This window comes from Toxorhynchites rutilus, chromosome 1, assembly GCF_029784135.1.
Source record: "Toxorhynchites rutilus septentrionalis strain SRP chromosome 1, ASM2978413v1, whole genome shotgun sequence".
Taxonomy (NCBI): domain Eukaryota; kingdom Metazoa; phylum Arthropoda; class Insecta; order Diptera; family Culicidae; genus Toxorhynchites; species Toxorhynchites rutilus.
The window spans coordinates 195,353,073-195,497,251 of NC_073744.1; the positions used below are offsets into that span (position 1 = coordinate 195,353,073).

General features: G+C 39.9%; 7 protein-coding genes and 1 long non-coding RNA gene across 13 annotated transcripts in view; 5 read left to right on the top strand and 3 right to left on the bottom strand.

Moving 5' to 3' along the window:
- Positions 1-7,971: 7,971 nt before the first annotated feature.
- On the top strand, positions 7,972-9,036 carry LOC129773252 (uncharacterized). Its single transcript, XR_008742671.1, has 3 exons — positions 7,972-8,111; positions 8,171-8,607; positions 8,664-9,036. It is a non-coding gene; the product is annotated as an uncharacterized LOC129773252 (long non-coding RNA).
- Positions 9,037-10,108: 1,072 nt separating this feature from the next.
- LOC129761681 (uncharacterized) lies at positions 10,109-12,148 on the bottom strand. The gene has a single exon (XM_055759413.1). It carries the CDS (start codon positions 12,146-12,148, stop codon positions 10,109-10,111), a length of 2,040 nt encoding a protein of 679 aa, XP_055615388.1.
- An 873-nt stretch (positions 12,149-13,021) lies between these two features.
- LOC129773130 (dynactin subunit 4) lies at positions 13,022-34,733 on the top strand. Its single transcript, XM_055776701.1, has 3 exons — positions 13,022-13,213; positions 13,274-14,457; positions 34,390-34,733. Exons 1-3 carry the CDS (start codon positions 13,085-13,087, stop codon positions 34,622-34,624), a joined length of 1,548 nt encoding a protein of 515 aa, XP_055632676.1. The 5' UTR covers positions 13,022-13,084; the 3' UTR covers positions 34,625-34,733.
- Positions 34,734-34,735: 2 nt separating this feature from the next.
- On the bottom strand, positions 34,736-35,919 carry LOC129773233 (40S ribosomal protein S14). The gene is made up of 3 exons (XM_055776828.1): positions 35,814-35,919; positions 35,311-35,552; positions 34,736-35,071 (listed from the first exon to the last, which is right to left on the bottom strand). Exons 2-3 carry the CDS (start codon positions 35,545-35,547, stop codon positions 34,853-34,855), a joined length of 456 nt encoding a protein of 151 aa, XP_055632803.1. The 5' UTR covers positions 35,548-35,552; positions 35,814-35,919; the 3' UTR covers positions 34,736-34,852.
- A 2,845-nt stretch (positions 35,920-38,764) lies between these two features.
- On the top strand, positions 38,765-96,292 carry LOC129773119 (rab11 family-interacting protein 1). Of its 2 annotated transcripts, none has more exons than XM_055776682.1 (4): positions 38,765-39,412; positions 80,838-80,982; positions 93,750-95,351; positions 95,552-96,292. In XM_055776682.1, the coding sequence occupies exons 1-4, from the start codon at positions 39,382-39,384 to the stop codon at positions 95,589-95,591; spliced, it is 1,818 nt and encodes a 605-aa protein (XP_055632657.1). In that variant the 5' UTR covers positions 38,765-39,381; the 3' UTR covers positions 95,592-96,292. The 2 variants fall into 2 exon arrangements, with proteins under 2 accessions (XP_055632657.1, XP_055632665.1); XM_055776690.1 differs by having other exon boundaries at positions 38,766-39,412; positions 95,525-96,292.
- Positions 96,293-110,166: 13,874 nt separating this feature from the next.
- On the bottom strand, positions 110,167-113,569 carry LOC129773067 (uncharacterized). Its single transcript, XM_055776621.1, has 4 exons — positions 113,301-113,569; positions 113,027-113,144; positions 112,050-112,964; positions 110,167-111,994 (listed from the first exon to the last, which is right to left on the bottom strand). The coding sequence occupies exons 1-4, from the start codon at positions 113,396-113,398 to the stop codon at positions 110,567-110,569; spliced, it is 2,559 nt and encodes an 852-aa protein (XP_055632596.1). The 5' UTR covers positions 113,399-113,569; the 3' UTR covers positions 110,167-110,566.
- A 25,249-nt stretch (positions 113,570-138,818) lies between these two features.
- On the top strand, positions 138,819-140,240 carry LOC129773193 (methionyl-tRNA formyltransferase, mitochondrial). Its single transcript, XM_055776779.1, has 5 exons — positions 138,819-139,109; positions 139,165-139,371; positions 139,445-139,583; positions 139,643-139,805; positions 139,864-140,240. The coding sequence occupies exons 1-5, from the start codon at positions 138,922-138,924 to the stop codon at positions 140,217-140,219; spliced, it is 1,053 nt and encodes a 350-aa protein (XP_055632754.1). The 5' UTR covers positions 138,819-138,921; the 3' UTR covers positions 140,220-140,240.
- Positions 140,241-140,379: 139 nt separating this feature from the next.
- Positions 140,380-144,179, top strand: part of LOC129773078 (sodium-dependent neutral amino acid transporter B(0)AT3) — a 34,669-nt gene continuing 30,869 nt past the window's right edge. For all 5 annotated transcript variants that reach the window (XR_008742662.1, XM_055776630.1, XM_055776636.1 and 2 more), the window contains exon 1: positions 140,380-141,011. The gene's annotated coding sequence lies outside the window, so the exon portion shown is untranslated. The remainder of the gene's footprint in view (positions 141,012-144,179) is intronic.

Below are 144,179 nucleotides of genomic sequence, written 5' to 3' on the forward strand. Positions count from 1 at the left end.
TTCACGTTGTTGCTGCTTTGACCGACCTTAGGTATGGGTATTACTAGGCTGTGTCTCCAACCCTCGGGAAATTCGTGTGTATTCCACAGGTCGTTAAAGATGCTGAGAAGGGTGGACTGTCCGAGCTGAGACAACTGTTTCAGCATCTTATAGCCGATACCGTCAGGGCCAGTTGACTCACCTTTTGCGGAACGTAGGGTAACAGAAAGTTCCTCGATGGTGAAGTTCCGGTTGAGAGGATTATTAGGACGACTCATAGGGACCACAAAGTTGCTGACCGAAGTGATACCCGCTCCCTGTCGACGGATGAAATCGGGCTCATATTCGGAGATCGAGGACAATCCCGCGAAATATTCGCCGAGCGTGTTCGAAGTATCTACCGGATCGCTGAAGGTTATACCATCCACTTGAAGAATGGGATTGTATGGCCTTCTCTTCCCATTTAGTGCATTTACTCTGCGCCAAAGATCCGCAGAGGACTGGTTTTCGTTGATAGACTCCAGAAAACCAGTCCAACTGTCTAACTTCGCCTTCCGGATTAACCGCCGTACTCTGATGTGTTGCGCTCGATACCTGTTCATAGCAGCTTCCTTCATTGGGTCTCCTACTGGTAGTCGTTTGGCCGTACGCAGAAACTTTCTCCGCTTCTTGACCTCCCACTTGATGTCCTCGGACCACCAATGCAGCGCTTTTTTCCCCGGAGTGGTTTTCGTTCTTGGGATGGAGGCTTCGGCCGCCTCCATAATGGTTTTGTTGAAAGTGGCAATGGTGGTTGGGTTGTCTCTAGATATCAAGAAGTCGGAGGATGTTTGAAAGGCTGTCCAGTCAGATGCATTTTGTGTCTTATAAGCGTATAATTTAAATCGATTCAGTACTGTAGTAAATCGTGTTGCATGCTGAAGAAAATCATGAAACAGTAAATCATATTAGATCTTAACAAAGAACATATTACATCATATTGAAATGTCAATGAAATGCTGATGCACTCGGAAGTTTTAACCGCTGTTGAATTAAATTTCACATAGCCGCGCGAGATAGCTGGTGGATGATTATCCAGACGACCGGAGTTCGAACCCACATCGGAGCAGTTTTCACCAAACATCAATCTGTGCCATTTAAAACATTCATATTCCACTCCCAACACAAGTCAATCAAACAATTATTATTTCTACAAACATAAATACTCATATATAACAATGGCGATTCGTGAGGCCATAATAAACATTTCACGAAAATATTTTGCGCCATTTGTTTTTTTTTCTATGTCTGTAATAAATCGTATATGAGTATGGCAAAAGTCGTATTTGGTGCTTTGACAATTCATGAATATATTCATATTAGATCGCAATTCAATTTCAACATAATCGCTATTATATCCGGTCAAAGTTGCATATTCATCCAAACAAATTCGGTAAGCATTTGCCTTGTATGTATATGGCCTCCACTTTTGCATGCATATGCCAGTTAGGCGCATTATATGCCAACCAAATTTTAGGGCAATATATATGCGTGTTGCCAGAGAAAACCGTAGGGCAGATCAAACAGCCATATCACCAACAGTGGGCTGTTCAACAGACATATGTAACGATGTGTCAAGGGTATATCCGGAATAAACAAACCAAACGCCATAAGCAAACAAGATAGTCGAGTGAGCAGCATTTATTTCCAGCCGGAGCCGATCTGGCGTAGTGGTAACATCCATACCTCTCACGCTGAAGATCACGAGTTCAATTCTCACTCCCAACATTCTTCCAAAATTGGAAGTAAAAAGTGACGAACCAGCCAAAAGCGTTGAAAGTCACTATAATACAGATATAAAAAAAAAAAAAAAATTATTTCCAAATTATATTGTACTTTATTTACGGAGAAGTTTATGAAATTTACTAAAAAAGGAACGAAAAAATGTAATATTGTTATATTTATAATGAATTAAATAATAAATGAAATCGCATTTCAGCTTAAAGCGATACAAACGTGAAGCAACGCGTTTTGCTTTTAAGGTCGTTCGAAAGATTTGTAAACACTCCGTGTTTCCAACAAAATCTTTAAGATTTTTTCTCGTTTTGTGAGGATTATTTCGACAATCTCACCTGTGGGAATAAAGCTATGTCCTTACGAAAAATGAAACAAGGAGCATACCCGAAATCGAAGAAAGATGATCAACCTAACCTCAATTCGACACCGCGAAACTGCAACACCTGTTCTCAGCCAGATTCTTTGGAAGACATGGTGGAATGCGAGAAATGTCTGAAGTGGTATCATTACTCCTGCGCCGGTGTAGATGATTCGGTGAAGACGCGGAGCTTTACATGCAAGCCGTGTTCGGCTCCAATGACAAAAGCTTCCTCTATTTTCGGAAAATCTTCGTCGTCCAGCAAACGGGCAGCAGTAGTGCAGATGGAGTTACAGCAACTGGAAGAGGAAAAGAAGCTAAAGGATCGATTACTTCAGGAACAAATACAAGAGGAGAAGGAAATGCGAGATAAGGAAAATGCAGTCAGGATCCGTGCGGGATCCTGAAAATAGTTACGAACATCGACACGTGCACTTATGCGCACGATCACAGGACGAAGACTTGCACCACCTCGTACAAAATTTCTTTAATATCGAGGGGGCAGGAGTGTCCGCTATTCGTCCTATTGAATCTGTGGATGATCAACGGGCTCGTACAATTTTGGAAGAAACCACTTCCCGAACTCCAACAGGTCGTTTCGAGACAGGTATACTCTGGCGATACGACAATTTGGAGTTCCCTGACAGCCGGTTGACTGCAGAACGCAGGCTACATTGTTTGGAGAATAGATTAAATAAAAACCCACAACTGTACGACAGAGTGAGAGCGCAAATAGCAGAGTACCTTCAAAAGGGTTATGCACACAAAATAACAGCCGAGGAAGAAACTTCATCGGATCCCCGACGTGTGTGGTTCCTCCCATTGGGAGTAGTCGTAAATTCGAAGAAGCCGGATAAGGTCCGCCTTGTGTGGGATGCAGCCGCTTAAACAGAACACATTTCTTTTAACGATATGGTCTTGAAGGGACCAGATTTTCTGATATCGCTGCCCGGAGTCCTGTTCCGGTTCCGCCAACGACAGATCGCAGTTAGTGGAGATATCAGAGAAATGTTCCACCAGATTCTGATTCGCCAGTCTGATCGTCAATCGCAGAGGTTCCTCTGGAGGGACGATTCATCGCTTTCCATCGATGTTTATCAGATGGATGTGGCAACATTTGGTTCAGCATGCTCCCCATGTAGTTCACAATTTGTGAAGAATTTGAACGCCAGAGAATTAGAACATCAATATCCGAAAGCATCGAAGGCAATTATAGAAGACCATTATATGGATGACTATCTAGGCAGTTTCGATAGTGTCGATGAAGCAGTAGAGGTGTCGACAGAAGTAAAGACTGTTCACGGAAGGGCAGGATTTCAAATTAGAAATTGGTTGTCGAATTCTAAGGAAGTGGTGCAGCGGCTAGGAGAAAATATGACAGAACATTCTAAGCAATTCAACATCGACAAATCAAACGTGTGTGGAAGAGTTCTTGGGCTGAAGTGGTCTACGGAAGAAGACGTCTTTCGATTCACATTTGGAGATAACGATGTAATTAAAAGTCTTTTCGAACGTGATTCAACACCTACAAAGCGGGAAATTCTTCGCTTTGTCATGAGTTTCTTCGATCCTCTTGGACTGATATCAATGGTGATAATTCAAGGGAAAATCATTCTATAAGAAGTTTGGAAATCTGGCACAGACTGGGATGAGGCAGTGACAAACGAAATTTACGATAGATGGCGACGCTGGTTGGAAAATTTTCGAAGTCTCGAGTTGATAACGATTCCGCGTTGTTACTTCCAAAGGTACCAGCGTTGTAGCTACGACGATATAGATCTCCATGTTTTCGTGGACGCAAGTGAAGAAGCTTATTCATGTGTAGCATATTTTCGTATTGTGGAGCGAGGAAGGATCAGATGTTCGTTGGTATCATCGAAAAGCAAAGTTGCCCCTGTGAAGTGTCTTTCCGTGCCCCGACTCGAGTTGCAAGCGGCCGTAATTGGAGTTCGTCTAGCGAGGATGATCGCCGAGAACCACACCTTAGAGATCAAGCGACGCACATTTTGGACTGATTCTCGTACCGTCCTAGCATGGATCCGCTCTGACCACCGCCGTTACAAACAATATGTTGCTGTTCGTGTAGGAGAAATCCTGAATGAATCTACTATGGCCGAATGGAGATGGGTATCGTCGCAGTTGAATGTGGCCGATGAAGCTACTAAATGGAATCAAAACTCCGTGTCTAGCTCTGATTCTCGCTGGTTCAAAGCCCCAGCATTTCTCTATAACAGCGAAGAAAGCTGGCCTCGTTCAAAGGGTATTTTATTTGAAACATCAGAAGAAATTCGTGTAAGTCGTGTTCATCAACACTACAGAGTAGAATCGCTCATCGTCTTCGAGCGTTTTTCTAAATTTGAGCGATTGATAAGAACGGTGGCGTATATTTATTGCTTCACCCGAATCTGTAGGCCTCAAAGACCCATCGAAGACAAACAAATTCGGAGGTATATTGCGCGCAGATCTGGAGAAATCGGAAATCTATGTGTACCGACAAATTCAAGCAGAAAGTTATTCGGTTGAAGTAGAAATACTCCAGAGAAATCAAAATATACATCCGTTGAATAAAAACAGTGTGTTGTACAAGCTCTCGCCGTTTCTAGATGAAGATGGAGTTATTCGATCCGATAGCCGTATAAGCGAGGCTCTATGTGTGCCTTTCGAAACGAGGAAGCCAATAATTCTGCCAAAGGACCATTATGTAACTAGGTTGCTAGTTGAATCATACCATCGCAAATTTGGGCATAGTCACAGTGAAACTGTTGTGAATGAAGTAAGGCAGAAGTTTCAAATCCCTAAACTGCGCGCTGTCGTTCGCAAGGTGGCAAAGGAGTGTATGTGGTGTCGCGTGTACAAATCGTTCCCGAAAACACCGCGGATGGCGCCTCTACCAGCAGCTCGTTTAACTCCCTACGTCAGACCTTTTACATTCGTGGGCGTGGATTATTGTGGACCGTTCCTGGTTCGCGTTGGAAGATTCAATGTCAAACGTTGGATAGCGTTGTTCACTTGTATGACCGTGAGGGCAATCCACCTAGAAATCACAGGCTCCCTCTCTACAGAATCCTGTAAATTCGCCATTCGCCGATTTATAGCCAGAAGAGGCTCCCCACAGGACATATATAGCGACCAGGGAACAAATTTTCGTGGTACAAACAACGAATTGGTGAAAGAAATACAAGGAATCAACAAGCAACTTGCAAGTACATTCACCAACACCATTACTCAATGGCATTTCAACCCTCCTGCTGCTCCCCACACGGGCGGTGCGTGGGAACGCATGGTGAGAACGGTGAAAACAGCATTAACATCTCTTTCGTCTTCAAAAAAAAACCGATGATGAAACGTTTTCCACGATAGTAGCTGAGGTTGAGTCGATGGTGAACTCGAGGCCGCTGACATATATTCCAGTTGATTCGGACAACGAGGAATCCCTAACACCGAACCATTTTCTACTGCTCAGTTCATCAGGCGTCGTACAACCAACGAAGTCTCCTATAGATGAGCGTCTGGGCTTGAAGAACAACTGGAATCATGCTCAAATGCTTCTTGACCAATTCTGGAAACGCTGGATAAAGGAGTACCTCCCAACGATTGCAAATCGCAGCAAATGGCTAGGTGAAGTGAAGGACGTTGCGGTGGGGAACTTGTTCTGATAGTGGATGAAGCAACGAGGAACAGCTGGATGCGAGGGCGGGTGATTAGGGTGTATCCTGGAAAGGATGAACGCATTCGCAGAGCAGATGTGCAAACTAGTAGCGGTGTTTTTCAAAGACCAGTCTCCAAGCTGGCGGTTTTCGAAATTGAAGATAGTGGTATGGCTGGGTCAAATCACCAGCAATACGGGGCGGGGGATGTTGCCAGAGAAAACCGTAGGGCAGATCAAACAGCCATATCACCAACAGTGGGCTGTTCAACAGACATATGTAACGATGTGTCAAGGGTATATCCGGAATAAACAAACCAAACGCCATAAGCAAACAAGATAGTCGAGTGAGCAGCATTTATTTCCAAATTATATTGTACTTTATTTACGGAGAAGTTTATGAAATTTACTAAAAAAGGAACGAAAAAATGTAAATATTATTATATTTATAATGAATTAAATAATAAATGAAATCGCATTTCAGCTTAAAGCGATACAAACGTGAAGCAACGCGTTTTGCTTTTAAGGTCGTTCGAAAGATTTGTAAACACTCCGTGTTTCCAACAATGCCATTTAAATGCATGGGAATCCATGTTCATTCACACTGCTGAGCCGCCGCTGATGAATGAATTTTAAGCTTCAATTATATCGCCTCTGTTCAACTTGACGAAGAAAAACATCTATTGGTTCTGCTTCTCTCCGACGTGTACGACAAAAGTACGAAACTGTTTTTTATTTTGTGTAATCAGTTGGACATCGTCCCGTAGATGGGCAGTATCGAACCCGAAACCGGTCGACTAATGTGCGATTCACATAGAACGTTACGGAAAAGAACGTCTACGTTCCGTCAACGTCTCTCCCAATTCACACATGCAGTCAATGCTTGCACCAGCACCGTCACGTCAAATATCAAACGAATGATTTATTCAATGTTATTCATGGTGTCGCCATCTACAACAATTTTAAATTGCAATGCCCTCTTTCAAATCAGCATTCCTAGAATCAGTCCTAAATTTAGAAAAATGCAATGAAAATCATTGAACTATATTATTGAAATGCCTAAAACCTGTAGTCCCGACACTTTTTTTTAATAATAATATATAGACTGTTTTTCTCAGCTAGTCGTGAATTGATTTTGACTGAGAAATTTGAAACTGGGAGATATGTTGGCATAAAAAACGCAGCCAAAATCAAAACAAAAACCGAAACACAAAGCCCAGAAAAAACCCAACGAGTCGTCCGTCTCCGTCAATTATTCTTTTCTACAAATCCTGCCGGTCGTTTTCGTTGAACGTATGCTGACGGGTCGTTACGCTGCCGGTGTATGTGTATGTGAATGTTTTCATAAGAATTGCATGGTAGAATACCTGACGTAACGGAACGTGACGTGGATATTGTATGTGAATCGCACTTAAAAAGGTTAATTTGTGTCCTGTCGCGTCCCAGGTGTAATGTGTGTACCGCAGTTCTCACGTTAGCACAATATCAAAAAATGAGTCAGACGAAATCATGAAAACTGAACCACGGCAATGCCTGGTACTCCTATCCCAACCAATACAAATTGAGCGTATGTAGCAGATAGCTTGGGCTCACGCATTGTTTATTGTTTGGAGTCAATATTGGTGGCCTGTAGCCAATGATTCCGTTGGATAGTTCTTAGGTGTTTGGATATTCATCCGGAAGCTTTATTTCGCGATTCGCGATTGAACAACTGCAGCAGGATCGCACGAAGCATTTTATTTTTTATTTTAGGTTATGATTTCTATGCTCATGATTTTCTATGCTGGCTACAAAAAGGCGGCCATTTATGCAACCCCTTGGGACATTCCTACACCGCATTTGTCATCGTCGACCACCTGAGTCGGATATACAGTTCAACGTGGTCCCAGTTAGGATTGGGCGATCTTTAGAAAAAGATCGATTCCGATGGATCAAATTTCTAAACGGCGTAGGGTTCGATTCACTGATTTGCGATTCACATGCAACATGCACGTCGCGTTCACGTTCCGTCACGTCACGTTACGTCAGTTATTCTACCATGCAATTCTTATGAAAACATACGTCTGGCATTTGGTCCAAATATTGGTTCCAGTTCTAGAAAAGAACGCATCAGCTGGACCTGATGTCACCATCTCATCTCGTCACTAGTGATCCCCGATTTTTGAAATTAATCATTCATCAGCCGATCGAATACTTTTCAGCAGATTCCCACAATCCAATCGACGAAAAAAACATCGACCTAACAACGACCGTAACGCTGTTACCTATATAACTAAATGGCATCACTGGTGGTTCTTTTTTCCTCTCCGCTAAACTGTCATCTCAAACAAAAACAAATGGATCATACAACTGGTGAGTATGAAATATATTTCGGCTTTTTAATTATTAATTATTTTATCTTGTCTTATCAGCTATGAATACATTCGACTCGTTTGCTTCCATCAATCGGTAAGTGAGAAAGATGATTTCTCCCATCACCACAGTGCGGATTTCCACTTCTATCACAGCAGCCAACAACATCCGTTTTCCTGCAGCAGTAACCTCCAACCCCTGTTGGCAATGCCGGGGGACAGCATTAACAGCAGCAGCAGCAGAATTTGACCATGGTATGGTATTGCGAAGAACTTTCCCCATTAGAGGTTCCGTGCTTCGCGCACATTCAAAAATCCTCTTCAGACACGAAAACTCAACGACGAGGAGGTATTTATCAACTTGCTCAGCTGAATTACCACCCGGAGGAACCCGAATGCACTGATTCCGTTGTATAGTAGAATGAAAATAGGCGAGGTAAGCGAACGTAATCGCATGATATTTTAATGTTCGCATTTTTATCCGGATCATACAACTGGTGAGTAGGGAATTCATTTCTGCTTTTCACTTACTAATCATTTTATTTTGTTTCAGCTATGAATACATCCGACTCAATCAATCGGCGAGTGAGAAAGATGATTTCCCTCATCACCACATTGCTTATTTCCACTTCTGTCACGCCAGCCAACAGCATCAGCTTTCCCGCAGCAGTATCCTTTAAGTCCAGGGTGCTATTCCGGGGAACAGCATCAACAGTAACAGCAGCAGGACCTGGCCATCGATAGTATTCCGAGCAATTTTCCCCATTGGAGATCCCGTGCTTCACGCACATTGAAGAATCCTCCTCAGCCACATATCTGTGTCATCAAGGGCAAGGAGGTATTCATCAATGTACTCAGTCGGATTTGAATCGTCAATCCAGACAACCCGGATGCACTGATTCCATTATATACCTTATTTTTATTATACATGGATTTTTATTATTTTTTTTCAATAAAATAATTAAAATCGATCAATGTATTTCCTTTTCATTTTCAATAACAAACCAATACAAACAAGCAGCAAGCAGTGCTGAAAGCAGCGCTGTAAGCAGGTCGACGCCTTGCACATGTTGGCGGAAAAGTGGTGTCAAGTTGTTCGATGAATGCATATGAAAGGTCGATAACTCGATTGCAAGGTGGCAGCATTTGAGGTCGATTGTTGACATTTCATCGACCCGATCTTGGCAGGCAAAACGGAATGTGGGTTGTTATTCGATACAAAAAATCGCCCCAAATAATCGATTAATCGATTAATCGTCACACTGAGAGAAATAATTAGTTAGACTAATATTTCTCATTTGCTAGAAAACCATCTGGAATAAAAAAAAGTGTTTATTTCGCTTGAAAATCAATTATTATCTTTTACGATCTCCCAAACTCGTAAACGAAGCTCAATTTGCGTTGACGGCATTGAGCTTCGTTTACCAGTTGAGGGAAACGTCAAAGATAAAGATTGATTTTCAGGACAAAACTGCTGCAGTCGTAAGTTTTTTTCCTCTAGGTTTAGATCGATTAATCGACGTAATGTCAAGTGGTTTTTGGTGGGATAACAATCAATATTCTCTGAAAATAAATTTACACATTTTTTTCTAAGATCAAAAAGATCGGAGGATTAGAAAGAATCGATCCAAAAAACCGGATATCGGAGAGGAAAAGATTTTTTTTTAAATCTTTATTTTTGAGACTTTCAGCCTCCTGGGCTGGTTCGTCTCAGTAAAAACGGCCGAAACCATGCCGCAAAGTGCGCTTACTATCCAATTTACATGCACATACGGACAAGCAATTAACAATAAAACAATAAAACAAAAACAGATTTCGTCACGAGAATTTCTACGCATTTGAGTATTTTTTTCCTCTGGTTTGACGAGGATGTCCGCTTGCCATGGCCCCAGACCACAGATGGGGAATCCGCGCCACTCGAAGATGCCGACTGTTCTTGTTCCCCTTATCGCGAAGGGGAAGGAACAAGGATCTTCGATTTAATCACAAGTTTTTTGTTCAAATTTTAAAGTACGGATCGGCATCTTTCAAAAAACAAAGCAGTGCAGTGTTTTGTGAAGGGTCGTCGCCAAGCACATCTCGAATGCTCCCGCTGATCCCGTGTGAGTTCCGGAGGTTCTCATACTTTGGGCAAATACAGAGGATGTGTTCGACTGAATTGCGAACCTCGCACAAGTCACAAAGGGGATGAAAGGGTCCTCTGTTGAAGTTGTGTGACATGTTGCAGTGGCCGGTTCTTAACCTGGATAAGATTCGTTGCTCTCTCATCGTTTTGACGTCTTCGAATCTGGTGATGGATCCTTTGATTCTCCGGAGGAACAGCGTCACTTCAATGGACCATTTTTCCGCCCAAAAAGTTTTGAACGTGTTGGCGATCCATAGTCTGATGTCGTCTAGCGGTACTTTGCGCGTCAAAAGTTTTCCAAGGTGACCGATTCCAGCAAAACGGTCGGCCGCTTCATTGCCGGCTATGCCACTATGTCCGGGGACCCACATGAGGACTGTATCCGGCAGCAGATACCTCCTGATAGCTTGTATCCATGGGTGCCTAGTTATAGCCGCGCCAACGGCATCGATGACGCTAGCCGAGTCGGTAACTATCAGGATCGATTTGCTTGACGGTATAGTGGCAGCTTCAAATATTCCGGCAGCTTCGGCCGAGAAAACCTGGCAAATGTCGACGAGCTTCTTGCTGGAAATAAGAGAGTTATTATGACCGCTTACCCCAAAACCAACTCCTTGCATCCCTTTGGAACCATCCGTGTAGCGAAATTCATAATTGTGATATTTTCTTGAGACAAGTTCGACAAAGGTTTGCTTCAGACCCACAGAGCTCGCCCCAGCGCGAAAGTTGTTCCTGATTGTATCATCCACTTGGACCACCGGCAACCTCCAGTCGTTAGTCCCAAACCAAAGCTGTTTAGCTATCGATGGGAGGTTTGAGTGTGTCGCCTGCTGCAAGATTTCGTTCGTTAAAACAGTCAGGTGTGTCTCCTTACCTCCGCTGGTTTTAGTGAGAAAGCTCGCAGTTCTGAAAACTATCGCCGCGTCCACAAAAATGTCAAACGGAGGTTCTCCTATTTCGGCGCATACCGAGGCTGCTGGTGTTGATGGTAGCAGACCAGAGATAATCCGTAGTGCTTTGTTGTAAATCGGTGATAGAGTTTTTAGGAGTTTATCTCTGGCCAGGCATGTCACTTCGAAACCGTAGGTGAGGCGGCTATTGATGATGGCTTTGGCCACCCGTAAACGGATCGTTCGGTTGTTACTTCGGTGAGGTTTGGAGATGGTTTTTAAGAGGTTTAACCGGGTGGCACAGCTTTTCTTCACCTCGTCGAAATGGTGCTGGAAGTTCAGGTTGCAATCGACCACCACTCCCAGGATTCTCAACGTTCTACGGCGGCGAATGCGGTCGTTGTAGATTTTGACTCCCGAATTGCAACCTTGGTGTTTGTGACTGCATACCACCATGTGACCACTCTTTTGCGCCGAAAGTCGAAAACCTCGTTCGACAGCCCATTTACCGATAGCATTGGTAGCTGCCTGGATCTTGATGCGTGGTGCCCTGTGCGTGTTCCCCACCACTACCAAAAGGATGTCGTCCGCATACGTGAATACGCATACTCCCTTCGGTATAACCCGGAACAGGCTGTTCATCGCTATCAGGAAGAGGGTGACGGCCAAGACGAAACCTTGAGGTACACCAGTTTCTTCATGAAGGCGCCTGGAGCTGGTGTTCCCGACTTTTACCTCAAAGGTCCGGTTTGTCGCGATGTTTTGAACAAAGTGCAGCAGGTTGCCGTCTACCCCCCAGTCAGCCAGTGCTTTAAGAACTAATGGAATCCAGGTTCGGTTGTACGCCTTCTCTAGATCCAGGGCTACCATCTCCAGATGCTGTCGATTTTTTCTGGCCTCAGCTAGTACCTCTCCAAGGGATGCGAAATACGTGTTTGTGCCCATCCCCGGTCGAAAGGCAAACTGTCGGCAGTCCAACTTATTGTTTTCGGTCAGGTAGGTGACGAGCCGTCGGTTCGCCATCCTCTCTAGGGTCTTGGACGTACAGGAGGTCAAGGATATTGGCCGGTATCCTTTCACGGAGCAGCTGTTCTTTGGGGATGGGGATCACAATACTATGTCTCCATTCCGCTGGGAAGTCGTGCTTCAACCAGAGATTATTAAAAATGTCGAGGAGAGTGGTTTGACCTAACGGGGACAGCTGATCATAGAGGAAAAGATCGATCTTCTAAATATCCAAGACCGCTATTCACTATCACTAGTTTGACATCCTCGGAAGCTATCTAAAATTTGTCAGATGGTGATATTTAAATCGATGTACAATAATAAAAACTATAAGATCGAAGGAGACAGATCGATCTTTACGATTTTTTCGGATACAATGAATCGATCCAAAAAATCGGAAATAGAAGTAGAAAAGATCGATCTTCTGAAAATCGATCCAAGATCGCCCAATCCTAGTCCCAGTGCCTTTTCATTACCTCGATTGAAAATCAATCTCAAGGGCAGTGTCTGAACACTTTAGCAAGCAAATTCCAAGGCCTCTCTTTCTTCTTCTTTCTTCTTCTTCTTCAATGGCACTAACGTTCCTAGAGGAACTTCGCCGTCTCAACGTAGTATTACTTGCGTCATTTTTATTAGTACTTAGTTAAGATTTCTATGCCAAATAACACGCCTTGAATGCATTCTAAGTGGCAAGCTCTAGAATAGGCCTCTCTAATTAGCCTAAATGCTAATTCAGGAACTGTGACTTTAAATCACACTTTTTCCAAATCGCTTAGTTACTAAAAGTTCATTCCAAATTCAATATCGCATTTTAACCAATTTAGCTTCATTTGTCACAGTGTGATACGAAAAGCAAATACGAATGAACTATTCATCTGTCACTGAGTGAAAATAAAAACAAAAATCCTGGTGCGACACGGGAAGGTCTAGTTCGCTTTGAGAATCGTTGAAAATATGGCTTTTTTCATGTTTCCAAATGTCGTGGAGTATGCCTGCGTTTGCGGCTTACTTAATCCGTTGACGAAATTGTATTTTTGTCGATACTGTATGAAACTCCGTTGTGGATTTTGTGTTTGCCATGAGGTGAGTTTGTTTCTATCGCACTTTTGATGACATCATCGACGATTTTCCTTTTATTTGCAGGTCGATTCACATTTTTGCTCCAATTGTTTGGAGAACATTCCTTCGTCTGAAGCCAAAATACGGAAGAATAGATGCAATACTTGCTTCAACTGCCCAAGTTGTCAGCACACACTGTCGGTACGTGCCTCGAACGCTCCTGTGCCAGCAGTGACTGCCCCTGGTAGCTCGACTGATAATCAGAAGAAGGAAAGCACCCCGGAACCAGCTCCGGCGAAGCAAGTCACCAGAAAAATGTATTACTTAGCTTGCTTGAATTGTCGTTGGAGCTCCCGGGATGTTGGAATTCCAGACCAAACTGTTGCTACGGGACAGTGGCCGGAACCTGAGTACTCCAACGCCACTCGATTTGCAATGCTTCTCGAGCACTACCAATCGGTGGTGTTGCATGAGAAGCAGGAAAAGCAGGAACTCTGGCGACGCAAGACACCCAAGCAGAGCAAGTTTCCGAGTTTAACCGATCGCACCGGGCTAACGGTATCGATGATTCGACGACAAATGGGTTGGACGGACAGCAAAACCCAAATAAAAGCGACACCGTCAGCGATAAATAGGTCGGTTGCCAGTGAGAACGTAGCTGAGCTTCCTCTGGAGATCTTAACTAAAGAAATCAATCTGAAAAGTATTACTACAGTTCAGCAACGATTGTCGCAACCGGCTAAGCAGCCATCCACTGTCAACAAACTATATCCACAACACAAATTGTTATCAATCAAGCGATCGCTCCGTTGCCGTCAGTGTGATCATAATGTAATCAAATCAGAATACAATCCGAGCTCGATCAAGTATCGGATTGCCATGTTCGCTACTTATCACGTTCCGGAAGTGCGCTTCGTCAAATGTGACCCACTCAAAGCGGGGACTGAGTCAACGCTGGTGCTGAAACTGATTAATCCAACGATCAATGATATGACTATCACTATCATGGAGCTACCGACTGAAGAAGACGAAAAGTTAATGATTGAGGAGTTGAAGGCTGCTGCTGAAAGTAGCGCCTCTTCTTCGCTAATGATTAGTGGATTGAGCTCGAGCTTAGCAAAACAGGCCACATTATTGGAAGATCCACGGATTGTCGAGCCGAAGGTCAACGGAAGTTTTAGACTGCCCGATTCGTCGTTTGTTATCAATCATCGAGATGATTCGGCCGAATTTGACGAAGTTGTTCAATCGAAGTTGGAGGATCCCAAGTAAGACATTTCATGATGTGTAACTATTTATGTTTTTCTTGATTGTTTATCTGTAAGGCTCACTCGCAGAAGCTTTGCGGAGTCGTTATTTCAATGTTGTATTTCATCTTAAATCTAAAATTAGAAGGATTCGACCGATTACTCGCGGTGTATTCGAGGTTAAGGGGGCAACAATTTTTGTGGGATTGGTCAGGTTTGGGATATGGAGATGAGATATCGCTGTCCCAAAGGAGAGTTGCCAGACGCACTGTAGCATTGTGCCTTAGAATCAGGGATAGCATCTGGTGTGCAGCATTAAACAAAGGCATTAAATTCTTATACTAGGTTCGAGGGTTATCCGTACATTGCTAAGCTGCGTGATCGATGTCATTTAATCTGTGGAGATGCACATCTAGCGAATAGTAGTTGGACATAAGTCTACTCATTACACGAATGAAGTCACGGCTTACATCCAGACATTTGAACCACGCTTTCGAAGAAACATTTGGTATAATTGAATTTAATCACCGTACAACACTTCCAGTGTCCTAATCGGTTTGCCAACTCAAAATCATCGTATGAAATCTGTCTATCTAATAATTCGCCTTTCTTTGTGAGAGTGTCTGCCTTTTCAGTGCCAGGATTAAGCATTGAGAGGGGACTCATGCAAATGTTATCTTATAAGATCTTTCGATCAACGCACTCATCCTCTGCCTCACTTTTGTAAGGGTGCCTACGAGTTTTCATCGACAGAAGAGCCTCGAGCGTCCCAGAAAATGAAGTAATGGTCTGCAGACTTGTTGGAGGTCATACCCAATGCGAAGTCGATTGTTACCAGCTCAACAACATAAACGGAACAAGGTTCCTGCAGTTTACGGAAGACGCAAGATTTTTCATTGAAAACACCGAAGCTAGTGGATCCATTGGGGCGAGACCCATCAGTGAAGTATCGTTTCATGCAATTGGCTTGTTGGTACTTTTCATTGTAAAGATAATGATGATGATGACCCACCTCATACCCCTACAAAAGTTTGAACAGGTCGATTTATCTAATAGACAGGTATGGATTTCTGTTATTCGAACATTATAAATAGGCAAAACATGTCAAAGAATAACAGTGGTCCCATTCGTATCGACATTAACATAATCATGTTCTCAACTTCGGAGCCAACATTTTTTCAAGGCACGTTGAGAAAATTTCCAACCGGGAAGATCCTTGACTGATTGGGTATTAAACCCAATATCTAAAACAGTCTACTTAGAACATGACGGAGAAACACTTCCTTGCGGCACCTCGAGTGAATTGCCGGTGGTATTGGCAATAGAATCGTTGAAACAAGTCTTTTGAGTTCTGTCGCACAAATAGCTTTCGAACCATTTGTACGACATTCTCACAATTCCATTGCGCCTCAAAGTTTGTAACAACAAGGACCTAGAAATTGTTTCAAAAGCGCGTTTAAGATCCAGAAATACCGCAAATATAGTTAGTTTCCTTCGCCTCGAGTGTCTCTTTCCATTTTGTTAACCCCAGATTCAGCTCGGTTTCACAAGAGTGTTCCTCTCAATATACTGACTGTTCTGGTGTTAACAACTTGTTACTATCTATAAAATATATCAGCTGATCTTTCACAACAAATTCTAACATTTTTTCTAATATGTGCGACATGTTAATAGGATGGAACTCTTCGGCTTTATCAGTCCCTTTAGCTTTGTGGATTGGAATCACAAGGGGTTCCTTCCAAACCTTTGGCACGTGCCTAGTTTGTAAAGATTCACTTATCAGGCCCAGTAGATCGTGTCCAATAGCATGAAAGTAACCTTGAATCACTTTTGCGTTGACATTATCGGTACCAGTCGATTCTTGCAATGAAAAACAGATATCTTTCAACTCAGCAAAAGTGATAGGTGGAAAACGATCTAGTCTGTAATTGATAGTAATCGGCTGTATTATTTCGTGAAGTTCATTGTCCAAATCAATACTTTGGTTGACCGGCAGAACACTGTTGATGAAATAACTGTTGAATTTATCTGCAATAGTTTTGTCTGACTGTTCTTCGACTGTTCCATTGTTTTTCGATCCTCGGAAAACAATAGGATGCGGTATACCATTTTTAGAATTTAATAATGTGTTTAATATTTTCGATAGTTCTTATTTTGATGTTCATCGATTTTCCTCCGTTAATATTCACATCTATTTTTTTTTCAAGGCCTGCGAATATATGTTCCGCACTAAGGTGTACATTAGAGTGTCAATGGATGTATAGGAAAAAAGTAACTCTGGACATTTCTGGCCTAAAATGTTCTCTGGGATGTCTACTGCAAGACGGGTCTATGGTACTAGGTGAGGCCGTTTCGTCACTAAGTTGGTTAGGGGAGCGGTATATGAAAACAGTACGGAAGAAAGCAGAAGGGGAATTATTTGCTTGTAGCGTGAAAGAGACAGACTGATCACGAGCGAGCTTCGCCACTAGCGTATTGTGTATTGTTTACAAACAAAACACAATAGACTTCCAAGATGGCTGAAGAGTCGTTTTAGCAAGTTGGCCCACCTTAGGATATACTTCTAGGCGCCTTGGTCTACTGATACTCTGATACTCCATTCCAAAGTTACAAGCCAATTAGTGGACCTAAGTATTTGCGTTAGGAGCGCGGATCCGCAATTGAAAACGCGTTTTATTCGGAATCATGTTTGAAAACTGTTGGAAGCATTACCTCCGGAACGGTCCATCCGATTTTGATGAAATAGTTTTTTCCAGATTATCCACTAAATTTCCTGTCATCGTGCATAGGATTTTTGACGTAGAACTACGTCTGTCATTAAGAGTTCCAAATCAGAAAACAGGTCACGTTTTTATGAAATAAAGTTTTTTTTATCCCATTTATTTATTTATCAGGCTCATTAGCATTTTATCTGTAACAGAGCCGGGGTTTTTTATCGTGTACATGTACATATGTTTATGTTTCTATAAATTGTAAATTACGTAGTTATTCTATAACAACACAAAGATGGTCAATTGAGGGCCCTGAGTTTGAACTCACGATCGATCGCTTAGTAAGCGAACGCGTAACCAAGTGGCTACGAAGACCCCCTGATGAAATAAAGTTAACGTTAATAACTATTTTTGCCGCGTACGGATTTTGGCGATTTACATACCAAACGAATCGGAAATTCCCTAAGATTTGTTTGATATGCTATACATTATAATCCCATAGTCTGTATATGGTTTAAATTAATGAAAATCGGAAGCATTCCCATTTCTTCATACATTTGTCTGAGACGAACCAGCCCAGGAGGCTGAAAGTCTCAAAAATAAAAAAATAAAAAAAAATCATACATTTGTTCTGTCCATTTGTGTGCTTTCCCGAACAGAGCTGTCAATAACAAGCAACTTATCGACGAGCAACGAAGGGGGAATCGTAGGATGTAAAGTCTCCGTGAACGAAGGAAAAGAAGAAGAACGAAGGTGAATATTTGCCTAGAATATAAACAGAGAATCTCGCTGAGGCAAACTTTCATTCTTCGTGAGGAAATCGACTGAACAAAATCGTTGCTGGGCGAGCTGGACGGCGAGTGATCGAATGGCTTTCTCAAGGCAATTGGGGAGGAGTAATATTGTGGATAAAGTAAAGTTTTCCAAGGGTCTTTTTGAAGGCAAGGAAGGAACGCAAACTTTCAGTACCGTTCTGTATTCAAAGCAATGAATATCGCTTGTTCTTCTTGTTTTGCGTCATCACATGTCTTCGTTTCGGATTGAGCTGTAAACGCGACCAAATTACTCACTCGCTGATGTCTCTGGCATTGCAAACATTGCATCAAACTGACGCCATTGCATTAAAGTTCTGAGCTACACAATTGTGTGGGTAATCATCAAGCTAAGCTATCGTCAGCTCACCAAGAAAATAAATGTTCTGGAATTTTGTCAGTGATTTGGTTCGCATGACGGTAGGAAAACTTTCTCCACAAAGAATGACAGCTAAGCTAATCTGAACTGGCAATATTAACGGAAAGGGCTTCTGTTGAGAAGACCGCAAAGCGGAGATGTGTGTATATTATATTTAGTTGCTTCAAGCCATCGTATATGGATATTTGTATGCGTACGTGCGTGCTTCATAACCCTTACGTAAAAATAGTGCATCTTCGCTACGCTGAAACCCCATTTTTGTATCTGCTCTCGTGTGCATTGGCCCTGTAACAATGCAACAATCGCCTAATTTTTTATGCTATGATTGAAGATTGTTTGGTGTTGCAAATTATGCAGTCGTAATGATAAATATAAACAAGGAGGGAAGATAGCGGGATAGAAATATTTACGCTAGATTCATTACTAATATCTCTGCTGAGGCAAATATTCAGCCTTTTTCCAAGCAGTTAACATTGTTTATTTTCTATCATCAATGCGTTAAACTGACGCTATTAATTTATTTAGGCTCGCGTGCCAGTCGCAAAACTGCTTTCAACTAGGATTTCATTTGCGGTAATTTTGATCATAATGAAGCAGTGCTACTCTTTTCGTGGTTGTTGAAATTAACAGATAGAGTTTATTTCATTTATTTAGTCACCAAGAAAGTTAATATCGCTCTGGAATTTTGTATGTGATTTGGTTTCGTTTCCCAGTAGCAAAACTTTCTCCACTAAGGATGACTGCTGCGCTTATCTGCGAGCACAGGAATGAATCATCAAACAATTATCGCCAAATGATTCTACAATACGAAAAACATTTTAAGGCGACAAAACTGGTACAATAGTTATTTCAAAATTTTCGTTGCATTATAAAATAATATCCGCAGTCATAAGCAAGCGACCTAAATTAAACCACAGCGTAGTTCTACGTCAACAATGCGGTCGTGTCTTGAACATAACCTCCTATAATTTTTTTTTAAATTTTTGATTTTGGTACTGAGAAAAGAGTCTCGATTGATCAATTTTAGAAATGTTTGTTTTTCTCAAAATAAAAGATCTGACATCACCGATAATACCGAGAAAAAGTGACAGAAGCCTTTTCAATATACCAAATAAAACATTTCAATGGAACTCGTGTACTGAAATAAGATATTTAGCTCGTCTCGACCAGGGGTATGACTAAAAAGTCAAATCCCTCATATTGCCAGTGTACCGGTTATATTCTCATGCATACACAAACACCGTGACACGCTGATCCGGCGAACTTCGTCTCGCCCAAAATATTTGTTTTATATGAATTCTTTCGAACATTCACATTTTCTCATTAAGCGAACGTTCGTGGGTTCAATCGCAGGACTCTCCATTGATTAATCTTCTAATTGGCCCTCGACAATTTCATTTTTCTTTAAATTTTCTATTCTATCAAAACTCGTGATAATATAAATTTATTTTCAAACACAATTTTGGCTCAAGATGTTTAATTTAATTGCAAATAACATGTTTCTCCGTTAAATGGAACACATGTTCGATACAGAAAAGACTTTCATCCATGATTTTTATATTCAAAGTACACTCAGCTGAGAATTGATTGCCATTTTCACTTCACACCAACGGAACACGAAGCTTAATTCCGCAAATCCGAAATCCAACAACGATGTCATTGTAGAACAATTGTTTTCAACCTTTTTTGTTTCATTCCCCCTTTACGAAAATTGATCCCAGTGCTTCCTCCTATCAGTATTTTGTAAGAAAATCTGTACTCTCAATAAAATAATAGTATACAGACAGTTCTCAAGTTATATTCGCAACAAATTTGATTTTTTACTTGTATCTGATTACAAAAAAGACGGGTGGGTAATGTCAGGGACATAACCGGAGTGACGTAGGACTATACAAAGGGGACAGCTTTTGTTAAATATATATTTTAAATATATTGTTTTATTTTCTTCTCCTACTTGAATACCTACCTATCTACCTGAAAATGGATTAGTTCACTGTTTACTCTTTATGAATATGTTGATGGTTCTGAACAGAACCTTTGGTGTTGTGTTTTTGTTATCACTCGATATTCCCACTCGCCACAGCTTTCACAGTTGGAAAATTTCTTCCTATCCAGCTTGTGACATGTTGTTCAGTAAATTACATTTAATGCGACGTGCCGGAGAAACACTTTGCCACTCACTGAAACTAATTGTTGCCTTGATGAGCGCCGAACCGAAGCTGCTCTGTTCTTGATGCGGGTTTTCTGATTGTCGTGAGCAGCTTTGCAAGCCAACTCGAGCACTCCGACGGCCGAAACTCTATAATCGCTGTTAGGTATACTGGTGCTCCGGCACCAATCCGTTCGGCCTAGTTACCCTTGCGGAGCAATCAGTGAATGCGACCAACAGGAAACTGGAGACTTGCACGGTTCGAGTGAGACTTTGCCTTTCCCTTAACTTGTCCTCCTTTGTTACGTCCACGATGCCGATGCCGTACAACCACACGGGTTTACGGTTTGAAAGAAAATATGATATTTTTTTGGGGTCCGCGTGTTTTATACTCTAGCGGTACACACTCACAGGATAGAGACAAATCGGCAGACTCAGCCTGAGGGGCGAGTCCAACGAGACGAACGAATGAGCGTTAAAAGGGAGCGATGGCAAAAAAATACATTCATTACGATTTGTTCGCTCGTTGGATTCACATGCAGGCTAAAAAGGGTCCTTTTCAGGATCACAAAATTATCTTCAATCTAAAGAGTTTATTGTTTTGTTGTCACTCGATATCCCCATCTTGTTCGGCTAAACCTTTCTGTTTAGCGATTGCATTTGCCACTCGCCTCAGCTTTCACAGTTGGAAAATTTCTTCCCATCCAGCTTGTGACATATTTTACAATAAATTACATTCAATGGCACGTCGCATTACCACCACTCAGTATCGGATTGGAGGTAATTTTAACCTGTAATTGAATATTTGCGAAGACAGTGGTACAGTGTCGGCATTCAATGTGGGGTCATAATTTGGACCCCGATCTCTATGTTTACAAAAATGTCCAACTAAATATGTCGCATTACAGGTCCGTCCAATTAGCTAAATGTCGAGATAAGTGTAAATTACTGTACTTTCAATCTAGAAGCAATTTAAGAATTGGTGAAAATCAATAAGCTCAGAACAACTGCCAAATTCACATACTCAAACAAATGATCTCCTGGCAAACAAATTATGAAAAAATCAATTTGTGTTTTATTATTATTTTGGATATTGTTTTAGAAAGCATTGAACAGTATTTCCTAAACTCTTTTTTGGAAGGTTTAATGGTCCTGAAAAGCGCCTTGTTTTATGGAATGGTTCCAATTTAGAAAACTTTGTACTCGTGGTTTTGAAAAAACCATTTCGAACGCCCTCGATGCCGCCTTGTTCTGGATTTGCCACCAAAGCAGATTGATAAAAAAAAACATTTTTTCTTCTGCTACCAGCTGCCGTTTTGCGATTGCGTTTGCCACTTGCCACTCGCTGCAAATGCTAGTTGTCTTGATGTCCTCCGAATGTGTTCTGATCCGAATGCAGTTTTTTAATCGTCGCGAGCAGCTTTACCAGCTAACTCGATCACTTCGGCGGCCGAAACTAAACACGGTTCGAGCGGGATTTTGCCTTTCCCTTCACTTTTCCTCCTTTGCTATGTCCTGACATGGCTGCTTGTGTTGGTTTGTTGATGTGATGTGATGCGAAACAATGTGGTGTACGGTTTGGATGAGAATGATCGTTACGGCAGCGGAGCGGGGATTTTTAAGCTGACTGGCTGGCTCGAGAATTACGCATGTGTGAGACTGCGACCAATGTTTCGTTCATTTTTTTCTTTTTCCTTTCCAATCGTGCTTCATTCTATTTCGCTGCTGCTCTGGTTGCCCGTTTTGGTCGGTACGATTTGAGGAGCACAAAATGGACCAATCAAAAATGGGCACATAGTGCATTTTGACATTGCTTGATATTTCACAATTATTCAATTATTTATCTCAAGAAAAATGAAATGTTATTCGTTATGATAGATGCGTAGATATATTTCCTATCAATTGATGCAAAAACCTTTGCGATCTATTGAGAAATGCTCGAGTTATAAGCGTTCCAAATCTTGCAATTTTTCCTACTTGTCCAGTGCCTAGATTTCCATTTCACCCCCTATATCTTCCGGTTAGACGTAGTCCTACGTCAAAAGGTACCTGAACTGCGCCTAAACGACTTCCGTCAAAATCGTAATTCTTGAGAGCGTTTTCGAAAAGCACACATCGGGCCTGATTCTCGAATACACTTCACGGTGGAAACGAAATAAACGGCACGCCATTGAACTACGTTTTACGAGTTAGTGAAGTGTCGAAGATAATAATGAGTTTTCAGGCTGAATGTGCACTTTTCAAATAAAACAGGAAGTGGGTTATATCTATGGTATAACCGCAAGGGTGACGTAGGACTATCGTTGATTTAGAGATCATTTGTATGAAGTTGAATCTGAATTCATTCTGAATGAATGAATATTTGGAGAACTTCGAAAACGAGAGCGTTACGTTGGAGGCACAAGGTTTTATGCATCCAATATTGGATACGGAAATATCCTACTGATGGGGAAGAATAATCTTCAGAAGCTATCCTGTTGATTGCGATTGATTCAAAAATCACAAAACCTAATGTATTTGGTCACAGTGTTACATGGATAGAAAACATTAAAATAAACTCTTTCATATGAATGTAATTTTAAATTCCCAGAGGAACTGGCAGATTATTTTCAGTAACGATTAGATATTTCCACATTTTCCTCGATACTGGAAGCCCACCAGTGGTTAATGCTAACTCGATAACCATCTGTTAATAGCACTTGATTGAAACATATTTGGTCACAGTGGTACATGGATAGAAAACATTCAAATAAACTCTTTCACATGAATGTATTTTTAAATTCCTAGAGGAACTGGCAGATTATTTTCCGGATCTTTCTCGATCCAAACGGAAAGAATTCCGTGCGTGTATGTGTGTGTATGTAGCGACTGCTTCGAGATCTTCCCGGGGAACCGTTTGTAGCATCACTCTCCTCCTGATGGATTCCCTTCTGGCCTAAGGTGCACAAACAGGCTCTTGGTGACACCGTTCATCCGCGCTTTCATGATAAATGAAGAGCTTCACCACAACAGCGACAACATGCTCCAATCGCTGTTCAATTAGAACTGAGTGGATTTCCGAGCGGCGCTCGCTTATATACCGATTGGTGATTTCAATAGCCTATTTTGAAAGCAAATTTAAGACTATTGAAACATGTTTTTGGATCAGAAAGTAACAAGTATAGAACGCGTAGACATTTTATCTTTCGAATGAAGTGTTTATCATACCATTTCGTTCAGTTGTTTAGGAGCTATTAACACTCAAAATCTCGGTCTCCGGCGTAACGCTTTCGTTTTCGAAACTTTGATTTTACATCCCGGTATAGAAATGAAAGGCGTAGTCCTACGTCAAAAAATCATTAATGAAAATTAGCTTCTTCGTATCAAACTGGTATTCAATGTGAGTGGAAAACTTTGTTTCCTTCATGCGATAGAATGATCTCATACAAAAATTTTATCTGAAGATGATTTGATATTATAATGATTAGTTTAATGGGAAACTGATCTCGTATCCAGATGTCGACACCGTACCGTTGACATCGCGGATACGTTTCATTCCGTTTCCACCGTGAAGTGTATTCGAGAATCAGGCCCATCATGTCATCTTCGATATCCATTCTGTTATGGTGTTTCCATCAGCAGCATTGTAGGAAATCCAGATTCACATAAATACTACGCAAAAGATAACAACGCTCGTAACGCTGATTCAGCATATCAGGATACAAATCGATCATTTGTAGATCGATGAGTTTGTTCTGAGATTGGTTCGAAACTTTCGTCACTACCAGTCGGAAAGGATTTCAAACCTTGTCCAAATCTTGTTCTTTGATATAAGGAAAATATGTTTCAAGTTTACCATGTTGTAAAAAATCTTGACAAATGTTGTACAATTTCCTTTTGAATGGTCTTCTGCATTGTTTCGTCGTCTGTTTCATCATCATTTATCGAAGAAAGTCTTTCAAACAGCTGTTCAATTGAACATTACATTTCAGATTTGGGTATGTTTGCCGAGGATCGCAAATTTTCGCATATCCAAGAAGGTTTTGTGGCTTTTTTGCTAATCATTGTCATCTTCAAAACGAAGTAAATATGCAATATTCTCTTGCACCATTCCCCCCTTTTGATGACCAAATTCCCCACTATGGGAGATTTCCCAACCGTTTGAAAATCACTGTTGTACAACTAGATTCTGTTTTTTTAACTTTCCCTCAAAAGCTTTTCAAAAATTTTAAGTTTTTGTTCTCATCAATGTTATGCGGGGGAAAAAATACAGAGGGCTCAAACCGGACCATCCCTTCCTTGAGTTTTCCGCTTACCAACACATTTGGCCTTCCATTCTTCTTCACAGTCTATCGCAAAATTAAGTATACACCTCATGCGGCTTTGTTATTTTTGAGTTTTTCGGGGTTAAAAAGTAAATAATTAAATGCGACTCATATTCATCGTAAAATTGATCCATTTTACTCTCATGTAGTGATAAGAAAAAAATTAAAATTGTCATATTTCTATTTCATACTTCATATACAAACAAAAAATCTCCAATTAAGACGTGACAAAATTGAGTGCTCAGTTTATGTTTTTCTTGAAAAGAAATTTCAAATCAATTCATAAATATTATCAGATAACAAAAATCAATCCCCTAGTATCTGGTATGGTCCCCCTTTGGCGTCCAGCACTTTCTGCAAGCGCCGTGGCGAGATTCCTGTACACTGTAGACGGAAGTGCCTCCCAGATCTCCGTAATCGTCGTTTTGAGTTCCGCATTGTCCCCTGGATTTTTATTCTTCAGGTGGTTCTTGATTTCCCACCATAGATACTCAATAGTGTTGAAGTCCGGTGTTTGTGGAGGTGTTTTGAGTTGATTGGGACATTATAGAGCAGGTATTCCCGCACGATGAGGTCAGTTTGCTTCGAGTCATTATTCTGTTGATAGTAGTAATCACGAGGGAGACCCAATTTCAGAACGGGAGACTGCAGGTTACATTTCAGGAAGATCAATTAAGCCATTTTGTCCATCGCCGAATCGATAAACTCCATGGTTCCAGATCCAGAATCCGCCATCGTTTGACTCTCGCAGTCGTGTTTTACTGTGGGAATCAAATGCTGAACCTGGAGCACCGATACTGGTTTCCTCCACACCATCTGTCTTCCATCCGATTCAAAGAGATTGGTTTTCGGCTCATCCGTATAAAAGACCTTGTTCCAGAACTTCTTAGGTCTGTTTACACATGCATTAGCAAACTATAGTCGTTTTTTTCATATTCATCTTTGAGATGAAATAATTTTCATGGCCAATACGACCTCTCAGATTGTTCCTGTATGCTGCTCTCCGGACAGTATCTACGCTGACAGGTCTTCCAATGATGCCGGCCACTTCGGTTGTCAATTTAGGTATGTTTGTTATAGGGTTCTTTCGCAATGTTCGCATAAATACTCGTTCATAATCAGAAGACAGGATACGTTTGCGTCTTCTACTCGGGATATTTTCCACGGTTCCTTCGTATTTCCACTTTATTTGCTGGAAAGTGAGTTCTTACGACTATATCTGCTATTTCCTGCAATGTATTTCCACGACAATTCATATTTATTATCATTGTACGTGAGCTTGAGCTTGAGCTTGGGCAGACTGTACAATTCGTAGTTGCTCTCCGTGATTGACCTGAACCTACCAAATAGCACAAAGAACACACAGAATGACGCTTGGGACTAGCAAATCATTCTCGTTGTGCAATTTTCGGTTATTCGAGCTCTAAATGGTCAATAACGACGCCGGCCAAGTCCTTACAGTCACCAGGGGAAGGGAAGGAATGTTAGTATGATATTCGCCGCCCGAAGGCCAGAAGGGTCGCCTCTATAGCGTGGTTCCCTAGCGAATCTCATGGGAGGGATAATTGTTAGTGGGAAGAGGTATGAATCAGGATTCACTGTGGTAAGTGATGTGATTATGTATACCTAAATTATTGACCGCTTGACGAAACGAAAATCAAAAAATCCTATAAAACATAACACGCGGGAGATATTATCTTTAAATATCTTGAGAAAGAAAACCTGTGGTATTAAGTGGACCGGCTATATATTCTACTATTCACCGCACGCATTTTTATCGAAGTCCAATCGCGATAGTGGAAAGTTAACTTTGGGAAACCTGAGAAGGTAACCGAGAGAATTCCGGTAATAGTCGGGCGTACTGTTATAGTTATGTTGTGAAGGCATTCCGAAATATGTGAAAAAATTATAGACCACCTAAAACTGTGTGGAAAACAAGTAGAAGTAAAAAATCGCCTGCCATCCATGAATACCACAGAATATCAAACCCACGTACACATAAACATCTATGGAGGAGAAACAAACTATAAACAAAACACACAGACCTATTTTGCATTCCTAAAAATAATGCTACCATCCGTTTGATGTACCGTCGATGGGGGCGAGACCAGGCCAAAACGGAGAAAGCCACTACTAACAATATCCCTACAAATACCGCGAATACTTCCGAAAGCTGCGAACCGCCTAGTAGGAGACATATCCTCAACACTCCCAACGCACAGCACTCAACTGCAGTACAAATAGTTACCGTTGAATAACTCACCAAAGTTTGATGTATTTACACATCAAACCCTGATGAATCACCAAACAACAAGCACCCGCACCACAGCTAAGCTCTATGCATCGAAAGCAGTGAAAACATGTCTCCCACCAAACGGCTCACAGCTCTCAAAAATACCCGCAATACCCGCCAAGACAATACCAACAGCAACCTCATTCGTTCCGGCCAAATCCCATCCCCATCGACGGTATGTGAGAATGAGGGGAAAATTAATAAACTTAACTGACGACGCCGCCGCCCGATCGGCTCAGCCTTGCAAGCAATTCCCTGTACGGCAGTACTACCGCTCCGCTCTCGTTATTTCCAAATAACACTCGAAGTATCTCACAGCTCTCTCCAAAATGAACAGTTTCTTCACACATACACACGCATCTAAGAGAAGAACGTCACAGGAACGGGGCAAGCCCGGGTGTTATATAAAAATGTTAAAGAGGATTGAAAAGAAATCAAGAACTTAGCTCTCGATGTGACCATCGTATAACGCCTGCACATTCTGCCTCGGTGATACATTCACTGCGATATATGCACACACACAACCTGAACTAAACATGAGGAAAAAAACGCAACAATTCTGAGCCTATTCGATGAATTCAAGTAACATAAAATTAACACCATCATATCTTGAATTTTCTAAAAAAAAACAGGAAGTGGGTTATATCTATGGTATAACCGCAAGGGTGACGTAGGACTATCGTTGATTTAGAGATCATTTGTTTGAAGTTGAATCTAAATCCATTCTGAATGAATGAATAAATGAATATTTGGGAGACTTCGAAAACGAGAGCGTTACGTTGGAGGCACAAGGTTTTATGCATCCAATATAGGATACGAAAAACCTTGTTCTGAAGAATAATCTTCAGAAGCTAACCTGCTAACTGTACTTGATTGACAAATCACAAACCCAAATGTATTATATGGATATTTTATGGATAGAAAACATTAAAATAAACTCTTTCACATGAATGTAATTTTAAATTCCCAGAGGAACTGGCAGATTATTTTCAGTAACGATTAGATATTTCCACATTTTCCTCGATACTGGAAGCCCACCAGTGGTTAATGCTAACTCGATAACCATCTGTTAATAGTACTTGATTGAAACATATTTGATCACAGTGTTACATGGATAGAAAACATTCAAATAAACTCTTTCACATGAGCTTGAGCTTGGGTAGACTGTACAATTAGTAGTTGCTCTCCGTGATTGACCTGAACCAACCAAATTGCACAAAGAACACACAGAATGACGCTTGGGACTAGCAAATCATTCTCGTTGTGCAATTCTCGGTGATTCGAGCTTTGAATGGTCATAACGACGCCGGCCACGTCCTTACAGTCACCAGGGGAAGGGAAGGAATGTTAGTATGATATTCGCCGCCCGAAGGCCAGAAGGGCCGCCTCTATAGCGTGGTTCCCTAGCGTTTATCATGGAAAGGATAGTTGTTAGTAGGGAGAGGTAAAAATCAGGAGATTTATGTTCCGGATCTTAGCCGCGGAAACTATCCTTGGAGTGGACAGAAAACTGGAACGTGTCCTAGATGGTTGGTTGTAATTCAACTAGATGGATTTAATCCAAAGTAGATCTTTCTGGATGGATGCCAACGTATAAAAAAAAAGGTTGACTCTACTCAAACACGTCGTGTTCTGAAGATGATCTTTATTAAACTGGATGCTGAATTGGTACCGGATACAATAAATTATCTCCCTTGAGGTTTATAAATTTTCTTGATTATTCGGCGATTTATATCGGGAGAGTAAATGTGTAGTGAGAGTAGCTTCTGTTGTAATATTTCACTTTTGAAATATTTCCCTCGCAGTGTAATCTAGTACCACAATGTGATTTTAAATTGGGAATAGGAATAGGCAATATATCGAATAATTTAGTTTCTAATGGGCTGCCGCAACATACCGGCCTCCGTTGAAAGGAACTTTCAAACATGAATCCTATCTAACTATGTCTGGTTTTGGTCAATTAGGATTGACGAAGTTGCACTGGTTGATCTGTTAGCCTCGATGACATCGTCGATCGGTAGAGGACAGACTTCCGTTATTGCCCGTCGGTAACTTCCATTTGCGGTTCGAACCTGGATGACCCTTGTGCGACCATCCCTGCCAGGGAAGGCGCTTTCGATTCGGCCCAGATTCCACTTCATTGGAGGAGTTGATTCGTTCTTCAGCAGTACCAATGTTCCAATTTTGATGTCTGGATGAGCCATCGGCCATTTCTGTCGATCTTGAAGTTGACCAACATACGCACTAGACCAAACCTTCCAAAAATGTTGAATCTTCTGTTGCATTTTCTGGAAAGAAGTGAGGCGATTAATAGGAGTTTCGCAGAGATCAGGCTCAGGAATCTGGAATAACGGCTCTCCAACTAACAAGTGCCCCGGAGTGAGAGCAACAACGTCAGCAGGATCGGATGACAGGGGTGTGAGAGGCCTTGAATTCATGATTCCTTTAATCTGGGTAATCAAGGTGTTGAATTCCTCGATAGTGAGGAGAGTATCCTTCATGATGCGATACAGATGGTGCTTGAAGGTCTTAACGGCGGCCTCCCACAACCCTCCAAAGTGCGGAGACCGAGCTGGATTAAAGTGGAAGTTAATTCCCACTTTGGTGCACTTGTTTGTGAGATCTTCAGAACGGTGCAGCTCATCGAATAGCTGTTTGTGCTCTTGCAGCTGACGATTCGCACCAACAAAAGTGCGTGCATTGTCGCAGTACACGTCAGTTACGCGACCGCGACGTGCCACGAAGCGTTTCAAAGCACTTAAGAACGAACCCGACGTCAGGCTATATACCATTTCGATATGGACAGCCTTGGAGGCCATACAAACGAATATTGCAACGAAAATTTTCAGAGAATTGCCCCGACGACTCGGCGGGCGAACGTAAAACGGACCGCAATAGTCCACGCCAGACTTCGGAAACGCGCGCGACGGAGTCACTCTCGCTGCCGGTAATGATCCCATGAGTTGTTGGATGCTCTTCGGTTTGCAGGAGAAGCAGATCAGGCATTTGTCCACCACTTTTCTCACTAAATCTCTGCCTCGAATGGGCCAAAACCGCTGGCGTAGAGTATTGAGAAGCATTTGTGGTCCACAGTGTAGTGTGTCAATGTGAGTTCTCTTGGCAATCAGGTGAGTCAAATGATGTTTCGCTGGAAGTATGATGGGGTGTCGAGTGTCGAATGGAGCGTCCAACGCTTCCAAGCGCCCATGTACTCTCAATAGCCCTTCTACATCTAAGTAAGGGTTGAGTTTTTTCAAAGACGATTTAAACAAAAAATTCCTTTGCACAGGTCCAGGATATCGGTGCAGAAAAGCAATTTCTGACGAAAAGGAATCTTGTTGAACTTGTTTCACCAGCAGTTTTAGTGAATCGTCTAATTCTTTCGGTTTGAGCGGACCAACTAATCTGTTTTCTGAACTTGTGCGGCAATTGTAAACAAACCTTCGAATCCATGAGAGCGTTCGTTCGAGAGTAGACAAAACCGAATATTTGTTGATCAGCGAAAGTATTAGGGGAGGCGAGGTTGTGACCAACGATACGGTTCCCCGAGTTTCTTGATTTCGAATACAATGGTGTAGTGGCGATAATTCGATTATATTAGTAGGCCAATGAACTTTCTCTTCCATCAGGAATGGTGGCCCATGCCACCAGAGTTGATCGTCTATTATTTGTGCAGGAGAAATGCCGCGAGATATATGATCAGCCGGATTTTGCTCTGAAGGCACATATCGCCATTCGCTTCCATGAGTGAGCCGATGAATTTCGGCGATCCGATTGGACACATACACTTTCCATGTTGAAGATACTGAAGCTATCCAATGAAGCACAATGCTTGAATCAGACCAGAAAGTGATCGAGCAAGAAAGTTCAGTATTTTTCTTTATTGTGTCGGCTAGTTGAGTGATGTAGGTAAGTGACGTGATTGTGTAAACGCGACAAATAAACTCTTTCACATGAATGTATTTTTAAATTCCCAGAGGAACTGGCAGATTATTTTCCGGATCATTCTCGATGCTGAATGGCATCCAAACGGAAAGAATTCCGTGCGTGTATGTGTGTGTGTGTGTAGCGGTTGCTTCGAGATCTTCCCGGGGAACCGTTTGTAGCATCACTCTCCTCCTGATGGATTCCCTTCTGGCCTAAGGTGCACAAACAGGCTCTTGGTGACACCGTTCATCCGCGCTTTCATGATAAATGAAGAGCTTCACCACAACAGCGACAACATGCTCCAATCGCTGTTCAATTAGAACTGAGTGGATTTCCGAGCGGCGCTCGCTTATATACCGATTGGTGATTTCAATAGCCTGTTTTGAAAGCAATTTTAAGACTATTGAAACAAGTTTTTGGATCAGAAAGTAACAAGTATAGAACGCGTAGACATTTTATCTTTCGAATGAAGTGTTTATCATACCATTTCGTACAGTTGTTTAGGAGCTATTAACGCTCAAAATCTCGGTCTCCGGCGTAACGCTTTCGTTTTCGAAACTTTGATTTTACACCCCGGTATAGAAATGAAAGACGTAGTCCTACGTCAAAAAATCATCCGACTACAATTGAACATCGATTTTTAACGTAACTAACACAGAAACTCAACCGACATATTGTGATTTTCCCGCACGGCGGATAAAACCGAAACACGCGTTGACATAATTTTGCACGACGAAAAAAACAAACGCGGAGCGAACTAAAATACGTCTACACCCGAAGACTGCCCGCTCGGGACTCGTATCAAATGGTTGCTTGGTAGAGGCTCATAATCCAGAATTCCTGCCCAATCTCACCAGTCAGCATGATTTTCTTCGGATAGAGACCGGGTTTCATATACCGATTTGATATGTTAAGATGTTATATGCTGCGAAATATAACGGAACATGTATCTTTTTTGCTTGGCTCGACATAATTTTTAGTGGCCAACATTCCTTTCATTTTTTTCGTTCCTAGTCTATATTTTTACCCTTCGTTTCATTAAGATTGAATTGAGAGAAAAATCGTTCAGCCGATCTTGAGGAATGTGGAAGAATTGATAAGCATGGTATAATGGTATAAACTCTCCCAGAATGGAAAAACCAGCCTGTGACCGGATCCTTTGATCGTTAATATTTTTTCCATAAACCTGCAGCACTCTCAGAAATTCAAACAGTCAATTACAGAAAAATCTATATTTAAAATTTATCTGTATTCATAGTCCATGATTCGGACTGACTATTTACTCGCCAAAAAAGAAAAGCATATCAGCAGAGGAAGAATTGAAGATTGTTTTCAATTTTTTATGTTATTTGGTTCGTTACTATATTGACTTTGAAAACAAAATATTTCTCTTGGATAATTTTACACTTTGAAACGTATTCCTTCATCAATAACTATTACTCCTACATACACATCATCCTCCCTAATCAATCCTAATCTATCTTCAATCCTAATTTCGTTATAATTTTTTAAATTTGTGAAATATTCTGGTTTCATGAAATAATCCAGCACTGTTTTGAAAACTTTTACTTCAGGGTTTACATTCTGGAAAAGCTTAAGGGGTGTGTCACATCAAATTGCGTCACGGAAAAAACGCTGTAGAAATTCGCCCAGTAGACCGATCCTTTTGAAAATTTTAGACAGTAAAATAAAAACTATTAAACAACTTTTGGCATTTTCTTTTTATTGATACTTCGAGCCCAACCCCGTATGCTCGCACCTTCCTCTTTACCCCGTCCATAAGGTTCTGTACAACGTCAGGTTGTAGTTTTTTTTGAACAGAAATCCATTTTCTCTTGAAGTCCGCCTCCGATTTGACAACTTTTGGGTTCTTCCGGAGGGCCTGCTTCATAATCGCCCAATATTTCTCTATTGGGCGAAGCTCCGGCGTGTTGGGCGGGTTCATTTCCTTTGGCACGAAGGTGACCCCGTTGGCTTCGTACCACTCCAACTCGTCCTTTGAATAGTGGCACGAAGCGAGATCCGGCCAGAAGATGGTCGGGCCCTCGTGCTGCTTCAATAGTGGTAGTAAGCGCTTCTGTAGGCACTTCTTAAGGTAAACCTGCCCGTTTACCGTGCCGGTCATCACGAAGGGGGCGCTCCGCTTTCCGCAAGAGCAGATCGCTTGCCACACCATGTACTTTTTGGCAACCTTGGATAGTTTCTGCTTGCGAATCTCCTCCGGAACGCTGAATTTGCCCTCTGCGGAGAAGAACAACAGGCCCGGCAGCTGACGAAAGTCCGCTTTGACGTAGGTTTCGTCGTCCATTACCAGGCAATGCGGCTTCGTCAGCATTTCGGTGTACAGCTTCCGGGCTCGCGTCTTCCCCACCATGTTTTGCCTTTCGTCGCGGTTAGAAGCCTTCTGAACCTTGTATGTACGCAGGCTCTCCCGCTACTTGGTCCGCTGGACGAATGAACTTGACAAATTCAGCTTATTGGCGACATCCCGGACCGAACTTCTCGGATCACGTCTAAACTGCTTAACTACGCGCTTGTGATCTTTTTCACTGACGGAGCATCCATTTTTGCCGTTCTTCACCTTCCGGTCGATGGTTAATATTTATTATCATTGTACGTGTAACAATATCTATTTCTTTCCTCTAACTTGCGATTTTGATAAAAAAAAATGCAAACACCAATAAAAAACAAAAACCAACACTGCCCAAGCAATGGCTAAGTGTTGACACCAATCACTGATGAAAAAAGTATGCTTATTCGAAAAGAAACTTACCTACAAGACTAATTTGTTCGGAGAAATTTAAGGTGTACACTCAATTTTGCGATGCCTAGAACAGAAATTGTTTTTTTTAGGTATAAACAATTAGCAAAAAACTTTTTTGGGAATTTTATTGCACGTACAGCTAGTTAAATGTGTGAGTAATAAATATGCATCAAAAGAATCAATGTATTCAAAATATTTCATACCAAATAAATGGAAAGTATCGTCAAATAGCATTTTTGTACACTCAATTTTGCGATAGACTGTATATAGATCATTCTTTGTGTGGACACCGACTGGACAACATCGTTGCTGGACGGGCTGGACGGCGAGGGATCGAGTGCCTTTCTCAAGGCAAGAGGGCGGAGGCGGTAGCGCTGGAGTAGAGTAGAGTTTTCAAAGGGCCTTTCTCAAGGCTAGAGACGAATGAACTGCAAAAGTTTAAAGTCTCTATAATACAATAGCTTCCTTGTATATAGATAAATAGACAGTTGGCGAGTTCTGATAGAAGTACTAGGAACTTTATAGCAAAAACAAAGAGTAATCAATTAATGAAGAGTTTTGCGATTGGATCGGCAGCTAGTTATCAATATACAAATAGTTTGTTTTTTTTGTAGATTCATCGTTTGGCGTAAAGCAAACCAAATAGCTATCAAATTGGCGGTTCAACCACGAGATGGTTGCCAACCGGATGATGACATCTTCATAGGATTCTCACTGCAGTACACATACGTTAATACGGTGGTTGAAAAGAGCGGCACCCCAACCAAAGGTCCGCTGATGCAAGCTCTTACCACCAGGGTTTATATCAAGCTTCCGAAGGCAACGTCAAACGTGACTGAATCTGTGTAAAAATATCAATCATTCATCATTTATTTATTGCTTATTGAAAAACAATGTAACCCACTCACATACGCGTATAATCTTGAAGGATTCAATAAAGTATCTCAATACAACCAAACATTTGTTGTCATCCTATTTTATTTTCCATATCCAGAAACAGATTCCAAATTTAAGAATACACTTTTCACGTACGGAATATTCCTCTGATGGAATCGCAAATCCAATAAAACAAGAAGCTTACAGACGACGACCACGACGACCTCCCTTCCGGCGGGTGGAATCCGATGGGATTGGAGTGCAATCCTCAATGCGTCCAATCTTCATCGAAGAACGAGCAAGGGCACGCAGAGCAGACTGAGCACCGGGTCCTGGCGTCTTGGTACGGTTTCCACCAGTGGCACGCAGTTTAATGTGCAAAGCAGTGATACCCAGAGATTTGCATTTCTCGGCAACATCCTGAAATGAGTGAAGTGTTCAGCTGTTACTTGCGTTCGTTATAAAAAAAACAAGATCTTGTTTCGTTCACTAAAAATCCGAAACAAATCGATTTTGTTGTCGTACTTTCTGGTGAAAGAGACTTCTTTCGCGCTCGCTGAAAACTTCCCGGAACATCGCCAACAGCAATTGACTCGCTCAAGCGGAAAGGTCATTCCGAGCGCCCAATCAACAACACCATTTTTTAGTCAGATATTTACCTGAGCGGCCAACATAGCGGCGTAGGGCGAAGCTTCATCACGATCCGCCTTGACCTTCATTCCACCGGTCACACGGGAAATGGTTTCCTTACCGGAAAGATCGGTAACATGAACGAAAGTGTCGTTGAAGCTCGCGTAGATGTGAGCCACACCAAATACAATTTCACCCTCGCGGACCTGTGGACCGAGCGAGACTTGGACTTCCTCTTTTACGGTTTTGTTTTTACGTGGAGCCATTGTTGCTACAAGGACAGAAATACCAGAGATTAATTCGTTAGATTTCTCGTTGATTAGAGGTTAACAGGCTGCAACACAACCGATTTGACACTCGATTATTTGTGCATGGCTTGTAAGATGGACTTTAACTATTTTCTCAGCTAATAGCAATCCTGTCGCAGCTGTATTTATCAAATATCACACATTATTGTTTAAGGAACAATTTGAACGAACCGTGAATCGAATTTTCAACTATTTTACCGGAAAAAAAGCAATTTTTATTTTACCTTAAAAAATTACTGTTTTGCTCTGGACAAACGGAAGTGTAGAAAAGGCTCGTTGTTGAGTGACGTTTCGAAAAGACACTTTCGGTAGGCGATTTCTGAATGTGACAGTTCGAATTTGCTAGAGAGGGCTCACTGAAATAGAACGAAAAGGCTTTTTTTCTGTACACTGATGAAAAGTATTGAAGTGTTTCTTTTTTTTATTTAAATTTTGAGGTGCTACATTATTCATTTTAATCTAGTCATGTGAAGTTAATTAAGCTTATTTTGCATGGGAAAAAAATTCTTGATACATTTTTCTCCCATGCATTGTCAAATGTTTCTCCGATGAAGGGACAAGCGTTTTGTTTATTTGGACTTTGTTCATTTAAGTTTTTGGCTGAACCAGAATTTCACCCAAGAAAGGTAATTCTTCTGCAGAAATCTTTTATTACTTTGTGAAATCTGATTCCTGCTAGACGCAGCTGATATTCGAAGGTAAATGTAAGAAATGTTCATTCGAAATATTTAAATTCTTTGCCTATTTCAGTTGTTATAAATAACTGCCACGATTTGAAGCGTTTTTTCAATAAATCGTTTAAACAATATTTTTCCAAGGGGATTCAAACTCCAGTTGTTTGGATTATTGAGCAACAGCTTTCTCGCACGGCTATCTGAAATATAATTCTTGAACAGTCAAAACTCGTACATATGATACGAAAATGATGCGGATAAAAACTAACTTTGGGCCTACTAGGAGGCGTTCTAACGTAATCTTAACATCCATACCTCTCACGCTAAAGGTCACGAGTTCAATTCTCACTCTCGACATTCCTCCAAAAATGGAAGTAAAAGTGACGAACTAGCCAAAATGTATCGAAAATCACTATAATATAGGAAAAAAAAAATTGGACCTGCTACCATCTACTCAAGATCAGAAGTTTTTGGTTTAGATTTCAACATACAGATTGTCATTTTTTAAAAACAGAACAGTGCAGCAGTGGAGGGTTATCGCCAAGTACATCACGAATGCTCCCGCTGAGCCCGTGTAAGTTCCGGATGTTCTCGTACTTCGGGCAAATACAGACGATGTGTTCGACTGAATTGCGAATCTCGCACAAGTTACAAAGAGGATGAAAGGTTGCCCTATTGAAGTTGTGAGACATGTTGCAATGGCCGGTTCTTAGCCTGGCCTTCGAATCTGGTTATGGATCCTTTGATTTTCCGGAGGAACATCGTTGCCTCAACGGACCATTCTTCCGCCCAACAAATTTTTGAAGGTTTTGGCGATCCATAATCTGATGTCGCCTAGCGGTGTTTTACGCTTTAAAAGTTGTTCAAGGTGTTCGATTCCGGCAAAAAGGTCGGCCGCTTTATTGGCGACTATGCCAATATGTCCGCAGACCCACATGAGGACTGCCCAGCAAACATTAAATCGTATAATTTTGCACGTGCCAAGTCATACAAGAAATCCGAATAAATCATAATCGCATATAATATCAATCAAAGTATGTATCGTGTATATTTGAAATCGCATTAAATGTAAAAACTCGATTTTAAATACCATTATCAAATTATGTCGCAATTCGGTATAATAAACATCAATTTTATGGTGCACATTGTCGTAAAATATATTTAATCCGCATCATATGCGTATATTACGCTGATGCAGTTTGTGTGTCGTATAAGCGTATAATTTAAATCGATTCAGTACTTTAGTAAATCGTGTTGCATGCTGAAGAAAATCATGAAACAGTAAATCATATTAAATCCTAATAAAGAACATATTACATCATATTGAAATGTCATTGAAATGCTGATGCACTCGAAAGTTTTAACCGCTGTTGAATTAAATTTCAGATAGCTGCGCGAGATAGCTGGTGGATGATAATCCAGACGACCGGAGTTCGAACCCACATCGGAGCAGTTTTCACCAAACATCAATCTGTGCCATTTTAAACATTCATATTCCACTCCCAACACAAATCAATCAAACAATTATTATTTCTTCAAACATAAATACTCATATATAAAAATGGCGATTCGCGAGGCTATAATAAACATTTCACGAAAATATTTTGCGCCATTTGTTTTATTTCTATGTCTTTAATAAATCGTATATGAGTATGGCAAAATTTGTATTTGGTGCTTTGACAATTCATGAATATATTCATATTAGATCGCAATCCAATTTCAACATAATCGTTATTAAAGCCGGTCAAAGTTGCATATTCATCCAAACAAATTCGGTAAGCATTTGCCATGTATGTATATGGCCTCCACTTTTGCATGCATATGCCAGTTAGGCGCATTATATGCCAACCAAATTTTAGGGCATATGATGTTATATATACGCTTGTTATGCGATTTAATGTTTGCTGGGATCGCTTCACGAATACGAACGAATTAAGTGCGCTACACATACAGCGTCACCGTCACCGTCCCGTCAACTATTCTCTTGGACTTATTTTGCCGACGTCAAAGTTGCCGATGATTGTGTATGTAAATCATGTGAATGCTACCATACGATTTCCATGGGAGAATATTCGACATTTCATTCCTTTATGTTGACTTCACGGTGACGGGACGGTGTATGTGTAGCGCACTTTATTTTGACCTATTTTGACGTTTGTTTCGCGTCAAGACAATGTTGCCACTTTTGCATATGTCGATTGGGTTTGAATCTAGAATGGATCTGAGAATGCACAAGTCGATCTCGTTCGGGTTGCAGAATTCAACATTGTGCTAATTTCAAACCAGATCGTGAACCAGAATAAGGGTGTATATGCGCTTCATTTCGTTTTCAACGTGAAGTGACGATCGTGATCACGCGTCCTATCTCAATGTTATATATTTATCTTGTATAGTTGTCTGCACCCTTCAGAAACACTTTCAAGTTGACGTTTATTCCATTTACTGTTTGCGATTACGATGACAATTTCCTTCTCCAACATACGCAATCAATCTGTGTGCAATATATATTTTACATAGTTTGATTTGTCACCTCAGTCTGTTAACATTGAAAGAATTCGTTCGCTTTCGGTTCTCCGTCCATTCCCGTGATAATAATCGTTTCGTCACCTCGATCGTCTGTGATTTATATATATATATTTTTTTTGAATAGTAACCCGTCGGAATTCGCTCACGAAGCGGTTCAAAATGCATTAATTGTCGGTTCTCAATAGTGGCTTAAAATAAGCGAAAACGGAGAAACTGAATGGTTGGATGACCAGCAATAGCAGCAGCAGCAGCTGTGGGCAACAGTGAAAATTCCCCAAGTACTGCAAAATATTCGCATGTTACTGTGAGGCTGAGAAGCTTCGGGACCGCAGGAAAGGGTGAAAATAATCACGGTACGCTTTTGTTAGAAGGCAGACGTCAGTGAAATTATCAGCGGTTCGTTGGTGAAGTTGGAAAGTGAGGTGACAAACAAGTCCTCTGTGTGTTGTGTGGCAAAAATTAATGGATGAAATTGGTGATTGCTAGCGTATTGAGAGCGTACACTTCGAGGAAGCAGTGCTGGTGTAGTTCTTGTGGTTAAGCAGGAGGGCACCTGCATCCGGAAGGCTCGCAAGGTGCGTCGCAGCGCAAAATGTGGAGTCCTACCCATATTCAAGTCACTGGTGAGTTGAGCACATACATTGCACATTCCTGGGCTGGTGCGTAACAATTGAAGACTTCATGCATTTGTGGGATTTTTGGTGTTTATTTACCTTATGACAAAGTTCGATGGGAGTATTTTTCTAGTGTGTGTACTTGAGTCAACATCTGTTTTTTTTTTAATTTACTTGCGTTACCTTTCTAACTGTAGATTAATCTACCCACGGGCTGAATACCGTTATGGTAAACTATGATAGCGGCTATGATACAAGCGGTTAATAATTTCCTTCAATCTCCCATATGGTCATTGATGTGTGACGGAGAGATTGAAAAAAAAACTGGGATGACCATCGGCGTAAAATTTTGCACTGTTTGCTCACTTTTTTCAACATAAAAACAACATGTTGCTCCCAGACTAGCCTATCTATCCCCCCTCCTAGAATGGCTCATTGTAGAAGATATGTTCAAGCTGGTGAATCACTTGTATATATTATCGAACGCATGTGTATGTCTTAAGCATTATGAACCATTTTCCAGTTCTCCTCAATTGCATCTCTTCTGAAGAGGATTAGATAGAGGGCTTAGAGGCGAATGAACTGCAAAGTTTAAAGCCTCTTAAAAACAAAGAAAGAAAGAAGATAGAGGGCATCGCTAACGGAAAACTATGCAGCTAAATTAGCTAAAAAACTAGATTTGGGTTATCCGCGTTGACGGCATTGAGCTTCGATTACGGAATGGAAGAATAGGCATGACAATATGGGTTTGCGGAAGAAATGGACACACTTTTAAAATAAATATCTGAATAAAAATTATTTTTCCCAAATCAAACAAGTACTCTATGCAAATGACAATCACTTCTGCTTGCAAGTAGTGAAAAAATATCGTACAAAAATTGTGTCTCAAGATAATTCTATATTATAATGGTTAGTTTTAGTGAAAATATCTGAAAATTCATAGAAAATAGTTTAAATTAGGGTCAGAACAACGTACTTCCAGTAGGTAAATAACGCTAAGAAAAAAATTTCATACAAAGTTTAGAAATTTAAAACTGCCTTAGGGCCAACTAATCTGAAAGAGAAGAGTTGGCCTCATACAAACTAATGTCGTATCCAGATGTTGACACCATTGCGCCGTCAACGCGAATATATGTAATATAACCGCAAGGTAGACGTAGGACTACCACTGGCTCTGTAACCATTTGTTTGAAATTGCATCTGAATCAATTCTCAATGAATGAATGGATAATTATGTCTAAAGCTTGCTGACAGTTTTCCTTGTGTGTGAGTGGATAAGTATTGTAGAGAAATGTATATAATAGCAGGCCATCCAATATCTTAGGAACAGATAAATAAACGAAAAAAGGTACAGGTAAACTTCGATATAACGTACATTTCACTTTCAAAATTGTACATTGTATCGAATTGTACGTTATATCGAAGCATAATTAAGTACTCACAAACGTAGTCTATAATACATTATTGTGTTGCTGTTTTAGTGAAGTTAATGAATAACTTCAATCAGAAGACGAAGCCAGCCTTTCTCATGATGTTTTCCTTCGTACTGTTTATTAAAGCTTGACTCATTTAGAATCCGAAATCACAAAACCAGCTGTATTTCTGGATTTATTGAAGGTACAAAACTTGTTTTAGCATCACAATACAGGTAATTCATTGTTCTATCAGAAAAAAATATATTAAAAAACAGGAAGTGGGTTATATCTATGGTATAACCGCAAGGGTGACGTAGGACTATCGTTGATTTAGAGATCATTTGTTTGAAGTTGAATCTAAATCCATTCTGAATGAATGAATAAATGAATATTTGGGGGACTTCGAAAACGAGAGCGTTACGTTGGAGGCACAAGGTTTCATGCATCCAATATAGGATACGAAAAACTTTGTTCTGAAGAATAATCTTCAGAAGCTAACCTGCTAACTGTACTTGATTGACAAATCACAAACCCAAATGTATTATATGGATATTTTATGGATACAAAACATTAAAATAAACTCTTTCGCTTGAATGTAATTTTCAATTCCAAGGGGAACTGGCAGATTACTTTCCAGCAACGATTAGATATTTCCACATTTTCCTCGATACTGGAAGCCCACCAGTGGTTAATACTAACTCGATAACCACCTGTTAATAGTACTTGATTGAAAAATATTTGGTCACAGTGTTACATGGATAGAAAAAATTCAAATAAATTCTTTCACATGAATAGTTTTTTAAATTTCCAGAGGAACTGGCAGATTATTTTCAGTAACGATTAGATATTTCCACATTTTCCTCGATACTGGAAGCCCACCAGTGGTTAATGCTAACTCGATAAACATCTGTTAATAGCACTTGATTGAAACATATTTGGTCACAGTGTTACATGGATAGAAAACATCAAAATAAACTCTTTCACATGAATGTGATTTTAAATTCCCAGAGGAACTGGCAGATTATTTTCCGGATCTTTCTCGATCCAAACGGAAAGAATTCCGTGCGTGTATGTGTGTGTAGCGGCTGCTTCGATGATCACCTTCTCTTCTTCTGAAGGATCGGCTTCTCTGTGCTCCCTCACAGTTTCAAACAAACTGCTTGCGTTTCAGGGCAGATCTCGATCCTTCGCCGTCCAGCATCCTCAGCAACGATGTTGTCTTGTCGATGTCCTCACGAAAAATGAATGCGTCTCAGGTAAGGTAAGGTATTGTATTATAGAGACTTTAAACTTTTGCAGTTCATTCGTCTCTAGCCTTGAGAAAGGCCCTTTGAAAACTCTAATCTACTCCAGCGCTACCACCTCCACCCTCTTGCCTTGAGAAAGGCACTCGATCCCTCGCCGTCCAGCTCGTCCAGCAACGATGTTGTCCAGTCGGTGTCCACACAAAGAAATGAATGAGTCTCACCACCAGAATATCGCTTAAGTATGCTTTCTGTGCGTGATTGAATCGAGAGAAGGCGTGGTTTACGATGGCAATTTGGAAGGCAAACTAGAGGGGAATGAACTCTCTGAGCTCGGAACTTTCTGCGACTGAGCAATAATTGATTGCGGGCGCATACAATATTGGATACGGAAATATCCTACTGATGGGGAAGAATAATCTTCAGAAGCTATCCTGTTAATTGCGATTGATTGAAAAATCACAAAACCAAATGTATTTGGTCACAGTGTTACATGGATAGAAAACATTCAAATAAACTCTTTCACATGAATGTATTTTTAAATTCCCAGAGGAACTGGCAGATTATTTTCCAGAAATGATTAGATCTTTCCGGAACTTTCTCGATGCTGAATGGCATCCAAACGGAAAAAAATTCCGCGCGTGTATGTGTGTGTAGCGATGTCTTCCCGGGGAACCGTTTGTGGCATCATTCTCCTCCTGATGGATTCCCTTCTGGCCTATGGTGCACAAACAGGCTCTTGGTGACACCGTTCATCCGCGCTTTCATGATAAACGAAGAGCTTCACCACAACAGCGACAACATGCTCCAATCGCTGTTCAATTAGAACTGAGTGGATTTCCGAGCGGCGCTCGCTTATATACCGATTGGTGATTTCAATAGCCTGTTTTGAAAGCATTTTTAAGACTATTGAAACAAGTTTTTGGATCAAAAAGTAACAAGTATAAAACGCGTAGACATTTTATCTTTCGAATGAAGTGTTTATCATACCATTTCGTTCAGTTGTTTAGGAGCTATTAACGCTCAAAATCTCGGTCTCCGGCGTAACGCTTTCGTTTTCGAAACTTTGATTTTACACCCCGGTATAGAAATGAAAGACGTAGTCCTACGTCAAAAAATATCCTTTACACTTTGGAAATGTGTACGTTATATCGAGGTAAAATGTACGTTATATCGAGTGACGTTATATCGAGGGTACGTTATAACGAGGGTACGTTATATCGAAGTTTCCCTGTATTCTTTCTCGGACTCTAACGGAGAACAGTTGTTCTCCGTTGAAGATTACAATATCTGAGTGTAAAACATTACTGGTTTCTACAATCTGGCGATGAGGTGAAAGCAGAAGGTAATTAGTCAATGTTTTTTGCATCCAATTATTAAGTGAATTCATATTGTCCGTGTGATTTATCAACGGTTGAAATTGAATGGAGTTTCTACATTGAGTAGCGGTATGGAGATTCTACCTATCGGTAGCGGTCGGACTTCATGTCCAATGAATGGAGTTCTTCTACCAGTCTGGTAGCGATGGAGTTTCGGATTCAAATAATAGAGTTTCTACCATTTGGTAGCGTTTGGATTTCGAATCCATACTATGGAGTTTCTGTGGTAGCGATGGGATCTCGGATCCTGTAAAAGGAGATTCTACCTTGATGGTAGCGATTGTATTCTGAATTCCTGATGTTTCTACTGGCTGGTAGCGAAATTTAAATTTTTATAATTAATTTAAAATTAGAAAAAAAAGTTGTTAGGTTAGGTATTTACCATGGCATATTATAGAAGGGTCAATATGGGCCTTAATAAAAATATATAATTTGGGAAAAAAATGGTCAAACTGTTTCACAAATCGAGGCTTTAGGAGTTATGAATGAAAGTGGCGAGGAACAAGTTTATAGTCTGTCTAGCTCTCAACTAAATGATAAGGGAGAGTATTATGTTGAAGAACAGAAAATTGGAGAATTGCAGGCTCCAAAATTCGATGAGGCAGTTCACCGGACTGTGAAAAGTTCAATGATCCGCAGCAACCAAAATCCACATGATCGTATAGCGTGTTTCATTTGCGGGAGACACGGTCATTTTTCAAATTATCCGCATTGTCCGGCGCATAATCAAGAATGCAGGATCTATAAAATGCGAGGTCATTTTGAGACGGTGTGTCGTAAAGGAAAGAAACGTATTCCACTTATTCAGAAATATTAAGCCATTGAAGAAAGTACTTGTTGAATCCGCTGGAACGAAATCTGATACGGAAGTTGAAAATGTTGAATCTGATAAGACGTATTATGCTTTTTTTACTCCGGAAACAAGTCTAATTTGATTTCATGCTGTATTGGTGACGTGAACCTGGACAGGTTAGTGGATTCCGGAACCGCAATTTCATTACACCGGAAACTTGGAACCTGTTGAAGGCTGTTGGTATTCGCCAACGAAAGGTTGTGATCGAAAATTGAAAGCTTGTGGAAACGAAAATTTGTTGTTACACGGAGAAATGGAGCAGACTGTATTTTGAAGTCTATGAAAAAAAGAGAGGAGAATAAAAGCGTAATGTTGCACATTTGAAAAAAATTGGAGGCGGAGATGAAGATAAGGACGAAGAATTGAATGAAGTAGAGGATGAAGAAATAGATAATAATCCAAATGAAAGAATATGTAGAGAACCTCATTACTTCAAGGATTATGAGCTACATTTAATTATTTTCAATAAAAACAAGGTGGGATTGTAGAGAACTGTATATAATAGCAGGCCATGCAATATCTTAGGAACAGATAAATAAACGAAAAAAGGTATTCTTTCTCGGACTCTAACGGAGAACGGTTGTTCTCCGTTGAAGATTACGATATCTGAGTGTAAAACATTACTGGTTTCTACAAGTATGAGTATGAAATTGTCATTAACATGAGATTCAACTATTTCGAACTTGTTAGTGGCCCAGAAAAGAACCGTTGGGTTTGCGTGGTTTCGCAAAAGCAACTGATGAAGTTTGATACATAATTATATTTTGTTCTTTGTTTTTTAATCCGTCAGTGAAACGCGATCTGTGATTTTATCACAAGGAATTGATTATTTCAATATGCGACTGTTTCGTTCGATAATTTATGATCTGATCTTAAGTTCATCTATCCCAATAGGTATATCATCTCCTGTTTCCTATCTGCTTATCTTCGGCCCTATCGACGATCGTGAAAGCGATCGATCGTTTATGGGCTGATCTCTCGTGTCTTAGTTACTAATAATTGTAATGATCACACGGTGGGTTCATATAATATAAATACAAGAAATTCATGCTGTGATATTTTAGGCACAAGTCTTAACGGTTCTCGTGAGAATAATACACGAGAGTTTTCATGACCACTCCACGCGAAATAAGAATATAAATTGATGCTCTTGGATACGGTTGCATTAATGAAACCGAATGCGCAAATATTCCTTTTCTCGAACGTATTTACAAATTAACATTGCCTCATGACCAGCGTTGCTAATGTTCCAGTTTAAACTGGATTCTTCCAGTTTTTTTTTGAAAATATTGTCCAGTTTTATCCGGTTTTTTGAAATTGTGGAAAGAAACTTTTCTGAATACAACCTCAACAAAAAGGATTAATACACTGCGTGTCACATCTATAGAATCGCCAAATTTTTCTGAGTTTCCAGAGATATGTGAGAAGTAGGTTGCATTGAAGTACAGTAGAACCCCGATTATCCACGAAATAGTCGCCAAAGTCACCGCGGATAACGTAATGAAGGTCTAAAATTAGGTGCAAACACGAAAAAATAGATGTTCCAGCATTTAAATTTATATTAACATTATATGTTATAGGTGCCCAGAGTACGCTTCGTTTACATGTCACAAATCGAAATGCAAGTCATTTAGTCGCGGTCATAAAGTTATTTTCGAAATCTCGCGGATTGGTTTGGAAACTAAAAAGAGAATTCTGCACAATTGGTGCACCGAAAAGGGTGTTACATACCACAAAATAGAAAAAAAAAATCAAAGTTTGTCCGGAAAGTGTTAAACGAATCGTCGCAAAGTTCGTAATGAGTGTTTTTTCATAAGTGGACCCGGACTAAGTAACCCCGAATTGGACCGAAAAGTTGTAAATTATATTCAGAAGAACAGGTCTGCATCCATTCGTGATTTGGCCAAGAAGTTCAAAACCAGTGTTGGGATGATTCAGCGGATTAAACAGAGACATGGTCTAAAGACCTGTAAAATGCAAAAAGTGGCTAAACAAACACCAGAACAGCAAGATCGCGCTAAAACACGAGCTAGAAAGCTACGTGAGCGTATTTTGAACAATCCCAACCAGTGCATTTTCATGGATGACGAAACATACGTCAAAAAAGATTCCAGAACGCTGTCGGGACCTCAATTTTGTACCAAATCGATTGGAGAGAGAGAGTGTACCATTTGCGGATACGACTGTTGCGATGGAAAAATTCGGCCAAAAAGTGCTCATTTGGCAAGCCATTTGCACGTGTGACTTGCGATCGTCAACTTTTTTCACAAAAGGGACTACAAATGCTCAAATTTATGTGGAAGAGTGCTTGAAGAAAAGATTGCTTCCACTTTATAGAAAGCAAGAGGTTCCTCCTCTCTCCTGGCCGAATTTTGCATCGGCACATTATGCCAAATCCACTCTACAATTGTTTTCGGAAAACAACATCATATTTGTCGAAAAAAGCCACAACCCACCGTACTGTCCCCAGCTGCGGCCAATTGAACGTTACTGGGCAATTGTCAAGGCCAATTTCAAGAAGGAAAGTACAGTGTCTAAAAATATGTCAGAATTCAAGGAGAATTGGTCTGCAGCGTCCAGAAAGTGTACAAAGAGTATTGTGCAGAATTTGATGAGTGGAGTTAAATCTTAGGTTCGATCATTTAGAAATCAACAATAAGCTTGTTTTTTTTCCATTTTATTGCAAGTAAAATTAATACTCTTTAATAAAGTTTACTTTTGTAAACACTTTCTGAACGTTTTCAGTTTTATTTTGATGTTTGAAAGTTTAAGACTACTTTTCTATACACTCTTTTTTCGACGAATAATTCCAGAATTCTAAAACAAACATTACTGCGTGTTTTATTTCAGCTCCCATTCATTGCAATATCCACATGTCCATTTTCAATTGTTAACGAATGGGAGCTGGAACACACCACGCAAAAAACTCAAACCAAAGATAAGCTTAGGCGTCGTAAATTGATTTATTGATTTCTTGTATTCTGGATTCTTTATAAGTGCGAAAAAGAAAAAAAGCATTGCAGAAATGTCAAATTTCGCGTTAGAATAAAAAGAAAAAGAGGATTCAGGTTAGGTTCGATGCAGTAATGTATAACCATAAATCATGTCCCCATGTACCTAAATTAATCACATTGTCGAATAATTTTGCGACGATCTTCTATCAGCGATTTTATGGAAATGAAGCAATAAATACGGAATTTCTCCAGTTTTACCAAAATGAAACCTAGCGGATCTATGAAGAACGATCCCCAAATATTGTTTCACGGTAATATTCGAGTGGAGAAAAACGTCATTAATGGTTCATTTCGCAATTTTATGAATTAAAAGAAATTCTATTTCTCAAGCATTGGAATCAAATAAATCATTCTAGATAAAGTAAGGCCGATCTTCTCACAATAAAACGATTTTACAGGATCCATTTTTTTAGGAGAAAAATTCCAGAGTTACGAAAACTATTATTGGCAACCCTGCCCATGACCATTCCATGCGGAAGCAAAGCAGAAACTGATGCTTTTGGATAAGATTGCATCACAGGAACCGAATGCGCAATGCTCGAGCGCATTTGCAAGCGAGTAAAAGAAATCACAGCCTGCATGTATTCGCGGTGACGGTTTCTCCAGGTGCCTTGATTTTGCGCCCGTGTTCGGGAACACATTCCGATCACCACAAAAGCAATCATCATCAATGAGCTAGATTGCTATGATTTCAGAGGCCTGTTTCCAAAGCAATTTTTAAGTTATGAAACGATTTGTTGAACCAATAAGTGACAATCATATAACTCTTTGACATTTTATCTTTCGAATTATGGGATTATTATACTACTCTATTCAGTCGGTAGTGAGGTGTTAACGTTCGAAACTTGCACTCCAGCGTTACTCTCTCGTTTTCGAAAGTTTGAACTTACACTTACACGGTACAGAAATGAAAGACGTAGTCCTACGTCAAAAACAAAGCTCGAATCAATGGTTCGAAATAGTAAAATGCTTAGCAAAGAATAACGATGAACAGTGGCTCCGCTTTCCACACGTCTATCTACGTGCCAAAATGTGTTCAAGTTTGAGGAAATGGAAAAAAAATAACCGGAACAGCTATGAGTGCGAACGACTTGGTTTCATGAAATATCAATCCTTGCTTTCCAATTTCTTTTCTCTCTCCCTTGAATTTGGGTTACCGCTACTCGTTGCATTCGTTGGATTGGAATATTTCAAGAACTCTCTTCTCGAACGTGAACCGATTGATGGCAAGAGAAACAGAAGTCGAAAACCTCTGAACTTGAACTCGGAACGCCCCACCGGTTGGCGAATTGCTAATTTTGAGTGTGCAATATGTGTGAAATCCACACGGCATGAACGAAGCTGCTGGCCTTGGGCGATCCAAACGATTACCTTTGTTGTTGCCGTTGGGTTTCGATGTGCGCTGAAATGTACGAATCGTTGAGCTTTACAGAACATATGTGTGAAAAAAGAAGGCACTCGCCAGAAAAATAACACCGAATGGTTCATATCTTGTTGAGAGAATGCTTCGGAGCCAACGAATGTCAACGAAAAAGTTACGATGAAAAAATATCGAGATGCGCATCGTCGCTCTGTCGAACTACTGAGAATAGTACCTTTAAGTGGTGGAATGCTTGATATTTGTAATGCTCAGTGGATGGCAATGGAAAACACATTCTTGCGTTCACCCTCCTCCGAGTATTCATTCGGAAGGAACGCATAGCTGTTGGGTTTGGAGTGCAAAAAAAAAAGTGAACGGATGAGTTGTTTTCTACTGATTGATCGCAGACATGCATTGAGCGTTTTTGCATTTTTTTTTTGCTCATTCAGCGCTCGAACAATTGCAAGTTCCATTTCGAAAGCTGGCAGTAAGTACAGTATTTGGATCACAATGCAACTGTTGACTAAATAGCAAAAAAAACGGTCTTTTAATATATGCCAGTAGTAAAATATTTTATTATAACAGCTCTAGCTGACCCGGAGGACTTTTTTTTTTATAATTCGTTTATTTGTACAGGCTCAGTTACATAGGTTTAAAGAAGCCAAACTCTCAACTATACTTTTACTATTAACATGTTTTCTTAATTCTACGGTTAATGAAATAGGAAACCGATTACTCGCGGTCGGCTCGAGTTTAGAAGGGTGACACATTTTCTTTAGGAAAAGGATGGGATGTAAGGAGATTGTAACCATGTTCACACTCACACTCACACTCACTTTCACATTCATACTCACACATCACACTGAATTCTTAAACTATCCTCACATCTAATATGTATTAACAATTTAACTTATTCTAATGTTAGGGAACCGATAGCTCGCGAAGGACGAAAAGGAGGAGAAAATGGGGGGGAAAGGATGTAAGAACAATCACACTCGAAGATCGATATCTTTAAGGAAAACATATATTTGGGACATGTAATCAAGGTCTAACCGAGCCAACACATCTCTCACCGGCACATTGGGCTGCCTTCCTCGAGCCCGAAGGGAGTTTTCTAAATTCGATCTGGCGACAAAATATAGCTCGCACGACCAAACAACGTGTTCGATGTCGTGGTAACCATGGCCACAAACGCAGAGATTGCTGTCGGCAAGCTTGAAACGAAAAAGCAGCGCATCTAAAGAACAGTGATTGGACATGAGTCGGGAGAAGGTCCGAATAAAGTCCCGACTCAAGTCCAGACTTTTGAACCATGGTTTGAGGCTAACCTTAGGGATAATCGAGTGGAACCACCGGCCCAATTCATCTTCGTTCCACTTGCGTTGCCAGTTAGCGATGGTATTTTTACGAACTAAAGAATAAAATTCATTGAAGGCGATTTGACGCTGATAAATATCGCCTTCAATTGCACCTACCTTTGCTAATGAGTCAGCCCTCTCATTACCCGAAATGGAGCAATGTGAAGGGACCCAGACAAAGGTAATGACATAACAGCGTCTGGATAAAGCACTCAAAATTTCTCGTATTCTCTCAAGGAAGTACGGCGAGTGCTTTTCCGGCCTCACTGAACGGATAGCTTCGACAGAGCTAAGACTATCCGTTACAATGTAATAGTGTTCAACAGGTCGTGAGGCGACGCTGTCCAGCGCCCAGTGTATTGCTGCCAATTCAGCAATATATACTGAGCAAGGATACTGAAGACTGTGTGAGGTGCTAAAAAATACGTTGAACACTCCAAATCCTATGGACTCATTCATAGAGGACCCATCAGTAAAGTACATATTATCACAATTGACACGCCCATACTTTGCTTTGAAGATCGTAGGAGCGATCCTCGATCGAAGATAATCTGGAATTTCATGGATTTTCTCCTTCATAAACAGATCAAAATGTACAGAGGAATTGATGTAGTCAGAAAAACAAACACGGTTGGGAATATACGAAGAAGGATCAACCTGCATGGTGATGAATTCATGATATGAGCTCATGAATCCAGAATGAAAATTTAACTCGATAAGCTGCTCAAAATTTCCGATCACCAATGGGTTCATAACCTTACACCGGATGAGGAACCGAAGAGATAATAAATTGAAGCGATCTTTTAGTGGGAGTAGGCCTGCCAAAACCTCGAGACTCATGGTATGCGTTGAGGGCATACATCCCAACGCGATACGGAGACAAAGATACTGAATTCGCTCGAGTTTAATGAGGTGTGTTTTGGCAGCTGATTGAAAACAGAAACTGCCATACTCCATCACTGAGAGAATAGTTGTTCGATACAACATTATAAGATCTTCTGGGTGGGCTCCCCACCAGGTGCCGGTAATTGTACGGAGAAAGTTTATTCTTTGTTGGCATTTTTTACTCAGATACCTAATATGGGCCCTCCAAGTACATTTGGAGTCGAACCAGACCCCAAGATACTTGAATGACATAGCATGAGTGATCGGTTTACCCAAAAGTTGAAGCTTTGGTTTTGCTGGTCTATGCTTCCTAGAAAAAACCACCATCTCTGTTTTCTCCGTGGAGAATTCGATCCCTAGCCCAATGGCCCAGGTTGAAAAATTGTTCAAAGTATCTTGTAAGGATTCTTGCAGGTCGGATTCGTTTGATCTTACGACAGACACCACTCCATCATCTGCAAGTTGTCTTTGGCTGCAATTTTGTGTAAGGCAATTGTCGATGTCGCTTACATAGAAGTTGTACAAAAGGGGGCTTAAACATGAGCCCTGAGGGAGGCCCATGTAAGAGATCCGACTCACTGCCGAATCTCCATGAGAAAAATTCAAATGTTTCTCACAAAGCAAGTTATATAACATATTATTCAATAGAGGCGGCAGACCCCGAGATTGTAATTTGTCTGACAAAACCTCTATTGAAACAGAATCAAAGGCCCCCTTTATGTCCAAGAATACTGAAGCCATTTGTTTTTTTCCGGCGTAAGCCATTTGAATTTCTGAAGAAAGCAACGCAAGACAATCATTCGTCCCCTTGTCCCTGCGGAACCCATATTGTGTATCTGAGAGTAGGCCATTCGTTTCAACCCATCGATCGAGGCGAAACAAGATCATTTTCTCCAACAATTTCCGTATACAAGACAGCATTGCTATTGGGCGGTACGAATTGAAGTCGGACGCGGGCTTTCCAGGTTTTTGAATAGCTATAACTCGTACTTGTCTCCAATCATCTGGAACAATATTATGTTCCAGAAACCGATTGAATAAATTCAACAAGCGCCACACCAGGGAGGTTTTTCAACAAGTTGAACTTAATTCTATCCGATCCTGGAGCCGAATTGTTACAAGAAAGGAGAGCAAGAGAGAATTCTACCATCGAAAACTCGGAATCAAGATCGCACCTATCTTGTGGTATGTCTCGAACAATTTTTTGCACAGGAGCGGAATCAGGACAAACCTTCCGTGCAAAATTAAAAATCCATCGATGTGAATATTCTTCGCTTTCATTCGTTGATGAGCGATTTCGCATGTTTCGAGCCACTTTCCATAATTTTTTCATTGACGTTTCTCGTGACAAACCTCCCACGAAATTTCGCCAATAAGCACGTTTTTTCCCTTTGATCAAATTTTTGAACTGATTCTCAAGGGCTGAATACATTTGAAAATTTTCAGGGGTTCCACGTTTCCGAAAAGCTTTAAATGCATTCGATTTTTCTACATAAAGCTTGGAACATTGGCTATCCCACCATGGATTGGGAGGCCTTCGGCGAATGGTGGAACCTGGGATGGGTTTCGTTTGAGCGCGAACCGCGCTGTCATATATCAAACGAGAAAGGAAGTTATACTCCTTCAATTGAGGTAAACCATCTCTGGAATTGATGGCTAGAGCAATCGCGTCCGCATATTTTTTCCAGTCAATGTGTCTTGTGAGGTCATATGCCATGTTTATAGATTCAGAAGAATTCGACCCAATGGTGATGGAAATTTTGATTGGCAAGTGATCACTACCGTTGGGGTTCTGGATTACATTCCACTTGCAATCTAACGATAGTGAATTCGAGCAAAGCGAGAGGTCAAGAGCACTAGGGTTAGCAGGAGGTTTAGGTACACGTGTTGTTTCCCCAGTGTTCAAAATGGTCATATTGAAGCTGTTACAAAGGTCATATATCATCGATGAACGATTGTCGTCGTACTGTTCCCCCCAGGCAGTTCCGTGAGAGTTGAAGTCTCCCAAGATCAATCGTGGCTCAGGAAGGAGTGAGCACATGTCATCAAGTTGTTTGCGGCTAACCGCAGCTCTCGGAGGCCAATACAAACTGACAATACAGAGGTCTTTGCCTCTGATGTTTGCATGACAAGCAACAGCTTCGATCCGTCCAATAGTTGGAAGGTCAATTCTAAAAAATGAGTGGCACTTATTGATCCCCAAAAGCACCCCTCCGTATCTATCATCACGGTCCAAGCGTATAATATTAAAATCGTGGAAAGATAGATCATCTCGCGAAGAAAGCCAAGTTTCGGACAGAGCAAAAACATCACAATTGAAGTTATGAATTAAAAATTTGAATGTATCCAATTTAGGGATAAGACTACGACAATTCCACTGTAAAACAGTGATATCTCCGACCTCTCTATTCGAATTAGACATCAAGAGAGATAATCATTGCAAGGAGGGGCCATGCTTGCATCAATTGTTGCAAAATTGTCTTTAATACTGGAAGCATTGAGATGACAATTGTTCTGATGGAGTCGGAAACATTAAAACACTTGAAGATTTGATCCAAAAGGTCAGACAACTTTATAAATCCCGATTGGGAAGTTGAGCTGGACGGAAAAACAGGGACAGTTGGGGTTTTTGATGTCCCCTCGAGTGCTGGGTCGTTCGAAGGTGAACTATTCCCACGGAAGCCAGGAGAAACCTGATTTTGCTTGTCCGCTGCACTCGATTTTTTAGGCAAGCTAACAGAGGATATAACCGTGGGGACTTGTTCTTGAACTTTGGGAGTGGTCACATTTTTGCGCCGGGGATTCCCTTTGAAAATAAACGATGTGCCCTCGCTAGCTGTGTCCGCTTCCATTTCATCAACTGGCAACGCGGAAAAGGTATTGTGTGTTGAGATTGGTTGTTGTTGTTGAGCCAGTGGAGAAGCGCCCTTTAAAATTTCCGCAAAAGTACGTTTCGAGCGTTCCTTTAAAGAGCGCTTCTGCTTCTCCCAGCGACTCTTGTAAGTTTCACAAGCTGAGAGCACGTGTGGGGATCCTCCGCAATATGGACACTTATGCTCAGTCGCACTGCAGGATTTCCCCACATGTTGCTCTCCGCAAGTGGCACAGCGCTCCTTGTTGGCACAATAATCTGCTGTGTGATCAACTGACTTGCATTTGTTGCAAGTCATGGGCTTTGGCACGAAGAGTCGCAGTGGTAGCCTCAATTTGTCTACCATAACGTAGTCAGGGAGGGCGGAACCAGCAAAAGTTACTCGAAACGAGTCGGACGGCGTGAATTTTGTTTTTCCCTCTTCCTGGGACACTTTTCCTAACTGTTGGCAGTCCAAAATTTTAACTATCGACCGAGGAAGCTTTTTAAATCTGCCATCTCCCTTTTTTATAAATTCGCTCGTCAGACCCGTTTCTGTAATCACCCCCGAAATTTCTACGTTATGGCAGGGCACATAGGCGCGATATTCTAGGATGAATCTATTGTCGACAACAATTTCGTTAGCTTGCTTCCGATCAGCCACGACAACACGCAGTTTGTTCGGTCTAACCTTTCTCATTTCGACCACGGAGGAATAATTTTTTGTCAGATCTTTCATAATTTGAATGACGTTCAGCGATTTCCCGTTGGGTTTGGGCCGGAAGAAAACAACCCATGGACCAGTTCCAGGTGCATCCTCTGGATAAACCTTGACACGGAGAGAGGACAAAACAGAAGAAGAAGACGAGGACGAGGTTTGGACGGGAACGGGGACGGTAGAGGGGGAGATGAGGTGGATGGTTGGATGGATGGATCAGGAGCAACAGATGAGGAATGCGAGGTCGATGGTTGAGTTAAAACGGGGGGGTTCGGGGGATGAGTGGCGAGGTTTGTGGATTTCTTAGAGGGGGGCTTTTTAATCGACGACTCTTCTGTATCACACGGAACGCGCTTAAGCGACTTTCCGGCACCTTTTTGTGCAACGGAAAGGGAGTCATCGAAGGAGATCTCCATATTAAAAGACCCCCCACCTTCATCCATCATTTATGTGGCTGATAATTGCAATAGTTTGAATGATTCCTATAACCTAATAAAAAAAAACAAAGAAAAACAAAAAATAATAAAACTACTTGCTAACGCACACCAGTGCGATGATTGCGGTAACGGCTGCTGCTCGATCGGATGATTGCAGACGCCGCTGCGATTGTGCACTTTTCAGTCCGGTGCTCGTTCTCACGTTCTCACTCACAGCGATTCACACGAGATGCACCAGTACAATTGAACTTAGTGATCGGCTGATCGCGTGTTGGGCGCTCGGCACAAATGAAATGGTGTATCACACCACTAAGCGCGTTCTTCCACACTGATATTGTGTGCGTGCGACTGACCACCGTGTCCGACTCCAATTTGCGATGGCGATGAATTGGCGAGAAATGAAAGCCAGCCACTTTGGCAGGCCTTGTTGCGGCTTCTCCACTCGCTGATTGCGAGGTTGAACACAATGTCCACAAGACCACGGTAAACGCGTGATAATAAAAACACCAGGGTGAGTAAGGTTAATAACAGCTTACGGCACTCGATCACGATTACGGGAACGCGAAAGTAAACGACTGATTGCTTGCGCTGTCCAGACTTGAATGTCATACCCGGAGGACTTTGTCGCATCCAAAATAGATTTTTTGATATGAATACGTTCAAGCATTCACATCCTACTAAGCGAACGTCCAATCGTAGAACTCATCATTTATTGATCACCCTTTAACTCTTTACAACTTCCATTTACTATAAATTTCCTAGTACTTCTACCAAAACTCGTCATGGAATACATGTTTGATACAAAAAATATAATAAAATAATGACAACTCGAATCGGACCATTCCTTCTTCGAGTTCTGTGTTTATCAACATATTCGGCGATTTATTTGCATAGATAGAAGATATAGTAGGGCGTTCACCTGAAAATTCATTTCCAAATCCGTTAGTGCAAACATCGAAAGGACTGACAATCGTTCCTCGCTAAACAACTTGAAGGAGCTGGGTGCGCTTTTCAGCACTCCTCAAGCATTGTTCTCGAAGGTTTTTTTTTCTACCCTCACCTTGGTTTTTATTTTCTCGTATGTTCCGTGGTGTCAAAAAGTGCCCAAAACAGCCGAAACCGAGGAAGCAGCGCCTCTGCAGTTATCTGGATCCGCGTCTGTATTGGAACGACAAATTTAGATATAATTTTTGACGTAGAACTACGTCTTTCATTAAGGGTACCAAATCAAAAAAACAGGTCACGTTTTTATGAAATATAGTAAACGTTAATAACTATTTTTGTCGTGGATTTTGGCGATTTACATACCAAACGAATAATAAATTCCCTAAGATTTATTTGATATGCTATACATTACAATCCCATGGTATGTATATGGTTGAAATTAATGAAAATTGGATGTTTTACCATTACCTCATACATTTGTTCTGTCCATTTGTGTGCTTTTCCGAACAGAGCTGTCAATAACGAGCAATTTATCGACGAACAACGAAGGGGAAATCGCAGGGTGTAAAGTTTCCGTGAACAAGGGAAAAGAAGAAGAACGAAGGGGAATATTTGTGTAAACGGCTGATCTCCCTAAGGCAAACTTTCATTCTTCGACTGAACAACATCGTTGCCGAGCGAGTTGGACGGCGAGGGATCGAATGATTTTCTCAAGGCGTGGAGGAGTAATATGATGGATGAAGTAATGTTTTCCAAGAGCCTTTTTGATTGTCAGAGACGAATGAACTGAAGAAGTTTAAAGTCTCTCTAATTCAACAAGCAATGAAAGAAGGCAAACTTTCAGTCTCGTTCTGTATTCAAAGCAATTAATATCGCTTGTTCTTTCTTGTTTTGCGTCATCACATGCCTTCGTTTCGGATTGAGCTGTGGATGCGACCAAATTACTCACTCGCTGATGTCTCTGGCATTGCATCAAACTGATGCCGTTGCATTAAAGTTCTGAACTACACAATTATGTGGGGAATCATCAAACTTGGCTATCGTCAGCTCACCAAGAAAATAAAAAATAAAAGTTCTGGAATTTTGTCAGTGATTTGGTTTTGCATGACGGTAGGCAAACTCTCTCCACAAAGGATGACAGCTAAGCTAATCTAGACCGGCAATATTAACAGAAAGGGCTTCTGTTGAGAAGAGCGCAAAACGGAGATAAGTGTGTGTATATATAGTTGCTTCAAGCTATCGATATATGAATATTTGTGTGCGTACGTGCGTGCTTCATAGCCCGTACGTAAAAATAGTGCATTTTCGCTACGCTCAAACCCCATTTGTATCGGCTCCCGTGTGCATTGTAACAATCGCCTAATTTTCTTATTCTATAATTAACGATTTTTGGGTGTTGCAAATTATGCAGTCGTAATGATTAATATAAACAAGGAGGGGAAATAGCGGGAGGGAAATATTTGCGCTAGGGTATTAGCAATGAATCTCTGCTGAGTCAAATATTCTGCCTTTTTCCAAGCAGTTAACATTTTTTGTTTTCTCTCATCATAAAGGCTTCGTTAGTGCCTTTGACATTGCATCGATGCATTGAACTGACGCTATGGTGGAGCAGGTGTTAAGGTTGTGCATCAAAAAATTATTTGGGAATACCAAGTTATTCAATAAGTTATATTAAGTCATAAATTGATTTGGGATCGCGTGCCAGTCGCAAAACTTCTTTCAACTAGGATAGCATTTGCGTTAATCTTGATCATAATGAAGCAGTGCTGCTCTTTTCGAGGTTGTTGAGATTAACAGATAGAGTTAATTTCGTTTATTTAGTCACCAAGAAAGTAAATATCGTTCTGAAATTTTAAATGTGATTTGGTTTCGCGTGCCAGTGGCAAATTTTTTTCCACTAAGGATGACAGCTTCGCTTATCTCGAGCATGTATTGTTCTGCGAGCACAAGAATGAATCATCAAACAATTATCGTCAAATGATTCTACAATAAAAAAAAGATTTCAGGGCGACCAAACTGGTAGAACGGTTATTTCAAAATTTTCGTAGCATTATAAAATAATATCCGCAGTTATAAACAAGCGACTTGAATTAAACTACAGCGTAGGTCTACGTCAACAATGCGGTCGTGTCTTGAACACTACCTCCTTTATTTTTTTTAATCAGGGAGATAATACACCCATACCTAGATACGTTCCACGAAACTTGGCCGCAAAGCAAAAAGCCGTATAAAGAATCAGTTGTATATCGACGTCGAAAATAGTTTTTTTTGCCGTTATAGCGAAACATTTTAGACGGAAATTAAAAACATGCCTCAATTGAAGAGGGCCGTTATAGCGAAATACCGTATAAAGAGCGGCCGTATAGCGAGGTATGAGTGTAATTGAATCCGTCAAAATCGTTCGTTCTAAGAATGTAGGAGGGTGGGGGTATAGACATGGACATTTCAGACTCCCCCTCGCTTGTTCAACCAGGGTGTTGAAGGTCCCTTAAACGGACTCCTATACCCGAAGATACTTCTTCTGGGGACGAGTCACCTCACGCTACCAAGCCGCGCTCAAAAAAAAAAATGTAACATCTCCCCTGATTCCTCCAATACTTCCATCCAATTCTCAACCTCATTTCCCACCTCTGATGTAACTGTCCCCAGTCAACCCTCGTCCTCGAATTCCTCTTCTATTGTATCCGCTCACCGTGTCAGGGTTTATCCGAACAATACACCTGGCCCAAACTTAATGGTAAAGCTCTTAAGATTATGACAGATCTGAAAAGATACACGTCTGTTTCCGAAATTAACAAAGTAAGACCGAGCAAACTGCGAGTTGTCGTGTCTAACCGAAAGGACGCGAACGAGATTGTTGCTGATAAGCATTTCAACCTCGAATATCGAGTTTTCATTCTCTCCCATAACTTAGAACTTGGGGGCGTTATATCTGAAACGGGTCTTACGTGCGAAACGATACAAAGTATGGGAGCTGGCATGTTCAAGAGGCTTCCTTCGATGGAAATATTCGAATGTCGCCAACTTGGAAAAGTCACACAGGAAGGAGGAAATAAGGAATTTACGCCGTCCGACTCGTTTCGAGTCACTTTTGCTGGTGCCGCCCTCCCTGACTACGTTATGGTGTACAAACTGAGGCTGCCGGTGTGACTCTTCTTGCCAAAGCCCATGACTTACAACAAATGCAAGTCAGTTGGTCATACATCAGCTTATTGCGCCAACAAGGAGCTCTGTGCCACTTGCGGAGAGCAATATGAGGGGATATCCTGCAGTGCGACTGAACATAAACGAAAGCTCTCTTGAAAGGAACGCTCGAAACGCACTTTCGCGGATATTTTAATGGGCGTTTCTCCACCGGCTCAACAACAACAACAACCATTACCAACAAACAATGTCTTTGCTTCACTGCCAGTTGACGAATTGGAAGCGGATGCAGCCAACGAGGGCACACCGTTTGTTTTCAAAGGGAATTCCCGGCGCAAAAATGTGTCCACTCCCAAAGTTCAACGACAAGTCCCATCGCTGATACCCCGTGTTGGCTTGCCTAAAATATCGAGTGCAGCGGACAAGCAAAATCAGATTCCTCCTGGCTTCCGTGTGGGAATAGTTCACTTTCGAACGACCCAACACTCGAGGGGACATCAAAAACCCCAACTGTCCCTGTTTTTACGTCCAGTTCAACTTCCCAATCGGGATTTGTAGAGTTGACTGACATTGTGGATCAAATCTTCACGTGCTTTAATGTTTCCGACTCCATCAGAACCATTTCCATCTCAATGGTTCCAGTTTTAAGTACAATTTTGCTGCAATTGAAGCAAACATGGCCCATTCTTTCAATGATCATCTCTCTTGGTGTCTAATTTAAATAGAGAGGTCGAAGATATCACTGTTTTACAGTGGAATTGTCGTAGTCTTATCTCTAAATTGGATACATTAAAATTTTTAATTCATAACTTCAATTGTGATGTTTTTGCTCTGTCCGAAGCTTGGCTATCTTCGCGAGATGATCTCTCTTCCCACGATTTTGATATTATACGCTTGGACCGTGATGACAGATACGGAGGGGTGCTATTGGGGATCAATAAGCGCCACTAATTTTTTCGAGTTGTACATCCACCTATTGGAGGGATCGAAGCTGTTGTTTATCATGCAAACATCAGAGGCAAAGACCTCTCTTTTGTCAGCTTGTATTGGCCTCCGTGAGCTGCGGTTAGCCGCAAGCAACTTGTTGACATGGGCTCACTCCTTCCTGAGTCACGATTGATCTTGGGAGCAGGGTTACCATATCTGCAGAATAATCCGTATTTATACAGATTTTTAAGATTTTTTGAAACCAAGAATCTGTAGTTACAGATCACAGACTGTTTAGGTTTAATACAGATTTACAGATTTTTCAAAATAACGATCCAATATTAGTTATGACTTGATCTCAATATAATTTTTTTCCCATCTCCCCAATTTTATTCATATAGCATTCGAGTCAGTGTGAATGAGTTATTTTGGGATTGTTTTGTAGCGTGAAGTACTGTGTTCTCATGCTCAATTTAAGGCGAAAAATAAACAAAAACATTGTTTTTTTTTGTACTAAAGTACAGTGAATGCGAATTTCTTCGTGGATACCATTAACATCGTCAAATTCATAATAACTATGCCAATCAATGATACTAAAGCTTAGATTATACTTCGAAATTGAATTTATAAATTTAATACAGATTTCGATGCAGATTTTCTGAGAAAAACTAAGATAAAAAAAATTTTTGAGACCAAAATTTTTTGAGTGTGGGGGATAGGGGCCACACAAAAAAGTCGCATAAAAAAATCGTGCAAGACTTCACCAGCAGCTTTAAAAAATCGTGTTCGGTACACATTTTGAAAAAAACTTTTTTTGTGCGGTAGGTAGGGACCGCATAAAAAAAGTTTCCCCCAAGAAAATAACTGAAATCCACGCCATTCACCGTTCAATTTCCTTTTGTTTCCCTGCTTTGCGATGGGACACTTTGCCTTTTCGGTTGCGCGTGGCTGTTTTGTGCTTTTAGTTGTATGTCGAAACGTGTTGCTGTTAGAAATCATGTCATGCAAAATCTTAGAAAAACTTAGAGCATTTGTTGAGAGGAGAGGAATGATTTCAGAAGTGGATAATTGAGACGTAAATATGCTTTTTTCACACTGAAATGCATATAAACCATCGAAAAAACTAAATGGACGATAACTTCGTCAAATATGCTTCTTTTCATACACCGCACAAAAAAATCGCACAAAAAACCGCACAAGAACAGAAAATCGCACAAAAACAGGTTTTACTGTACTAATAAAAATGACGCTAGTAATACTTAAGTTGAGAAGGTGAAAGATCCACTGGGAACGTTAGTGCCACCCAAGTAAATAAGAACACTAGGGAAACAACACGTGTGCCTAAACTTCCTACTAACCCAAGTGCTCTTTCGCTTTGCCTGGATTCACTATCGTTAGATTGCAAGTGGAATGTAATCCAGGACCCCAACTGTTGTGATTATTTGCCAATCTAAATTTCCATCATCACTAGGTCGAATTCTTCTGAATCTATAAACATGGTATATGACCTCACAAGACATATTGACTGGAAAAAAAATTTGCGGACGCGATTGCTCTAGCCATCAATTCCAGAGATGGTTTACCTCCATTGGAGGAATATGCCTTCCCTTTTAGTTTGATTTATGACAGCGCAGTTCGCGCTCAAACGAAACCCATCCCAGGTTCCACTATTTGTCGAAGGCCGCCCAATCCATGTTGGGATAGGCAGTGTTCCAAGCTTTATGTAGAAAAATCGAATGCATTCAAAGTTTTTCGGAAACGTAGAATCCCTGAAAATTTTCAAACGTATTTAGCCCTTGAGAATCAGTTCAAAAATTTCATCAAGGGGAAAAAACGTGCTTATTGGCGAAATTTCGTGGGAGGTTTGTCACGAGAAACGTCAATGAAAAAATTATGGAAAGTGGCTCGAAACATGCGAAATCGCTCATCAACGAATGAAAGCGTGGAATATTCACATCGATGGATTCTTAATATTGCTCGACAGGTTTATTCCGATTCCGTTCCCGTGCAAAAAATTGTTCGAGGTATACCACAAGATAGGTGCGATCTTGATTCCGAGTTTTCAATGGAAGTGGAATTCGCTCTTGCTCTCCTTTCTTGTAACAAATTTTGCTCCAGGATCGGATAGAATTAAGTTCAATTTGTTGAAAAACCTCCCCGATGTGGCGAAACATCACTTGTTGAATTTATTCAATAAGTTTCTGGAGCATAATATTGTTCCGGATGACTGGAGACAAGTTCGACTTATAGCTATTCAAAAATCCGGAAAACCCACATCCGACTTAAATTCGTACCGCCCAATAGCAATGCTGTCTTTTTTTTTTTTTTATTTAAATCGTTTATTTTTACAGGCTCAGTTACATAGGTTTAAAGGAGCCGAACTCCTTACTGTATTGTTACTAGTATATATACATTTTTCCTTAATTCTAATGTTAATAATATAGGAAACCGATTACTCGCGGTCAACTCGAGTTTAGAAGGGTGACATATTTTCTTCAGGAAAAGGAGGGGATATGAGGATATGTTGACAATGATCACACTCACACTCTCAATCACACTCATCACACTCAATTCTTAAACCTATCTTATATCTAATATGTATTTACATTTCATCTTATTCTTAAGAAGGGATCCGATCTCTCACAAAGGAAAAGGAAAAGGAAAAACTAAGGGTATAAGGACAATCACACACGAAGATCGATAGCTTTAAGGAATACATATATTTGGGACATGTAATCAAGGTCTAACCGAGCCAACACGTCTCTCACCGGCACCATGGGCTGCCTTCCTCGGGCCCGAAGGGTGACTACTAAATTCGATCTGGCGACAAGATACAGCTCGCACGACCAAACAACGTGCTCGATGTCGTGGTAACCTTGGCCACAAACACAAAGATTGTTGTCGGCAAGATTAATACGAAAGAGTAGCGCATCTAACGAACAGTGATTGGACATGAGTCGGGAGAAGGTGCGAATAAAGTCCCGACTCAAGTCCAGACTTTTGAACCATGGTTTAAGGCTAACCTTAGGGATAATCGAGTGGAGCCACCGACCCAATTCACCTTCGTTCCACTTGCGTTGCCAGTTAGCGATTGTATTTTTGCGGACTAAAGAATAAAATTCATTGAAGGCGATTTGGCGCTGATAAATATCGCCTTCAATTGCACCTACCTTTGCCAATGAGTCAGCCCTCTCATTACCCAGAATTGAGCAATGTGAAGGGACCCAAACAAAGGTAATGACATAACAGCGTCTGGATAAAGCACTCAAAATTTCTCGTATTCTCTCAAGGAAGTACGGCGAGTGCTTTTCCGGCCTCACTGAACGGATAGTTTCGACAGAGCTAAGACTATCCGTTACAATGTAATAGTGTTCAACAGGTCGTGAGGCGACGCTGTCCAGCGCACAATGTATTGCTGCCAATTCAGCAATATACACTGAGCAAGGATTCTGAAGACTGTGTGAGGTGCTAAAAAATTCGTTGAACACTCCAAATCCTGTGGACTCGTTTATAGTGGACCCATCAGTAAAGTACATATTATCACAATTGATACCCCCATACTTTTCATCGAAGATCGTTGGAGCGATTCTCGATCGTTGGTAATCTGAATATCCATGGATATCTTGCTTCATGGACAGATCAAAATGCACAGAGGAATTGATGTAGTCAGAAAAACAAACACGGTTGGGAATATACGAAGAAGGATCAACCTGCATGGAGATGAATTCATGATATGAGCTCATGAATCCTGAATGAAAATTTAGCTCGATCAGCTGCTCAAAATTTCCGATCACCAATGGGTTCATAACCTTACACCGGATGAGGAACCGAAGAGATAATAAATTGAAGCGATCTTTTAGTGGGAGTAGGCCTGCCAAAACCTCGAGACTCATGGTATGCGTTGAGGGCATACATCCCAACGCGATACGGAGACAAAGATACTGAATTCGCTCGAGTTTAATGAGGTGTGTTTTGGCAGCTGATTGAAAACAGAAACTGCCATACTCCATCACTGAGAGAATAGTTGTTCGATACAACATTATAAGATCTTCGGGATGGGCTCCCCACCAGGTGCCGGTAATTGTACGGAGAAAGTTTATTCTTTGTTGACATTTTTTACTCAGATACCTAATATGGGCCCCCCAAGTACATTTGGAGTCGAACCAGACCCCAAGATATTTGAATGACATAGCATGAGTGATCGGTTTACCCAAAAGTTGAAGCTTTGGTTTTGCTGGTTTATGCTTCCTAGAAAAAACCACCATCTCTGTTTTCTCCGTGGAGAAATCGATCCCTAGCCCAATGGCCCAGGTTGAAAAATTGTTCAAAGTATCTTGTAAGGATTCTTGCAGGTCGGATTCGTTTGATCCTACGACAGACACCACTCCATCATCTGCAAGTTGTCTTAGGCTGCAATTTTGTGTAAGACAATTGTCGATGTCGCTTACATAGAAGTTGTACAAAAGGGGGCTTAAACATGAGCCCTGGGGGAGGCCCATGTAGGAGACCCGATTTACTGTCGAATCCCCGTGAGAAAAGTTCAACTGTTTCTCACAAAGCAAGTTATATAACATATTATTCAACAGAGGCGGCAGACCCCGAGATTGTAATTTGTCTGACAAAACCTCTATTGAAACAGAATCAAAGGCCCCCTTTATGTCCAAGAATACTGAAGCCATTTGTTTTTTTTCGGCGTAAGCCATTTGAATTTCTGAAGAAAGCAACGCAAGACAATCATTCGTCCCCTTGCCCCTGCCGAACCCATTTTGTGTATCTGAGAGTAGGCCATTCGTTTCAACCCATCGATCAATGCGAAACAAGATCATTTTCTCCAACAATTTCCGTATACAAGACAGCATTGCTATTGGGCGGTACGAATTGAAGTCGGACGCGGGTTTTCCGGGTTTTTGAATAGCTATAACTCGTACTTGTCTCCAATCATCTGGAACAATATTATGCTCCAGAAACCGATTGAATAAATTCATTAAGCGATGTTTCGCCACATCAGGGAGGTTTTTCAGCAAGTTGAACTTAATTCTATCCGATCCCGGAGCAGAATTGTTACATGAAAGCAGAGCAAGAGAGAATTCTACCATCGAAAACTCGGAATCAAGATCGCACCTATCATGTGGTATATCTCGAACAATTTTTTGCACAGGAGCGGAATCGGGACAAACCTTTCGTGCAAAATTAAAAATCCATCGATGTGAATATTCCTCGCTTTCATTGGATGAAGAGCGATTTCTCATGTTTCGAGCCACTGTCCATAATTTTTTCATTGACGTTTCTCGTGACAAACCTCCCACGAAATTTCGCCAATAAGCACGTTTTTTCCCTTTGATCAAGTTTTTAAATTGATTTTCAAGGTCCAAATGCGTTTGAAAATTCTCAATGGTTCCACGTTTCCGAAAAGCTTTAAATGCATTCGATTTATCTCCATAAAGCTTGGAACACTGGCTATCCCACCATGGATTGGGAGGCCTTCGACGAATAGTGGAACCTGGGATGGGTTTCGTTTGAGCGCGAACCGCGCTGTCATAGATCAAACGAGAAATGAAGTTATACTCCTCCAATGGAGGCAAACCATCTCTGGAATTGATGGCTAGAGCAATCGCGTCCGCATATTTTTTCCAGTCAATGTGTCTTGTGAGGTCGTATGCCATGTTTATTGATTCAGAAGAATTCAACCCATTGGTGATAGTAATTTTGATTGGCAAGTGGTCACTACCGTTGGGATCCTGGATTACATTCCACTTGCAATCTAACGATAGTGAATTCTAGCAAAGCGAGAGGTCAAGAGCACTTGGGTTAGCAGGAGGTTTAGGTACACGTGTTGTTTCCCCAGTGTTCAAAACGGTCATATTGAAGCTGTTACAAAGGTCATATATCAACGACGAACGATTATCGTCGTACGGTTCCCCCCAGGCAGTTCCGTGAGAGAATGCTGTCTTGTATTCGAAATTTTTTTGAAGAAAATGATCTTGTTTCGCCTTGATCGATGGGTTGAAACAATTGGCCTACTCTCAGATACACAATATGGGTTCCGCATGGGCAAGGGGACGAATGATTGTCTTGCGTTGCTTTCTTCAGAAATTCAAATGGCTTCAGTATTCTTGGACATAAAGAATGCTTTTGATTCTATTTCAATAGAGGTTTTGTCAGACAAATTTCACTCTCGGGGTCTTCCACCTCTATTAAATAATATGTTATATAACTTGCTTTGTGAGAAATATTTGAACTTTTCTCACGGAGATTTGGCAATAATTCGGGTCTCTTACATGGGCCTTCCCCAGGGCTCATGTTTAAGCTCCCTTTTGTACAGCTTCTACGTGAATGACATTGACAAAATTGCAGTCTAAGACAACTTGCAGATGATGGAGTTTTGTCTGTCGTGGGATCAAACGAATCCGATCTGCAAGGACCCTTACATGATGCTTTGAACAATTTGGGGGAATTTTCCGTCAAATAAATTTCCTCTTGCACTGTGGTCACGCGTATTCTAGAGCTTGCCACTCAGAATGAATTCAAGGCGTGTTATTTGGCATAGAAATCTCAACTATGTACTAATAAAAAAATGACGCAAGCAATACTACGTTGAGACGGCGAGGTTCCTCTAGTAACGTTAGTGCCATTTAAGAAGAAGAAGAAGATATTTACTGGACCTGTACAAATAAACGATTAAAAAAATCAATATGTTCCCGAAAGACATTCTTCTTCTTCTTCTTCTGTAGGAGCATTGTACCACTGCGACCATTAGTTTCGTCTATTGTAGTGCACCCAGTTTGTTATGGTATGCAGTGTCATTTCGTTCCATCACTCAGAGAATAAGTGATAGTCGCACCAGGACTTTGCATATCCCCCCACGAAGGTATGACTTCCTTTATGAAGTTCCTTACCTGTCTTGGTTCAGTAGACCAAATCTTGTTAGGCATAAGAATGCCCTTTCCAAGAATTCGCAGTCTTCGCTGAATTAGTGTACTGCATTGACACAGTAAACGTTCCGAAGTGGCAGTTTCGAAATTGCAGAAACGACAGTTATCATCTGCCAGTTTTCCGATTTTTTAAGGTGATACCTGCTGGCACAGTGTCCGATCAATAGACCGGTTGATGTACTCAAATCTGCCTTATTCAAGCTAAGTATGTTGCGTGTTTTTCTGTTACAAAGTGTAATGAATAATTTGGATTGTCTTGGTGTTGATAGAGCCGTTGTTGCATACGCCCCTTACGTGACGCCGCACCTACTACGGTGACACGTTAATGAGAAACCTATGATCAAAAAAACTATCACTAACGGAGTGAAGTTACAGTAGGCAGGGAAATATCAACGCTGAGGAAGAGAAAAAAAATCTATTTGAAATCAGTCCAGAAACATCGATCGAAAGAGTAGGTTCGAAATTAGTTAATTTTCACAGATTTAACTTAAATTTCAAAAATCAGAATTAGAACAAAAAAGACTTTGTGAATTGATCGATCAGGTACGAATTATATTGTTTGAAGCTAAACAAGATGATTGAATCACGTTTGTTCTAGGAAGTTGAGTTCGTTTAACCAGGTTCTGAACATCCAGCCTCAGGATCGCGAATCTGAAATGATAAAAAAATAATTAATGGAATTCGATAAAAGAAAGGTAAAATAACTGAAAATAATCTAAAGAAATATTCAATTGATCATGAATTAAATTCAAACAGGTTTAGTAGAATTTAGAGCATAATTACAAATTTACGATTCGGGTAGAACATTCGAGAAACATTCGAGTAAGCAAATCTACCATGCATTTTATTAATGTCTAATAACGAATAATTGTAATTAATTACAGGAAATTTTAACCGTGCCATCAGAAATACACGCGTTTAAAATTCACAAACTTGTTTTTCTCGTTGCTAAGCAACAGCCGTCCAGTTGGCTTCAATCATTGATATTTTCCAGGTTTTGAGCTCAGATTTCATGCATGATGTAGACAATCCACAAAATGGCTCAGGCCCGACGAATTTTGTTGAAGATCCTAATCTTTCTAAGAGATCGGCCTTCTCATTACCTTCTATATCGCAGTGACAGGTACCCAGTATAGGTGAACTTCGTTAGTAACAGCTAGTTGTTTTAAGGATAAAATACATTCCCAAACTAGCTTTGACTGACATGTGTATGCTTTAAATGCATTAAAAGCTGCTCGGCTATCTGAGAAGATACAGATATTGGCATACCTGTATTTTCTAGTCAAACAAATATTTGTACATGTTAGAATAGCTTGTATTTCTGCTTGAAAAACTGTAGCCCACTGTCCCATTGGAATTGACATGTCGATTCTTGGTCCAGTAATCCCAGCTCCCGCAGATTTGCCGATTTTAGATCCGTCGGTATAAAACACGAGTGATCCTGGACGAGTTTTGGGACCACCTTCTTCCCATTCGTTGCGATTGAATTCGATCACTTTGAAGGGAACACTGAAGTTAGTCTTTGTTTCCATCCAGTCTTCATTCATGCTCACTATAGTGTTCAGTTAAAAATCGTAATCGATTCGTAAATGCCCTGTGAGATCTCCTTCTAGAAAATGTTTTATACGTTTCTTCAGGCGGGTTAACATTAGGGAGATCTATAGCTATAGATGAATTTATTATATATATATTTATATATGATACACTTATTCGAGGTATATATAACTCGAATTAATTCAGCATATGTAAACGCTCGTGAATTTCTCACTGGTGAATAAATTCACCGAAAATATGAATATATTTATTATAGAAGTTCACGCTAGTGTAAACGGTTGATGCGATTTCTATGAATCTCATCATATTTCTTCACATAAATATATCACTAGTCTAAACCCACCCTAAGAGCACCTTTTTCCGCTTCAAGTTGCACACATTTATGGTGCAAGGGTAGAAGGTATAAAAGAGCATCTAGGGCTTTGGAAGGTGTGTTTTTTTGCTCATTCAGCGCTGGAACAATTCCAAGTTTTATTTTGAAGAAGGTGGTTCAGAAAAAATTGGATCGCAGTTTGGACGACCCATTGAACAATGCCAGCAACTAAAACTTTTATAATAATAGCATTACGAGACAGAATATGAACGAGTCAGTAGGTTATGTAAAACTTTGGATCATCACGCTTGACAAGACAGCTGCGTTTCTGCAGGTATCGCTCGGTTCTCGATTGTTTTCATGGGAGTCGCCAACGCTCGATGAGTTCGTGGAGCGCGCACAAATATTCAAACACGCCTGACATCATCCGGTGTAGAGACGATCAGAGCCACGCTCGTTCACAATTTGCTAGGGCACAATAAATCACCTCCAGCTGGATCAACCGAAGTGTTTGTGGTCGACGGTTGAACGTGTGCTCGGAGTGCTACTGATGTGTGAGAGAATCCATGTTCCATCGTTTTTTGCCGCTCGTTCTGAAAGTGCGCACTAACGTGATTAGATCATTTAGCTGCAAACACATCGGGTTCAGCTTTGAATGGAACCAATACGATGATTATGAATAATGATGAGATTAAACCAACGCCCCATTACCGATTCTGATCGTCATGAACATAACATTACATCAGACCAGAAGCACTGATTGTATGTTTGGGTCTGGACAATTGTAAGAAATTAAAACCTAATTGCCAGTTGGCGCTAACTCCGCGCACTTCAGAGTTTACTGTGATTAATAGCTTGGAATGCGCAAGAAAGCTTTCGTGCGGCCCTTAATCGAACAGTTTTTCCGGCTCCCATTGCTTCCCAAGAGGCTAATGAAATGAATAAATTGATCATAGTAAACTTTGTTCGTCTGTTGCGTGAAACGCCTGAAACTGTCAGTGATTGTTTACAGGGTGAAACGGACGGGATGGACGGAATAAATGACCGTAAAGCGTGAGAGAGTAACCGTCGGACGAGAGCGTTTTAGACCCGAAAAAGTATGTCAGCGCCATTTGCAAGTATAATTCGAAATCGTTGAACGAACGAAAAAGCGCCCAGTACATGCGGAGAAAGCGGTAGCCCGTTGCAATTTTGTTCCAGAATGCCATGCCAACTTTTCCACTGGTCCCGCGAAACAGGAGATGGTCGTATTCTGATGATCACTGTTTGTTGTTTGTCGTTTGTCCGTTTGGGATCAAATTACTGCTCGTAGTTAGTGACGAGCCATATGCCTCTGGTATTTCCTGTGATAAATGATGGTACTAGGCTGATAGTATAATCGCCCATTACGCCCTTTTAGGCGGATACCGTACTCCGTGTTTATTAGAAAGTTTGCTTTGAATTAAAAACGCTTTTAACTGTTCCGGTAACGCTGCATCGATCGCGTTCAACGATTTGATCGTACGGTCGTTCGAAGCAAGTTTCATGTTTTGCTGTTGCGGATTTCGGTTTTTATCCGGTTCGAGTTTGTACAAATCTCTTCCATTTCTTCCAAATCACTACCAGTGCGGCTCACGGTCGCCGATTTGATGATCGACATTTTGTAGTTGCTTTTCTTGCCTTGGGTGGCTTGCACCGATTAGACATAGCGAGCAGGGCGTGGATAGTGTGAGCGCCGACATACAATTGACGTGAAAGTTTCAGTCTTGGTGGTTTCGATTCCATAAGAGGGGGGGGGGGGGCGTAATTGTTTTTTGAAGATGTGGGATTGTTGTTTTGGAATACACTAGGTTTTTTTTTCCCTCTCTCGTGCGGGTGGTGTTTTGAGGGGTGCTGGGGAAATGAATGTTTGTTATGAGTTTTGAGTTATGTAGCCTCCGCTGTGTTATGCGTAATTCGTGGGAAATCCCCCTTTTTATCAGCACAATTACGGCGGAAGTTATTGGTAAGACAACAAACGTTTATTAATATCTAACTAACGATAATAAACTAAAGTGACCAGATGGTCAGAGGTCTAACGCGGGACACAAAAAACAAAACGTTATATATACGTTGTGTGAACATAAACCATAGTTTAGCGAGTCTATGATCTGTAGTGATCTGTATTATTTCTTTCTAAGTATCGGCACCCAGTTGTGATTTTTCGGAGGTTTAGATTTTGTTTACGCCTGAAAACCACACGTTCAATCAGAGCATTTACGCCTGGCAATCAAGATTCAAATTCTACAATTTTCTTCAAATTACCGAATGGAATGCTCGAAAATTCCAATTCATTTTTCATCGATTTGAGTGTTAACGTATGCATTCAAAAAAATTGACTAATTTCGGATGGTGATGAAATATAATTTTATGGAACAAATTTTCCTTGAATCTTACGTTTATTAAGCCTACAACTTAAATGAATCAAGGCTGTTGATTTGCAGCTCCAGCACGTCAAGCAACTTGATGATTTTTTCATACTGCAAGCTTCACCCTACAGCGAAAAAGTTGGACATCCTAAGGTACTTTGTGTCCACCACATATATCCGATCTGGTATTTACAACATCATCTCCCTGCCGCTCCTTACGCCGGGAGATCGAAGCAACCGGCCAAACGGTGAAGGAGAATCTGGCCAAAATGGACATTTTAATGTGGAAGCGCCAAACGAGACCGGCCGTATCTGAGCAGCATGCAATCACACAGAAGGAGTAGCATGAGGTGCTGGTGAAAAACTTCTATCCTTGCTCATAATGAAAGATGAGACGTACTTGATGCTAGAATTCAACGAATGGCATCATTGGACCGGGTACTTCACGTTCTCCAGGTAACCGATGACGTCGAATATATCATCCACATCAAGTTCTCGAAGAAGGTTCTTCTCTGACAGACGTGAAGGGAATGTCCAAGCCGCTCTTGTTTTGAATGATATGATGAAGGAGGAGATATATAGTATGAAGTGCTTGCCGGAAGTTGCGAAGGTGATGTGGTCTTTATGCCGAACCTGGGATCAGCCCATTATGCCAAAAGATCACTGGAGGATGGATCGGCTGGAGATAAACATTGTCGCGAAGACCGCCAACCTTCCCAACATTTCCCAGCTGCGACCGATAGAAAACTTTTGGACGAATGGCTAAAATGGACAGACAGTCGACCACCAAAGCCACGAAAAGGTAAAACAACACGTCGACTTATATCTTTTTATCGGCCATGGTTGAGGTTCCGGCCATCTTCCGTAAGACCACCCAACGCTTTATTTACGATACTCCATCAAACAACCCTGCCTCTTCCTGTCGAGTATACACTAGTTCTTTCGGCTTTTTTGAAACGTTAAGCCCTGACCGAGCTAGAGGACCAAAGATGAACTTTTCGTCTTACTCACGTTGGTCCCTGCGGATCAATAGGGGACTTTTATAAAAATCATTTTCCAATTCTGTTGCTGTCGCTTCCAGTTGACACTCTCTAAACAAAAAGCCCACTGTCGTTGTGATGAAACCAGCTCAACGTATTAATCTTTGGATGCATTAGAAGCGCTCTTGAACATTCTGCCAAATAAAAGTTTTTGTTTTCCATTAAAGAAAATCAACATGATCAAATTGTGATATTGAAATATATTGATATCGCGGGACATTTTCGTTTCTTCTGCCAAATGCGGGACGTTTCGCGGGACGCAATCTTACGAGGGACATTTCGTTGAAATGCGGGACTGTCCCGCGTAACGCGGGACGTCTGGTCAGTTTATAATAAACCCATTTACATCTGATCATTTGGAGTCAAATAATTTCACGTTAAATGGCTTTCGAGTACCTTGGATATTAATGCAATCATAGTAGCATACCCTGCGTTTCATAACAATAGAACCACTCCATTTTTCTGAGTTTCCAGAAATATGTAAGAAGTCGGTTGAATTGAAGTATATAGTATAGGATATAATAACTACACTGCGTTTCACAACTATAGAACCACTCATTTTCTCTGAGTTTCCAGAGATATGTATGAAGTTGGTTGAATTGAAGTATATAGTGTAAGATATAATAACTATATTCATTTGTAAGACTGGCCATTTGAACTTTATTGTTGTGTTCAGGTGCGATTCAAAAAAACAAAAATTTCAGTGTTTCATAACTATAGAACCAGATGGAAAAACTCTCACTGTTTTACAAAATTAACTTCAATTTCACATGAATTACAATAAGTTTTTAATTCATTTCACATGAATTACAATAAGTAAATTAATTCATTTAATTCATCTTTAGTTCTCAATCATTTCAAATAACCCATTCGGGGTGGTTTCAACCAAGCTGTGCCATGTTGTAGTGTGTATCTTGTTCTACGCAGAGTATAATGCTCGATAAGGCTCTTCAAATCATTCATACCTTTTGTAAGCTGCATCTACTATTCGTACGATCGCTCCTCATAAGTTCTTGATAGGGTTTTGATCTGATAAACAAACTGACCAGTTCAGAATCTGAGGCCCCTATTCATTAAACCATGCCATGACTTTCCGCTGCTCATCTCATCTCCAACGCTGTGGGTCCAAAAACTAATACTTATCCATGGGTCGCACTATTTCAGGAGAACTTCTCTGATAAAAAGAAATTCAACTTGAATATAATTTATTCGTACTGGAAGGACTTACGGAACGTGTCATATAATTTTTTAACTCGAAACTTTGTAGGCGGCAGTTTGATGGTTTGAGGAAAATATTTTCAAAACGGCCTGGTTCAGATAGCTTTTCATCAACACGAATGTACAGTCAGAAGTGCAATGAAGTACTTCAGAAACATTTACTACTGTTACTACATTTACTACTTGCATAAAAAATACCGTTATAATTGGGTAATTTGGCATCAACTCATAACATACGAAAAGTCAAGGCATGGATTATTGAATAGGGGCCTCAGATTCTGTACTGGTTAGCTTGTTTACTAGGTCAAAACCCTATCGAGAACTTATGAGGAATTATCGTACGAATAGTAGATGCGGCTTACAAAAGGTATGAATGATTTGAAGAGCCTTATCGAGCATTATACTCTGCGTAGAACAAGATACACACTACAACATGGCACAGCTTGGTTGAAACCACCGCGAATGGGTTATTTGAAATGATTGAGAACTAAAGATGACCTATGAATTAAAAACTTATTGTAATTCATGTGAATGTGAAATTAATTTTGCAAAAGAGTGAGAGTTTTTCCATCTGGTTCTATAGTTATGAAACACTGGAATTTTTGTTTCTTGAATGTTTCGCACCTGAACACAACAATAAATTTCAAATGGCCAGTCTCTTAAATGAAGATAGTTGTTATATCCTACACTATATACTTCAATTCAACCGACTTCTTACATATCTCTGGAAACTCAGAAAAAAGAGGGGTTCTATAGTTGTGAAACGCAGTGTATCTTCGTTTATAAGACTGACCATTTGATCTTTACTGTTGTGTTCAGGTACGAAACATTCAAAAAACTGAAATTCCAGTGTTTCATAACTATAAATCCAGATGGAAAAACTCTCACTCCTTTACAAAATTAACGACAATTTCATATGAATTACAATAAGTTTCTAATTCGTAGATCATCTTTAGTCCTCAATCAGCTCAAATAACCCATTCGGTGTGGTTTCGACCAAGCTTCGCCATGTTGTAGTGTGTATATCGTTCTACGTAGAGGATACTGCTCGTTTAAGGGGGTATTCTAGTGTAGAGACACGAATTTCGGACGTTTTTTCGAACTCTGTAAAAATAAAACAAAGAATATTTTTACTATCCATTATATCATTATTCGTTTATCTATCTTTCAACAATAAAACAAAAATAGGACGGAAAAAAAATATTCATAATTAGAATAGTTACATGCTGGTGAAGTGAGGGTGTTCAAAAAAAAGTTGTGCCATGGCGTACACGATTCCAGTCCTTCTGGTTATCTGAAACAAAAAAATCGAACAGATTCTGAATCAGTAAAGATGTCGCTATGGCATGAACCTCGGACAAGTCAAAAACATGGGTTTTAACAAAATGGCGGCCGTTTGAAAACAAAAATGCTGTTTAAAACGTTTTTTTTGCGTTTACCGATTTTTTAAAAATAGTAAAATTAAAAAGTTATAATTTTTTATTGGTTCATGCGATAGAGAGATGTATGCAGATTATTTTCATATAAATTTGACATAAATCGGTTCAGTAGAACTTGAGATATCGTGTACGCCATGGCACAACTTTTTTTTGAACACCCTCACTTCGCCAGCATGTAACTATTCTAATTATGAATATTTTTTTTCCGTCCTATTTTTGTTTTATTGTTGAAAGATAGATAAACGAATAATAATATAATGGATAGTAAAAATATTCTTTGTTTTATTTTTACGGAGTTCGAAAAAACGTCCGAAATTCGTGTCTCTACACTAGAATACCCCCTTAAGCTTTTCAAATCACTCATACTGCTTGTAAGCTGCATCTAATATTCCTACGATCATTCCCCATGAGCTCTTGATAGGGTTTTGATGCTTATTTGGTTTACAAAACAAGCTTACCAGTCCAAAATTTGAAGCCCCTATTCATTAAACCATGTCACGACTTTCCAGATTTTATTAATTGATGCCAAATTACCCTATTATCAGGGTGTTTTTGATGCAGAACAGAATTAAATGATTCTGAAGTACTTCGTTGCACTTCTGACTGTTCATTCGTGTAGTAATACGCGTAGCTAAGGATTACTATTAGTTGACTAGCTGACCTGGCAAACGTTGTTCTGTCATATAAATTAAAGTGAAAATATTTTAGTTATTTAGTTATTTTTCTAGTGAATATTTTGTTCGTTAATGAACAATAACTAATGCATAAGTGTAAAAGTGTATGACTGTTTTTACAATTTGTAGCAAAGTAGAAAACTGAAATAAAGAAAATATATATATTGATTTCGTTCAACTACTGACTCGTTGGTGAAAAATACGTATCAGAACCGAAAGCAATTTTACATTGTTAAAACTTAAATGAAAATAATTCCTCAAAGTTGTTTAAATACCTTGGAGACTTAGTCCTAACCCTAACTTAACTATTTCGCTATAAAACTCTTTGTATTGCCGCCAAAACTTTATCCATAATATAAACCATCATCAGAGACAATTTTTGTTTTTTCCCACATTACACAGAACAGAGCCTATTTCAATTATTTTGTCAGAGAATTTTTGTTGTTTTAAAAGCGGTATTGCTCATGCTAACGTCTCGCAAGTGAATATATTATTTCTCATGACCCTTCCGTTCATGTGTCGTAGGAGTCGTTCGCTCTCTACCTTTGCGTACATGTCGACCATAAACTGTTGACACAGCTCACTACATCGGATAATGACGTTGTCCTTATCGCGTCAAATTTGCTTGTTTGCTTCGTCTCCTCTAATCACATGTTCGTAATATGTATTAATGTTCATAAAATAAATATCTTCTGACTCGCATATTCTAGAACTTGTCACTTAAAATACGTTCAAGGCGTGTTTCTTGGCATAAAAATCCAGATTATTATTTCTTCTTCGAATCACAATTTTTCGTCACTGTGCAGTCGTCTACCATAATTCCAACTAAGTCTTCAAGAACATGCTCATTGGATCTGCAAACGTGCTCTCCAGTGCGTGCTCCATCAGAATTGATGACAATAGCATGATTGTGATTTTGCAATTCAAGCATGTGTGATTCGAAGAATTTCAACAATTCAATGTGCTCATTCAACACGGCTTCCAGCTCGCCGGCGATGCACCTGGCTTTAAGCGAATTGAGGTTACTGTATGAAAGCACATGTGTGAATGAAAGTTCGATGAAACGGACGTATCGTCATCTATCATTTAACAACGTAAATAAATTCGTTCTATTTGAAAAACGAACGACGGTTAAACTATTTGGATATTGTTTATACAAAAATTCTAAAATGGCGAGAAAAATAGAGGATAAAAATCTGGGATTATATGTATTTTTGAAGCCAAATTTAAGAAAAAATGCACGAAAAATATTCAGAATTTTTTTTTCTGGATAGGGTCACTCTTATCGGTATTACATATATAGTTATCGGTACTCTAGCGATATCATATACAGTTTACGACCTATTATCATACCTGCCAAGTATTTTGTGTATAATTTCATAAAAATCGGTCGTGCCGTTTCGAAGGAGTTCGACTACCTCACATCGTTACACGAGTTTTTTATTATTAGTTGATAATAGATAGAATAAAATCTTCATTCCATTGCATACTTGCATACTTCAACCGAACAAGTCGTTTCATTTATTTGCCCTGCAATAGGTAATGGGTTCAGGTAAATAGCCATAACCGGAAGTTTGGAAGCAGTTTTATTTCAACTGAAGAACCTCAAGAAGTTTATCAAGTTAGAAGGAGAATCCGAAGTTCAGTTGTCGCGAAACAATTCGAGTATCGGAGGTGGAGCGTACGGAGCTGCGGTTGAACCAGGAAGCGTTCGAACCGATGACAATGGGACTGAAGGCGTCAGGTATTGCGCTGACAGCGAATGCAGTGAAGTCCAACATTTTTCAGGAATTGAAGATTGAATGGGCCGCAATCAATTGCAGCAACGAAGCTTTGTATGTCAAGCAGGCTCCCAGAAGATTTAAGCCAACAACGGTGAAAGCGAAGGTCGACGAGAAAACGTGCCTCAAGTATCAGAAACTGGGTCATTCTGCCGTCAAGTGTACGGAGAGGTAACAGCAACCGACGCCTATGAAGAACAAGGGTCTGTGCTCCATGTTCGCCATGGGAGACGGTGAACATTATTTTGATTCGGGTGGAACTTGCTGTGAACGAAGAGAAGGTGAACCATAGTGCCGTAACCGCGAATAACACCAGCATGGTGGTCGTAGCGAAGGGTACCGTAGTGTTGAACAGCGATAATGGTCAAATCGATATCGGCGGAGAAGATCCCGGAGCTACAAAGGGAAACCCGTTATTTTCACCAAGGACAAATGTGAAGTTCGGAATTAAGATGGCGACCTGGTTATCATCGGTGTCAATAAAGGTGGCCTGTATTGAGTCAATCGATCGGGGAGGTCACTTCTGGTAAGTGGAATTGAATTTTGGCTCCGACGTCTTGGATATCTCAACGAAGGTGGGCGGATTGCGGACGGAATCGATTTTCAAGCCGGAACGTTGGAGAGGCTTTCGATCTCTAGCAGCAAGTCACGAGCTGAGGAGTTGTTGGAGTTGGTACACTCCGACCTTTGCGGTCCAGTAGAGGCTGTTGGAGTCGAACGGAATTCGACATCAAACCACGAGCACGTATATACGTCTGAGCAGAACGGGGCGGCTGAGAGGATGAACCGCACGTTAGTAGAAAAAGCACGATGCATGCCCAATGATGCAAAACTTGGGAAGAAGTTTTGGGCAGAAGGTATTTCGACTGCTGCTCACGTGGTGAATCGTTGTCCCACACGTTCCCTGAGGGACAAAACGCCAGAAGAGGCGTGGACTGGGAAAAGCCGGATCTCAAGATTTTTTGTTCAAGAGTAATGATCCTGGTCCCGAATGCGGAAAGGAAGAAGTTTGATTCTTGTTTGAGCCGTTTCCACATCAGCCAAGACGTCGTAGTTCTGGAGATGTTGGGATGAGTTCCGTGATCGTCCTGCGTGTTGCACAGTCGAGTCTGCCGATGGTAATCGTGAGGATATCGAACCAACGGAAGAAGCGATCGGTGTCGTTAGTTCGGCAGTTAGACCGAGATCATTGGATGGCGGCGATGCGTGAAGATATCGCTTCCCTCAGCGAGAACAGGACATGGGTGCTCGCAAATCTACCTGAAGGACGGAAAGCAATCCAGAGCAAATGGGTGTTCCGAACGAAGGAAGGTCCCGACGAAAGGATCCAGAGGTACAAGGACCGACTCGTGGTAAAGGGCTGCTCTCAACAGTCTGGTCTAGAACACAACGAATTGTACTCTTCGGTCGAGCGATATGGGACCGTCCGATACTTGATAGCTCTGGAAAACAGAAAAATGTGCAGACTCAAGAAGGTGCTGTATGGGCCGAAGTAGTCTAGCCGCGTATGGAACGTGCAATTGAATACGGTGCTGTATGAGTTCGGACTGAAGCGATCGAGTGTAGATCCCTGCTTGTACTGGTGTGTTCACGGGGATAAGATGATTTTTGTGACCATCTACGTGGACGACCTCTTGATCCGAAACGCAAGAAATGTTCAGTTCCATACAAAGAAACAGTCTGAAAGGACCGAAAGGTACAACCGCGAAAAGATTAGTGTACTTGGCAAACGTTCCAGCGGAAATATTTGGTTACAGCGGTACCGATTGGGAAGGAGATGCGGATGAACGGAAATCCACGACCGGTTAAGTTTTCTTGATGCATGGAGGAACGATCTCATGGAACCAAGCAGCCTACCGTATCCCTCTCGTCCAGCGAAGCGGAGTACATGGCTATTTTTCGCACAATTCAGGAAGCTATGTGGTGGAGCAATTTGCAGCAGCAGTATTTTGAGGCCAGACTGATTTCTGTACTTCGCGATAACCAGTTGGCAATCAGCATCGCAAACAATGGATCGTATAACCAAAATGGTGTGGTGACACTAAGCTATACGTCTACAGCTGAATAGACAGCTCACGAGTTCACAAAACCGATGACTGTTCGGAAGAAATGAAAGCAATTGATTGTTTGTGTTTATTTGGCATCTGAGTCTCGATCGAGCGCCTATCTCAAAACTGTAAACGAACTTTTTATAGCATTTCTTGCAGGAATCATAATTAAGTGTAAACTTGCATTTTTGCAAAATGATACTTCAATGAGCGATGTAGAGTTTGACCATCTCGAAGAAATTGATGCCGATAGAAACCAGCGGGCGAACGCAAACACAAATAATGCAGCATGGGGCAAACACGACCAGCCATCTGGAAGTGAGACGAATGAGTCGCCGAAAGCAAAACAAATCTTCGCTGTTGATGTTTGATTCCACCGACAAACAAAGAGCAGACGACGACAGCTTCATTATCACCGATGACTGGTTGAGGGCATGATAAGGATAATATGGATTCGTGTGATTTTGTTTTCTGAGATGAAACGCGTATGAATCTGACAGAATAATTTGTGAAATTTTGATGCTACATTCTCTATTGTCTTGATTCGAGGGACAACGAAACTTAGTACTCTTGATGTGTAATATTGAAATTTAGTTCTGAGGGAAACCATTACAATACAGATTATGCAACACTGGTTATAATCCGCAGATACGTGCACTTCGAACTATATACCTAGCTAACGTAACATTCCGTTCTACCACTTTCCACCTGGGGAACACATTCCGTGGCTACATCGTCTCCGCCACACGATTGAAAATAAAGAGGATGCAATGCAAAGTGCACTGCATAAATAAACAAGTATGCATTCTCACCGATCGTTGCTACAATGAGCTATGCACATACTCACGAAATTCCTTAGATAATATCGCGAGAGCTTGCAAAACGATGAGTGGAGGTGCTACTATCTTTCGCGTGAATCATCGCTACGACCTAATGCCGATACGTGACGGTGGTTGTAACCGACGCCTATTAGTTAGAGACGAACTGTTAATTATATAGGACACGCTGCTATTAGTAGCTGTGCTGACTTATGTTTATGTTTGTGTGGGTTGCTTAATTAAAACGTTAGACCAACGGCTAGGTGTATTTCCCAGAGCCCCGAAACCCCTAGCACATTATATTCCAATGAAGGCTGAACCCACTTTCGGTTTCACTAGCACTTTATGGCGCGTAATCGCGAGCCGACTTTGAACAAAGCCCCGTCGGTCGGTTGGTTGTGACGTCGCTTGCGATGTGCAGAAACGGAAGAAAGCCATTCCGGATCTCCTTCGTGCGCGCGTAATTAGCGGCGATGCACTACATCATCAATTAACTGTAACGAATTTGGTTCCAACGTTTCTTCTTCCATCCATCTCCGAATCATGGAGATTTGAGTGGTTCGCAAGTGGCGCTGAAGCCATTGTTTCGTAACATTCAGCATATTGATTTATTCATTTTCATTTTTTTTTCTTCTTTCCTTTCTTTTCGCCGGTCACTCCTACACGCTGAAATCATTGTTAATGTCAACGAACTGATTAGTGCAACGGGCGAAAAATCTCCTAATCAAAGGCAAGCATGGGACCAACAATTGCTTCGTCATCATCGCACTTGGCAAGGAAAAGTATCAGACCTCGATCAAGGAGAAAGCGCCGGATGCGGTCGAGTGGCACGAGGAATGTGAACTGTGAGTATATGATGGCCTTGTTGTTGTTGTTGAATTTGATGGTGTCAAACTGGAAACGGTTAACGACGTGTTTGCGACAAATAATTTATTCTGTTCGCAATTAGTCGTAGCATAACGTTTTGACGTAGGACTTCGTCTTTGATTTCTATATAGGGTGGTAACTCTGCGAAAAATTAAGGAATTTCAAATGCCTATTGCGCAAAATCGTTATTGCGATACCATTAGATAGAAAATTTCTTCAGCAATTTTAACGATCATAACACGAACCGTGAAGATAGTAAAACAAATACACAATTTAACGAATTGAGTAGTTAAGTTTTTTTTTTAGATTTTACTCGCTGTCGAGGAGCAACAAAAACGGTTCAAAAGAACTGGTCCACTTAGGTGAACGGTTAGCGACTGAGCCGGCCATCCAAGTGAACTGAGTTGCCCATCTCTATTCTATGGTCTGGATTCCTTATTCGTTCTCACTTGTTTTTTCGTGACAGACAAGGTGAGTCGATACATATTAAGAATTATTCTCCATTTGACGATGGTAAGCACTTATCAGAATCGAAGGAGAGGCTATGACTTGGAAGATGGCGACATTCTATTATTCACAAAAATTCGTTTCGGAAAGTTTCGAATATCTTATCAAAAAGTACAAATGGTTTTATTTAGCCGGCTACACTTCCCCCATCCACTTGTTCATTCTGCTTTCCCTTCTCTGAAAAAATATACAGCACCCGTTGGGATCGGTTCACTACAGAATCTAATATACAGGTCGGACTCGATTATATATAATTCGACTAGCTGACCCAGCAAACGTTGTTCTGGCATTTGAATTATTCCTAGAGAATATTTTGGGTGTTATATAAAACATAACTAATGTATCTTAAGTGCGTTTGAATGTTTGACCATCTACAAAATTATTCGAATATGATCGATAAAAAGAACGAATGAAACGATTTCAACGGAAGTTGGTATGATATTTCATGATGCAATGTGTTTCATTAATGTAACTGATATGTTTGATCTCTCAAAAGTTAAATGTAAAGAATTGAAAAGTAATAGATTTTTGTTGTAATGTTGAAAAATGAAATAAAAAAAAAAGTGCAAACGCTGTCTCGTTGGAGGAAAATACGCGCTTCTCTTTTCTAATATGCTCGGCTAAATTAATAACTGCTGGGTCTCGCTCATGAATTGGGAAACCAATGACACGCCAGACAACAATGTAGCTGATGTATCGTTCTTATTTGGAACCGCATTATTTCGTTGTTGTCATTCAATAGAGGAGTATTAACAGCGGTATTCTAATTTAGAATCATATTGCCAATTCCTTTATCCACGGACTTGCTCTTTGCTCAGCTGAGGCGAATATGGTACTACTCAACGATTTTCAAATTCGATGTCTGCGTTGTTGATATTTGTGAATGACATTATCAGTATTTATTCATTGATATATTACATATTCGCCTACACTTGCGATCGTGTCGTTGGTGAAGTCTCTAGGAAAACGCTTTGTACATATTCCATTTACCATGCAATGCGATAAAGGTTTCGAATCACCGCATGGACCATACTCCATAATTGTGGTAACAGTATCGAATTATTCATATTCCGAAATCCGATTGGTTTGAAACTCGATCGTATATCACGATCACTCGATGTCGTTTAGATACATAGAAGACATATTCCTAACCCATTGTCCTGAAAAAAAAGGTACTGAAGATGGTGAAGTTTCGAGCGACATAGCATGCGCTGCCATAAATATTTTTCAAATAGTGACGTTAGTCGTTGTGTTTATCTTTGATTGCTCAATGCATCCATGTGAAAATGCTATTTTCAGGAAGTAATTTATCAATTAAAAACATACATTCTTTTAGAGCTCCCGCTTAATATGAGGCTAACGGAATAGCGTGCAGTGAGTATTTGTGTAATCACATCGAAAAAGACGGATAAAAGGTATTTTAACGTTATGAAGTTGTTTCGAAGGCTCTCAGTGTCGGTGTGTATGTTGTGAGAGAATAATCGCCAATTAATCAAAATTTCACCGAAAATGTTACTGCTTTCAAGAACTAAGCATACGGCTGCTCTCTGGACCTTTTTATCACATAAACAATCGAAATCAGCCACGATACAATTGTCATCGGTTAAAAAACAAACAGTTGAATGATTTCATGAGAATTCTGGCTCAAATTATAATGCAACCGTGAGTACTTTCAACAATGTTTTGTTTCTTCCATATACAATCTATATTGAATGCAAATAATTACGACACGATATTTTGCTTGCCAATACAGATATGCTTAGCCTAAAACTTTATACATAACATAAAATCATCGTCAGACACAATTGAACCCCCGATTGCAGAGAATGTATTGCTTTTTCACATCGAACACATTTTTGATATGTAGAATTAACATCCGTTAAAAAAATTGGTTGAAAAACGTGTTTTTTCTTCCCGAATATTTTGCATTTTTTGCTTCACAGAAATGGAACACTAAGTTCAATGTTGTCTATGTCGAGTTGCATCGCAAAGTTGACACATCTGCACAACTCGATTGGACTTGAGTCGAACGGATATCAGAATGCAAAATTGCAATTCGGATAATTTTCACGTTACGGCGTTGCTCATGATAGCGTTTCACAAGTGAAAGTTTTCTTCCTCAAGCCACTTATATTGAATAGGTCGTAGGAATCGCAGTCGTTCGCTCTCTACCTTCGCGTACATGTCCACCATGAATTGTTGGTACAGCTCACGACATCATATAATGACATCATACGATACACATAAAATCCATCGAGCGCACTCCTTTGTTTTATTCGTCTGATATAGCTATTCATATATATATTATTTCAAAATGAGTAATGATGTTTATAATGAATGGCAGGATCACTTTGTCTAATATTTGTGCAATATTCATCTTGTTCTTTTAGAACGGTCGTACATTTTTCGTCAAAGATATTTCTTCTGACTGGCATTGTGCACATTATAGAGCTTGCCACTCAGAATAAATTCAAGGTGTGTTGTTTGGTATAGAAATCTTAACTAAGTACTACTAAAAATGATGCAAGTGATACTACGATGAGAAGGCGACCGTTGGGAACGTTAGTACTATCGAAGAAGAACATGGAGAGAGTCGTATGAACGATGTGCGTTAACGATGAATTCCAGATTATTTCTCGCGTCATTTTGCAGACACCTTCTATGATTTTAGTAACGCTTGTGCACTGAACTAGACACGTGCTCTCCAGTAGATGTTTTATCAGAATTGATGACAATAACGTGATTGTCATTTTGTAAACCGAGCAAGTGTGATTTGAAGTATTATGTGTGGATGAGAGTTCGATCTAGCGCCATCTGTCATTTAACAACATAAATAAATTCGTTCTGTTTGAAAAACGACCGACGGTTAAATTATTTGAATATTGTTTGTACAAAACTACTAAAATTGCGCTTAAAAATAGAAGCAAAATTTAAGAAAAAAATATTCAGATTTCTTCTATTTATTAGATAACATTATGATTTGTCTTCGGATGGTGGTGGGGCACATTCGGACACTGTTTAATACCTCATAAAATTTGTGTCTGATTGTTGTGATTCTCAGACCTAATGATGGTTCGAAACCACAAAAAGAAAACCGATGAACGAAGACGAGATGGAAAGAGCTATCGAACTAGTTTCGAATAGAACGTTTTCATGATTCTAGCTCACAGATGGTCCAACTGGGTCCATTGTCTTTGCTAATTCCCCAACTAACGGATGCATAACGGGAAAACTGTTTTTCAATGTTCTGGAACATTTGAAAAAGTTAGCAAAAGGCAACGTAAACGAATCAATTTCAAGAAATCAAAAATCAATCAAAAAGTCACTGTACTTTGGAAGCAATTAAATATTGCCGAGAAAATTGCACAATTCATGTATCTTTTCCACCTTATGTCACAAATCGCTTACAACCGTTGGATGTTTCAGTTCTGGGCCCTCTCAAAAGCAAAAGCTCTCAGTTTCCCAGAACGATTGGCTACTCAACCATCCTGGACATACTATTTCAGGTATAGTTGCATCGGCTTATGATGCTTCTTTCAATCTGAGTAATATCCTAGCTGGATTCAAAATGACAGGTTGCTATCCATTCTCAAGAAAGGTTTTTTTTGGACAAGGATTTTGAACGCTCAAATGATTTCACCTACTGGAGCGGAGGTAGCAACTGACTCAGCGGGTAGTACAACAATACTGCAAAACATTGCGTCTACAGCACAGATAGATTTTACTTTGGCAACTTTTACTTGGCAACTGAAAAATGCAGAATATGCTGGAAATAAGAGGAAACGGAAGTGATTGTTGATAAACATAAAATTTTAATTTTTTGTTGTCCGAAAGTACCCCACACATGGGGCGCATTCGGACAGAAAGGCAATTTTTAAAAAGGAATAGACCATTCGTAATCGTATCAACGCACACCTCTGACACGCTCATATGATACATTTATGTCCAAATGATAACCAGGATGAATTCAGGATTTTTTTTTAAAGTTTACAAAAATATTAAAAATCATTGAAAAAAAGTATTCGAATGTGCCCCCCTCTCCCCTACTGATCAAAACAAACGAACTAATCAAAACTTACAATAGGCCGTATGAATAAAAACAAAATTCACCTTTACTTTACTTCATTCGAGCAGTCGTGCAGTGAGATTAATAGCGAATTCGTTTTTGTTCAGTTTCAACCCTAGTGCCGCACTAACTGCTGTCAAAACGTTTTTTTATTCACTCAGTTTCGCACTCAGTGTCGCACTAGTTCGCCCCGAAAGCTGTTAGTTTCGCACTGAGATGTTTCACGGGTTGGCACTCGGGTTCACCAATACAACTATACTGAACTGTCAAGTTCCGAGTATTGTTTTGGAAAATCTGAAAATAAAGACTATGAAAATGGAAAACCTGCTGCTTTTGCTTTTGTATTTTTGGAATCGTAATCCAATTCGGATTCTGATTTTGAAGAGTATATTCGAGTAGACAGCATTAAGCTACGTGTTCTTTCATTGGGAGGCGGAAATAACGATGGATATTCAGGTGGAATAAACCTGCTTTCAAAATCATGATCTAATGATGATTTTATATTATAATTATTTGTGGATCAAACAGGAAATGCATTGACAAATGGTTAAGTGAGTGTTAGAACTACATGTGTTAGGGAATCAAACAATATGAAGTAAAAATTTTCATTCAAACTTTTATATTTTTACACTGCACTTGGTCCTTCTGATCTGATAGAGAATAATTTACCTCCCAAGCACGAATATCGTCACCAGATGTCGACACTGTACATTTGTCGTAGCAAATATAAACAAATCAAACTATATAACGCACACCAACAAACCATCGCATTCGTGAAACTGAAAACGTTTTTTTATTACAGAGTCAGTTTGGCACTGACTCAGTTTTAAAAACGAATTCGCTATAAGTTTTTACCAAGGCGCGTAGATGTATATCCTAAGGTGGGCCAACTTGCTAAAACCACTCTTCAGCCATCTTGGAAGTCTACTGTGTTTTGTTTGTAAACAAAACACAATACGCTAGTGCCGAAGCTCGCTCCTGATCAGTCTGTCTCTTTCACGCTTCAAGGAAATAATTCCCCTTCTGCTTTCTTCCGTACTGTTTTCATATACCGCTCCCCTAACCAACTTAGTGACGAAACGGCAGACCCGTCTTGGTTTTTACTACGTTTGGTATGAATAAAAGAAACAACAAAGTATTTACTTTTCGAAAATGGATGTTTAGCTGATTTCGTATAAATAAAACAGCATTCATCAAGTATTTACTTCGTTATTATCAAGTATGCTCATGAGCATACTTTGGATCTGAAAACACTATCATTCGTTTTGATGTCATATCCGATTTATGTTTAATGCTGCTATCTTGCGCTTGAAGTTAAACAAGTTAACGATCCGCATTGATGGCATTGAGCTTCGTTTACTAGTTCAGGGGAGCGTAAAAAAATTGATTGATTTCAGGCAGAATGAGCAGGTTTTTATAATTCAAATTATGAATGAAAAATAACCTTTCCGTACCAAATTGGCATTCTGTTTAAATGAAAAACACTTTTGTTTGCAGGTGGTGAAGAAATCTTATACGATATTGTTTTTGAAGAAAACTTTATATTATAATGAAAAGTTTCAGTAATGATGTTGGAAATGTATAGCCAAAGGGTTAAATAAAAGACGGAAAAAGTGTTTTAAGTGATTAAATAACATGATGTGAACATGTTCATTCAAATTTTAACATTTGAAAACTGGCTTCGTGTCTTTTAATATGATAGGTATTACACTAACGAGATAGGAACCCAAACTATGGTCCCTAATTGAAAGTCGCCACCAGACGTCGACACTATTCCTTTTTCATCGCGAATTCACGCTTTGTAAAAAAAAACGTTTTGAAACGAAACCTAAACATTTTGTTGATAGATGTTTGACGAAGTAAAAACTATGTTCGAATTCGAAAATCAAATTAGTAAAGTAAACTTTTATTCATACGGATTCAAGTAAATACCAAGACGGGTCTATGGTACTAGGTTCATCACTAAGTTGGTTAGGGGAGCGGTATATGAAAACAGTACGGAAGAAAGCAGAAGGGGAATTATTTGCTTGTAGCGTGAAAGAGACAGACTGATCAGGAGCGAGCTTCGGCACTAGCGTATTGTGTTTTGTTTACAAACAAAACACAGTAGACTTCCAAGATGGCTGAAGAGTGGTTTTAGCAAGTTGGCCCACCTTAGAATATACTTCTAAGCGCCTTGGTAAATACTAGGAAAGTTTACTTTACTTGGAAACGGGCAGAATAAGTAAATACTTTGTTTTATTCATACGACCTAATAAAAGCAGGGGTACGACTAAAACGTCAAATCCCTCATATTGCCAGTGTACCCAATATTGCTGCGGTTTACTGACATTTTGGTTCAATCAATTACTGTTGTGTACAACTCGGTGCGGTTATATAGTCGAATAGTGGCTAACTTTAAACTCCATGTTAAATGTGAACACCTCCATGTGAAACCGGAATATGAAAATCGCTCATGCAGTTAGAATAAAGCAGCGCATTTTTCGATTTCAATCCTCGTAAATGATATGTTGATAAACAAATGACGCCATATTGATTTTGATTTTGGGTAGCCTATATTCAATTGATGTCTAACCCCTGAATAAAAGCAACAATCAAACCAAAACAAACTGCTCGAAAAATTATGACAGTTGTACAGATCCGCGTTTAGGGCATTGAGCTTCGTATTACGAAATGGGGGAGGAGTAGGCATGACAATATGGGTTTGCAGAAGAAATGAACACGCTTTTAAAATAATTATTATGAATGAAAATTATTTTTCCCAAATCAAATTAGTACTCTATGTATATGAAAATCACTTTTGTTTGCAAGTAGTTTAAAAAATATCATACAAAAATTGTGTCTAAATATAATTTTATATTATAATGGTAAGTTTCGATGAGCATATCTGAAAAATCATAGAAAATAGTTTGAATTAGGATCAGAACAACCTACTTCTAGTAGGTAAATAACGCTAAGAAAAAAAATTCATACAAATTTCAGTAATTTAAAACTGCCTTAGGGCCGACTAATCTGATAGAGAAGAGTTGGCCTCATACAAACTAATGTCGTATCAGGGGATAGTAACTTCAAGCAAAAAAGTGGGACCGATTCGAGATTGCTTTTATGTAAACAGTGAACTTTTTTTACACTCTAAAAATTGCACTGACGACTGAATGATATTGTCAATTTGTGCGAGATGCCTCAAAACAGCTGGGAATAAATATTGTTTATATACAGTAAGTTACATTTAATGCGACGTTTAGATTATTGGACAGACCTGTAATGTGACACGTTTAATTGGACATTTTTGTAAACATCGAGTTCGGGGCCCGAATTATGGCGTCATATTAAAGTTGCCACCAGACTTAGACACTGTACCACTCACATCGTCAATGTTCAATTACAGGCCAAAATCGCCTCCAAAGCGACACTGAGTGGTGCCTCGGCATGTCGTATTGAATTTAAATTACTGTATTATATTGTTATTTATGTTCGCATCATAAGCAACGAACACACATTTATTTTCCACTTGCAACCGTATTCACGATCATTGGATGGATGAATATACGATTTATACATGCATCTAGTACGACTATTGTCATGCATATATACGATTTAAAACAGACAACCAAAAAACGAATGGCGGAAACGTTCTTGATAATTATTATAATTATTACAGATGTTTGTAAATACATGTATGTTTGGAATATTGCGTTAAAAATTATTTTTAAGTCCGAATATTTCCGGTTTCAAGAAAAGTGAAAGTTAAAATTGCTTTTTTTATTTTTAACTTTTAAGAACGAAAGATTATCTGTTTGCCGGTCTTTTGCGTTCTGATAAACATAGTTACAAAAATAAATTAGTTCAACTTCGTCATTCAATTTCACTTAACTGAAAACTGTAAACATGAGATTATGAACTTGACAAACCAAGCTGCCAAGTATGCCAACTCAGCAAACATTAAATAGTATAACTATCGTATATAGAGCATCGAATATCTGATATTTTGGGTGATATATGATGCGCCCAAATAGCATATACAGTAAGTTACCTCTAATCCTCGACATACCGAGGCACTACTCAGTATCGCGTTAGAGGTGATTGGCCTTTAATTGGACATTCACGATGATAGTGGTACAATGTCGACATCTGGTGGCGACTTTCAATCTGGGGCCGTACTTTGGGTACCAAACTCGATGTTTACAAAATATCCAATTAGAGGTGAAAATGTCCAATTATTTGTGTCCCATTACAGGTCTGTCCAATTAACTAAATGTCGAATTAGAGGTAACTTACTGTACATGCAAGGTCATTAGGCAATACCTAATAACATAATAAGTCTGTTGTCATACGAATATACGATTCATCACTGCCATTAAAAAAATGGCGGAAAATATCAAAGTAAAATGTTCGGCCCGGGTAATCACCATTTTTGTATGTATATAGAACCTTTATAAACATTTATGTTTGTACAAATAGGAATTAATCAATTGACTTTTAAGGATATAAATGTTTGATATTAGTGGTGATGACGGTTATAAAATTGCTCCGATGGGATTTGAACTCCGGTTGTTTGAATTATCAAACTGCAGCTAGCTCGTACGGCTATCTGAAATATGATTTTAGGGCAAATAAAGCTCTTACATATGATACGAAAGAGTTGCAATCGGATACGTCATTCCTGATTGTTTATTGTGCTTTAGTGGAAATATCGCAAAATTTATATAGAAATGTTTAAATAATGTTCAGTACTACATGTTTCAAGTAATCAAATAACATGAAGTAACAAATTTCATTCATATTTTAACAATTTGAAACTGCCTTCGAACCGGCCCAGCAAACATTAAATCGTAAAAAAATCGAGGGGTTTTATCCGAGACACGACCGTTTAGAACGTAGGACTACGCAATCTTCTTTCTTTTGAAATTTGATGGTTAATCATTTCGAATATAATTTGCGAATACGTCGAAATTTCATAAATAACTCTTTAGTAAAAAGTTCCAGGGACTCTCAAAAGGTTGAATGGCTTGCGTAGTTTTGTAGAATCATTTCGAGAAGCAACGATCATTTTTTGCCTTTGCGAGAACAATACACTAATTGGTCATATGTCGCAATTTGTTTCTTTATATCAATGCACGCATTGCACTGAATATTAACAAGAGGCATCTTCCGTGCATCGCCATCAAAGACGAATGAACTGGCTGAGTTTCAAGTGTCTATAATTCAAAAGAAAAAAGAAAAATTGCATCGTCATTCAACAAGTATCAAACACGCGTCTAACAGATGCACACAGTTGCAGTGCTAAAAATGAAACATCGCGAGAATGACTGTTTATGAAAAATCGTTTCTCGACTCTCGGTCAAAACCGTCAACAAAGTTTCTCTAAGTTTCTATGTTTCGCGCAACGAAAATGTTGCTTGTTTCCGAAAAACCAAACATCGATGTTTAGAAGCGACCTATAATCATTTGCACTCTTCTCTTTTTTCGCTTTCTTTGCCATGACTCGGATGGTTGTGTTAATTGCAATGCCAGATACACTTCAAATGAAATATTCACTAGCGTTCACAGCTCGAGGGGAAACATTAAACACAAAACGAGTAGAATAAGCTACCTTTGTTGTTTCGGGCACAGAAAGATTCTGAGAATTTTCCTCAGAGGAGATGCAATACTTAAAGTCTGCTTCATTTAATATTGGAACAAATTCTTTTGCTCATTGTGGCGCTCCTAGTGGACGGGTTTGGAAACTTTTTTCACCCACGTGTCGGGAAATTCATTACCTTTCACCATGTATTTATGTCATAACACCAAACGATAGCATTTTGTAAACAACCGCCATGGAAGCCGAACGGAGAGATAAAATTGTGCACAGTTTTCTTGAAAATCCATTGTTGTCGGCATATAAGCTAGCTAAACAGCTTAAAATGCCCAGAAATACCGTATGGCGTGTTATCAAGCAGTACAAGGAAACATTGACGACGGCTCGGAAGCCGCATTCGAAGCGTCGGAGTGGAACTGTCGACCGGAAACTGCGTGGGAAAGTCATCAAGGCCGTCAAGAGGAATCCCAATCTTTCAGACCGCGATTTGGCCAATAAGTTCCAGGCCGCTCACAGTACGGTGCGACGAATTCGTCTCCGGGAAGGAATAAGGTCATTCCGAGCCAGCAAACAGCCAAATCGGACGCTGAAGCAGAACAATGTGGCCAGAATCCGTGCTCGAAAGCTGTACGACCAAGTGCTGACCAAGTTCGACGGATGTATTCTGATGGACGATGAGACCTACGTGAAGGCGGACTTTGGGCAAATCCCAGGTCAAAAATTTTATTTGGCGACGGCTCGGGGGGATGTACCTGCAGAATTTAAGTTCGTGTTTGCGGATAAATTCGCCCGCAAGTACATGATACAGGGGATATGCAGTTGTGGACAGAAAACCAAAGTCTTTCTCACTGACAAGACAATGACATCAGAAGTCTACAAAAAAGAGTGCCTACAGAAACGGATTCTGCCGTTTATTCGTGCCCACGACCGTCCAGTAATGTTTTGGCCGGACCTCGCAAGCTGCCATTACAGCAAAACGGTTATGGAATGGTACGCAACGAACGGGGTCAGCGTAATACCGAAGGACCTCAACCCCCCAAACTGCCCCCAGTTCCGGCCGATAGAGAAATACTGGGCAATCACGAAGCGGAGGCTTAAGGCAAAGGAAATACTTGTTAGGAACATGACTCAAATGAAGAACTGGTGGAATCAAATCGCCAAAACGGTGGACGAAAAGGGTGTGCGCCGCCTAATGTGTCGTATTACGGGAAAAGTACGAGAATTTCTTCGAAACAGCAATGAATAATTTTTTTAATTTTTTTTATGAAAGAGTAAAGAAAATGCTACATTTGTATGAAAAACAAATTATGAATTCGTTAATAAATGACTGAACTACACGCAATTGTTTGTGTTCCAATATTAAATGAAGCAGACTTTATACGCTAGAAACAGCTTACTTATAATGCAAGGGTGGAGTTTACTTCGCAATTTTTTTCATTCTGCTATCCCCCTTCGTTGTTTCTGTTCTAGCGGTTGCACAAATGAACAGAACAAAAGTATGGAAAAATGGGAATGCTTCCAATTTTCATCAGTTTAAACTATATACAGACTATGGGATTGTAATGTAAAGCATATCAAACAAAAAAAATCTTAGAAATATTCCAATTTGATTGGTATGCAAATCGTTTAAATTCGTTCGTAGAAAAAATAGTTATTAACGTTAACTTTATTTCATAAAAACGTGACCTGTTTTCTGATTTGGTACCCTTAATGGAAGACGTAGTCCTACGTTAAAAATCTAAGATTGGTGGCGATATACATACATCCTAGACACATTACTTGTATGATGTGTATAACTGGCATATGCATATAAAATTGGAGGCCATATACATGTATATGGGGTATATGATGTAACATAAACGACAATTATACGATTTAAGTTTTTCTAAGATGTATGTATATCGCCTCCACGTTTACATGTATGAGCTGGCAGGCGCTTCATATACATGCAATTCATATTAGTCATACTTGTATGTTTGTGAATATAATTCTCAAAATAAAATCATTACACTAAACCTTCGTTTCAAACAACTTATAAGCAACCAAATCACGCAATAAACATCAAGAATTGCTGGGAATCTGTTATCAACATTTGTTCAAATTTAAAAAGGTGCTTAACTCCAATTTTGTTGACATCTTTTATGCATTCAATTAAATTGTACGATAAATCATATATAAACATAAACATTCCCACCTTTCATCCTTCATTAAACACCTCGTAGTAGAAATCTGTCAGTATGCATACACTCTCCTACGAAACATAGTGGAAAAAAATATATTCGTCGATGTAAACAAGCGGTGAAAAAGGAGACACTTTTCGACGAGTGATTTGTATGAAGTTCCACTGCCGTGGTCGTATCCAGATGTTGACACCATTGCGCCGTCAACGCGAATAGCGAACTCGCTCGATGCTATCGACTTTCTCGGTATCTATAATAGTAAAATAGAGCTAACGAGCAAAATTCTTATCGCCTCGATTTCTATAATAGGGCGCAAAATCTTTTAAAAGTCCTACATCAAGTTTCCGTACGTGCCTCTAGGCCCAGACCCTTCTACGTTTTTTTTTTAAATTGATCCTATTATTCATTCCACAGCCAAATCCCATCGCAGGGCAACCGAGCGGAACTGGTGCTGACGGCCCTCCATCACAACACGCTCGGTATCGATGAGTTCTTGGGTCAGGTTTCGCTTCCGCTGAACGAGATGGATGTGTACGAGCGTCCCCGATCGCGATGGTTCAAGCTCCAGAGCAAACCTGGCAAGGAGAAGAAGAAAGAACGGGGTGAGTTGGAGGTGCGGGTAGCGTTCACAGTGAAGGCAGGGTCACTCACGGACCTCAGCAAGAAGGAAAAGAATAAAAGTTCGATCAGCAATCTGGCAACCAGCGTGGGCGGTTCGTTGCTGAGTATTGGTGCTATCGAGAAACGGAAGGGATTGAAAAAATTTGCAAAATCATTGGGATCAAGGGTTCACATCAACGGTCTCGGCAAGAAAAAGAAGAAGAACAAGGATGGTGATGGCGAAGGAGACGATGACACTTCGTTTGCTGGGAGTTACTCGAGCATCGGGACGCCGAGTGGGTTACAATCGAGACAATCCAGGCAAACGTTCGGAGATGCGGATCCGGGTGTAATCAGCGAAGACGAGGACGAGTTCGTGTTCGATAATCTGTCGCATAAAAGCTCCGGGAGCTCGTTGAACATCAGAGCCCAGAATGGCTCGAATCATATACTGCCAAAATCTGCAACACAGTCAACTGCTTCAACGCCGGATGAGACGAGAAAGCTAAAGTCGATAACGCTTCCACCATCGAAACCACCAAGGCTGCTCTCGGAATCGGAAATGGAAGGGGCTAATCCCTCGCCAAAGGTGGACGAATGGGAGCAAAAATTGTACGGAAAGCATCTCGAAATTGGAAGCACAGATTCGTTGAAGCGGCGCTCATGGGAGAGCTCTCGGGTACCCGGAGTGCTATCGGTACAGCAGGAAGAGGACGAAGAACAGACACCACAGAAGCAATCTTCGCAGGAAGTGATTGTTCTTCCTGCAGCTGTGTCCGTCACAGCACCAACATCCCCACTGCTAGCGGATAAAACTCACAAAGAAGACAGTCACGCTAAACCAAAACCACTTCCGCGCGCTGGTTCGCAGGATATCGGCAAGGCGAACGACAAACTGATCATGGATGGATCACCGACTGCCACAAGCAACAGCGTCAGCAGCAGTCGAAAGTCAATCAATCAACCGTCGCCAAAGCTAGAGAAGGACAGTACCTCGTTCGCTAAGAAGCTGAAGCATTTCATCAAAGACCATCGAGCGGAATCGATGGAGAACCTTTCCAGTGGCGGTAAGAAGCATCTTAACGGTATCAAACAGCAGCAGCAGCCGCAATTCAGCCACGAGCGAATCATCATCGGGGGTGAGAATGGTTCTCCCGGGACGGGTGATATCCTTCCGAAGATGGCGAGGCAGAGCAAGCTGGTGACTGAGGTTTCGCCGGAAATCGCGGCCAAGTACGAGGGCAAAACGCGCGAGGATATGATGAAAATCGCCCACAATCTCGAGAATGAGGTCCACTATCAGAAGCAGAAAGTGAAAGAGCTGGAAGATTATCTCGACAGTCTGCTGCTGAAGGTGATGGAGTGTCATCCGAGGATACTACAGAATCCTTACCAAAAGGGGAACCCTACGAAGAGGTGAGTGTGGAGAGTGTGTTGGTTGATTATGTTTTAGGGCTGTGGTGTTTTCAGTTCCGTTCATCTTTCGTTTCATCACGACTCATGGGTATAAGCTAATGCTCCCCTCTCTGTTACCTTTGTTTTTTGTTTGCGTGATTTAAACCCGAGCCAACCCTATTCTCTACTTACAGTGGATGATTTGCCCTTCTTCCTTACAGCGGCTTTAGCAAGCAATTGATGGGATGCATCTATCTTTAGCGCATAGCGAAACTAATAACGCCCACTAACAACAGAACTGACCCGATTACTAAATGTGAAGCAAACCAAAATTGCGAACGGTAAGCATATTAACTCAATAATCCACTCTACTGTTTAATCCCTGAAGAGAATTCTCCATTAAACTAACAATCATACCAATCCAAACTAAAAAAAAAAACGAAAGCAAAAGACAACAACCATTTTAGGAAAATTATTCCACCAAAACCGAGTAGAGAGCAGATTCTAAATAAGCATCGTGTGCATTTCGAATGCTCAACAAATTATTGCGAAAGGATATTGATTTTTATTAGCTCGTGATCTACCTTTTTATATTATGATGATGTTTATAGCAATACACATACACACCCAGCAAGTACGCATTTTATTAACCGAACTATTCTCGGATCGAAAATTTAAACCATTGTCAGCTCGTGTGTCCTTTCAGCAGCTGGAGCTGGAGATGTTAAATTTGTACCTTAAGATTATATAAAATTATTATTTTTCTTCTTTTTATTTAAATCGAAACGGACACAGAAAAGCGTAAGGAAAGCCTTAAAAAGACATATTTATGGAAGAAGAAATGTATAATAAATAATTTAATGAATATACTGTTGACAATTCACGATCGAATTGAAGAGAAAGAGATCCAGAGAGCATATTCGGAAGAAGACAGTCGGAAATAAACATATATTTTGCATTAATTTTTGTTGCAGATTATTTCAACGCGGTGGATCTGCTGCAGTTGATTGTAGATGACATTTGTCCCTTGGTACGTAACCTTTATTGTCCGTGGTAATTATCTATATTGTTTGGAGACTAGCGCGCCTCATGAAACAGAATATCACAGTTTGCCCAATTCGAAAAAAACGAAAATGTTTGGATATCAGAATACTTAAGTCGTTCCAATAGTAATGTACATACACTATTGATGAATGATACCTTTCAAAGGCAAACATCGTTTTCCAAACGAAACTATTCATCGTAATCATTGGCTACATGCCATTACAAATGTTGAATATATTTGCATCAATATTAACTCCAAAACAGTAAACAATGCATGAGCCCCGAGAGCGAGCCTAACTGTATGCTGCCTATGCTCAATTCGTATTGGTTGGGATAGGGTTGCCAGAGCACTGATTTGCCCAATTAAAAACAAACTGTATTGTTCTATCGAACCCCATCATAGGCAGCCATGTTTTTGCAATAGCTGGAGCAGATTCCGGATAACGTTTGTCAAGCCATGCTTTGGTTTGTACAGTATTTTTTCCCCGTCAAAAAGCAATGCTTTATCAATACACGAAATTCGGATTTTTCTGAATATTGTCCCGCATGACTGGAGACAAGTGAGAGTGATAGTCATACGAAAACCCAACAAGCCGGCTTGCGATCACAACTCGTATAGGCCGATTGCAATGTTATCCTGTATTCGCAAATTGTTAGAGAAAATGATTCTACTTCGTTTAGACAAGTGGGTCGAAACGAACAATTTGCTGTCAAATACGCAGTTTGGCTTCCGCCGAGGTAAAGGGACGAATGATTGTCTCGCGCTGCTATCTTCTGAAATCCAACTCGCATTTGCTCGCAAAGAACAAATGGCTTCCGTTTTTCTCGATATCGAAGGGGCATTTGATTCAGTTCCAAGGAAATTCTCTCAGAGAAGCTTCATAATCGTGGACTTTCACCAATTCTGAATAATTTCCTGTACAATTTACTGTCAGAAAAGCACATGAATTTCTCTCATGGCAACTCAAAATCTTCTCGTTACAGTTTTATGGGCCTACCGCAAGGCTCCTGCCTAAGCCCCCTCTTGTACAGTTTTTACGTCAATGATATGGATGATTGTCTAACTAGAGACTGCACGCTGAGACAACTTGCAGACGATGGAGTTATTTCCATCACGGGTACTAATCCCGTCGCTCTGCAAAAGTCGTTGCAAGATACCATGAACAATCTGTTCACGTGGGCCCTCAAGCTGGGTATCGAATTCTCTACGGAGAAAACTGAAATGGTCGTTTTTTCTAGGAAGCACGAACCCGCCCAATTCCAGCTTTACCTATCCGGCAAAACGATCCAACACTCTATGTTTTTCAAATACCTGGGTGTATATTTTGATTCTAAATGTACCTGGGGGAGACACATTGCGTATTTGAAACAGAAATGCCAGCAAAGAATCAATTTTCTCCAAACAATAACCGGAACATGGTGGGGTGCCCATCCAGGAGACCTCATTCAGTTGTACAAAACAACGATATTGTCAGTGTTAGAATATGGCAGTTTTTGCTTCCGATCAGCTGCCAGGATTCATATTCTCAAGCTGGAGAGAATACAATATCGTTGCCTGCGTATAGCCATGGGGTGTTTGCATTCGACACATACGATGAGTCTCGAAGTTTTGGCAGGAGTACCCCCGCTTACTCTTCGGTTCACAGAATTATCCTACAGATTTCTCATCCGTTGCAAGATCATGAATCCATTGGTGATTGATAACTTCGAAAATCTACTCCAGCTGACTCCTCAGTCAAGTTTTATGTCTTTATACCATGAGTACCTTACCCACGACGTGCACCCTTCACCAGGCATCTCCAACCAAGTTTGCTTCCCATACTTTTGCAATTCCTCTGTCATTTTTGATCTGTCCATGCGACAAAAAATCCATGGAATACCAGATCACCTACGCTCCAATGTTATTCCGTCGATATTTTCGGAAAAATATGGGAAAGTTGGATCTGATAAAATGTTCTTTACTGACGGTTCATACATAAACGGGTCCACTGGCTTCGGCATCTTCAATGAAAATTCCAGTGCCTCTTTCAAACTCAAAGATCCTTGTTCCGTGTATGTCGCAGAAATGGGTGCGATATACTATGCTCTAGAGATCATTGAAACACTGCCCATCGACCATTATTTTATTTTTTCAGACAGTCTCAGCTCAATAGAGGCAATCCGCTCAATGAAAGTTGATAAACGCTCATCTTATTTCCTAACAAGAATAAGACATCTATTGAGTGTTTTGGTCGAAAAATTATTCAAGATTACCTTAGCATGGGTTCCCTCTCATTGCTCGATTCCGGGGAATGAGAAAGCGGACTCGCTAGCTAAGGTGGGCGCTTCAGAAGGCACACTTTTTGAAAGGCAAATTGCCTATAATGAATTTTTTCACATTCCTCGTCAGGACACACTCGTTAGTTGGCAGCGCATGTGGAGTGAAGATGAGTTCGGTCGTTGGTTACACACGATTATCCCTAAGGTCTCGACGAGTGCATGGTTTAAGGGATTGAATGTAGGTCGTGATTTCATTCGCGTGATATCTCGGCTTATGTCCAATCACTACAACCTAAACGCGCATCTCTATCGCATTGGGCTCGCAGCAAACAATCTTTGTGATTGTGGCGATGGCTACCACGACATCGAGCATGTTGTCTGGTCGTGTATCCGGTTCCATGCTGCTCGCTCTCAGCTCTCTAGAGCACTGAGAGCAAAAGGCAGACAATCGGATATCCCCGTCCGGGATATCTTAGGTAGCCGGGATCCTGATCTTCTGCTTCATCTATACCTGTTCCTCAGAAACGCCGATGTCAACGTTTAATGATGTTTCCTTCGTTGTGTCCCCGTTTCATATCCCTCCTAGCGATCGATAAACTTTTACTTAGTCGCGGCAATACATACACACACTCTTTACAGATGCACGGGCCAAAGGTTGTGCAGTCCACTGATCATTCAACAAGAGCCAAAGGTTGTACCGCTCATGACAACTCTACACGAACTGATGATTGCGCCGGCTAGTGACCATTCTATCCTGGATTCCTCGAGTCGAGAAAGACGCACCACGCTAGATATGGGGTACAGACTAGGGAGCGTTGCTGATTAATGGTCAGCTGCATCCCAATAGGAAGTAGCCCGTGTCGGGCACACGTATAGAGCATCGAAGACTGCAACATACCAATTATGAGAACACTTGTAATACTAACCTCGAGCCAACCGCGAGTAATCGGTTACATATTACTAACATAGTTGTAAAACAAAATTTGTCAAAATATTGGACTCCCGGCCCCGTCAGGCTAACGCCACATGTGCCTTAATAAAAAATATATTTTGGGAAAAAAAAAGATTATTCTAATTGACGTGACTAATGAATACAAATTTGCCTCTTCATTCAACTGACTTCAATCCACACTTCTACTGCACTCTGACATGAATCTCTACTTGCGTACATAATAATATTTTTACGTCCTTATAAAGTGAAACGAAAACTTGATTTCTGATGCAAAAAAAGTGGTCACCATTGATGGACGGTTTATCGTCTTCCCACCGTGAACTCACACCAACGAAATTAGAAAGTTATAAGGTATGGTATAAAGGTCCTCGCGTTAGTATTAGTAAATAGCGTGCAGTTCGTGAGGAATTCTAAACAAAATTTTAATTCACTTTGTCTCCGAATTCAATTTAAAAAAAAAAACATACAAAAAACGGGTTTGTATCAACAAAATTTACAAATTTGTCAGTTTTTCTGAACGCAACACTGCACGCTATTTTATATGTGTGAGTAATTTCCATGTACGATACAATAAAAACTAGCTCACCTGTAGTATATGTCAACACCGTTGAACTCAAACATCGATACATGCATACGTGATACTTGAGAGAGAGAAACGAATTTTGGGGGGTAGTCACTTCAATATACATTAAAGTCCATAGGGCGCTTGCAGCGCGCAAATATTATCAAAAGTGATCAATGCATAAGATTTATATGAATCGACAAGATCGAACTTTGTTTAAATAATTATTTTAGCGAGATAGTTACAAAAAATTCGCGCTACTCCATATTAATAATATGCGAACATATGTGTCTTTACATAAAAATATTTACTCTTACCGTCAAAGCCACGTTAAAAAATAGCAAATTCTGTTACGCCTATGATCCATATCAATGGAAGCAGATTGATTATTCAAAAAGTTCCCCAGGAACAGTGCAAACTGCACATTGCGATTGTACATTGTGCATTGAGCATTCATGTGCAGATATCCTTAATCGGTGGTTAGTCCCGCCAAAAAAGCGGTTGTTCATGTTGAAATTAAGGACATATTCAACCAGGAAGATCAATCAATCCTCAGTTATGAATTCCCGGTACCTATGCTCGGTATGCTCTGCGGAGAAGTAAAATATGTTTATAGGCAAATTGATCGGAAACGAAAAAAAAATCATCAGTTGGCCAATTCGTGGAAAATACAAGGAAGTCTTCGGATGTGATTTCGAGAATCTGTGACTTTAATCTTGATCCGAACATGTTGATAATCCTTTTCTGCCAATTTTTCGATTCAAATCTAGAAATGACTGCCAGTAAATTAAGTAATATGAGTCACACTTCTATTTTGGAAATAGTTTGCCTAACTGTTCCACAAGGTTCATGTTAGTTCTGTTAAAAATTTCGCGCTAGTAGAAATACTGCATATATACACCCATACCTCGCTATAAGGCTGCCTTTTAAAGGGCATTTCGTTGAACAAATTTGGAACCGATTCGATAGAATTTCTATTAGAATAATTGATTCGTTATACGGCTTTTTTTCTTAGCGGACAAGGAACGTATGTAGGCTGTAAAGTGATGTATGGGTGTATTTAAATCTATATATATAAATGGATTTCTGTATGACAGTCTGTCTGATTCTTATGGTCTCGGAAACTACTGAACCGATCGACATGAAAACTGGTATGTAGGGTTTTTTTTGGCGTCGGGGAAGGTTTTCATGATAGTTTGAGACTCCTCCCCCTCTCTAAGGTGGGGTTGCCAAACAAATGAAACACAAATTTCTACATTACTCAATAATTAATCAAGCAAATGAAACCAGATTAGGCATGTGGAGGTTTTATGGTGCAATAAATGTTTCTATGGTGGTTAGACACTCCACCCTCTCTCTAAAAGGGGGCTGCCATACAAATGAAACACAAATTTCTGCATCACTCGGGAATTAATCAAGCAAACAAAACCAAATTTGGCATGTGGAGGTTTTAGGGTGCAATAAATGTTTCTATGGTGGTTCGAGACTCCTCCCCCCTCTCTTAGGGTGGGTTGTCATGCAAACGAAAAACATATTTCTGCATAACTCGAAAACTAATCAAGCAAATGGAGCCAAATTTGGCATGTGAAGATTTTAGGGGACACGAAACGTGAATAGGTGAATAGACTCTCCTCCCCCTCTCTAAGGGGGGGGCTGCAATACGAATGAAACACAAATTTCTGCATTACTCAAGAATTAATCAAGCAAATGGAACCAAATTTGGCATGTGGAGATTTTAAGGTGCAATAAATGTTTTTACGTTGTTTAGACACTCCACCCCCTCTATAACGGGGAGCTGCCATACAAATGAAAGACCAATTTCTGCATAACTCGAAAACTAATCAAGGAAATGAAGCCGAATCTGGCATGTGAAGATTTTAGGGGTCACGAAACGTTTCTGTGGTGAATAGACACTCCTCCCCCCTCTCTAAGGGGAGAAGAGGGGGGGGGGTCTGTCTTTATTCTATCATATTTTCTGTATCAAATATTTATTCCATGTAACGGAGAAACTTAGAAGTACCAGGAGTTTTATAGTGGAAGGTAAATTCAACGGGGTCGATTTGAAGATCAATCAATGAACAGTTCTGCGATTGGACTCATGTACGTGTAACAAGCGCCCTATTTGACGGGGATGAAATGCGACAGCCGAATCGTAGAGTGAGATAGCTACTAAACGCCCGGGTGACTGTTAAGTCATGTTGACGGAGAAACTGCTGGAAGAAGCCAAAACTCATTTCCAATCGACTCAATTGATTAAAATGATGAATCGCCATATCTATGACCTTTTTAAAATTCCGTACTACGGTAGTACTGTAGTACTACCGTAGAACGGTAGTACTACAGTACTACCGTTCTACGCATAGTTGTCCCATGTTCCAAAATCAGCAACTGAGAAAAACGCAATCAAAGTTTTCTAGCATGACCAGAAGCCAGAAGCTTGAGGCGGCTTTGACCTTCCCTTCTCGCTGATTGTCAACCACAGCAACACATTCTTGGAGATTCTTGGTGTGTGAAATAAACTTCACTTCGGAGCTCACTTCCTTCGTGGGGGAAGTAAAATACGAAGTACCCTGCCAGTCGTTGCCATCCAGGGTGCGACAGGTCTCGTTGTCCATCACCACCGCCACGTCGCGATTCGCCGGGAAAATAGACTTGACCATCTCATTTAGCCGCTGCCGCTGCGTCATTGCCTGCAGCTCCAAGACCAGTGGACGGGACTTCCGCTTCCTGACATGTATGTCCATGTTCACCAGGTACTTTTTCACCGTTTTACCTCCCGGCCAAGCGCACGCAGCGGTGTAGTCACTTTCCCCTCGATCTTCCTCTTCAGTTTCCTTTGGAGCTTCTGGAACGGGCGTTTCGGGCGTCCACAATGTGCCGCACGATATCCGTTTTCGACGCGGCCGGGTACCGTTCTTTGAACGCGCACACTTTTGAACGAAGTAGCTTCACTGTTTTTGAGTTCACGGTTAGAGTTCGACTGATAGAGCTATAATTTTTTTTCTACTGACTCATGGGTTACTATGATTGATGCTGCATGGGTAGTTCCGTCAGTGCATGCGACCCATGAAAAATCGGCATATTTTGTCCATTTTTTTAATGCAAACAACGTGCTCATCACAACACGTGCTTTATCATCTTGTCTTAGGCAACACATCTTATTTCGTCCCAGTATCGAAGTCAGCTTCTCAATCATATAGGGGCGCGTTGATTTATCTATTTATATAAAATGGATTTCTGTCTGTCTGATTCTTATGGACTCGGAAACTACTGAACCGAACGACGTAAAAATATGTATGTAGGGGTTTTTGGTTCCGGGGAAGGTTTTTACGACAGTTCGAGACCCCTCCCCCCTCTCTAAAGGGGGGGGGGGGGGCTGCCATACAAACGAAACACAAATTTCTTTAAAACTCGAGAATTAATCAAGCAAACGAACTCACATTTGGCATGTGGAGGTTTTAGGGTGCAATAAATGTTTCTATACTGGATAGACACACCTCCCCCCTCTCTAAGGGGCGTCTGACATACAAATGAACCCAAATTCGGGATGTGAAGGTTTTTGGGTACGAGAAATGTTTCTATGATGGTATGATTTTATGGATTGTTAGTCCATTTGATGTTTGCGCCAATGAAATTGATTTTTGTTTGAAAGTGGAAATGGATTTTAATGTGATAAAACGCACTCCTATATCTTCTTTTATCTAGATGAATAAAAATGGATCGCCGAATGTGTTGATAAGAGCAAAGCTCGAAAACTCTAAAACTATCATATCTTCTGTATCAAACATTTATTCGATGTAACGGAGAAACATGTTATTTGTAAGTGATTGAAAAATCTTGAACGAGAATTGTGTCTGAAAATATATTATAAGATATTAAAATGACGAGTCTTGGTAGAAGTCCTAGCAAATTTATATTAAAAGTAAATTGTAAAGGGTCAATTAAAAGTTCTGCGATTGGACCCATGATCGTAAGAAAATGAGAATGTTTGGAGGCATTAATAACAATAAATAAATTGTGGTCGGGACGAAGTTTGTCGGGTCAGCAGCTTAGGAATAAAAATGGAAGTTTGTTACGTAACGATTGCGGCTATCCCCCTCCCCCCTATGTCACATAAAGTAACGTTCTCTGTGGGACGCTTATTTGGTGCTGGTTGAATGACGATGCACGGAAGATGTCTATAGGTGCGATACCGCTAGAGAACATGAAACATGACACTTAATACATGCAAATATCGCCATTTTTGTTGTAAAGATATAGTGAAGTGGTTAAGGGATGTAGAATAACGGTGTGTCCTGGTGGAACAAATATTGAATCGCATGTGTGTGTGTGTTTCAAATACGAAAAAGAAACAAATTACGACATATGAGCAGTTCGTGTATTGTTCTCAAAAAGGCAAAAAAAGAATCGCCGCTTGTGCGAAGCAACCATTAACACGTTGAGCCCCGCGTCGGTCTCTAGGGGCCAACGTGGAGCTTTTTGGTAGGAAAGCGCTGACTGACTGGGACTGACAGTTAATATTCTTAGCTAGAAATTAGAAATCAAAAATACCTACGGTTTGTTTTCGGATGTTTAAAAAAAATTTGATTACTTTCTAGTCGAATTTCTGATTATTTTCTATCTATACAATAACTATGTTTGGGAGCTGAGACCGACACTGATATTGTGCAAACGATCTTGATGCGGGCTGAATGGAAAACTGTTAACCTTTTTCAGGCTCATCTTTGTATTAGTTATTTTTAAAAAATTTTGTTTAAAATATCCGAAATAATAAACAGGCAAATGGAATACAACGAATGCGCTGTGGAGGCGTTAAGTTCAATTCTCACTCCCGACATTCTTCCAAAAATGGAAGTAAAACATGACGAACCAGCCAAATGTGTTGAAAGTCTCTATAATACAGAAAAAAATGAATGCGTTGTCTTACGTCCTATGCGGTCGTGTCCTGGATACAACCCTCAATAATTGTTTTTTTGTGACTGTATTAATCAGGGTCCAACATTTTCGATAACGAAACGACTCTCCTCTCAGTCGTTTCGTTTCGAGTAGGATTACTCGGCATTTGCCGTCAACATGACTAGTTCATCGGTTATTCTCGCTCTTAACGTTCGTCAATCCATTTCTAGTTGAAGGAGATGGTTATTCTAACTGGCGTGACGAATGAATACAAATCTGCCTCTTCATTCGCGAAAGAGCCCGACTGATTTTTGATTTATGTTCACAGAGAAACTGCTGGAAGAAGCAGAAACTCATTTCCAATTGAATGCGAAGGCCGATTTCTTCGTAGTCCCCTGGCTATCCTCAGTTGAGTATGACTTTGTCGAGCCCCGGTATTGATTCTCATGCCTCAAAAACTAGTCGTCTAAGCCAAGAGATATTTGCCGGAGCATCTGCAATGTTGAACCATCTGTTTTTATGAACCTTTTTTTTTTATTAAATCGTTTATTTTTACAGGCTCGGTTACATAAGTTTTAAGGAGCCGAATTCTCATTTTTTTTGAACCTTGATGGTACATATATGTTACGGACGGAAAATAGACATCACAATCCGATAGGGAATCCCAAATAAAAAAAGAGAAACAAGAGCAGGGAAACAAGAGCAAATTGAAGCGATAAAATTATAAAATTGAGAGATTCATTTATTGCGGATAAGGGTAATAAACTAGGATACTTCGGCCGCTTGTGGACGAAACAAAGGAAATAGAAAAAGGGAAAAAACGTTTTCCCCAAGAAGATTGTTTACGTCTCCGGATAGGGATAGGGAAAGAAAAACAATAACATAAATTTTAGGCCTGATGAACAGACGACAAATATTTTCTTTTCTCTTTTTAGTTTTTTAGTACCTGTAGTTTAGGTAAAGGAGAATTCTTTCTCCTTCTCTTGAGTAAGAAAAACGTGTATATATATTTTAGCAAAATAGAAATAAAGGTAGTCTAAGAACAGAACTCACGCGAAAGCGTAAAATTTTTCTTTACCATAGAGAAATTTTCATGGTGGCTCCAGAGAGGAGCAAGTGTTTTTGAAATTAAAAATGTAGTGCATAGACTAATCGGCAGTGACTGCCGAGTTTTTACGGCAGCGTATGCCAAGTAAACTTGTGTAGTCAAAGTGCACTTTAAACGGCAGTGATTGCCAAGTGTTTCATTAAAAAATTTACAGTGATTGTCAATTGCGCGCGAACAATAAATCAAAGCGAGGTTGAGAACAACAATTTGGAAAGCAAGTGATTTGCTTTCAAGTTATGAGCAAGAAACTCGGACCATGAAGGTCGAAGCCCGGAACGGCCAGGATAAAATCCCGTACAGTGTTTAAAAATGCACTAGCAGCAGCAGAATAGGCACCACAGAAAACAGAGCCAGTAAAGTCGGCATCACCAGTTCGCAGCGTAGGGCGTAGCAACAAATGACCAAGGAATTAGCGGCAATAAGAAGATCCAAGGAATCCGATATCCGGTCGGTATCGGGCGAGAACTCATCAGCATCAGCAGCAGCAACAGTACCATATCAGCAGAAGCAGCACCGCCGAGGGCAACTATGGCATGAAGAAATGCGTAACCAGCAGCTGAATCAAGTAAGTCGTTAGTAGGAAACTGACTATGAATAGATAAACCCATAGAGGTTGACTTAGGGGCCAAGAGAGCCAAGGAAATTTAGGAAAACCCACAGGAGTTAATTTTTATGGCCAAGTGAGCCAATCTAGAAACATAGACAAAAATTTGGTAGGAACATTTACAAACATGGAAAACGTATATAAGGCGATTAACGCTAGGCTTTTTACTCGAAATATGAAGGGTAATTGTCGCTCGTGTTACGAGTCTGATGAGGATTACCCAATGATTTATTGTTGCGAGTGCGAGCGATGGTTCCACTTGAATTGTACCGATCTTAAAAAGGTTCCCCTTATGGGCGATCGGTTGATCTGTCGCAAATGCGCAGATCTAGAAAATAAGTATTTCAAGATTGCCGAAATGAATGTCTTCTTGGGGATACCCATTATTAGCATATATCCTAGTGGTGGGGAAATTATTACAAGGAAGATATGCCGGCCAAACCGCCTCCATTTAGGGCGATTATTGAATTGCGCAGGCGAGTAAATGACAATTACGAATCTGAGTCTTGAGACTCAGAAGAATGTCAACAAAGAAAAATGCCTCCTCCTTGGAATCCTAGTTTAATTGATTGCAGGAGGAGAGGAAATGATTCAGGCGACGAAAATTCTAGATCATCAGAAGAATCTAAACTGATAACACCTCCTCCTTGGAACCCTAACTTGGTTAGGAGGAGGGAATGCGATAAATCATCTGACACAGATGATGAAAATAAACTTGATATGATACAAGTTGGAATTAATAAGCAGCTAGGAGAAGTCAGTCTCCAGAACATTGAAGATGATTGCTCATTCCGAGTGAGGTACGAGCCATTTAAAACCCTGTCAGTCGCAAAATATGAAGCTGAATTCAAGGGAATCTTGTCTTCAAGAGACAATATGATTGGCGACACCGTATCAGAATCGGTGGAACCCATTAAAGGAATCATCGCCACAGATGTAGAATCTGTGGTAGATGGAAATATTAAGATCGCTGCGGATAGAGATACTGTGGCGGAAAAGAACAATGAAACGAAGAAGTCATGCGTGATGCATGAAGTAAGAGCAGATGTGATATCTGCCAACTAAGATATAGCGGAATCCAAAGATGGAAACGCTGAAAATTTGAAAATAGGAAATATGTCCATATATGTTGAAAGGACAGAGCTGGGAATATTAGCTTCTGGACTAAAAGAAAACTCTGTTGATGAACAGAAAATTAAATCCGCTATTGAGGAACGGTTTGATGGAATAGAACCAAATATAGCAGGAGAGCAAAAATTAAAGTGTGGACAAAAGCTTGCTATAAAGGTTTCAAGGAGAGCCTTAGCAATGCAAAATTGATATCGAAGGTTGGGAGCAAAAGTAAAAACGATGTGATCATGATGAATGATTCATCACATGAAGCCAACATACAAATGGAATACTCAATTGATGTGGTTGAGCCTCTGAGGAAAGTGGCACCAGGAGTAATTCCGATAGACTTGTTTGTAAACAAACCATTAGTTCCACCAAGGAAAACTTGTTCCAATAATGAAAAGCATCTAACTTATGAATTCGAACCAAAAAGGATTTGCAAAAACTATGGCTCAGATATGGAAATTATTACCGCCGATCAAAACTATAAGCTCTCCAATATAGAGGCTGAAAAGTTTGCTGAAAGAATAGGCCAAAATAGGAAAATTGATTCGATAGTAAATTATGCTATCGAAAATCCCGATGAATATTGTACACCGATTTACCAGTATCATCGACGTCGTATCAAACGGCTTCGACATTGTAACGAGTTAGTTACTCAATTGAATCATTGTGAAAATATGAACCCTTTAAGGATTTATAATCTATTTTTCAACGTTGAAAATATATTGATATTTCGGTGCATTTACTGCACATGTAGTAAAAATTGATATCTCTTAGTAGTATAGAAAACCAATTCAAATTGAATATATTAGAATTATTAATTGAACTAATAAGCCAAACATTTTAGGCAAGTGATTTGCTTAATGCTCAGTATGTGAGTTGCTGAAAAATTATTAACGTAATTTAGGATTTAAATGATTCGTTTGAAATCAGATACGTCGGTACGATAACAAACCGTTTAGATATTTTAAATATCTGTTAGAGGCCCAAAAACACTGTGTTGTCAAGCAGTTGAGATGCTCAAAATATGATTCTGAAGGATTAAAAGTACAGCAAGTATTCTGCTGAAAAAAATATACATTAACCTTTAAAAAAAATGATGGAGCAGCATGTGATATGCTGAAGCAAGCTTTATACGAATGATTTGCTCAAAGCTCAGCAAGTGAATTGCTGAAGGAGTAATATCAACTGCGAATTAGTTGATGGAAGAAAAATTTAAAACAGCATATGAAATGCTGAAGGTTGACAAAAAAGCAAGTGAATTGCTGAAGGGTTCAAATTCAATAGAAATATTTTCAAGCAAGTTAGTTGCTTAAAGCTCAGCAAATGAAACAGCAACTGAAAATCGGGTAACGAGAGATGAAATTACTGTACAGCATGTGAAATGCTGAAGGAAAAAATTTAAACAAGTTGCTGAGAAAATATGATTAACGCATTCAATTGATTATTGGCTATCAAAGCATAACTTCCATTCTAACTTAAGAAAAAGGTTTGAGATGAAACAATGTAGGAAAGACTGATTTGAAAGGTAACGAATTAGATTAGATTAGAAAAAGATGTAACAATGTAGGAATGAGCAATATCAAAAAACAAATATTGTAAACTTCACACACATGAAGTAATACTGGAGGATTAACACCAAGGAACCTTCCTGTGAATCAAGGACCTATAATGGGGTAAATCTATGAGGTAGATTTACGGGGTCTGGTGTTACGGACGGAAAATAGACATCACAATCCGATAGGGAATCCCAAATAAAAAAAGAGAAACAAGAGCAAATTGAAGCGATAAAATTATAAAATTGAGAGATTCATTTATTGCGGATAAGGGTAATAAACTAGGATGCTTCGGCCGCTTGTGGACGAAACAAAGGAAATAGAAAAAGGGAAAAAACGTTTTCCCCAAGAAGATTGTTTAAGTCTCCGGATAGGGATAGGGATAGGGAAAGAAAAACAATAACATAAATTTTAGGCCTGATGAACAGACGACAAATATTTTCTTTTCTCTTTTTAGTTTTTTAGTACCTGTAGTTTAGGTAAAGGAGAATTCTTTCTCCTTCTCTTGAGTAAGAAAAACGTGTATATATATTTTAGCAAAATAGAAATAAAGGTAGTCTAAGAACAGAACTCACGCGAAAGCGTAAAATTTTTCTTTACCATAGAGAAATTTTCAATATATGACGGTCCGTTCATATAATGATATATGGACACTAGAAAAATTTATTGAGTTTAGCCGTAATAGCTACGAATTTCTTCTTAGTTCGCATAAACTAAGCATAAAATAAAAAAAATGGAACATAGACAATTTTTTTAATCTTTTATTTCTACAATATTTCCTTTACGTAATACTAAAATTTCACAAGCAATAAGTATTGATTTTTGTATTCCTGAACTTTTTGTTCGGCAGTGTTGGTTGTTTAGTAGAGTTGTAGACACATTTCTGGCTGTGTGTTTGTTTCGTATCGAAGTCCGTTTACAAAGGATTTTACTCCAAAGCTGTTTCCCTATTACATTTTATCTTGCTTCTACCATGATGAGAGTGCATATTGTTGGTTTTTGCAGTAATTTTAATTTTCAGTCTATAAATCATATCACACACGTTACTGAACGAAAGTAAAGCAATATTAACTCATGTTAAACTCGTGTAAATGTAAAGAACGAAAAAAAACAGTTAACAAACGAGAAGATATATCCGATCAGGCTTCGGTGAGTTTCTCTGCCAGTTGGACGGACCCTTCCGGAACTTCGCTTAGTTTACTTAGATTCAGCAGACTTCTCCTGTGATTGTTAACCGGCGTTGGATAGGCGGGCCTTCTGTGTCCCTGTTGATGAAACGAGGGTAGGTTCGATTGACACATGTTGGAAGTGCTTCCGAAGACGGGCGTTTGAGACTGCTGAGGGGGGAAGACGTTGTTGTTGGAACGTGAGCTGAAGAAGCCATGTTGGCTGGGAGCCATTCCGGAAGGGTATGCTGATCGACTGTGAGGTGGAAACATTCGGGAGGAAGGATTTGTTTGGAATAAACTTCGTTCGCCGAATAGATTACGGCTGGCATTTGTCGAATGGCGACTGAAGAACGAACCATTGGAAGGGGTAGGCGAAGATTGAGACAGTGGGTAGCCTAGGGTCTGGTTGAGGCTTGGATTAGGTTGCGGGAAAGTGGATCCATTATGGGGAGGAAATATTCCGACAGGTTCAGAAAAGAGGGACACCTGATCAAGGTCGATTCCAGCAGGATCCTCTGGTGTTGGACGTCGGGTTGGCTGAGACTCGAAGCCAGAGCTTTGAGACGAAGTGCGAGACATGAACGGATGACCGTGGTATTCGGTTTCGGCATCGGAAGTTTTTTGCGGTGACCAATAGCCACCGGCGATCCACGAACCGCCCGATTCGGCTACAGTATCCAGATGGGGAGGGCTGTGCGTTACTTTCCGTTGACGTAGAGAGAAACTCTCATCATGCTCAACATGATGATTAGCGAAGGGATTGTTCATCACGGAGAGATCCTTCCTGGAAACTGACATTCGTCCGCCGATGCTCAACCGATCAATATGTTCCCCAAAGTGCTCATCCCCTTGTAGAGTGGGATCATCGATGGCATTCATGGAGAATCCATTTTTATGAAATCTACGCTCGGAAGCGGCAGAAATAGCTGTGGTAAAGTTGTCGACCGAGATTGATGGAGTCTTCAAAAGAGAGTGTTCTGCTCGAAATGGACCATGATGGCTAATTTCGCAAAATGAGTTCTCCTGCATTGTTGTGTTAAGGCGATTAACATTCAGAACAGATCCTCCAAAATGTGATTTGTTCGGTGAAGTTCTAATAAAGCTGCTGTCCACGAACGGCCGAAGAGTTGAGGCGGTCAGTGCTGACGGGCTGATAGATCTGGTTGTATCAATTGACTTGGCACTCTCATTGTTACCGAAAGCTTTTTGCGAACATGTGGAAGCATCCTGCTGCAGCAGCGAACTGCTTTCCAGTTGTTCGTCGTTGTCACATTCGTTGCCTTGGTTTGAGTAGATTTTGTGGAAGCTCGAGGACAGATTATCCGATGGTTGAATTTTGGGTCCCGTGTGGCCTATGCAACTGATGGCAGTTACGAACGCCACCGAAGATAGCATAACCTGACCAATGAAGACACTATTAGATAAATTTTCAACAGACAACATCAAAAATTACCTCTATCAAAGCGGAATGAATCTTGCTCCCAAACACTTCCGGTCCAATATCCGATTTAAGCAACATCTCAGCTCCACAGCATGCAATCAAAGCAATTGGCTTCCAACTCCGGATGTGTGACTTCATGGCCATCAGCATCGCAGCAAGACAGATGAGTGCCAAATTGGGAAGAGAATTCCTCTGAGCCATTATCACAGGAGGTTCATGAAGTGCTTCGCAGATTGATTCTGCTGAAATGTTCAGCTTCTCATCCAACTTTCCAAACACTAATTTCCGGACCGTTTTGAGCTGATTAACGCCATTTACGATCAGCGGTTGCTCGATTATTCCGCCCCAGCGGGCAAAAAGAGTCCGCTTCAGTGACACCGCATAGGAAATTACCACCAGAATAGTTTGTGAAACAATTGGACTGAATATCAACTCCAACCGATCCTTGCTAAACTCAAACTCCATCGCTTTTTGCCCAATTTTAATCGCCAGCATTGCGATTACAGTCCACAAGCACACATCGGTAACCATCTTCCGCTTGCGGAAGGCGCTTTGTTTATCACTGGTTTGCATGTGCAAATCGAACACCTTCAAACCCTTGGTCCCGATTTGGGCCAGCTTCGAGCCGAGAATGTTCCGCTTGACATCGTTCAGGGTTCGCTTGACGACACGTTCGCAGCGGGAGCAAAGTTTGTACGATATCTCCAGCTGACGTTCGTATTCCTCCACCTCCTCGTCGTAGTTTTCCTCCACCTCCGGAACAAACGATGCCAGTTGATGGATTTTCAGCTCCTGGTTACGATTGCAGCCGAAGCATAGTCCATTTTGGGGGGCCGAGTAGCTAATTTTGTCATCGTCGGTGATGTTCGCGCCGGGATTCAGTTTGCGTTGGTACTGAGCCGGTATCTCCCGGTTGTAGTCGCCATCCTGCAATATTGAAAGGTTTGATTAGCTAGTGTTTCACTCAAGGATTGATTTGATTAATTTACCTCAGTGAATCCATTGTATTGGGTGCAGCTCGGGCAAACCCATGAATTGCCATCATCGTAGGGAACTTTCGTGTTCGTGTTACAAAACCAACAGTTTACTTTCACTGGAAAGAGCTTCCTATAGGATGAAATTGAAAAAGGAATTGTAGTCGCAGAGAGGTTATGTCAATTATTTTGACCAAATTATCACGATGAGATTTGAATAAAACATCACTCTGAATGGACGGTGCTCTCCCGCGATAAATGAAAATAGATTCAACCGAAACCAAATTACCTCACTCGATAAAACAGATTGACGAATGCGATTGTACCAACGAAGAGTATTGCCAGCACCGGTAGTATCGTGCCGGCTAAATCTTGTAATGAAATCATTTCCAATTTGGCCCGATATGTTCGTTTTTGTACATCTAACGTTTGTGTATGATGCCGACGAGTAATTTTATTTTAACTACATGAAATTGAAAAATGAAATCACCACCGCACTCGTGCAAATTTGACTAAAGTTTAGAAACGCGCGATTTGTTTTTCTTTCGTAACGGTTGATTGGGTACTAATGTCAAGATGCATACACGCCCAATAGAGAATGCTCATGTTTTGGGTGGACTCTTGTTACACAAAAAATTTGTACATTCTACTAATTTTGCATTACCAAATGTATTTAGGGGCTGTCCACATACCACGTGGACAGAAAAATCGTGTTTTTGAACCCCCCCTCCCCCTCCGTGGACAAACGTGGACATTTACTATACCCCTCCCCCTGTTGTCCACGTGGACATTACACCAATTATTTCTAAAAAAATCCAAATAAAATTGAACCTCTCTTAAATTTCATTTTGGGATTGATTCTATTTTGTGTTCTATAGTTTTATGGATAACAATGTTAGCTTAAATAATAATAGCGGTTTATTTTAAATTCGTTTATTCTCTATCCAGCATTCTCCGGGAAGTTATTTGTATCGCTCTTTAGTTTCTTCTAAATTCCATTTATGCTGTCAGGTTGTTTTTACCGCTGAAATCCATATAAAAAAATCACTTGAGAATCTATTCTCGGGAATTCTTTTTTTCTTATTCTTATTATCATTCTTTATAATCATATACAATTATTTGCCAATTTTATTTATTTGGTTGAGCTGTAACAGTTCGGCTAAAAAATTCATAAGGTTGACGTCTAGATGGAACCTCTTGCAAAAATTCAAGTATAGCACAAAAGCACCATCATGGATACGTGTCAAAATTTGACAGCAATCGGTCGATTGGCTCGTGAGTTACAGCATTGAGAGTGAAGCAACTTTTATTATTGTGAAAAAATTGAAAAATCACAAACGAATGAAAACTATGGCAACATTGCATGAATTGGGCTTCGAATTGCTTCCGCATCCACCGTATTCTCCAGATCTGGCCCCCAGCGACTATTTTCTGTTCGCAGACCTGAAGAGAATGTACGCTGGCAAGAAATTTAAGACCGATGATGAAGTGATTACCGAAACCGAGGCCTATTTTGAGGAAAAACCGAAAGATTACTATAAAAATGGTATCGAAAAGTTGCAAATCGTTTTACTGTGTTACTTTTCAGCCGAACTGTTATATGTTTTCAAAAAAAAATCAGACAATGAAATCTAGGGCTTCATTACGAAATCGTTATTGGAATCGCAAGACAAAGCAGCAGTGATAAAAAAAATCGATATCGGTATCATCATGATGTTCAAGTTATAAGAATGTCGTGTTAAATTATGTAGTGTTAGTTTGTTTAACACACAAATGGCGGCTCAAATGAACAATAAACCTGTGTCGTGATCGCTGGCTTCATTACCAATGATTTTTCTGTTCAACCTCGTAAGACTTGGAAAATATTAGGTTGTTCCCGAATTCGTGCCGACTTTAAGGGAAAAAAATCCAAAGTATCATTCTTACAAACACACAATTATTCGAATGTATTGGGTCATTTAAAAAGTATTCGCGTTTTTCTGTTTAATTTCTGAATGTTTTTTTTTATGTAGGACTACGTCTAAAAATTTCGGACGCTTATATCTCGATCATTTCTTAATAGATCGCAATTATGTTTGCAAGGTCTGGGATAAACCATGGATGCATCAAAAATTCCCAACTAATCGCCCTAATTTTTTGGAGCGTCATCAAAAATTTATGTGACACTTTTCTGTTGATCGATTCTGGTGGTTTCTTCCATAATCGCCTCGTGAAATCTATCCAGTTGTGAACCGTACAACACGGAATTAACCTTTTGGCCATGTAACTCCTCATAATCGGAGATTCGCTTCCACTTCCACCATACACACCGCGTCCCTTTTTGTGTAATCCTGGCTTTGATGTTATTTGCAGTGGTTTGTCTTGCTTATCCCATGATCTTTGCAAACAATATCGTATTTTACCCATTTCTATACACCGTGATCGATTTTCTGATGAAAATTCAGTCCAAAATTTACAAAATGTAGCAAAAATTTACTATAATTCATGTGGCTTCCAAACATCGAGTTTCTTTACGAAGTTTTTTTTTAATATTGATTGGTTAATTCTTATGCCTAGTTTACACAGTGTAAGGTATTGCTGAATCGATCCTTCCGCAATTTCAAAACCCAACCTCCCAACACTTGTTTGGTTTCTCGTAAAAAAACTGGACAAGGTTCTTTTCCATGCTACCCAATGGGCCGAAATTATTGCGCTCAAGAAAAGTGGCCTGAAAAATTGATAACCGGAAAGTGCAATATCTGGTGATGATGGCGGGTGAAATAGCACTTCTCAGGCAAACCTAACATTTTCGGCCAGGTTGTCAAAGAGAAGGAAGATTGACATTGTCCTGATGGAATATGACGTCTATTTTATTGGCTAATTATGTTAGTTTATTCTGGACTTTAGTTTCGTTTAGTTATAAGCAGTTCTTGTTAGAATCTATCGAAGCTCTGTAGAAGCACATTAAACGGAATTCCTTTCCAATCTCACCAGACACAAGACGCAATAGTATGGAACCGATATATTGTAGATTTATAGAAATCGCATCAACCGTTTACACTAGCGTGAACTTCTATAATGAATATATTCATATTTTCGGTGAATTTATTCACCTGAAGTAGAACTGCATCCAACTTTAGTGATTTCTCTCCAGTGAGAAATTCACAAGCGTTTACATATGGTGAATTTATTCAAGTTATATATACCTCGAATAAGTGTATCATATTTATTTTCATCTGTTTACACCTTTTTTCACGTGAATAAATCCATCTATAGCTATAGATCTCCCTAATGTAAATCCGCCATAACATACTTTGGTGGTATCTTCGTCCTGGCGGAATGTATGATCCTCTTCTGCCAATGTAAATAAATCCATCACTCTCAGTTCATGTGCGTTACTCTCAAAATACACATTTCAGCGAAACAGTTCAACAATATGAAAAAATATGGTCTCTTATTGATAAATACGGAGTACTCGCAAGGGGCGGCAAGATTGAAATTTGATAAAAATGCAGAGCAGATTTTATTCTTTATTGATTATGGATATTAATGTATTTTCAAAAATATTCATTTTATGTATCCACGTGGACATTATCTGAACCCCCTCCTCCCTCTCCGTGGACAATCGTGGACATTTTCGTACCCCCTACCCCCCCTAAAGTTGTCCACGTGGTATGTGGACAGCCCCTTAGTAGTTTTCGACCGAGGATTTTTCTAAGGGTACGAGTTTTGGTACAACATAATTCAGTTTGCATCTTTCTCGTATAGATTAATACCTAAATTATCAAATGTACATGCTTGCTCTCTTATTAGCACTAGTCTTTTATAATGAAGTTTTTTTAGAAACCATAAAAATATTTGTTTTGCGGCGATTGCTATGTAATTTTTTAATGTTTTTACACGGATATCCAGGGTACGTTTAATACCATGGACAGACATACAACTGTACTAGCGCTGTACGTGTACAGCGTTGTACAGGTACCACGATAGCATGACACACATACTTTGGTTGTACATTGTACCGCATGTCAAACTGACAATCAGAAGTTTGAATTTATTGCATTGTATTTTCACCAATATTTCAATGAAAAAGGTTTTTATTCAGCGTCTAAACTATCAAACACAACAAATATGTTTCCAATCTGAGTTATCAACTCAAGAGAAAGTCAATGAAAAGAATGTATACCAAATGTTTTGATTCGTTTTGTTCATGCTACCCACCACTAACCGTCTATGGCGCTGCGCACAGTACAACTGTAGCCATGTACAGCGGTAAAATAGGTCGGTACAGGTACAGCGATTGTACCGAGTTGTTTGCATGGTTCTAGCGCTGTACATGGTGACAGACATACAATTTTCGAAGTAGAACGCTAGTACAGCTGTATGTCTGTCATAAGTATAAGGCAGCGGTTACACTGGATGCAGAAAAGTGATCGCACGAATTGTATGCAATAGTGAAAGTAAACAACCACATTGAGTTGCATTGGTGTGGTTACATTGCTTCCCCTTTGCTTCGTTCGAATTCGTCAGCTTCTATCGAACAAAATTGTTTGTTTCTATTCGTACAATCAAATTTTCGTGTGTACTCCGATCCAAAGTAACCTTAGCCTAAGTCGAGGTAATCTGGACTGACTAGTGCATCAATAGCAAGATGTGTGGAATAAAGGTGTGACCGTGTCGTCAATAAGTGCGCGAGGGGAAACGGTAAAAATATACAGAGGACTGTGGAAAGGGATTTGACTGCAAATAGAGATGTTTAAATTTTTCGTTTATTCAATTGTCGATTAATCGTGGGGTCATTTTTAAATATTCGATTCATTCGAATAATTGTCTTTCAATATTCGATTAATCGAGCAAATATTTATATAATACATTAAATATAATTTTGTAATAAACATGGTGCAGAATAATGGGTTTTGAATCAAATGGTATTTCAGTATGTGGATAAATTTACCATTTCATGATTTTGTAAGGACGATTGAAAAAAGAGCACACCATGAGAATAATGCACAATATTTTTATTACACCAACATAATTTTTTTCTGTTCAAAACTACCTATTCTTCGATTGTTGTTGGAATAGCTGATTTGTTTGAATATTTCTGCTTGGTCTCTATAGCTACTAGCTACTATTTATAGAATCATTGACCATTAGTATAGTATATTTTCCTTGGCACTCTGAATTTGGATACTTCTATTTTAGAACGGGAGCTGAGACCATCTTCTTTAAGTCCGCATTTTACTCCTACAGACCCTGAAATCTCCTTCCCAGTCTCCTCCACCTCCAGGGAATTATTTTTATGCTTCAACCGTAAATGATTTAGCATATTCGATGAATTTCGACGAAACACCATGACGGTTAACACTCCTATACTCGCGCATAGATCTGAGAGACCAAGAAATCAATAATTCGTTAATTTCTCAGAAAACATCAACACTACGATTGTGATTTCGATTCTCTCTAGCTTCGTCATTCGTTGTTCGTCATCGTTTAGCGTATCGTATAAGTTGGTACAAAGGGGACGTATATCACTTTTTCACCACCTTCGGACTGAGACACCGACGCGCGTACAGGAGTAACTTTTTTGGACAAGTGACTTTTTTTCCTATTTTAAAATATTGTTCAATGAAATGTATAAATTAATGTCAGTGGCGTGGAATATTTATTAAATATAATGCATAATATCATTTTCGGACTATTCTTATTTGATTTTAGTCCTTTTGTCACAGGATTGAACGGATTCCCATATTATTCGTGGATATATTCGTCGTTAGATTCATACGTGCAAAAGTAAAGTACAAGTGTTTGACATTCGTATAGTTGTTCACTAAATCGGTGGCTTATGGTTATTTTTACCGTTACAGCTTCGGGTTTTTTTTCTATAATATATGAGCTGAACAAGTCAAGAACAAGTCGCAGGAAGTTCCTAGAAATCCTTTTATATCATCTTTTTATGCCCCATCAAAAACAGGCATTAAGATTTTGTTAACCAAGAACACAGAAACAAAGAATATTAGATATGGGAAAACTAGAAATTCCAGAAACCTTACAATCGAACAATTAACCGACGTCTCTAACTGCAAAACGCGGGAAAAATACCTCCATCACCGACCGACATCGAAAGTCGATTTATTCTCTTGAGCTGAAACATATAATAAGATAGAGTATATTACAAACCTAACTTTAACCGTAAAAGACTTACCTTTCAACTTTTCAATGCTCTTATTCCCACCAAAACAATTCCACACACAAAGAGCGAAAAAAAGATATTGCAAAATATTGCAGATTGTTTACATACAAAATCCAAGATGGCTGAAAGGCCTTTCTCATAAGTCGTGCTACCGTATTGTATCTATCGTGCATCAATAGTAGTGAGGCTGTGACGTGCTAGCTTTGCAAATATCATGGGACGATATTATAAATTTGCCTAAATTAGTTTATTTCTATTGCATTTATGCCTAATGTATATATTTGTTCATTGCAGCGTAAAGATAATCGAATTAGGTTTTCTTTCTAATCAAAATCTAGGGGAAATTGGGTACGGTAATTCGGATTTTAGCTTCACGAAGCTCTCTGTAGCTCTCCGGTACATCCTGCCGCAGTGCTTGAATTAAGCTATGGGGCTGTCCACATACCACGTGGACAACTTTAGGGGGGGGGGGGGGTAGGGGGTAAAACAATGTCCACGCTTGTCCACGGAGAGGGGGGAGGGGGTATTGATCGAGTCCACGTTGACAGGAAGAATATTTTTTTGACGTAGAACTACGTCTTTCATTAAGGGTGCCAAATCAGAAAACAGGTCACGTTTTTATGAAATAAAGTTAACGTTAATAACTATTTTTGTCGCGAACGGATTTTGGCGATTTATATACTAAACGAATCGGAAATTCCGTAAGATTTGTTTAATATGCTATACATTAGATTCCCCTGCTTTGTAGATGGTTAAAATTCATGAAAACTTTAAGCGTTTCCATTTTCCCATACATTTGTTCTGTCCATTTGTGTACTTTCCCGAACAGATCTGTCAATAACGAGCAACTTATCGACGAGCAGCGAAGGGGAAATCGTAGGATTTAAAGTCTCTGTGAACGAAGAAAAAGAAGAACGATGAAGGGGAACACTTGCCTAGAGTATAAACAGTGGATCTCGCTGAGGCAAACTTTCATTCGGCATCGGACTGTTGAGCAATCCAGTTCACTTTGCTTTCACTGCGCTTCGATCTAAGATTGGACTCCACCAGTGGTAATCCACTTGGATATCGTCGTTTGGTTTTTCTGTTCGTTTTTCGCGTTATTCGTATTGTGTGCTTTTCTTTCCACGTCATAAATTGGACGCTTCGCGTAGTGTGTGATGAGCAAGAAGAAGAGGGAGGCAGCTTCGAGCCCTGCAAAAAACGAACGCATTGCCAGGGGCAATAAAAATTCGAGGCAAACGTCATCTAGTGATGCACGCGATGTTGGTGCAGTGAAAAGCGCTCGCACTGAAGCGAGCCTTCGCGAGTGTGACACCGCATCGAACAACAGCGAAGTAGGCGATTTCGGCGCGTCGGTCGAAAATGTAAACCCTGTACTCAGGCAGTAACTAAAATCAAGCTCCCCCGCTGGTGGTGAAGGCGGTCGCTCTTGACAAACTCATCAGCGAATTCGCATCGATGGGTGTTACAGTGAACAAGCTGTGTGGCATAATTCAGTCTTTTTTCAAGCTGTTAACATTGTTTGTTTTCCGTCATCATAAGGGCTTCGTTGGTGCCTTTGAGAATGCATCAATGCATTAAACTGACGTTATGGCGAAGCAGGCGGTAAGGTTGAGCGCCAAAAAATTATTTGGGGAATACCAAGCATCTTGAATGTCTCACTGCAATATTATAAGTTATTTGTGTTCGCGTAGTGATGTCTAAATTTTTCATTTATTCGATTATCGATTAATCGTTGGGGCATTTTCAATATTCGATTCATTCGAATAATTGTTTTTCAATATTCGATTAATCGAACGAATATTCATTTCTTGATATAATCACGTATCACGATGTCATTCTGGTCGCGTGGTCTATCGGGTTGTCGATGTTAGATGGTTGGATAAAAAATGTTGGATATAGAAAATTAAATAGCCTAATCCTTAGCCTGAAAATGCATTAACCTTGAAAAAGATTAGTTCTTTCATTAATCGCGATTACAGTGACAATTATTCGATTCATTCCTATTGTGATTTCAAATTATTCGATACAAAATTAATCGATTATAATTTAAGATATTCGATTATTTGAATTAATCGAACGATTAACCGACGTCTCTAGGTTCGCGTGCCAATTGCTAAACTGCCTTCAACTAGGATTGCATTTGCGCTAATATTGATCATAATGAAGCATTGCTACTGTTTTCGAGGTTGTTATTAACAAAAAGAGTTTATTTCGCTTGTTTAAGTCACCAAGAAAGTGAATGTCGTTCTGGAATTTTGTATATGATTAGGTTTCGCTTGCCAGTAGGAAAACCTCCTCTACTAAGAGTGACAGCTGCGCTTCCCTCGAACATGAGAAAGTAATGCAACTTTTTTCGAGGCCAGTAATATTAACATAAGCGTTTCTTTTGAGAATAGCGCAAAATGATGAGAAGTGTTTATATTCCTAGTAGTTTCAACCCACCAATATATGGCGACTTATAGAAAAAAAAACAGTGTAGTTCTACATCAACAACGTCTCAACGTAGTATTACTTGCGTCATTTTTATTAGTACTTAGTTGAGATTTCTATGCCAAATAACACGCCTTGAATGCATTCTGAGTGGCAAGCTCTAGAATACGCGTGATCACAGTGTAAGTCGGAGGAAATTTCTTTGACGAAAAATTCCCCCGACCAGAACGGGAATCGAACCCGAACACCCGGCATGTTAGTTATGACGCTAACCACTCGGCAAAGGGAGCACCAGAATGCATTTGTAAAACATTTGAATTAATGGAACCAAGTAACTTTTAGAGGTAAAGATGAAACTTAAATTTTTGTGCTTATATATGTTTATATGCATGATAAACTGGATTTTCCTAAAATGCACGATAAACTGGATTGTTTCTATCAACCAAATTGAAGCTGTCCAACCATTCTACATTTCTTTCCTTGACACTAAACTGTTATCCTTCTTTTTATCTTGCTAAATTTAAATGATTCACAACATAATTTATGCACAATTTTCTCAAATAAAAGCAATTGAATCACATTGAATAAAATAGTATATATCATATAACTAACTAGAGATGGGCAAACCGTTCACGAACGGTACGAACGAACTAGTTCGCCGAAAAGAGTGAACGAACGGTCGTTCTTTTTCAAAGAACGGTAGTTCTCCCCACGAACTGATTGCGAACGAACGGTTTGTGAACGAACTGATTCCGAAAGAACGGTTTGCGAGTGAACTGTTTGAGAGTGAACTGATGGAGAGTGAACTGCTTGTGAACGAACTGGTTCAGAACGAACTGTTTGCGAGTGAACTGTATGGGAAAGAACTGATTGAGAGTGAACTGTTTGGGAACGAACTGTTTGAGAACGAAGTGTTTGCGGGCGAACTGTTTGCGAACGAACTAGTGCAGCTGAACTGATTTGCGCTGGACGGAATGAACAAATATAACGAGAACGCTTGTAAGGAAAATAAAACGATATTGTTATGATGAGCAAAATGCATCTAACGCAGGGTTTATTTTGTTAATGTATACTCAATTTTGTGTTAAAAATTAAATTAGATTTTCGTAGTTTTAAAAGCAAAAATATGTATTTTCAATTACATGTATTCTTTAAATTCCGCCTAACATTCATATATTTCGTGATTATCAGAAAAAAATCTGGGGGAAGCTGGGGCGATTCATGGATTAGGTAAACATAAAATTTTATAGTGAGGGCATGTTGAGAAAAAAGTTTTTTCGTGGCTTTTAATTCATTGATTGGCCTATTGCGTGTACGTGTTATTGTGATTGTTTGTATGATTGATTGTTAGTGAAAATCGCTGTTGATTTTTTTCCCTGAATGAACATTATGAAATATGTAATCTTACATGGAACCAGTGTGTTGTCCAAAAAGAGAATATGAAAAATTGCACATATTTTGTGCGGATCAAATTATTACATAAATACCATACGTACACTATCCAATCCAACGATATCAATTAATAGCTGTCTATTGATGTTGGGTTCCAGCCAACATTCTATGTTGTTTTTAATACCGCTGAACGAAAGAACGGTTCAAAAGAACTGATTCACGTAGATGAACGGTTAGTGAGTGAACCGTTCATCAAAGTGAACTGTTTTGCCCATCTCTATAACTAACTATCGAACAATTGAAAAAATTCAACCCCTATCCAAACAGTGATACCCAGTCCTGATTGGTCGAAATTGACGTCATTTCTTTTTCGCGCCCGATTCGTTCTCTCACCGGCAAGCTGCATGGCAATCGAGTAAGAGGCGCCTACATCACACATACCAAATGATATAAAAGCAAGGAGCATTCGTGGATCTCATTCATTCTTACAACGGACGTGGAACGGACAACAACAAGTGGAGAGCAGCAGCAGTGAAAGCGGCTAATATATAGGCGAGCGGTCAAAATGCGAGCTGTGTCTCGCATCGAGCTTCTATGGCAGCATAAGCAGCGGCAAACAGTAGCAACGGTTGTTGAAACCGGTCTACTACTAGTGGCAGCAGCAAGCATCACGAGCGGATCGTTTCAGGCACGCTCTCTCCGTCAGAAGTGCGAGAACGTTTCTTGGCATCGTGAAAGTGCAGCATCGAATCTGAGCGGCCAACAATTGAGCTGTGTCTCACATAAGTGGCAGTAGCAGCAGCATCGGCGGTAAACATCGATGCTGAACCTCAACACATTGTTGTTGTGCTGTGTCTCGTATCGGTCCACTACTGTTGGCAACAACAAACATCATGAGTAGAGAGTTTCAGGCATGCTCTCTTTCTCTACTGCTGCTGCTGCTGCTGCTCAGTCAGATTTCTCATTCTTGTTGGACGCTCAGATCGATAAACATATGTGTTTCTAGTGTGCATTGCTGGTACTCCTGTTCACATCAACCAATACAATTGGATGCGGTTATGGAGGTAAAGGAGACAAAGGATCCGGTTGAGGAAGAGTGTATCGCAAGGTTCCACATGACAACATCCAGTGTATCAAACCCGCTATCCGTTGTTTAGCTCACCGTGATGGTGTCAACGAAACCCTTGCAAACCGACGAACAGAAGCCGAAGATGCCAAAGCCAAGGAAAGCAGCAGCGACTCCGAAAAAACTACCGCTGCCAAAAAGTTAACAACTGCTACATCCGACTGAAACCTCACATTAGCACGCAGCAGATTCCGTACAACCCATTTAACCATTCCAGTCCTTTTCAGGACTTTCAATATTGCTTTGAAACGAAAGAGTTTAATTTATTGTTTTCCACTTATCATAAAAATGATATAAAACTACGATCAAAAATACTGTTTACTTTTCATCATTCTTTGTGTGGACACCGACTGGACAACATCGTTGCTGGACGGGCTGGACGGCGAGGGATCGAGTGCCTTTCTCAAGGCAAGAGGGCGGAGGTGGTAGCGCTGGAGTAGAATAGAGTAGAGTTTTCAAAGGGCCTTTCTCAAGGCTAGAGACGAATGAACTGCAAAAGTCTCTATAATACAATACCTTCCTTCCTGTTTACTTTTACATTTTCTTTGATCATGTGCAACTAACAGGAATCTTATCACATCAGAAACATACTTTCCATCAACCAACCTGACTGGATGCGGTAAGGGAGGCGAATGATATATGTATGCATATATATATAGCGAAATTTCTAAAATAATATTTTGCCGATGCCTTTGCGCGAACTACACAGGCGAGTAGCACCATAATAGCAAATCAAATGTCGAGGTTCGTGATATGGGTGCGTTCATCGCTATTCGGTTCGGCGTCGGTTTAACCCTTTCATTACGGCAGTGTGCTCCGCCGAAGTGCTACCCCTGTACGGAGCACTGCGCCGAAAAGTATGCACATCGCGCTGGTGTGATCGAAGAGCAGTATGAATTTCATGTCGTCTAAAGACGACGCTCGTACACACAGCTCGTCGCGTGGATGTCGTCTATAGACGACATTCGTACACACAGGACGTCGCGCAGATGTCGTCTATAGACGGCGCTCGTAACGGATGGGTTAACCATCAATATCTACGCTTGGCACAATTGACATCTGGTAATTTTCATATAAGATTTTTTCCCCGCATGTTAAAAGTGGTTTTTCATGTGCATAAAAGCGCAGCGTAGTATGTCAACTGCTTCCCGGTTAGAAAATAAATGATCGTTAGAAAATAAATGAGCGACCCGTCCAATTTCAAACGCTTATTGCTCATTCATTTCATGATGGATTGATGAGATGTTTGCATCATACGTTGTCGGCACTCCATAATAATTTTTCACATTGAATAAAATAATATATATCATGTAACTACCAATCGAACAATTAAAAAATCTCAACCACTATCCAAACAGAAGATACCTAGGCCTGATTGATCGAAATTGACGTCATTTCTTTTTCGCGCCCGATTCGTTCGTTCACCGGCAAGCTGTATGACAATCGAGGAGGAGGCGCCTACTTCACACATACCAAATGATATAAAAGGATGGAGCGTTCGTGGATTTTATTCATTTTTACAACGGACGTGGAACGGACAACAGTGGAGAGCAGCAGCAGTGGGCGCGGCTAATATATAGACGAGCATCGAAGCTGTGTGGTCAATAGGCTAGCTGTGCCTCACATCAAGCTTCTATGGCAGTATAAGCAGCGACAAACTACTACTACTCTACTAGTGGCAGCAGCAAGCATCGCGAGCGGAGCATTTCGGGCACGCTCTCTCCATCAGAAGTGCGAGCACACGCTTCTTGGAATCGTGAAAGTGCAGCAGTGAACTTCAAGACGAGCATCGAATCTGAGCGGCCAACAATTGAGCTGTGTCTCATATCGAACTTAAGTGGCAGTAGCAGCAGCAGCGGCGGTAAACATCGAGGCCTAACATCAACAATCGAGCTGTGTCCCGCATCGGTCCAGTACTGATGGCAACAGCAAACATCATGAGCAGAAAGTTTCAGGCATGTTCTCTCTTTCTGCTGATGCTGCTGCTCAGTCAGATTTCTCATTTTGTTCGACGCTCAGATCGGTAAACATATATGTTTTTAGTGTTTTAAGTGTGGTCACATCAGATCAACATCAACCAACATGACTTCATGCGGCAAGGAAGGCAAAGGAGGATCGAAGCGTATCGCAAGGTTCTACATGACAATATCCAGTGTATCAAATTCGCTATTCGCCGTTTAGCTCGACGTGATGGTGTCAACGAAAACCACCAAAATAAAAACAGAAATAAGCAGCAGCGGCTCCGAAAAAGCTACCGCTGCCAAAAAACAACAGAAGTGAATTGTTGTTTTTGTTGCTCCATAATGTTTTACGCGAGTAAATATGTCGGAATATATGTTCACGCAATATGAGCGCCAATCTCGTAAACGTGCATCGGAGCTGAAACAACTTTCTATCACTGATACCGAAAGCTCGATTGTAACACTGGTGAAATGAACAAAAAATACCCAACAACCAAATCAAACGGCCCTTTTCAGGGCCATCAGATCATTATCAAAGAGTTTAACAATATATTTTTTCAAACATCCAAAATCAGCATGCGACAGATAGCCTAACGTAATCCTACGTCAACTATGCGGTCGTGTCTCGGACACAACCTTCTGTGACTTTTTTTTCAACTTCACAATGTGTGTTCTTTTATCAAAGTAATACTGTAAGAAAGTTTAAATATTTTTGCATTTTAGAAGGTTATGTTTTTTATTAGGTTATGTGACGTTATGTACTTTTCGCACATAGTTGCTTTAATCTGAATTTATTGTCCAATAAAGTTATACAAAATCGAATGAAATTGATGGTAAGTTATAGCTAATAAATTGAGCTATCATTTGATGCCAAAACCTTACCATATGGCAGCTTTCCAAAGCCATGAACAATTATCGAAGATGCTGTTCGATTTTTCGAACGCTTGGTCTGAAATGGGTTAAAGATTTCTTCATGTTTTTGAAGAATCAATTAACTTTCTATTAAAATAATTGATTTCTCATAAACTTATTTCAATCGGGCAGGAGATTTCAAACCAAAAATGTGCAAATTTTTAAAAAAAGGGAGGATCGGGCCAGCGTCTGATTAATTTGGCGTTGAATTGTTCTTTAGTAAACTGTTTGAATTTGATAAGTGATGTTTTGATAAGGATTTTAGCGGAGGAAACCCAAAGAGCAATACAAATAATTTTTCGGGCAAGGTTAGTGAAAAAAATCAATGAGTCGTGAGTTTTCTGATGTATACACCGATTCTGCATTCCGTCGGACTTGCATTCCGTTCGAAACCATTATTTCGTTCGAGATATAATTTTGCATTCCCTATTCTTTGCCCATTTAATGTTCGAAGAGAAGCAGATTGAACGAAATGCAAGAACAACTTGAACGGAATACAGAATGGAATTTTATTAAGTCGATCGAAATATTTCGAATCGATCGAAATACAAAATAGGGGTGGTAGTTTTTCCCTGCGAGCATTTTGAAAGCCATCTAGACACTCAATGGTCAATGAGCAGTTGAAAAATTAAAAAAATATGCATTGAAAATATTTCTAATACGCTATCAGTACCCTTTGAAAATTCCTGGAACTATTGCGGAATAGCTGCGCTGATGACTTAAAGTGAAGCGAATGTGTGAATAAATCGACATTTTCTGTGACCAATCGTACTCCGGAGTTCTTCAAAAAACTACACTCGACAAAAAAAAAGAAAATAGAGGAGCAAAATGCGACATCGAAAATTTTGAATGATTTTTGAAACGGTATAGCTATGTTATAAAATAATGCATTCGTCAAAGCAACAACTGGACCTTGTATAGAATATTTTCAAGTTTGCAGTGGACAGATTTGATCATCGATTTGCGGTGCGTTCATTATTTCATGAAATATTTATGATTCAAAATTAAAGGATAAACGGATCATTCAATAGAGAATACCTCTGTAGAAAATAGTTATACTGAATTTTTTATGAATCAAATGAAAGCGAAATAATCAGGTCGATTGGATTGCTATTGTGAATATATTTTAAAAATTTATAGAAACTTTGATAGCAAACGCTTTATTTTTTCTTGCAATGTCTTTTGTCTACAACGCATATTAAACACACATTAAACTAAAATATGTTCGTACGATATCCATAAACCAGAAATTTTTAGTTTGTAAATGCCGAATTTTTTGTCTTCATTTCATGATTTATATCGAAAATACAGGCGTTTCGAAATCGCTTAGAAATTTCGACCCTTTATCAAATGAAGATCTTAAGATATCAGTGCATGGTCTCTATGCCATCTTTTCTTTTATTGAAATTCTTTTTAATTGATAAAAAAATATATGCATATAAAATTGTTCTGTTTGTTTTTGTGCGCTTCATAAACTCGAAAAGTTCGCCACTGATGAAGCTCATATTATGGCACAATATAAAATCCACTTCAAGAATTGTTGTTGCTACTGCCAACCCCTCAGGAAGCTATAAGATTTTCAGATGGAATAAGCACACTTCTGAAGTAAAGCTGTGAGCTTAAATCAACTTTCTATTATTGAATACGTATTCTATGTGGTAGCAACACATTTTTTTTGCAAGTGTTTAAAAAATCGTTAACTAAAATTGTATCCGATAATGATTTTAAATCCATTTAATTCTATTCGATTGGCGTTAATCAAGAGCAATCTTTGGAATTGTGTGATGTAGATTCGGGTGCGGATTGTTCAACTGTATATTGCGCGTTTCCGTGTTGGCAAAGCGTGGCTGGGTATAGCTAGTAAAAATTGAAAAAAAACTTAAATGGACTTAAAATTTAATGTAAGCGCAATCCAGTTATTTCCTCAATTATTCTAATTAAATGAGCAAAAATGTCCACGTGGACAACAGGGGGAGGTGTATGAAAATGTCCACGCTTGTCCACGGAGGGAGAGGGGGAGGGGGGGGAGTGTAAAATCGTGCTTTTTCTGTCCATGTGGTATGTGGACAGCCCCTATCAGAACCGACCGAATCCCTTCATGAGCGATGTTGATCAACTGCCGCTACCGATTTCCTTTGACGGAATACCCCTCTCGGGATAATCATGTTTCCTCCCATTAGAAAACTGGATCGATTCTGCCGATGTTACGGATGTTTTTACTGGAACTCTTGCTTAATGTCAATCGAGACCTTTCGGCGAGCCGTCCGGTTTTGATTTTCCAAGGCATGAAAATCGTTGGACTTTCTGACAAAAGAACAGCTAAAAATAAACTGTTTTTGTACTAGTTTTATAATTTGGATTTGTTTAAATTCATCAGTTGTGACTATAGTATATTTCCAAACCATAGATATGCATGAAACAATCTGGACTGAAGTGAAGCGAGCAAATGTACATGTTTTTAGTATTGCTGTTTAGGTCCTGTCCGAAGAATCGAAGCCATTTGTTCCGAATGGTCACCTCCATCGGGAATCGATGAAATGATAATTTGTGGGATATGTTTTCATAATTCGAGTTGGACTCGAGCACGGGCATCAACGACTGAACGTTAACGCATTTGGGTGCCACACATCGAGCCATAGAGTTGTCTGAAAATGGAAATATCGTGTATATAATCTTTCGCAGAAAGTGGCTCCCGGTGTGGTTGCCAAGTTGTGTCGAAGGGGTGCCTCGTATGCAACCGTGAGAAGCAAACAAATATTAGGCTGTCAAAAAAGTCCTGCGGTATTTCCGCGAGATGTCGTTGTAAGCTCGTAGTTCTAGTTGTATTCATTGTATCGAGTCATACAATAGCTTGTTGGAAAGGTATTATAATATACCTTTCGCGCTATAATATAGTCCTTGACAGTGTTTTGTTTGGTTAAGTCGTTCGTGAGCTATAGTGTCGCAAATATGGAGAAAATCCGACATATTTTACAGTACTACTATGACAAAGGCAAAAATGCATCTCAAGCTGCCAATAAAATTTGTGCAGTTTATGGACCCGATACAGTTACGATACAGATACGAAGATGCGCCACGCTCCGGAAGGCCTGTCGTCGAAAATTGCGACAAAATCGCTGAATTAGCCGAGAAAGACCGGCATAGTAGCAGGCGTAGCATCGGCCGAGAGCTGGGGATAAGTCATCAAACCGTTATTAACCACTTGAAGAAGCTTGGATTCACAAAGAAGCTCGATGTATGGGTGCCACACACGTTGACGCAAAAAAACATCTTTGACCGTATCGACGCATGTGAATCGCTGCTGAATCGCAACAATATCGACCCGTTTCTGAAGTGGATGGTGACTGGCGATGAAAAGTGGGTCACTTACGACAACGTGAAGCGCAAACGGCCGTGGTCGAAGCCCGCTGAAGCGGCTCAGACGGTGGCCAAGCCCTCATTAACGGCCAGGAAGGTTCTGCTGTGTGTTTGGTGGGATTGTCAAGGAATAATCTATTATGAGCTGCTTCCCTATGGCCAAACGCTCAATTCGGACCTGTACTGCCAACAACTGGACCGCTTGAAGGTAGCACTCATGAAGAAGAGGCCATCTTTGATAAACAGAGGCCGCATTGTCTTCCATCAAGACAACGCCAGGCCACACACTTCTTTGGTGACGCGCCAGAAGCTCCGGGAGCTCGGATGGGAGGTTCATTTGCATCCGCCGTATAGTTCGGACCTTGCACCAAGTGACTACCACTTGTTTTTGTCCATGGCGAACGAGCTAGGTAGTCAGAAGTTAGCCACAAAAGAGGCCTGTGAAAATTGGCTATCCGAGTTTTTTGCCAATAAGGAAGCGAGCTTCTATAACAGGGGTATTATGAAGTTGGCATCTCGTTGGGAACAAGTCATCGAGCAAAACGGCACATATTTGACTTAAAACAGATAATTGTAACTAATTTTATGAACAAATGAAAATTCAAAAAAAAATACCGCAGGGCTTTTTTGACAGTCTAATACATGTAATTGTATTGGTGTGTTCACATTGCTTCGCTTCGCTTCGTTCGAAATCGTCTGCTTTGACCGAACGAAATAGTTTGTTTCTTTTTGTCAGTGAATGTACAATCAAGTTTCCGTATGTACTTCGAAGCAATGTCATCGTGGCGTAAGACCGAAGACAAAGTAAACGCAATGGAAGCGATTAATGGAATAAGTGATGAACAAGCCAAAAGTGTTGAAAGTTGCTATAATAGAGTAAAACAAAGATTAATTGGAGCTGAACGCGTGCTATAACATAGGGGAAGAGGTGATAAAATAAATCCATGATGATGATTTTTATTTATTATGTACATTAATGACATGCGACGAGTTTTACGATTTTGTGATATTAATCTTTTTGCAGATGATACTGTATTATTCATTGCAGCTAATGATTTAAACCAGGTCGCGTCACATTTAAATGGAGATTTGCATTCTTTAAGTAGATGGTTGAAGTATAAGCAATTAAAATTGAACATAAGTAAAACGAAATACATGGTAATCTCGCGAAATCGTTCAAATGAAAACGTCTCTATTGTTATTGATGATGAGACTATTGATCGCGTTCGGGAAATTAAATATCTTGGCGTGATTATTGATGACAAACTCAAGTTCAACACTCACATTGACAATGTCATCAAGAAAATTGCCAAGAAGTATGGAATCTTATGCCGATTGAAAAACGATTTTAACTCAATCATCTCTTCTCATTTAGACTTTTGCTCTTCCATTTTATTTCTGGCCAATGAAACACAAATATCGAGATTAAAGCGTTTGCAAAATAAAATAATTCGGTTCATACTAAAATGTAACAGATTCACTTCCTCATCTTTAATGTTGGACGCTCTGCAATGGTTATCTGTGAAGCAAAGAATTGTTTATTTAACTATGGTGTTCATTTTTAAAGTAATTAACGGTTTGCTGCCTCGATATTTGTGTGATCGAGTTGAAAGAGGAAGTGACTTTCACAGTTATAACACAAGCAACGCGAATGAATTGAGAACACCCAATTTCTTGACATGTGCTTCACAAAATTCGTTGTATTTCAAAGGTATAAATGTGTTCAACTCGATGCCAAGACATATTAAACGTGCAACAACACTTACAGAATTTAAGAGGCACTGTATTTCACACGTGAAAGCTGTGTTTCATTAACAGCCGACCGATATATTTTTAAATTTTATGACGAAGATTGTTACTGACGAAGTTTTATACGAACGGATAATTTAATGTGGGATTTTTTTTTGCAGTTTGTTTTTAATATTTTCAATTAACCTGACGAAGTTTTTTTTGAACGGATTATATTTTGCAAACTGCTTAATTTTTTAAATTATCTTTTTTTTTAATTTGTATTTATGTCCTCTCTATTATGTCCGTCATGATCCTGGTGATGATGGACTATTTTTATTTTTATTTTGTTGTTTTATATTATATTAGTTAAAAAAAAAAGTAGTCTACATAAGTTTGAGCGTCGCGCGCGTAACACAGATATAAAGGATATTAAATTGAAAGTTTTCTAAGTGCCGGTCTAGAAATTTTTCGTTAAGGAAATTTTCTCGATTTCTCTGGATGAGGATATTCATAGTCAATCCAATACAAGGCTGGCGGTTGGACTTGTGCTCTGGTGGACCACTCGGCTGCAAGGGCCTCGTCGGGACCGTATCGGCTCTGTTGCGGACATGACCGAGTATTGGCTTGTCATTTGACATTGCAATTTTTTTTGAACTTATATCTGTGAATAAAATCGGTTCGTTTTTTTTTGTTTGCCTAACTGATTTCAATGCTGAAAAAAATTACCAAATTATCTTTTAGATAACTCGTCTTGCTCAAATCTCTGTAGGGGAAGGAGGCGGGACCATCATCATCATCATGATAAATATGCCCTTTTATTGCGTCCACATATCGCCACAATCCCCGTTTTTCGATGAATATTCTAACCTAACTAAGTTTTGTTCAAAATATCGAACAAGTTTAACGCGTTGAGTCCCGCTTTGTTTCTTGCTGTGCTTTCCATTTAGTCCGCATCAAGAGCATTTGCTACCAAAGATAATTTTTGCATAAAAAGGAAATAATCATAATTTCGACTAGAAATTAGTCACATTTCGTGAAACATGCGAAAACAAATAATATTTTTGTTATTTTCTTATTTTATAAATGTCAATCCCCGTGATCAGAGTTTTTCTAATGAAAAGGTCAATGGCAGTCCATAAGGACCGACATGGGACTCAACGTGTTAAAAAAAAGTCGTCAAAACGAATATATATTTAAAATGTGCGGTTAAAATGGTCACATGGTGGGGGTAAAATGAACGATTCGCATGTCATGCTAAAAAGGATAGATTTATGAGTTGTTTCTTATTTAAATTTGTTTAAATAATTATTGAAATAGTAGGTACATATATGTAAATAAGCTGGGCCTATTCACCTAGAGTCGTGATTGAAATTTTCTTACAATAACGTAGTGAGCAACACAAAGGGCTGGGTTTTAAGAGGCTAGGTTTTGGTTGAGGTGGCATATTTTTCTCTGTTCATTATACCTGCATTCCCCTTACTGATCGCTTTGGATCGCGCGTTAAACTTATTATTTATTTTATTTATATATAAATTAAAATTCCTGAAAGCTTTATAATAAGCCATGGTCAACGGCATTGAAGATCTTTTTCGTAATAGAAAGCCCGTGGCGTAATATCGTGTTTTTAGAACTCATTGCAATAAGTTATTAGAACTTTGAAGTGGTGTTCTTGATATGCATTATATAAATTAGAATAATGGTTTATGATTTATCGAACAAAATGAAAATAATTTAATCACTCAATTTTCAATTTCGTTCAATAAGTTCGATTGTGAAGATATTTATGAAAATTTTCTGGCAATCATCACTTGCATTCACACGCGGCAAAACATTCCACATCAAGCTTCAAACTACCAAATATATAATTAAATAAAAGACATGATTTTTGGACATAATTTTTATTTTGAATGATTTGAACAGTCTGGGGTGGTTTGGTCATGTGTGTGTTTCATCGAAAAAAACATAGTTATGTTTATGTAAAGTAATTCAGGGTAATATTTCAATCAGTAACAGTGTTCTGGGATCAATATCAGGTGTCTTGGTCAGAAGCCATACCAGAAAAAATGCATTCAGGCCATGCAATTCCTTTTCAGCAACGAAATTTTATGATACAAAAGGATGGCGTTATCCAACATGTACCATACCCTACATATTCGGCGACAATGATTGTGGAATGTGACATTTTGAGCGCACACGAATCCGCCAAACCAATCTCTTTCGGCTAAACGAGTTTTGAAATTAAACGGATAGTTAAACATATTTTTTTCAGCCAATTCAAATGCCATTTCCCGGATGTCATGTGATGTCAAACCATATAGCTGATTTTGCCGGTCGAGAATGTGATTGACCATCTCCAGTTCTTGAAAAAACAGTTCTATGTGGTTCTTGGGATGCGGCCGACGAATTTTGCATGAATCTTTTCAATGCTGTTCGAGCATTTTTAAACACAAAAAAATCCGTTCTCGATGGCCTGCGTTGCTCTTCTCAGCTCCTCCTTCTTCCAATGTTGTCTGTATATTGACATTGACGTGGCAATGAGACCAGAGAAAAGTTTCAAACCTGTATGACCAATTCACCTCACAGAAACATGTCCATATCACCCCAAACACAACATGCAAAAATTAAAATGCAATTTATTTCTTTAATTGTTATCAAACTTACAGTTTGGTTACATCAAACGGTTCCTCTTCTATAGACAATAGATCCTTACTGCACAATACACGAAAAGTTTGTTCATTCAGCGGAAAAAAAACTCAAAACCACGATCGGAAAACTTTCTTACAATCGAAGTGCTACCGTTTCTTTCACCTGTTAAATTTTATCAAAAAAAAGGTGATGACATTATAAAAAAATCCAAGTAGAGCCGTACTTTTCTAGATAAAGGGAGTGTCTAAATCTTCCCGAATGTCCAAATCACCCCCAATTACCCTACTCAATATACAAATGCGTTATTCCCTATTGCTTTTCTGTGTGTCTTTTTCACCCTCATCATTCACCCATTTATCAGCAGCACAGGAACAAGAATGCATTTATTTGAGGGGATTCAGTTTATTTGGCACAATGTTACAATGTTACGGGAAATGATGCTAGATTTTCGGGTGGAACAAGAAATCTTTCAAAATAAAACATTATGAATGAAAATTAACTTTTTCGTATCAAATATGTGTTCATTGTGAAAAAATAACACATTTTCCGCAAGCGGTGAAAATTTTTTTACTGTAATTGTGTTTGATGATAATGTTATATTATAATGATAAAAATAAGCGGAAATCGTAAGTAATTCAACGAAAAGTAGTTGGAAAAGTGCCGGACCGGCCTGCCACTCAGAATGCAATCAAGGCGTGTTATTCGGCATAGAATTCTCAACTAGTTATTAATAAAAATGATGCGAGTAATACTACGTTGAGACGGCGAAGTTCCTGTAGGAACGTTAGTACTATTTAAGAAGAGGATGATTTCCTATACAATAATTACAATTTTCACTGTTTTTTTTTTATCCAAAATATATATTTTATTAAGGCTCATATGGCGTCAGCCTAACGGGGCCGGGAGTTCAATATTTTGACAATGTTTGCTTAGACTATGTTAGTAGTATGTAACCGATTACTCGCGGTTGACTCGAGGTTAGTATTACAAGTGTTCTCATAATTGGTATGTCGCAGTCTTCGATGCTCTGTACGTGTGCCCGACACGGGATACTTCCTGTTGGGATGCAGCTGACCATTAATCAGCAACGTCCCCCTTGTCTGTACCCCATATCTAGCGTGGTGCGTCTTTCTCGACTCGAGGAATCCAGGATAGAATGGTCACTAGCCGGCGATTTTCACTGTTGTTTCCAGTGTTGAAGATAAGTAATAGGTCTAGAGCGTACGTTTAGTTTCCTTTTTTTCCTATTGCCTATGTCTCCGAGCATAAGGCCGTTGTTAGGTCTAATTGTAAATCCTAATCATAGCTCGTAGTCGTAGTCGTGATTTAAAGTATCCATAAGTCCTAGTCCTAGTTTAGGTAGCTTAAGTTCTAGTTTAGATACCCTTTTATGTATATTTTTCTTATCGATATTGGTCGCTTTAGGCTATTTAGTTTAATTAAAGTAATAACTTTAAGTTCAACAGAATTTAAGTAGTTTGTAACTCATTACATTTGTAAATGTTTATGGACACTATCAAAACGTTGATTCCAATCGTAAAATGTATGTATATCTGTCAATATATTAGCAAATTCGTTTTGGTTCAGTTTCAACCCCAGTGCCAAACTAACTGCTGTCAAAACGTTTTTTTATTCACTTAGTTTCAACCTAGTTTCGCACTAGGTTCAACTGAGATGTTTCACGGATTGGCACTCGGGTTCAGCAATACAACTATACTGAACTGTCAAGCAGCGAGTGTTGTTTTGGAAAATCTAAAAATAAAGACTGTTTTTGCTTTTGTATTATTGGAATCGTGATCCAATTCGGATTCTGATTTTGGAGAGTATATTCGCGGAGATGGCATTAAGCTTCGTGTGCTTTCATTGGGAGGCGAAAATAATGATGGATATTCAAGTGGAATAAACATGCTTTCAAAATAGTAATTATTTGTGGAACAAACAGGAAATGCATCGACATATGGTTAAGTGAGTGTCAGGACTACATGTGTTAGGTAATCAAACAATACGAAGTAGAAATTTTCATTCAAATTTATATATTTTTACACTGCACTTGGTTCTTCTTGAACCTGAAAACGTTTTTTTTTTATTACAGAGTCAGTTTGGAACTAACTCAGTTTTGAAAACGAATTCGCTATATGGATGTGTTGGCCAAAGTAGTATGGGATAGAAAGGTGCGTTCAGGCAAGTGCTGTGAACATTGATAGACCGAATAGCTTCACGAACAAGATTTGGTTTGAATTCCGAACAAATTGCAGAATTTTTTTTCTCTTTTCATTAAAGAAATTTTCTGCCAAAGGCTGGTTCATCTTGCAGAATGTAAAAGTCGATCTCGATCGAAGTGTGAAGTTTCAAATCCGGCCCGGTTCCAGAATATGAATGAATATGACACCAGCTAACAGGGCCATCTGCACAATATTTATCAACAGTTGTTGCTTCGATTTGCCGTCTCTCGTTCCCATGTCAGTGTCGAAAATGTAGTTTTATCAGACTAGCGAAAGTGTGCATAATAAATTAAATTTCTTAATTATGGAGAGGCAAACGTGGACGTGGATAGTCATATGAATAATTTACGAAAAACGAAAAAATATAGTAACATTTACACAATTGCGATAACAGTGTAGTATTTGAAGCGTGCGATCTTAACCACGATAGATACAATACGGTAGCGCGACTTATGAGAAAGGCCTTTCAGCCATCTTGGATTTTGTATGTAAACAATCTGCAATATTTTGCAATATCTTTTTTTTGCTCTTTGTGTGTGGTATTGTTTTGGTGGGAATAAGAGCATTGGAAAGTTGCCGAAACCAAGCAAAAAAAAAGTTGCAGAAATATTCAAACAAATCTCGCGTAACTTTTGAAAAGGTCCAATGTAACATTTTCGACAACTCGAGAAAAACGAAGTTGAAGACCCGAACATTAATCTGCGAATTGTATTGAAAGGTATCGATCTCTATCGCTACTTTCACCACTAGCAGTCAAGAATAACTCTGAAAAACCAATCGTAACTGTTGTTCAGTGATTTGAGCTCAAATTTGAAGCCTAGGAACGAAAAATGTTACATTGGACGTTTTGACTGCCGCGTTTGCACATTGGACATATTACGTTGCACGATGCGAATCTGAAACTAACTACTAAACAGCAATTCAAATATCAGCATTTCGTTCTAAAGACATATTATTGTTGTTATCACTCGTTGAATTGCACTGAAATCGCTAACAACGCCTGTAAGAAACAAAAACCCAAAACGACCGAAGTATGACTTTGTGTTGTTTTGACTGCTTTGTTACTTCGGACGTTCCGAGCGTCGGAGGAAAGTGGCGTCCGAAGTAACAGCCGAGTGCTTAAAATACGAATCTGCACATTGGATATTTTTTGTATCGGCGATAAAAAGATGAAGAAGATAGATACATGAACGATTGTTTTTGTAATGCATTCAATGATTGAAAACTAAGAGCGTGCATCCATTAACTCGATTTGTTTACTTTTGTTACATAGGACCTTTTCAAAAGTTAAGCGAGAAATCAGCTATTTCATTCAACATTCAAAGAGCAGGTAATTTTGAACAGAAAAAAATTTATGTTGGTACAATAATAATATTGTGCATCATTCTCATTGTGTACTTTTTTTTCAATCGTCCTCAAAAAATCATGAAATGGTAAATTTATCAATATACTAAAATACCATTTCATTCAAAAACAATTATTCTGCACCATGTTTATTTCAAAATTATATTTAATGTAACTTTTAAAATTATGACAGCATACTTTTTTATTACAAATATGTCTGTTCTTTTTGATTACAAGAAATAAATATTCGCTCGGTTAATCGAATACTGAAAAACAATTATTCGAATGAATCGAATATTTAAAAAAGACCCCACGATTAATCGACAATTGAATAAACGAAAAATTTAGACATCTCTATTTGCAATAAAATCCCTTTCCACAGTCCTCTGAATATTTATACCGTTTTCCCCCGCGCACTTATTGACGACACGGTCACACCTTTATTCCACACATTTTGATCTTAACAAAAGGGCGAAACCAATTTTGACGTTTCTCTTCTGTTTCTAGCCGTATGACATTTTGCCATTCCCAGAAATTGTTTATTGTTGTTCTTAACATCAGCTGTTTGTTGGCGGACTTGTAGAAACGTAAAGTAAAGCTATCGCCTAAAAAACATGAAAATACTCCAAAATATGTGTAAAAATGTCTTCGAATATCGACGGAAGGCGTTGTCATTTCATCCGATAGTGTCGTCAACGAAACGTTACTACTGTTCTCGATGGGATAACACCAAACTTCGGGTTCTGTTTTTTGGAACCGACAACTTCTCGCTTCCCAGTTTACGAGTGCTGAATGAAAGTTTGTGAGTGAAAAATGACATAAGAGGAAATTTTATTCTGATAAATTCTCTGCTCTAGAAAATCAGGGGGCACCGTATCATCACTGGAGGTGGTCACCTCATTCAAAGCCAAGAAAAACCCTTTGAAGCAGTATGCTCAAAACGAGAACCTTGCACTGCATTCTTGGCCTATACAGCGGACGAGTATTAAGGGTACCTTCGATCTGGGGGTCGTTGTTTCGTTTGGACATCTGATTCCCGAAGAGCTCATCGCCGGGTTTCGGTTGTAAGTAAGACATTCACCTGACTGTTTGCGGGGCAAATTGGTAGAGTAATGTGTTTATTAACACCACCAACAGAGGAATGCTAAATGTTCACGCTAGTTTACTGCCGAAGCTCAGAGGGGCAGCTCCGATTGTACACGCAATTAAAAACGGTGACAGCGAAACGGGAGTTACGATTATGAGGATCAAACCGAATCATTTCGATGTGGGCGAGGTAATTAAGTTAATTCGAGTGAAATCAACTCGCGAACAGATGTTTCTATGATTCGACAGATCTTAACTCAGAGGAGAGTTCCGATTGGGACAGACACCTTGATGCCGGAACTTCACACTAAGTTGGCAGAAATTGGGGCCTCCGCGCTATTGAGTTGCATAGAGAATATCGATCATTATCTTGAAAACCTTATAGCGCAACATGACTGCGATGCAACTTACGGTATTTTCTTGTCGTTTCCCCTAGTATCATTTTAGGAACGAAATTCTGTTCTTCACAGCTCCAAAAGTGACGCCTCATTTTTCCAACATCCGATGGCACGGACAGAGTGCCAAAGAAGTTTATGATCTCTACCGATCGCTGGTTTCCTACAAACCACTGACAACTCACTTGGACGGAAAGTTGGTCAAAATGTTTAAAGTTAGCTACGATCCTCAGCAGCAATGCGACGTAAACGCAAAAGCTGGTCGAATTGAGTACTGCCGAAAACGCAAACGGCTACGTGTTTCCGGCAGCGATGGCAAGTTTGTAGAGATCGACCATTTGTCGATCGGTGGAAAAAGAATCATGAGCGCTCAGGAGTTCAATAACGGTTATCTGAGTAAAACCAATTCGGAAAATAGATTCTTTGAATAAAGAAAACTAGTGAAACAGAAAGATTGCGAATGTTGCGAATACCGAAATCCGCCTCCCAAACTTCAACGAACTACTAAACTCACCCACCATGCCGCCATTCACTCTCAGCATCATATGATTTCGTCCTTGCATAAAACGTGCGAACGGCGAGGAACCGCCATATAGACCAAACATTTCTCTCCCTGCGGGAGAACCTGTTGTCAACTCTCTCTCTCGCGGAAGGACCTGCTAGGAAGTCATTCATTTATTCTGATCCTGTTCGCCAAACGATTACGACCTACGGAGCGAACGCTCCAGTTCTCGACGGAGTCCATCCCCGCAAATGAGCATCCATCATCCATCATAAAGAACACCATCAATCGTTCGGTTTTGTGAAAGAACCAGGATTCATCGCGTGTATCGGATCGATTTTTCGCGTTTTTTCCGATTCTTGGTCAGCAGATTCGCCCAGATTTAGGCAGAATGAAGCAAGAATAAAAGTGCGTTTGTGTGTGATAATCGGAGAGGGGCTGAAGAAACCCAAAAAAAAAACAGTGTGGGAAGATAGAGTGCTGCGTGTTATATAATTTTAGGGGCAGTTACCTTCGAGAGCAGTCGACAAAAAAACGACAGATTAATTGGTTTGTTCGACACTTGAGAGGGAAGACAGGATATCCGCTTTCGGTGGCGTGAAAAAGCGTTCAAAAAGTGAACAATGTGCTGTGATTGAGTGTTTGTCAATAGTTGGTGTGGAAGTGTGTCTGCCGTTTCGGAATAAGGAGCCCCTGCCATCGTCGCAGCACTGTGTGGACGGTAAAAACAAAAACATTTTTGCGTGTTCGCAGATACAAATTGGTGTTTCCCCAGCCGTGCACGAGCATTTAGTTTGAATTCTACGTTTAAGCATTTTCCATTACCATTGGAGGATTTTATTCTGTAGTATCGATTTTTACACAACATCCCACGCCATTAGAGATGGGGAAAAGGGGGGGGGGGGGGGGTTTTCAGCACACAATAAATCATTTGGACGCTTCGCAAATAGATATTCACACACGCATTCACACAGAATGGCGCGATAGTCTAAGCAAGTCGTGCCTAAACACAATCCGTCAAACAGACGGTTTGAAGTTTCAGTAGCCTACTTCGATATGCATTTTCATTTCCTTTCACGGTGCGAAATAACCTCGCCTGCTTGGGTTCACTCGATTCCTTAATAACGAACAATTGATAGAGAATTTATTTTGATGGCTTTTAAATCCTCGCCCAATCGGATTGTGTTTTGTGTTTTGTAACGATAGGATGACAAAGAGTGGATCGCGAGAATAAGGATATCACACTTTAATGAGATTTGTAGCAGGGAATGGCTTACTGGAGCTTGAACGGAAAAAAATGTCATTCAACTGGCGCTCTTAAATGGAGGTTTACTGAACTCGTATGCTCTAGTGTGAGGAAAAAATGAAAATTTCCATTAAGATTTGCATTTGGTGTCGATTCCATATATAATTGTTATAAAAATATTCTTCTGACGGGAGGCCACATTTTTTTTTTTTTTATCTTCGCTTATTTTTCGTCGGCCTATTTCCGCCACTTCAGTGCCAATTACCGACATCAGGGAGGCGACTCCACCTGTTCCTACCTATCAGACTCAACAACTCATAAGCCGGGCCAACTTCTTTTACTTCCCCTCCGAAGGAAGACGTAACCAGAGATTTTTCGCCTCAGAAAATCCCAACGACGCCAGCTGGGATTGAACCCAGGCCGATCGGATTGTGAGGCTGTTACGCTAACCACACAACCACTGGCGCCGTCAAAGGGAGGCCACATTGTGGAATACTAAGATTGAAATAAGACAATTCAATGGAGACGCGTGATTATTTATTCAATTAAATCGTCGTGTGTTTCCATAGAAAAGCAATTCATTAATGTTTTCTTATCGAATGGTTGAACATTTAACTGTCGTAGTCTCGCATTTTGACGTAAGCGCTAGAGGGAAGAATTTTCAGTACGAGACTTTTCTTGAAAAAATCTGAAAAAAAGATCTGTCTGTACGAAATGTGTGCAATTGACGGTAAAACATTGCCATTGTTTCTTCAAAAAGCCAAAAGGGGGAGGGGCAATGGGGCAAAGTTCAAAATTTACATTTTTTTTTTTTTTTACATTTTTCGTAATTTTTTCTCAGACCTCCCTCCTAGAGATGAACCATTTTCACTACTCGGTGCCGCAGTCCCTAAATAACATGAAAAATATTGTAACCTATAAAATATTTTTAAAGCACCATTTATAATAAGAAAATACTACAATTACCAGTTTCAGAAGGAATTACAAATTCTAACATCAGCCATGCGTCTTCTTTATTCGAAAATCGGTACACCATATTGTTTGCAGAGCCCCATTTCTCTACTAATTTACTAACAAATATCCCAATTTTCTATCGAAGAAGTGCTAGCAAAGTTGACGAAATGGTGGTTGAATTTGTTTTTCCTATAACGAAGTCATAAAATGAATTTCTCACGAGAGTTGAGGCAGTTACATCCTGCTCAGTTGTTCTTAAATGATCGAACAAATTCTTACTACATAACTAGGAAGCCATATCCACAAAAAAATATTCACATTATTAATGAAAAGGCACAACTTCAAATAACAGTTAGGGGAATGGGGGGTATGCCCGACACCCTAAGGGGCTATCCACATACCACGTGGACACCTTTAGGGGGGGTAGGGGGTACAAAAATGTCCACGTTTGTCCACGGTGAGGGGGGTGGGAGTTCAGATAATGTCCACGTGGACACGTTAAACAAAAGTTTTTTAAAAGCACATTCAGATCTGTTTTCAAAAATAAATGAAGTCTGTTCTGCAGTTTTAAGAACTTTTCGCCCATTTTGAGTACTCCCTATCTATCCATTAAATGGTTATTTCGAATATTTTTCCATATCAGCGAACTTCTCCGCTCAAATATGTATTCTAAATGAAACCCACATAAACGGTGAGCGATCAAGTTTCCATTGGAAGTAGAGGATCAATGTTTTCAACTTCTAAGCTTCGTCATTTGAACATAAACTGAACTTTGTGTTCTAGGTCAAAGTCTACGGAGAGTAAATTTGACATGGCGAACTTCTGATACATTTTTATCTGCAGAGTACATGTGGGGTGTTGATAACATGATGAAATGACCAGAATATTTGAGGATTATCTAAATAATTTGGGAAGGAAATGAGTGCTATCCAAATCTCTATACCTGCACTTGTGTAATAAAAGAACCAGATTCAGTCTACCTTTTCTGGGTACCCTTGTTCCCGAATATTCCCCGAATTTTGCGATGTTATCTTTAACACAGCTGAGTTAGGCATGCTCAGTACCGGAGAGCGGTTTTTTTGCGGATCACTTTGTCCTACCGAACGAAAGATTGGGATGTTACAAGTGAGTTTTCCGTTAATTAGTACATGTTATTACAACATTCGTGTTTTTTTTTTCCAAGAGGCTTTGAATCCGGGATTAGATTACATATTTTGCACCACAGCCAAGAGGCTGTTTTCCACTATGGAATAAGATCAATTCCATAGTGGAAATCACAAGCGATAAGTCTTCCTATGTTTGAAATTGAACTTGACAATTCCATGTTTTATGGAATTAACCGCATCGAGAATATTTTTGTTCCAGATTGGAGCATTTTAGGCATCCAAAATTTTGAATTATTTGTCCTAAAGGGTGTGTCACATCAAATTGCATCACGGAAAAAACGCTGTAGAAATTTATTTTTTAGGAATTATATCTTCAGCTTTCGCTCATAATCAGATAAGAGTGTATAGATCACGTTGGTCATGCTTCACTGTCAATTTTTCGTAAATTTGGAGAAATGTCGTCGAACGAAAAAGAGCGTCGTGAATTAATCCTGTGTACTTATTTCGAGAATCCGGAGTTGTCACATCGGGACATCGGTAAGATGCTAGGAATCGTCCAATCCACAGTCAGCAGAGTACTAAA

Excerpts from the sequence above, each read along its gene's own strand:
- LOC129773233 (XM_055776828.1), bottom strand. The coding sequence starts at position 35,547 with ATGGCTCCACGTAAAAACAAAACCGTAAAAGAGGAAGTCCAAGTCTCG. Across the intron at positions 35,072-35,310 it reads CCGCTATGTTGGCCGCTCAG|GATGTTGCCGAGAAATGCAA; the intron begins GTAAATATCTGA and ends CACTCATTTCAG.
- LOC129773119 (XM_055776682.1), top strand. The coding sequence starts at position 39,382 with ATGTGGAGTCCTACCCATATTCAAGTCACTG. Across the intron at positions 80,983-93,749 it reads TGGCACGAGGAATGTGAACT|CCAAATCCCATCGCAGGGCA; the intron begins GTGAGTATATGA and ends TTCATTCCACAG. Across the intron at positions 95,352-95,551 it reads AAGGGGAACCCTACGAAGAG|CGGCTTTAGCAAGCAATTGA; the intron begins GTGAGTGTGGAG and ends TCTTCCTTACAG.
- LOC129773193 (XM_055776779.1), top strand. The coding sequence starts at position 138,922 with ATGAAAATACTCCAAAATATGTGTAAAAATGTCTTCGAATATCGACGG. Across the intron at positions 139,110-139,164 it reads CGAGTGCTGAATGAAAGTTT|AAAATCAGGGGGCACCGTAT; the intron begins GTGAGTGAAAAA and ends TCTCTGCTCTAG. Across the intron at positions 139,806-139,863 it reads TGACTGCGATGCAACTTACG|CTCCAAAAGTGACGCCTCAT; the intron begins GTATTTTCTTGT and ends TGTTCTTCACAG.
- LOC129773130 (XM_055776701.1), top strand. The coding sequence starts at position 13,085 with ATGGCTTTTTTCATGTTTCCAAATGTCGTGGAGTATGCCTGCGTTTGC. Across the intron at positions 13,214-13,273 it reads GATTTTGTGTTTGCCATGAG|GTCGATTCACATTTTTGCTC; the intron begins GTGAGTTTGTTT and ends TTTTATTTGCAG. Across the intron at positions 14,458-34,389 it reads TCGAAGTTGGAGGATCCCAA|ATTCATCGTTTGGCGTAAAG; the intron begins GTAAGACATTTC and ends TTTTTTTTGTAG.
- LOC129773067 (XM_055776621.1), bottom strand. The coding sequence starts at position 113,398 with ATGATTTCATTACAAGATTTAGCCGGCACGATACTACCGGTGCTGGCA. Across the intron at positions 112,965-113,026 it reads AATACAATGGATTCACTGAG|GATGGCGACTACAACCGGGA; the intron begins GTAAATTAATCA and ends TCAATATTGCAG. Across the intron at positions 111,995-112,049 it reads TTCATTCCGCTTTGATAGAG|GTTATGCTATCTTCGGTGGC; the intron begins GTAATTTTTGAT and ends TTCATTGGTCAG.
- LOC129761681 (XM_055759413.1), bottom strand. The coding sequence starts at position 12,148 with ATGGCGAACCGACGGCTCGTCACCTACCTGACCGAAAACAATAAGTTG.